This window comes from Chrysemys picta, chromosome 7 (genome assembly GCF_011386835.1).
Source record: "Chrysemys picta bellii isolate R12L10 chromosome 7, ASM1138683v2, whole genome shotgun sequence".
Classification (NCBI taxonomy): domain Eukaryota; kingdom Metazoa; phylum Chordata; order Testudines; family Emydidae; genus Chrysemys; species Chrysemys picta.
Window position 1 is genome coordinate 58243961 of NC_088797.1, and position 110997 is coordinate 58354957.

Genomic DNA, 110997 nt, shown 5'->3' on the forward strand with positions numbered 1-110997 from the left:
TGGGGGTATGGCTCCCTGACCTAGGGTTAGGGTTCCTATGGATAGGCCACTTGGAGTTTGGGTTAGGGTTCCTATGGATATGGCTTCCCACACTAGGATTAGGGTTCCTGTGAGTAGGGGTCCCCACTATAGTGTTAGGGTTCCTCCGGTTTGGGCTCTCCAGGCTAGGGTTAGGGTTTCTTTGGCTAGGGCTCCCCTCCCTAGTGTTAGGGTTCTTGTGTTTCGGACTCTCTGACCTAGGGTTAGGGTTCCCATGACTAGGGCTCCCTGCCCTAGTTTTAGTATTCCTATGGGTATGGCTCCCTGACCTAGCATTAGGGTTCCTGTAAGTAGGCCAGTTAGAGTTATGATTAGGGTTGCTAAGGGTAAGGCACCCCACCCTGTTATGCTTATAAGAAGCACACGGGATCTGTTTCAGGGGGAAAGGCAATACACCGCATTTATTAAAGTTACAACAATTAGCATATGTATTTATTCACCAGACACACACACACACACACATATGCATCCCCCCCCGCCAGGTGATGTTATAGTTACCAGTCCAGAGTCTGGATCAATCTAGTGGCCAGCTAGGTTGGTCACGGGTAGGTAGGAGCCAGGTTCTGATGGTCACGACATGATGCCCCAGGGAAGTCTTGGCAGCACAAACCCAAAGTTTCATGGCAAGACACCCTGTTTATACAGTGATTTTCCTTCATTGGGACCAATGAGTTTTGCACCGTCATGCTGTAATCCAGGGGTCTCAAACACCCCCTGCCCTAAGCCCCCTGCTGCACCCTGCACCCTGACCCCCTGCTGAACTAAAGATGGCAAACCCAATTGCCTGGGCATTGAAACCTAGCAACAAATGACCCAGAGGGAGCTGCTGTCCTGGAGTCATTCAGCCCGGGACAGGGACTTGAACTCTGCATTTCGGGACTGTCCCGCCCAATTTGGGACAGGTCGTCACCCTGGTTAATTAGTCAATGCTCTGAATGTCACTGCAAATGCTTGGTGAGGTGCCTTAATCCCTGAAGTGTACACAAGTCTCCATCAGGAGTCTATCTCAGCTGGATTCGCTGAACACTGCTCCTGGTGTGAAGCAGGAGTGCTGAAGGCCCAGAGGTCCAGTCACAGGAGGCAGTGAAGCCGTGTGTCTTACCCTGCAGGAAGAGTGAGACCTCTAGGGGGTCTGGCACATCAAAGGGCTTCCTGAGAGACTGTTCCAAAGCCAGAGTGTAGCACCAATCGTATAGATCCATGGCAGTAGGTGAGGTGACATCAGGGCAGATCTGTGCAGTGACCCCTGCTTGCTGCAACAGGAGGCGAGCTGAGGGGTCCGTTCATGTATTCCCAGCCCTGGGCTCTCTGCCGACCCCTTTGGCTCCTCTTCCTCCCAAGGAACCACCTTGGGATGGGTTTCTGCCATTGCCCCTCCCCCCCCCCCATTGCATCCCTCCATCCTGGTACCAGGATCTCAGTTGGGATTCTCCATTCCCTCATCCCCTCCCTGAATTTCCATCATGGAGCTGGATGTCTGGGCTTGGTCTGGGTCTGTCTTCTCCGTGGTGTGCTGCTTTGGGAAGACTGGTTGCTCTAGAGTTTTGGTGCCCGACCTCAACCTCATGCACAGGGCTGCCCTACTCTAGCCTGGCTATTTTGTTGCCACAAAGCTAGAAAAAAAAATGCATGTTGGACTCCCTGGCTTTGCAGGCTGAACCCTTTTTGTGCCTGTTCCCCCTGAGGCAGAAAAAAAAAGAAAAGAAACTTCCCTGGCTTTGCAGGCTGCCAAAAGAAAAAAATGTGTCCTTTTAAAATCCTGAGGTCTGTGCTTCTGGTTCAAAATGATCCCACCGCTCTGCCACCATGTCATGGCTGATTCCCTACTCTGGCACTTCAAGTGCAGAAGGTGGGGGCCCGCAAGGATTCTAAAAATTAATACTGGCCACTCCAGGCTTGTATTAAACTCCCAAGGTTACAGCTTCTCTCTGAACTTGGATAGGTAGATGCTGCCACCACCCAAATGCAAAAAAAAAAACTCCTTCTGAGAGCTCAGAAAGGCACATTTGGGAATTCCTTCCTGTGGGGTACCCTCAGGCCCTTTCACCCGCCCTCCCCAGGGAAGAGCTGAGGAAAAAAAAACAAAGGAAATCAGCTGTTGCCACCAGCTAATTAAACAACATACGCACAAACCTCTTAGGGACACAAACATCCAATCCTGGTCTTAAAAAAAGGTAAATTTTATTAAAAACAAAAAGAAAGAAAAATACGTCTGGAACTTACGCTTTTTGCTAGGTTTTAAATAAACAATTACAAGGATTAAGCATCAAGATAGCTTCTTGAGGTCCAGCTTAAGGGTTACAAGCAAAACAAAAGCACCTGGGGTTAGCACAGAGGAGTCACAAGCCATAAAGAAACAAAAGAGATAAACCTAATAGCGTCTTCCTAGACATTTCCTGATCTACTTATATATCTGGGGTTTCAAAAGAGTAGTTTCTAGGTATGATCTGATGATTTTCATACCTGGCACAAGCTTTTACAGCATAGATCCAGCCCTGTCCCTGCTTTCCGGGAGAACAAACACAGACAGACAAAGGGAAAGTTTTTTCCCAATTTTAAAAAGTTCTAGCCTTCCCATGGGCTCTTTTGGTCAGGTGCTCACTCTCTTCTTTTAACCTAGGAACTTTTTAACCCTTTACAGATAAAGCAAGTAGAGAACAGCTACAAACAGGGATTTTATAGCTAAGTGGCTGGCTGGGTGTCCATAAAAGGGAGATACCCCCGCCTTCATTTATCACACGTGCCTAGGGGGCAATGCAGTCGTAAATACTGATACGTTCACTTGAAAAGCAGACCTGGCCGTTCTGAAGTTGGGAGACCTTCCTCAGCCACCAGCCTCTGCCCTTCCCTGAATATGACCGTGAACATGACACTCTTCAACTGAAGGTTTACAATAAAATTGTATGTAAAGCACGGAGGGAAATGTCTCTCCAGATACTCTGGATTAGATAAAACATTAAAAGAAGGCAATAAATCAAAGCTCCAAAACAGCCCCGCTAGCCGCCCAGGAACAACCCTCAACCCTCCCCTGTAACTCTATCAAATAAAGAAGAACCTGTTTGGCTCTGGTGAAGGGGCTGGTCCCCTCTCTTGTACCGGGGAACCAGTCAGGGCCTTTCTGATTAGAAGCCAGGGCAGAGCGCTCTGGAGGACGGCGGATATTGGTTGGGTTAGAGCACATGCAGTGGGAGTATGCCAGCTGCTGCACCACTTCATAGGGCTGCCTGCCCTGCAGGGGCAGCTCCAGGCACCAGCGCAGCAAGTGCAGGCAGTCTTCAGTGGCAATTCAGCAGCAGGTACGTCGAAGGCACGGGACCGTCAGATCGCCCGCAGAAACGCCGCCGAATCCACGTGACCAGGTCTGAGTGGGGTATAATGAGTTCTATACATGTACTGGAAATTCGCCCCCTGAAATATGTTGAGGGGTCAGACTTGATAAACCAGTTTGGCTTAGAGATAGAGAAGAAGTTCCTGTTTGTTTCATGTTCATAGAGCCATAGCCTAATAGCCAAGGCAGGAGGGGAGAAGAAAGTGTACCAGGGCAAGTGCAGGGGTAGGATCTGGTCAGGTGCCCAGCTCTCTCCCAGGTTTGTGGGTGAGAGCTAGGACAGGTCTCTGTTGGATAAAGGACAACGCCCTGCTCCTTACAATCCTCTGTGTCCATGGGAGAGAAGGGATGAATCCCTCCTTGAGAATCTCAGCAGCTTCCTAGGGAGGAGCCAGTGCTCTTCTCAGAGGGCCTTCTCCTGGACCTCACAGGGGTCCCTGTTTACAAGGTAAGAGCCTCCGAGAGGTTTGGAACCTGTTCAGTCTGATCCATCTGGTGCCAGCCGAATTCTAGGCATGGAAAGCACTAGTTTAAGGTGGCAGAATTTTATTCCCCACCTGGGATTTTGTCCCATACAATCACTGGGGACATTAGGGTTTGTCTTTTCCGTTTTACCTTTTCCTCCATCCCTCCTTCCTTTCTCTTCATCTCTTCCTTCTTTTGTCCTTTCTCCTGCTTCCCTCCCATCACCAGGAGGGGTGAGGCAGGCTGGCTCCAACTGGCTGTAGGATCTGCTGCTGCGGGGGCTGTGGGTTAGGAGTGTTCTTCTTGGGGAGGCAGAGGCAGAGCAGAGAATGAGCTTGGCTGGAGTCAAGTTCTTCTTGTCCTGGTTAAGTGGTGACTGGGCTTTTAAGGGGACCATGCTCCAGGTTCATGCCTTCCTGTCATCCTGGAGTAGGGTGACCAGATGTCCTGATTTTATAGGGACAGTCCCGATTTTTGGGTCTTTTTCTTACACAGGCTCCTATTACCCCCCACCCCCGTCCCGATTTTTCACACTTGCCATCTGGTCACCCTATCCTGGAGCAGCTGGGGAAGCAAGTCCTCATGGAGGGCCCTGCCCATATCCCTGTTCTCCAGGCTCCCTTGGGGACAGAGGAAATTAAGGGTCTAGCTCTAGCTTCTATCCTCTAGCATCTCCTGCAGAGGCGCTGAGGGGAAAAAGAGAGTCCTGGCCCACGGGGCACTGGGAGCTGGCAGGAAAATGCTGATGGAGTCCCCTCTCCCTCTCCCTTCCATTAGAACTGAGCAGAATTCCCCAGGATGGGTCACCACGTGGCACTGCTGGCTCTGTTGATCAGTGACCCAGGCAAGGACATCAGCCGGCAGGCCAGGGAGGGGGTTTACCGGCTCTACCAGCTGCTGCTGCACCAGAGGGAACCCAGCTGGGAAATGGCACCCGATAGAAGAGTGAGACTGGGACCCCAGCCAATTTCTCTCAGACTGACCCTGGCTGGGGGATGAGTCTCTGTCTGTCTCTTTCTCTGTTCTACACCCCTCCCCTGCAATTCTGTTGGGCCAGGCACGCAGCAAGGACTCTGCCTACTGTGCAGCCACCAATGGGATTGGAAGGACACAAGCACTGCAGCCAGAATGACAAATGTGTGTGTGTGTCTCTCTTTCCCAGGGCTGAGCATCCATGAGGCCGAAGACCTGTGGTGCTGGGACTGGCACCAGGACAGCAGGCTCCTGGGCTACAGGGTGCGGGAGGTAAGGACACTCTGCCAGGGCATGAGACAGCTCAGGGAGTGGGGCTGGCTGGGTCCCCTGCAGTGGCTGCCTCCAGGGGCCACTAGATGGAGATGCCTTTCTAGCCCCAGGTTTTGGAGCCTGGCTCTGGGCAATCTGCTAATGCCTCACATGCTGTTGGTTTTAGGTCTTCAGAAAGTTCTTCTCGGAAGGGCAGAGAAGACTCTTCCTCCGGACGGCAGTGCTGGCCATCCACAACCCCCTGCTGAGTGTCCAGGGGCGGCTCTAGGCACCAGCAAAGGAAGCACGTGCTTGGGGCAGCCCATTTGCAGGGGCGGCAGGGATCCAGCATGGCAGCTGAGAACCAACAGGGGCCCCTGGGAGCTGTACTTCGTTGGTTAGCTCCATGCCTATAGAGCCAGCCTTGGAGCAGGGAAAGAACTACATTTCCCAGCATTCCCTTGGCCACTAGCGACAGGAAAGAGGGGGAGGGAGGGAGTAAGCTGAGACCTCATGCTGTAGCCTGCTGTGAATGGAGAGCTGCGCTGTGAGTAGGGATTCCATATTTTAACATTCAAAAAATAGGACACTCCACGGGCAGGGAGGGTAGCCCCACCCTGCCCCCATCCACTCCCTCCGACTGCCCCCTACAGAAACCCCAACCCATCCAACCTCCCTGCTCCCTGTCCCCTGATCACCCCCTCCCGGGACCACTGCCCCAACTGCCTTGCAGGACCCCACCCCCTATCTAAGCCCCACTTGTCCTTGTACCCAACTTCCCCCTTCCTGAGACCCCCCACAACTTCCCCTCTAGGACCCCACCCCCTACCTGTCCCCTGACAACCCCCTGGGACTCCCATGACTATTCAACTGCTGCCTGTCCCCTAACTGCCCCCCCAAACCCGACCCATCTAACCCCCCCTTCTCCCTGCCCCTGACTGCCCCCGCCAACCTCCACCCCATCCAACCCCCTCCTGCTCCCTGTCCCTTTACTACCCCCCCCCGAACCCCCTACCCCTTCTCCAACCCCCCAACCCCCTTACCGTGCCACTCCGACCAGCGTGTCTGGCTTCGTGCAGCGGCAGACACGCTGCTGCATACATGCTGCCGTGCTCCCCTGCGGAGCCACAGGCTCCCCCTCCCGCCCAGCACCTGCCTTTCAGATTTGAACACCTCAAAATTCAGGAGTGCTCAAGCTCAGTTTGGGCAGCTGTTACTTCATTTCTGCCAAATCAAATATATTGATCCACTGTAACTTGCTGTAGAAAAAGTAGGATAAAATTGAGCAAGAAATGCTTCCCAGTGGTTATTAGGACTGGAATTGCTATTTTCAACAGCCATTGCCTTTTGTTTGTTTGTTTGTTTAAAAGGAAGACAGTGATATTGCACTGGGAAATTCCCCATAGAAAGAAAGAGTGGAACAAAAGAATAATAAAGGCACCTCAACTTTTCCTCATTTATGTAGGACAGTCTTATAATATGCATCCAGATATCCTCCAATCACACAAGCTGAAAATTGATCCACTTTTCTGCAGTTCGGTAACCATGTGGGAACCAATCCTGTCTGTGTTCTGTGCACATCTAAAATTCCTGCTGAATGACCTGCCGTGGGAACGAGTTACTAGTGACCCAGGTCTGCGGCGGAAGGAGGGTTCAGGTGGAGTGGATGATCCCAGGGCTGGGGCAGCAGGAGGTGTGTGTGTGTGTGGGTGGGGCAATGGTCGGGGGGTAGTGCGGAACCCAGAGCTGGGGCTGCAGGGTGTTTGTGTGGGAGAGCCAAGGGCTGGGGCAGCAAGGGGGTGCGGGTGAGGGAGGTGAGAACCCAGGGTTGGGGCGGCAGGGGTTGTGGGTCAGGAGGGTGAGAGCCCAGGGCTGGGGAGGCAGGGGGGTGCGGGTGGTGGGGGAGAGCCCAGGGCTGGTGTGGGAGGGGGGTGCGGCGAGGAGCCCAGGACTGGGACGGGGGGCAGCCAAAATTTTTTTTGCTTGGGGCGGCAAAAAACCTAGAGCCGGCCCTGGGAGTTTGTGGCGGGGGAGGGCGGTTAGAGATAGACTGCAGCGGGGCTCTGTACTCCTGCCTCCGGTCCTGCAGAACATCCACAAGGCGCCGGAGCGTGTCTGTTTGCTCCCTCATTAGTCCAATCAGCGTTTGAGTCGCCTGCTGGTCTTCCCGCCGCGACCTCTCCTCCCGTTCGCTGTGTGCTCGCTGGTATTGCGACATGTTCTCCCTCCACTGGGTCTGCTGGGCCGCATCGGCTCGGGAGCAGCCCGTAAGTTCTGAGAACATGTCGTCCCGTGTCCTTTTCTTTCTCCGCCTAATCTGCGCCAGCCTCTGCGAGGGGGATGCCAGGGTAGGTCGGGAGACATTCGCAGCTGTGGGATGGGAAAAAGGGAGTGAATTCCTCACAAAGATAATTTTGTGAACAATGAACATAGTCTTTCTCTGTGAACAAGACCATGCACAGCACCTATCACATGCGCACTCAGGACAAGGTCGAATTTTCGGCCTTCGCATTCAGTGCCTGGGGTCTTGCAGTGGAGATCAGACAAGCGGGGCAGGACAGCGGAATTCGGGTAGCAGGCTGACATGGTAAGCCGTAGACTTTTGGCTGCTTAAAACTTAAATTAGAGCAGTACCCTCCTTTCACGTTCAAAGCAATGCTCCTATCGTTGGCCAGTTCCTGCTGCCGGCAATCCGGCAAGCATGAACTCTGCCCCTGTCCCACCCCCTTGCGGCTGTCCCCGGGAAAGATCCCTGTATGCTGCCCCTCTCCCGCCTCCACCGCGTGGCGGTAAAACGCTGGTGACAGTTCTGTAAAGGAACAGGCAAGCAGTCCCAATAGTAACATTCCCCTAATTCTAAGCAGGTCACCATGAGCGACATCACTCTGCTGAGAATTTCTGAGACCGAGAAAGAACGCATGCTGCATGAAAGCCAGCAAAAACCAGGGGCCGTAAGCCGCCATGCTCTGCAAGGCAATGATCCCAGAGTACTTGATGATAGCCTGGCGAGGAAAAGTTTCCTACCACGGAGGACACAATAAGGCTGCTCACCCCAGGAACCTCATGCAAAGGCTTTCCAATTACCTCCAGGAGAGCTTCGTGGAGATGTCCCATGAGGATTTCAGCTCTATCCCCGGACATATAGACCTTCTTTTCCAGTAGCTGAACTGGCAAGGACTAAAAATTAGAGCGCCTAGGGCAAACTAATCATGATAAACCGGACATTGTTAGATTCTTTTGCAGTAGTTGCACTGCCAAGGACTAAAACGTTAAGCGCCTAGGGCAAACAAATCATGAAAAACCCATTGTTAGTATTCCTGTTCTGTTCAAAATAAATGTTTACATGTTTAAAACACTTACCAACTGATCCTTCCCCTGATTCAGGGCCTGGGTTAACGCCTGGGGACGGTTGGTAGGGGATCTCTGTGAGGGTGATGAAGAGATCCTGGCTGTCTGGGAAATCGGCGTTGTAAGCGCTGTCTACTGCCTCCTCCTCCTCCGCACCTTCCTCATCTTCCCCGTCCGCTAGCATCTCCGAGGAAGCGGCCGTCGACAATATCCCATCCTCAGAGTCCACGGTCAGTGGTGGGGTAGTGGTGGCGGCCGCACCTAGAATGGAATGCAGTGCCTCGTAGAAACGGCATGTCTGGGGCTGGGATCCGGAGCGTCCGTTTGACTCTTTGGTCTTCTGGTACGCTTGTCTCAGCTCCTTGATTTTCACGTGGCGCTGTGTTGCATGCCGGCTGTATCCTCTCTCTGTCATGGTTTTTGAGATCTTCTCGTAGATCTTTGCATTCCGTCTTTTCGATCGCAGCTCCGAAAGCACGGACTCATCGTCCCACACAGCGATCAGATCCAAGACTTCCCGATCAGTCCATGCTGGGGCCCTCTTTCTATTCTGAGATTGCATGGTCACTTCTGCTGGAGAACTCTGCATTGTTGCCAGTGCTGCTGAGTTCGCCACGATGTCCAAACAGGAAATGAGATTCAAACTACCCAGACAGGAAAAGGAATTCAAATTTTCCCGGGGCTTTTCCTGTGTGGCTGGTCAGAGCATCCGAGCTCGGACTGCTGTCCAGAGCGTCAACAGAGTGGTGCACTGTGGGATAGCTCCCGGAGCTATTAGCGTTGATTTCCATCCACACCTACCCTAATTCGACATGGCCATGTCGAATTTAGCGCTCCTCCCCTCGTTGGGGCGGAGTACAGAAATCGAATTTAAGAGACCTCTGTGTCGAACTAAATAGCTTCGTTGTGTGGACGGGTGCAGGGTTAATTCGATTTAACGCTGCTAAATTCGACATAACCTCCTAGTGTAGACCAGGGCTATGTTAACACCCCTGCTGTGAGCCTTAAGCCGTTAATTAACTCTGTGCGCTTCATGCAGTTTATTCTGTAATTGATACAATGTAAACAAACGCTATAAGCCGTTAAGTGACTTTCACTTCATTGTAACAGCAACCGCTCCTAGGAACAGACCCCCACCCTCTGTGATTAAAGGGCCGGGAGTCTCAAATGAATTAGCACACACCCCGAAAGTGGTGGAGACAGTAAATTAAAATATGGTTAAGATATGGAATGTATGTTGATGAATGCTTGATGTACATGAACTGTTAGGGAGGTGCCAGCCTAGAAAGAGAGTATCCATCGGCCGAAGAATGTGTCAAATGGACCACCAGACAACCCTCGGAGGGTAAACTGGGATCCACCTCATCACCTGGAAGGATGAGAAACACAAATTTTGGACAGTGTGGAGCCACCAGGAATGTGCCATCTGCTGATTGAGTCAGCAACAGCAGGATGAAACAGCTCCCATAGACTAACATAGGAATTAATTCCTATAAGAATGGACTCTAAAGACTGAGGACTTTGAGTCTCTGGTTCTGCTGCCAACCTCCAGGAGCATCAGGTGCACCTGACACGGACTCAGCTCCATCCTCATGACCAAGATACCTGGCCAGTAACTTGGCATGAGCAACTTCTAGGCTGGTAACTATAACACCTATACAGAAGTTGAATGAATGATTGTGTGAATGAATATATATGTGTGTGTGTGTGTGTGTGTGTGTGTGTGTATAAGGAATAAGTAGTGATAGGAATAAGTAGTCAAACAACGTTGTTTACTTTTATCTTTTGCTTTATCATTATATTTACAATAAATGTGGCATCTTTGCCTTATCCCTCTTAATAAGATCCTGCTGGTTTTTATTCTATTGGTATAACAAGTTTCCCCATCTATACAAGGGGAATAATGATGTTTCCCTCCTTTGCACTATGTAGGAGGTAGATATTATTGTCATAACCAGTTCACAGCAATGTCTGAACTGAACATTTACATGATAACCGCAACTGCCTAAATCCTTGGTGCTCACCCTTATTACACAGGAGGGCCACATGAACCTAAGCACAACCTAGTGTAGGCCAAACAGACCCTACATATTTTAATAAGATTTAAAGTCACCTGTATTGATTTATATTTTAAGTTCAGCTTGTTTCGTATCTATTTAGATATGTTGTTTCTAGGGCTGTCAAGCAATTAAAAAAATTAATCATGATTAATCGTGCAATTAAAAAAATTAATCACAATTAATCATGCTGTTAATAATAGAATACTATTTATATGAATATTTTGGATGTTTTCTACATTTTCAAATATAATGATTTCAGTTACAACAAGGCTCTAAAGTTTTACATTGTTTTGTTTTTGAGTGCAGTTATATAATAAAAAAAATCTACATTTGTAAGTTGCACTTTCACGATAAAGAGATTGCACTACGGTACTTGTATGAGGTGAATAGAAAAATACTATTTCTTTTGTTTATCATTTTTACAGTGCAAATATTTGTAATAAAAATAATATAAAGTGAGTACTGTACACTTTTGTATTCTGTGTTGTAATTGAAATCAATATATTTGAAAATGTAGAAAAACATCCAAAATATTTAATAAATTTCTATTGGTATTCTATTGTTTAACAATAGAATTTAATAGCAATTAAAACGGCGATTAATTTTTTTGAGTTAATCGCATGAGTTAACTGCGATTAATCGACAACCTTAGTTGTTTCTATGTACGGTAATGTCTATATACACACTTGTGTAAACTAAAATGATGTAAACATGTCAACAAAGCGCTAGTGAATCGGCCGTTAATATATAGTGTTGAAGCAGGCCGTGGGCCTTATGAAATGTGTGGGCTGTGTGCGGCTGATGGCCATAGACTCGGCACCCCTGGCCTAAATGATCGCGAACTCCTACCAGCGACATTTCTCAAAGCCTATCATTAACCCAGAGTTAGCTTGTGCCCCTCCAGAACGTCGAGTTCAGCAATACTTGAACTTGTGAAAACCAAGAAAAACAAAGTTAAGGCAAATGCCCACACAACCTTAACTCTCCTCTTTGTGAGCGATGCTCCAACTCATACGCTCACTCGCTTTGCCTTGTATAGAGATGGACCTACCTACCCCTACCCTGCACTCATACACTTAGCCTACACCACAGAAAGGCCACCACATCAGTTATATGTTATGGCTCCTTCACCTCCATTGGCAACCCTGACGCATTCACGCACATGATGCCACCTAACGCTACACTTTCACTTACCTTTCATTTAACTCATCTCTCAGCTCACTGCTGACAATCCCCATGGCAAGAAGACCCCTGTGCCCTGCTCGTGACACAACCTACACAATGCAGCCATGAAATGAGGCATACTGGATCTCCCAGGATACACATACTCCTCTTTTCTTTGATCACACTCATGAGGGCAGAGAGAGGGGTTTATACCTTGCCTAGAGGGCCAGAAATCCCCAGATTACCACTTCTCGCAATCACAGCTCTTCCAAACTGCTTCAGTTTATTTCTCCACCATTCAGTACAGCTACACGTAACACAATGAATACAGCTCAAGGTTCTGGAAGGGCACAAGGTAGCACCTGGAAACCTTAACTCTGCACTGATGACATTTTTTGCCATTTAATTTAACTGAATAACAAACATCCAGGTGTGCAGGAGGAGGCGGGGGGCTCACACAGACTAAACTGATATTAAGGGGGAGGTGGAGCACAGCTCTGACCCATAATACTCTGGATTCTGGTGGGAGGATTTAACACTGCACCCATGTGTGGGTTCTTGGTGGTGTGGATCAAACTTAGTGCCACAAGATCTTAAGGCATAAACCCAGCACTGCCAATTTCAAGAACTCAGAAGTCATGAGTCAGACCTCCCCACCAATCATGAGATTTGCCCCTCAAATCATTCATTCTTTTAAAGAAAGATCCTCTTCTGTTCTTAGCCTGTCTCCTGATTGTTGAACTCCCCCTGCCTGACCCCAGCACGGCTGCCGCAATCAGTGTTGCCGTCCACACAGGCGCTGACTTTTATTTTCCCCTGGGGATGCTCCACCCCTGCTCTGCCCCGAGGCCCTGCCCCCACTCAGTCCCTTTCCCTGGCACCCCGCCCTTGAGCCACCTCTTCCCTTGTCTCCTCCCCTGAGGCCACTACCTCACTCTGCCTCTTCCCACCCCCACTCCGCCCCCTCCCCAAGGCTCCCACCTGCCTGCTGCTTGCTGCTGTCCCTCAAGCCCCTCCCCCAATGCCAAACAGCTGAACAGCGGGGCCCCACCAAAGAGCTGTGGCTGGTGGGTTCTGAGCACCCACTACTTTTTTCCATGGTGGTTCTGGCCCCTGCTGCTTGAGCTGTCCTGGTGTCTCGTGTCCTTCCAGAACCTTGAGTTCGGCAAAACTCCAACTTACAAGAACCAGGCAATTCAGAGTTAAGGTGCTGCCCACAACCCTTAATTCTGCTCCCCTCCTGAAGTGGCAGTAACCACTGTGAATTATCTTCTGCCCTCCTCTGCCTGTCCCCTACCCAGAAATTAATTCTGCCCCCCCCCCACTCCAAATCAGTCCAGTCCTCCCAGTTCCCACACCCATTCTGCCCATGCATTGGCCTGTCACATCCATTCTGTTTGTCCCCCAGTCCCCTCAGCAGTTCTGCACCCATACCAGTGCTGCACCCAGCTGCTACATCTGTCCAGGCCCCCTCCAGCCCCACATCTGCCACAGCCCCACATCCAGGGGCGGCTCTAGGCACCAGCAAAGGAAGCACGTGCTTGGGGCAGCCCATTTGCAGGGGCGGCAGGGATCCAGCATGGCAGCTGAGAACCAACAGGGGCCCCTGGGAGCTGTACTTCGTTGGTTAGCTCCCTGCCTATAGAGCCAGCCCTGGAGCAGGGAAAGAACTACATTTCCCAGTATTCCCTTGGCCACTAGCGACAGGAAAAAGGGGGAGGGAGTGAGTAAGCTGAGACCTCATGCTGTAGCCTGCTGTGAATGGAGAGCTGCGCTGTGAGTAGGGATTCCATATTTTAACATTCAAAAAATAGGACACTCCACGGGGAGGGAGGGTAGCCCCACCCTGTCCCCATCCACTCCCTCCGATTGCCCCCTACAGAAACCCCAACCCATCCAACCCCCCTGCTCCCTGTCCCCTGATCACCCCCTCCCGGGACCACTGCCCCAACTGCCCCGCAGGACCCCACCCCCTATCTAAGCCCCACTGGTCCTTGTACCCAACTTCCCCCTTCCTGAGACCCCCCCCAACTTCCCCTCTAGGACCCCACCCCCTACCTGTCCCCTGACGACCCCCTGGGACACCCATGACTATTCAATTGCTGCCTGTCCCCTAACTGCCCCCCCAAACCCCTGACCCATCTAACCCCCCCTTCTCCCTGCCCCTGACTGCCCCCTCCAACCTCCGCCCCATCCAACCCCCCCTGCTCCCTGTCCCTTTACTGCCCCCCCAGAACCCTCTACCCCTTCTCCAACCCCCCAACCCCATTACCGTGCCACTCCGACCAGCGTGTCTGGCTTCGTGCAGCGGCAGACACGCTGCTGCATACATGCTGCCGTGCTCCCCTGCGGAGCCACAGGCTCCTCCTCCCACCCAGCACCTGCCTTTCAGATTTGAACACCTCAAAATTCAGGAGTGCTCAAGCTCAGTTTGGGCAGCTGTTACTTCATTTCTGCCAAATCAAATATACTGATCCACTGTAACTTGCTGTAGAAAAAGTAGGATAAAATTGAGCAAGAAATGCTTCCCAGTGGTTATTAGGACTGGAATTGCTATTTTCAACAGCCATTGCCTTTTGTTTGTTTGTTTGTTTAAAAGGAAGACAGTGATATTGCACTGGGAAATTCCCCATAGAAACAAAGAATGGAACAAAAGAATAATAAAGGCACCTCAACTTTTCCTCATTTATGTAGGACAGTCTTATAATATGCATCCAGATATCCTCCAATCACACAAGCTGAAAATTGATCCACTTTTCTGCAGTTCGGTAACCATGTGGGAACCAATCCTGTCTGTGTTCTGTGCACATCTAAAATTCCTGCTGAATGACCTGCCGTGGGAATGAGTTACGAGTGACCCAGGTCTGCGGCGGAAGGAGGGTTCAGGTGGAGTGGGTGATCCCAGGGCTGGGGCAGCAGGAGGTGTGTGTGTGGATGGGTGGGGCAATGGTGGGGGGGGGGTAGTGGGGAACCCAGAGCTGGGGCAGCAGGGTGTGTGTGTGGGAGAGCCGAGGGCTGGGGCAGCAAGGGGGTGCGGGTGAGGGAGGTGAGAACCCAGGGTTGGGGCGGCAGGGGTTGTGGGTCAGGGGGGTGAGAGCCCAGGGCTGGGGAGGCAGGGGGGTGTGGGTGGTGGGGGAGAGCCCAGGGCTGGGGTGGGAGGGGGGTGCGGCGAGGAGCCCAGGGCTGGGACGGGGGGGGGCAGCCAAAATTTTTTTTGCTTGGGGCGGCAAAAAACCTAGAGCCGGCCCTGCCCACATCTTCCCAGCTCCCAGCCCCGTTCAGTTCTGTTTCTGCCCCTCCCCCCCATACTCACCTTTGCTCCTCATCTAGCTCCTGCAGTTCTTTACAGGGCTGCAGCAGGGCCCCCTTTCCAAGCTAGGTGTTGCAATGAGGGGAGAAGCAGAGATGCCGTCCCATTGATCTGGGGGTGAAGGGAGGGAGCTGCCCTGAGCTGCTGGGCAGTTTAGCTCTCTCCTGTGAGGATGGGAAGCAGAGGAGAGAGACTCTGCCTGCTTCTTGCAGGGATGAATTTTGCAAATAGGCTGGAGCTTCTCGAGTCATGGTGAGATGAGCTCCAGGCCTAGCCCTATCCCCTTCCCCTCACTTGTGAAACAAATCCCAAGAACTGGCAACACCACAGCCAGAGCTAAAAAGACCCAGCTGTCAGCCAAGGCAGTAGCAGAGCCACCAACCTCTGTAGCCGAGCCACTGCTGGCTGGGATGGAGCACTGTGCTGAGTCAGCGTTATGTGCTGGCAAAGTGGGTCTCTAAAACTCTGCTGAGCTGGTAACCTCCTTGAGAAGGTGACATTTCACCCCCTCTTATGAAGGGGAGAACTGAGTCAGAGAGGTCAAGGCCAAGATTTTCAGCAGTGACACCAGATTATGGGTACCCGACTTGACACTTCAAAGAGGCCTGGTCTTCAGGAAGTGCTGGGTGACTGCTCCCTGAAGCAGCCCCACCAAAGGAGGCCGGTTGGGCACCCCAAGTTGATAGACACTCTGGAAAATGTTAATGAGGCTGGGCTGTGCTATTGGGGCTTGTAAGGGCTCAAGTCTGGACCTTCTGATTTCTCTCTACTTGTGAAATTTTGCCCTTTGCCAAAATGGCTGCCACTCCCATTAACATCAGTGGGGGTGAAGCCACAGGCTGGCCTCAGCAAGATGGCTACTGCTTTCACAGGAGTGAGTGAGCCCTGTAGAGCAAAGACCCCCAACCAGAACTGCGAGGAGGAGAAGGATAAACCCCCGGGCCCAGCCACGGGAGAGGCCACTGCACTGATGAATGGTTCCTGTCCTCTCAACTGTCCAAACTTGGGCTGCCTATAGCACTTGCCTCTGAGTTCAGCTCAGATCATGCTGTGGTTGTTTCATCTCAAAGGCCATGGAGGGGAGATGCCTTGCTGCTGATCTGTACTTCCCCTTAAAAGTAGCTTCTCAGCAATGACCAACTGTGAATGAAGTGCCAGGAGTATGTGATGCACACAACACTCACAGTGCAACCGTCTCTAGTCACTGCCCTTCTATCATGCTTTTTCCCTGGCTTAGTAAGTGTTTCCTTCTCTCGTGTGTCATTAGTTCTGCTCTATTTGTAGCCTCTACCCAACTTTGCTTCTTTCTCAGGTGTTGTCAGCCAGCAGAGGGAGTGCCAGACCATCAAAGCCAGTGCCACTTCTATATCGCGCCAGTACTGCTCCCAACACTGCAATGGAAGACACAGATCTCTAAAACAAGAAAAAAATATGGGACATTTTATGCTAGTCCTCTGAACTTCTCCCATTGCCCTAGTGTCCTTTCTTCTCAGTCTCTCTTCTCTTCCCTTCTCTGGACTGGAGCGTGCTTGTCCCCTGCTAAAGTTACTGTGAGAAGGAACCCCTGGTTCCACCCACCTTGCTGCTGGGAGGTACTGGGGATTTCTTTCTTTTCTCTTGTCTCCATGAGATGGGGAAGAGAAGAATCAAACATCCCCATTCCCTAGCTGGGCAGGCTGAGGGGCAGAGGAAGATGGTGTAGCTGCTCTAATGCCCACTGCATCCCCACGCTGGCAACATGGCACAATGCTCTGAGTCAGCAATGCCAGCGAGGAATGATCCAGAGAAGTCCAAACCATGCTGCAGCAACTTTTGTGTCAGCAGCCCAGTTGTGGTTTGGGTCAGTTCTGAAAATTGGGGGCAGGGGCAAAATCCACTTTCTCTTGTCTTAAAACTAGCCAGGCTGAGCAGGGGCTGGAAAAAACTCATGGCTGTATGAGGACTAAGGGGTGAAATTTGTAAGTTTCTTAGGGGTTATTTCCTAGTCCCAGATCAGAATTAAAAACCCGTATGTTTCACCCTTCAGACCTCCCATGGCAGCTGCTTGATAAAAGCTCCAGGTTGCTCTACTGAGGTGGGGTAAGTCATGCTCTGATGTATAACAAATGTACTTGTTAAAATCGGGGCTCAGATTGGGCCTGTATGCAGCAGAATGGAGTTTTGCCACTTCTTTCATCAGGCTGTTCTGTTGGCCAGTATCTAAGTGTTCATTGAAAGTCTCTGCTTGTCATGGTTGTGAGATCCCAGCTCATGCTCTAGAGCAGTGTTTCCCAAACTTACAACAGTTGCGTACCCCTTTTGAGACATTTGTCTTACCAGCGTACCCCTTCTCCAGTGAAGATAATTTGGGGTGAGGGTAGTAGCCACATTTTTATAACACACTCCTAATTCGTTTCATTAGAAATAAATACAAAATTATATTACATACAGTTGAAACAAAACTTTTAATAGAAATAATAGTTACATATAGAAATAGTACTAGAAATAATTAAAATAATAGAAGTGAATCAACAGTCTGGCAGAATAGCATATATATATATATATATATGGTGAATTCGTATAATTCTGAAATTAAAATATGCTGGTTTGGTTAGGTTAGTGAAGAAAGCAGTAGTTTTAATACTTACTATTTCGGTATTGAAAAATTTTCAGTACAAACCAAACTATTCAGTGTGAGGGATGGAACTGCTTTTGACCAGACACTATTGTGGGGATATCTGGCTTGATGTTTGTGATCTTAAGACGAAGATGGGACTCCGCGTCAATAAGACAATTTCATTTTTTTGTTTTGATACCAACCAGCGCAGAGAATCCAATCTTGCACAAATACGAGGTGGGAAAAGGCAGAAGATACTTGACAGCTTTGTCCGATAGAGCTGGATATTCAGAGCTAACCCCCAACCAAAATGACGTCAGTGTATTTTGCTCAAATATTGTTTTCAGGAAGCTATCTGAAGCCAGTTCCAAGAGCTGTTTTTCTTCTAAAGCTGAGAGGTTATTTGGCAATGTCTGAACACTGATGATAAAAGAGTTCCTTATCCATTCAAAGGTGCCGTTCGGTTCAGGGAAATACTTACGAAGATCTTTCTGCAAGCTTTCCAAATGCTGTTTCATGGTTTGCAACACATCACTATCAAGTTCGTTAGGCAAGTTTATTACTAAGTCATGAAGAGATGGAAAGGAATCCAGTTCACGACAACTAAGACATTTATGCCACAGTTTCAATTTTGCAACCAGGGCGCTCACTTTGTCTTCAACATGGAATATGGATATGAGTTTCCCTTGCAAGAATAGATTGAGGTTGTTTAAATGAGCAAAGATATCTGCGATATATGCTAGTTTGCATAGCCATTTCCAGTTGTGTATATGGTCTCGCAGGTTAAAGGTTTCATCTAAAAAACTTGCAGTTCTTCTCGCAGCTCAAAAAGGCGATTCAGAACTTTTCCATGCGAAAGCCAACGCACTTCAGTGTGAAATAGGACTTGTGTATAATCACTGCCCATCTCATCACAAAGCTGAGAAAACAGCCGGGCATTCAGAGGGCGGCCTTTCACAAAATTGATTATTTTCACAGCTTCATCCAGTACTTGCTTTAGATCTGCCTGCATGTTCTGAGTGGCGAGTGCTTCCCTGTGAATGCACCAATGAGTCGATTTTGCTTCTGGCGCAACAGCTTGAATACATGTAACAACTCCTTTCTTTGAACCAATCATGGTTCTGGCGCCATCCGTGCTTATTCCAACACAACGACTTCAATCCAAGTCATTGTTTTTGATAAAGTCATCAATAACTTTAAAAATAGCTTCTCCAGTTGTATGTGTTGGCATAGGTTGGCAGAACAAAACATCATTGTGGACTTCATTATTCAGTTCATATCTGACAAACAACAAAAGATTAGCTAAATTCACAATATCAGTGGATTCATCCGCTTGCAGTGCATAGTAGTGACTCTTTTTTGTACTCTTGACAATAATTGCTGCTTTACGTTTTCGGCCATATCTGTGATTCTATGATGAACAGTGTTATTTGAGAGGGGGACACAATCTATAGCTTTGGTAGCCTTGTCTCCAATCATCACTTGCACCATTACTTTAGCTGCAGGTTTTATTAATGTCTTGCCAATCACTTCAGCAGCTCTGAACTTTGCAATTAAGTACACCACACTATATGAAGCTTCCAAAGCTTTCATATTTTCACCTCCTGTCACATTGCAAATTGTTTTCTGGGACTTTTGGAGATCTTTGCACCTATTTTCGAAGAATTCTTCAGGTTTTCCCTTGTATTCTGTATGTTTGCTATTGAAATGGCGTTTTAGGTTGGATGGTTTCATATTTTCATTTGTGAGAGTCTCGTAACAAATCACACATAGTGGAACAAGCTCCACCTCATCGCCAGTCCACAAAAATCCCAGTTTAAGATATTCCTCAACATATTTGCGGGCTTTTTTCGTTTTCTTTGCAGCTGATACATTCAATAAACTGCAGCTGATACGTTCAATAAACTTACAGATGGTTCACATGGTTCACAAATTTTGTCATCACAATTGTCTGATGTAGCCATATCACTGCATTTTTCGGCATAATTATCACTAACATTCGTCTTTCCTTCATAATTTTCTTTTGTACGTTTCAAACTTCCCATTTTTCGCCAGCGATCCATTGTAAATGGGTTTAACAAAAACAAAAAGAGAGAAATTTTGTATATTAATACACCCCAAGTATGTACTTGCTACGATCTTTAGATTACTACGAGTAGTTATTCACTTTTATCTTTTATCCATCAGTATGACTTCTGCGCATGCAGGGCCGGCTCCAAGTTTTCTGCCGCTCCAAGCGGTGAAAACAAACAAACAAAAAAAAACCAATGGCAGCACTTTGGCAGCAGCTCAATCGCGCCGCTCCATTCTTTGGCGGCAGTTCGGCGGTGGGTCCTTCACTCCCTCTCTTCCTCTTCAGCGGAACTTTGGTGGCAGCTCAAAGAGGAAGAGAGGGACTGAGGGACCCGCTGCCGAATTCCTGCTGAAGACCTGGACAGGCCGCCCCAATAGCGGACGGAGTGCCGCCCCTTAGTATTGGCTGCCCCAAGCACCTGCTTCTCTAGCTGGTGTCTGGAGCCGGCCCTGTGCGCATGCCACAAAGGCAAGTGTATTGCCCAAGCCACGGTAATGCGCACGCGTGGTTTGCATTGGCTCTGCAATGCTATTAGATGTTACTGAACGCATTATCATATTAGTTACAATGTAAATCTGTGTGTATTTCTACTGTACAAGTGTACACCATTCTTGTATATTACATTTTAGTGAATTGTTTTCTGCTGCTAAAAAGAAAACTATGATAAAGTATAATAAAAAATTCTGCCGTGTACCCATTGAAACCCTTTCACGTACCACCAGGGGTACGTGTACCACACTTTGGGAAACACTGCTCTAGAGGCTAATGATTGCAGTGACATCGGCCTAAGTTTGCAGAACTTGACATAATGGCTCTGAAAGTGCAGCTGCCCCATTGATTCCAATGGGGGCATCATGGTTACAGGGGAAACTGCGACCTAGACCCCTTTTAGTCCCTCTCAAGTGCACCCCTCAGGTGCCAGGCCTGGTTTCCTGCCCCTCGCTCTGGGTGGAACAACACAGTCCAACCACTCTGGGACTGGATCTCTGGGCTGCAGCCCCCTGGTTTCCAACCATGTTAACCCAACAGGCCCAACTGTGTTTGGTGTTTGTGAGCCCATGGCATGCCAGGGATCTGTGAACAGCGGCTGACTACAGCGACTCAAAAATGGTGGCAGCAGAACAAAGCATTTTGTATTTGTTTCCCCAAAGATACAAAGTGCATACAGCAAAGCCTTAGACACATGGGTCTCCCACATTAATCATTGCTTGTCAGCTTTTGCAAGCTCCCCCTCAGCCCAAGTAAGTCCCATCTCTGGCTGAGAGCAGCAGACTGTCCTGCTCGCCGTGCACTCCCTGGCCAGCATGACAGCTCTCAGTGATGCTTCCTAACCCTAACCCTAACCCTCACCCTAATCCCAACCCCCACCCTCTTCCAGGCCCTTGGGGGCTTGTGTGTCACGAACCAGACCAGCTAGGACCAGCTGCTGGCCTACTCTTTGTCTAACTCCATTGTTAGGCAACCAACAAGCCCCTGTGCACTGCCTTGGAACTGACAGAGTGGTCACAGCCCCTGATTGCCGGCTGGTTTAGCAGCCCTGCTTATAAGCCTGGCCCCCACAGCAGATCAGTGGCTGCTCAACAATGTGCACCTGTGCTTTCCCTTGTTCCAGTCCCTGCTCCTGTTCTGCTCCCCACCACCTTCAGACTTCTGGTTTCGCTTCCTGGCTCTGCCTCTGGCTTACGACTCCGCTTCACCCCTCAGCTCTGCATTTGGCTTTTGTCCCTCTGGAGCTGACTTTCAGCTCGTTTCCTGGACACTGCCCACCTTGTGCCCATCTCTAACCAGTAGGCTGAACCCTTGCTTCTACCATCAGGCCTGACTGCCCTCGGCCAGAATGGCTACAGTGTAATAGCTCAGTCAGTGTTCCCTCTGATTTCTCTTCTCAGTCTGGGCAAAAAAGGCTCTGTCCCCAGAGTTGGTGCTGAGTTCTCACCAGGCTATAAATGTGGCTATTGTGTTTGTCGGAATGCTCCATCTCTAAGCTGTTGTTTTAGCTTCCTTGCTTGATTCCTTTAACAACCCCATTGGATCTAACTCACCAGCAAGTAACTCATCATCAAACAAACACAGAGGCATGCACCATATTCATAAAAAATACAGAGATTTCCTGGTTCATTGTAGAGGGTGACTCAGAGGCCCAAGGCTAATATTTTAAATGTCAGCACTGTTACGTGTCACTGCCTCTCACAGTGCATAAGAAACGAGAGGGAGGATCATGAAGACGTGCACAATCAATTGTGAGCAGTGTCCGTGTGGGTGGAGCTTGAAAGAGCACTACCCCCAGAGCCGTCCCTTGGGTAGGGCAAATCGGGGCAACTGCTCCGGGCCCCGTGCTTTGGGGGGCCCCGTGGCCTGGTGCGATTGGCTGGGACGGTCGGTCCTGGAAGAGATGAATCCGTCACTTCCGCCCCAGACCTCGCACCCTGCAGTGATGGTCCTGACCATGCCGCTCCCAGTTTGGCCCCTGGTGAAAGCTGAATAACCATGGAGGGGCACCATAAAAAAGGATGTAATGAGGCTGTGGCCTCTAGTTTGTGAAGTCCTTTGGGGTTTTCCTGGGTTAGAGCAAGTCATTATTTTGGGGGTGAAACTGTGGGTTTGGATACTCAGCTGAGACACATAAAGGGCATGCATTCTGTAGACAGCAGCTCCTTCCACGCTGGAGCAGTTTGTAACTAATCCCAAAGAGTTAACGGTTCATGTTGTAGCGTACCTTTAAAAGATCTCAGAGCACTTGACAAAATTAATCAAATTTCACAACACACATGAGAGGGAGGGAAACCTACTTCCCAGCGTGACACTAGCACATAGTCCTGATATGCCAGCACTGCCTAGAGACAGTCATTGGCAGAGCTCAGAACAGAGCCCAGGTGTCCTGAGTCCCTGTATCCTGCTCTAGTCAGCAGGCAAATCTGCCTCCAAAAGCCGAAAGTGCAATTATGAGCAACCAAACACCTCACTCAAGCTGCTCTCGGATCTGATCCTATAAAGCGTGGCTTTCACTAGGCAGCTTTCCGATGTTTAAATTCTGGCATGTTGATTGAAAGTTACATTTGGGTTGGGAGAGCCTATTCGTCCATCACAAAACTGATCTGTGCAAATAGAGATGGGCCTAAACTGACATCCTAGATCTGACCTTAACTCTAGTCTGGTCCAAACCAAAAACCTCATGGATTGGGAGGAGGGCATTTGAATTCAAGATCTAACCCTTGGCTTTCCCACAGTTTGGGACCAGCTTGTTAGAGATTTGAGCTGTGAACCAAAGTATAAGAATCCAGACCCGTGGTTTTGGTTAAGGCCCAAATCTAGATGTCAGTTTCTTATTTTAAGAGTGTTGTGGGATTGACTGGGAATTGGTACAAAGTGCTGCCCAGAAGGAAGTGCATTTACAGGTGACATGCCAATACCTTGATCCATAACTAACATGAATTGTTCCCTCTCTGGTAGATCAGAAGCTTATTCTTCGTGACGTCATACTAGTGCCTTGGCAGTTTCCCCTTATGAAAGGAATGCTGTTGGGTATGGGTATGAAGGCTCTGATTGGCTGACTAGCCAGGCACACCACACTCAAAACAAGGTTACCCTGATGATCTGCAAAGAAAATATCTGCCTGGGGTAGGGAGATTGGGGCAGTTACTGTGCTTGCCTGGGACTGAGGGTGAAGGGGAATGCTCAGTGCTTGACTCAGGACCTAGGACAGAGCCAAAGTCTGACTCCAGATCTCGTCCATTTCCATAAAACCAAAAATCTAAACATCCCTTTGTGGAGAGGCTCCTCTCTGAACAAACCTGCAGATGGAGCCTGACTAATCTAGCTACACTGATGGAAGCAGGAATGTGTCAGACCAGACATGTGTCTCTGTGCCAAATGTAGATTAAGAGTCACTCCCACAATGGAAATGCAGCCATAGACAAGACAGAAGTCAAGGAAGTGGAGGCGAAGGGAGTGCTAAACCCTTAAAGGAAACTGCAGATTAATACCAAAATCTTGAATTGCTGCATTGTATTACTGACTCTCCATTGTGGTAGAGGAGCAATGATGCTACGCAGTGGCACCAGAGACATCTTGCTCATGGAGGGGAGACCAGGAACATTTGGTGTAAGGTGCCTTCAATTCTTCCCTCTGAAAGCAGTGTGCACCCCAACCTCTGCCAGAGTAGCAGGTCCCATTGCTGCCCCAGCTGTAAGGGTAGCTGGTCTTCTCCCCAACCCAATGCAACCACATTGAGAGCAGGGCTCTTGCCCTTCTGCATGAGAGGCAGGGTGATGGTGGTGGTGGTGGGAAATGTCATAAAGGTCTTCTACAATCTACTGATGCAGCAGAGGGTAGGATATAAAGTTTTTAAATGGTTTTATATATCACTAACACTGAATCCAATAGAAGTTGCCATCGGCACAGTGTGCAGGAGGACACTGGTGGTGCAGGGAATCTGAGAGATGCTGTAGGAGATGATCCAGTGCTTCAACAGTAAAAAAAGTAAGTTTTTGTCCTCCCCACCACTGCACAAACACCGGATTAAAGTAACTTGGAAAGTCCCTCAGATTTCCTTGGCTTCAGCATTTCCTGGCTTTTAATGTAAATCGTCTAATTTGGCTTCCAGTGTAGGGGTGGAATAGGAGCAGAAGTTAAATTCCCTGGCAGGGTCACTAAGAATATGTCTACACTGCAGTTAGACACCCATGACAAGGTGACTCAGGCTCATGGGGCTCGGGCTAAGGGGCTGTTAATTGCAGGGTAGACATTCAGGCTCATCTTGCAGGGTCCTACAGCCCAGGCTCCAGCCCAAGCCCGAATGTCTACACCACAATTAAACAGCCCTTTAGCCCAAACCCCATGAGCCCGAGTCAGCTGCCATGGGCCAACCGCGAGTTTTTAATTGCAGTGTAGACATACCCTATGGCTTTGTCTACAGAGACAAACTTGACCCATTTGAGTTAAGACCCTGTGTGGACACTTACTTTGGTTTAGCTTGAAATGATTCAGAGCAGGTTTAAGCTAAACCACAACAGGTGTAGTCCAGTCCATGTAGCCTTTTGCACCAACTAAACCACATCTGTTTTAAAATAACACCTGAAGTTAAACTGGTGCAACTCTGCATATAGACAAGTCCCAGCTGTTCTCATTGAACAAGAGGTTGACTTGAGCTCAGCCTCCCACCTTCCCTTGCACAAGTGCTCAGGAAAGAGGCTGTTAGAGTAGTCACTTGGGAGCTGGAGGAGAGAATGTCTTTGGGAAGGCTGGGCCCAACACTTGGCATCACAGGATTGGGTTTAACAGAGCTCTGGTTCCTTTTATGCTTATTTTCTTTCTTCTATACTGTTATAGTAGGCATTGTCAGGTAATGGTGTTCTCCCGAGTCCTTTCTTAGTGTGAAAGCAAATGGTCAGTCTTGGGAAGACATGCTGTGTGGTATGGTTTTTGGCTCTGCAAATTCCTGGGCAGAGCAGCAGGAGAGTTTCCTCTCTGCCTGTGGCACAGTTATTCCTTGGAAACCAGGCACTAGTGTTGGGCTAGGATTTCTGGGTGAGGACTTTGCCTGCATGCTGTTTGACAACCTCTGTTCTAGGACAAGTGTATGTGAAAATAAACAAATTACATGTAGAATATACTCATACTCCACATCAATAACTTCTCCTTCGCTAGAAAGCTGACCTGCAAGGCCCTGGACATCTATTCCTGTTCTGCAGAAAGGCAACAAAGAAAGAACCTTGATGATGTTCAGCAAAGAAACTCTTCTGAATGCAACCGTAATGCAGTCCTGTCTCCTGAGTCTGTAGAAGGACAGTCCGAAATAACGGCTGAGGTGTAAACTGCTACATTGGTCTTAATAGTAAGTTAACTCTGAATCCTAGCTTCTAAATGTCAACCCAAAGTACTTCACTGCTGCTCATTCATCTTGGACTATCCTGTATGCAAGGTCATTGTGGAAGCTTGTGACTCAAAGTAAAGATTTAATCTATCCCACATGGGAAAATGTTAGATGCTTACCAATTTCAAGTCATTGAATTCTTTATCGGACACTACTTGCTCTGTTTCCAGAGCAAAACTACTTGCCACTAGGAGTTAATCTTCCACATTAAAGTTAAATATGTTGCTGGAGAGTGGGGTGGTAAATTTACCTTTCATTAGAACCTTAGTTGCAACCTTAACTCTGCTTAGATATTACTGGTGTGTCCATATTACACAGCACATGTGCAAGTCCTCTTTTTTTCTAGTACCAGTTTCTTGGCCATTGGGGGAACCTGTAACTAGAGTTGGTAGGAAAAGAGAATTTCTGTTCCATAAAAGATTCCAACATTTTTTATTTTTTGTTCCAAATTGAAACGAAAAGCTGAAATATCCCAGGGAACAAATTCCAAAAAAAAAATTCAGTTTAGGACTATCAGATGGTTTGATAGGGTAAAAATGCTTTGTTTCAGTAATGCCAATGCATAATATAAAATGTTAAATATAATATCCAATATTTTAATACAACAAAGATGACTTGTTGCTATTTTCCAGTCAACTCTTGTCAACTGACTCATTCCCTTGAAATATTTCAGTTTAGACAAAACTGCATTTTCCAACAGGATTATTCCATTGGAAACTTTGACCAACTCTACTCATATCCCTTCTACCCATGAGGTTAACATCAGTGTTAGTAAATGGTACTGATTGACTCTGTGGAGCCTTTAACATCTCTGAAGTGAGAGAGTCAATGGCTTTCAATGAGACTTTATTTTAGTATCTCAGGCCAAACTATTGCTCAGTGTCATTGATGGAGTTCAAGAAAGACCCAAAGAAAAGGAGGCATAGGCAAGGGAGAAGGAATGACTCCTTCTCAGACTGGAAAAGAGCTGTTGATCAAAATGCAGATACCAGGAGAGACCTTTCTTAGCAGCAGCAGGATTATGAGAAGGGAGAGAGGTCAGTGTGAGATGAGTGGAAGGAATAGAACTTCTGAGGCTGGCTTGCAACAAATCTGAGCATTTTTAAAAAAGGAGGAGGGAATCTTGACTCAGGATCCTGGAATACTGAAATTTGAGTGTCATGGGATCACCTCTCTTTATATGCAATAAGGTGGCTGGCAGGATTCTACATACTAGGGATTGGAGAGCTGGGCTATAGAGAAAGCAGTGGCGAAAGGCAAGAGGGAACTGACAGAGTGCTGACACTAATGACAGAAAGCAGTCTTGCAGAGGTGGGAGGAAGAGAGATCGTAATCCAGCATTATGGTTAGCACCAGCTTAGAGTACTGAGTTAAGGCAGTATGGAGATGGAGGCAATAACTGTGATGCACTTCCCCAGAATGAGAGGGGAATACCAGCTTACTAAACACCATCAGCTGGTGAGTAGGATTCAATGGACCTTCTTTAATTCCACTTTCATGGCCTTTAGCTCACTTGGATTCCACACATGCCCAGGTCACATTCCTTTCCTTTCCGATTGGCTTTTGGTTGCAATGCATGCAAATCACAGAGGAGGAAAGGCCTCCCCTTCTTAAAAGGGGAAGATCAGGAGTGGCCAGAGTTAGTCAAGACTGAGCAACATTAAAGCAGTTGTGTTTCCAAGGGGTCTTCTAGCGTGGGACTGGCTGATTCTTCATGGAGACAAGTGAGTAAGGAGGCAGATTTGGGTCAAGTAATTTATAAGTGAGGAAATGGTGGAACTGAGGCAGATGTACTTTATGCAAAGGGTAATAACCGACAGTTAATGGGAGCATGGTGGCAATAGGAATGCAGGAGTCCAAGAATTCCTTCTGGAGCAGGTGACTAAGATCTTGGGATGGGTCCTCTTTAACTCTCTAGTTGTGGGGCAAAGTTTGCTTTCCCTGCTTGCTGAACTTCTTCTCCTAGAGCCAAACATCTCCTGGGCAAGCAGACACATAGGAATTGCTAATTCCATGCACTTCCTGATTCCCCTGATTGCCCATGAAGAACAGGGTTAGATGTTTAGTGTCCAGAAAAGAAAGGTGAGGAGAGTGATGTTTGGTGGCTTAAATGAGCGGCCAGTTCTGTTAATGAACTACCACCTGTCAACACACGAGGGAGCTCTCACCGCTAGAAAGGAAAATGGTGCACTGCACGGGACTGAAGGGCATAGAGGTCTGTGGTTCCCATGCAGAATATGAGGTGAGCAAATGCGTACTCAAGAATTTAGCTGTGAATTGTGCGAGAGTAGGGGAGTGAATGTCGTAGTGTTCATGTACAAACTGCTCACTATTTGCTCTTCCTTGAGCCAGGATTATTCATTTGGAACAAAAACATATAACATTGGGCACCTAATTAATTGCTAGCATAATCCCTCCCTAGTAGAGTTCCACCCTGGAGGGCTAGGTGTCTTTCATCCTAAGGGGCTTTACAAACTGGAAGTGACTTCTGTCAGCTTCTAAATCTGCTTCTGAAACGCAGCCACTGTGGAGCTGAAATGGGACAGATGGTGCAGTACTGCACAAGAGTTTAGGACTGGAAGGGAAGGAGAGTCTTGTGTCTGTTTAAAAGACATGGGGCCATTTAGGCAGATACTAAGTCAAATTCAGGCCTAGTGTGAATGAGTGTGTGCAGTGGCTTTGAGCTGTTTACTGTTAATCACGGGTCTGATGTGGCTGTTCTGTTCTTTCCGGCCTTGTCTTGGGGTCACTGCTCTTCGTAAACTTCTGCTGGCTGAAATGATGACATTGGTAGACAGGCCAAGTGCACCGGCATCTGAAGGACAAATTCCCCTCTATCCCCACAAGCAGGCCTGCTGCTTGCTGACTTCTTACCCTTACTTTCCTCATACAGCCATAGTGAGCCTGAATATTCAAGGCATTCATCCTCTCCTGAGGCAAACCTGTAGGCCGGTGAGCGAGAACTCTCCTTATTTGCAGAGAAACGTGCGCCCTATTTATATTCCCACCTTCCTTTCAGCTGCCAAAACCTTCCCATCCAAACCTGTGACCCTATCCCTCCTTATCCTCATGACAGAGGTCACTCTGATACAGGGCGCTGGAACAATTTGTATAGTGGGGGTGCTGAGAACCATTAAAGCAAACTGTAAACCTTGGATATAATGGAAACCATTTCAAGCCAGGGGGTGCAGCACCCTCTGCACCACTAGTTCCAGCACCTATGCTCTGAGAATCTGGTCAGATGGGGGAATCAGTGTTTCCATTGGAAATAAAATCCAAAGCAAAACTTTCTGTACACACGCAATGCCACTGCTACTCTTCCAGGCACAGCATCACAATGAAAGGGATGAGTACTGGGGTTTGTCTACCTAAAACTTACTAGTTAAAAATAAAGGGGTGATTTAAACCAGCTTAGTTAAACCAGTGCAGACCGCTGTACGAACCCTCTTATTTTGGGCGAAGAGTGGCTTATATTGGTTTTGTTTGAACGGACCCCTCATTGACTTAAATTAAGGCCCTATCTACACTTAAAACTTGTTGGTCAGAGGGTTGAAAAAAATCAAACCCAAATCCACTCCCCTCTGTGACCTAGCTGACAAAACCCCCAGTGTAATGCAGCTAGGCTGGCATAAGAGGGTTCTGCTGGTTGCCATAGCTCACACTGTTCTGGGAGGTGGTGTTCCTAGACCCACTGGATTCCCTCTTCTGTTGGTGTATGTGTGCCTACATGGTAGGGCTATGCTCGCAGAGATGTATGGTAGATATAGCCTATAGGTCAAAGTGAAATAGAGATTAATTCAAACAAAAGCAGAATAAGCCACTCTTAACCCAGAACAAGAGGATCTGAACAGGGGCATGTGCTGGTTTAACTAAACTGGCTTAAAGTGCCACCTTGAATTAAATGGATGCATTAGGCTGTTTCGTTTCAAGTATGCGTGGGCACCCGTTTTCGGAAGAGGGCCCCCTGTGTGAAATAAGTGCCCACACAGATGAGAACTGCACCACCTAGGGTGGGAATTTAAACCAGCTGTGTCCCCTTGGTTCCCCTCACTGTACAGACAAGGTCTCAGGAACATCGCTGATGGCAAAGGCTGGGATCTGCCCACTTTGGGGAAGTGAGGAAGGGAGCCCTGGGGGCCCAGCCCGGCTGCGATACCAGGGTAGTGTCAGGCCCGGCTCTGTTGGTTCGCCAGGGGCAGTTTGAGGCTCCGTGCTGCGGAAGGAGGCAGGGAGGAGCGGCGGCCCTGCCTGCAGGGAGTGCGCAGGGGGCCGGACGGGGCTGGGAGCGGGGCACTGAGGCAGCGAGTGGAGCGTGGCTGGCTGGGGGTGGGAGCGTTAGGGGGCTGGCGGGGTGGGCCGGCAAAGGAGCCGGTAGTGGCGCTCTCCAGTGTAGGCGCAGAGCTCAGCGGCCGCGCTCGCAGGGAAGGAGCCGGCGCCCAGGCGGTTCTGCCCCGGAGGGGACCGCGGCTGCAGCCGGCCTCGGGCAAGGCGGGGCGGGCGCAGCGAGGGGAGGGCGGCAGCCCCCGGCGCTGCCTCGCGGCGGAAGTGGCCAGAGGAGGAAATTCCCACTCGGCTGCCGGCTACAGCCAGTATCCCGCGGCGGCAGCTCTCCAGCGCCCGGGCCAGGAGCCGCTGCCGGGGATGTGAAGGCGCCCAACCCCCGGATCATGGCCAGCCCAGGTAGGTTCCCCGCACGGCCACCCCTGCGGCTCGGATCCCAGGAGAGCCCCACCGGGCGCTGCGCCCCCAGCCCGGACCATGCCGGGGTCCCTCCCCGGGCGCGCTCGCCTCTCGCCCCCCCGCGTCCGCGGCCTCCCCTGCCCCCCGCTCGGGGGCGCTCGCTGCGCAGAGGGAGCCACCTGTCACTGCCCGGGCTTTCTAAGACCGCCGCCCCCCACGTGCCCGCTAGCGGGAAAGCGGGGGGCGATGGCTGTGTAGGTTCCCCGCGATGAGACCCTTGTGTGAGCGCTGGACATCCCAGTCTCGAGAGAATAGCTGGCTGCGCCCGGACTGGCCGCTGCACCTGCTGCCTTCCGGCCAGCCTCTGTGCCCCAGGGAACTGCTGCTTGCAAGCCAGTGCCAGTGGCTGCTTCATCCCATGGCTCTTCCCCGCTTGGCCACCAGTGCTCTTCAAAGTGGGCCCCCTGGCCACAGGACCCAGCTGGCAATGCTGTTGGAGTCCGAGGCCATGGGTTAGGTCATGCAGGGTGAGTGAACGCCATCTCTGCACCCAAAGGTCCACTGGCTAGCACTCAGCCCTTGCCTGTTGTCTAGTTGCCCCCTGACCGCTGTGGATTGACCGTGGGACTCGCCACCTGGGATGCTGTGAAGGCCAAAACTATAACTGGGTTCAAGAAAGAATGAGATAAGTTCACGGAGGATGGGTCCATCAGTGGCTGTTAGCCAACACGGTCAGGGATGCAACCCCATGCTCTGGGTGCCCCTAATACTCTGACTGCCAGAAGCTGGGACTGGGTGACAGGGGAAGGATTGAAATTGCCTTGTTCTGTTCATGCTCTCGGAAGCATCTGGCATGTGCCACGAGGCTGGATAGACCATTGGTCTTACCCAGTATAGCCATGCTTATGTTAAGCAGTCTCATTGCATGCCACAGTTAATGCTATCCAAAGGGAAGGAATGGAAGGTGCAATTCATGTGGGGCACCGCTGGGAACAGCACCTATTGGATATTGCCTTGGGGAAGAAACCTAACTGTAACTCTTTCTCAGGCTACGTCTTCACTTCCAAAAAGTTTGCACAGCAAGATAAGTGCAGGTTATTAGCTAGGTCACTGTAATCCTGCCTCCTTTTCCCCAGCCTTTTCGAGCATGTCTACACTGCACACTAAGCCCAGACTCTTACTCAGGTTTGAGCCCAAGCTCCCTTTTCATCCACATACAAATCAGTCTGACTCGGGTCGGCTGGCACTCAGGACCCGGGTCCAAGGACCCTGCTAGGGGGTGGGTCAGAGCCTGAGTCCTGCTCAGACGCATGTCCAAATCCTGTTATTTTGTAGTGTGGATGCAGCTCAAGCCACAGCCCTGAAACATCCATGCAGTGCAGCATGGATGTGTTAGCATGGCTGTGAGGCTCAAGCCCGGCAATTGTAAGCCCAGGTTTACATTCAGTGTGAAACATCAAGTCCACAAGCCTGGGTCTGTGGTTACAATTGAGTGTAGAGAACCTGCAGTGAAGACCTACCCTTAGGCTATAACTATGCTGAAGTTACAGGTTGCAGTGCAGGTAGGCAGACCTGTACTAGCTTTAATCTTGCTAGCACTGCTAAAAATTGCATGCAGACATGGCAGTATGGACCCCAGCAGGGGCTAGCAATGTGAGTACTTACCCAGGGTTCCAGGCAAGCTTCTACAGGTTGCTCTGAAGCCTGTTCTGCCAGACCTGCTATTTTAGCTGTGCTACCTAGATTAAAGCTAGTGCTGTGTGAGCATGCCTATCCTGCCTCTGACTGCAGTGTAGACATACCCTAGGGCCTACGCGGGGTTCATGTGTATCACCCAGAATGAGTTAATTCATATTGATATGGGTAAGATGGAATGGTACCTGTGGTGCAGTGTTTGTTTCCTCCACAGCATTACATGGGGGAGTGCAGTGTGTTGGGGGCACACCCCGTTCTTCCCTGTGGAATTGGGCAGGAGGGTTCCACCCCATAACCCATGGGGGGGTCCTCAGGATCTATCTTGCAACACTCATAGATGGCCCAGGCCTTCACAAAGCTCCCTGGGCTCCTCCATGGCAGCCTGCTTCCCTCAGGCTGATGTCTTGGGGCTATGCAATTTTTGCTAGCAGAAGCAATATTCACCCTGCTACATCCCACTCTGAATATGGCCGGTGGGGAGAGGAGAGGTGCATAGTGCTGACTCAACGCTCCTAACGTCTGGGCATACTTCAAAGTGGAAAATCACCCAGGCAACACATCCATCCCCTTGCTTTGTCTCCCACAGTGCCCAGCCACATGGCAGGGTCTTCCATGGTTTCTTGATAAGCTTTCAGTACCCATTATATGCCACTCTACTCCCATCCACGTGGCTGCCTTGTCTGTCATGATCCTCTGCACCAAACAGCTCAAGGTAGCCTATAACCTATCATAGGCTTTGGTAGAAGAAAACTGATCTCTCTCTCGATAAGAAGTCCATGGCTAAAATTTAATGTCATTGGCGTAGGGCCTTTGACTCCAATGGGAACAGGATCTGGTCTTTGTTGTGTAAGCCTTCATTGCTGGCACTGAATGTGCAAGTTCCCCTTATTGCATTTACAGGGGAAATTACGTGTTTGCGCTTTTTCTCTTTCTCTAAAAGGGGAAAAAACGTGCCATCTCAATGGTGTGAAGCAACTTTAGCGTTTCACTGATGCATGTCTCCTTGTGATGTAAAAATAATTCAGACTGAAGTCTCAAGGGACAGGCAGGCAGATACCAAAAATTACTTTCTCTTCATTAAACAAAATCTTGTTCGAAGTGGCAAGCAGAACTGCATTAGGGTCACACACTATCTAATGCAAATCTTGTGTTCTTATCACTGAGAGATGATCTTGCTCACAAGGTTTTTATCTGGTTATTTTTTCAGCTATTTCCCCTTATTTTGCTTGTGACACTTTAAATAAAGTGCTGGTTTCCGGGTGCAGTAAACCTGAGAGCCTTTGATAACATGTTAGTTAATAATTATTGAGGCGATTAGGTTGTTGCTTTGTTACACAGTTCAGCTAGAGAATGCATGCTTAGGATTCCTGTATAACTTGCATGCATGAAGGATTCCTGTATAACTTAAACCCAATAGGCCTGGGAGGTGCTGAGCACCTTAATTCCCATTGACTCACTGGGAGATGAGGGTAGTCAGCATCTCTTGGAAATGCTCTTACTCTGAAGGATTCGGACCTATTCATATGAATGTAGTCTTTATATAATATATGCTGTGACTTCCCTTGAAGTTACTGGCTATTCTCTTCAACAGGAGGAAAATTGGATCCTCTATCAAATACCAATATTTGATTCCCTGGAAAATATAATGGTTTTATTTATGCTTTCCATCCAGACAGATCCCAGAGCACGTCATCGACTGATAGTACATATGATGGGCCCAATGCAGCCATTGCTCTAGCTCCACTGAAATTAGTCAACTTATAGCATGGGTGAATTTGAGGAGTACCCTCTCCTAGCCTTTGTTTAGACTGAGCTCCTTGAGGCAGTGACTCTATGTCTACACTCCAAACGAAGGTGTGATTGGAGCAGGGGTCGGCATACCCATGCCAGCTTTGATCTAGCCAGCACGGGTAACAATAGCAATTAAGATGCGGCAGCACAGACCCTGGTGCGGACACTGTATACGTACCTAGAGTCCCCGGTCGGCTTGAAAAGAGGCAGTTCGCCCGTGCTGCCACGTCCTCACTACCACTCTTATCCATGCCAGCTAGATTAAAGCTAGTGGGGGTTTGCGTATGCACGTTTCAATCACACCTTCATTTGCAGTGTAGACATATTCTGCCTCTGAACAGTGCCTAATACAATGGGTCTCCAATCTCAGTAGGAGCTTTCAGGCTAATTTATAATCTTATCATGCAAAATGGAATGATGTTGCAATGCAGCTTGTTTTACAGGGTAGACATTAAAGGGGGTAACTTCAGTTCAAATTTGGTGCAAAGCAACCTTTGACACGTGGACATCTTTCCATGAAATGACAATAATCTTAGAAAACTAATATGCTCCTGCAGTGATTGCAATGCTGCTGAACATGGGTTGGAGCCATCAGAGTGTCTTGTTATAAAGTAGAAGAAAACAGCCTTTCATTCTCTAAGTTGAGCAATGCAGAAATTAAACAGTACCAGAAGCATAAACAAGACTTCAAAGTTCTTTAATTTTATCATAATCTAAGGTAAGGAAATGAGTTTGTGCAAAATGAGAATTAAAAATATTTACTGTCTACTCTCTTTTTACATCATGCAAACTAACCTGTGGAACTCACTGCCAACACATATAACTGAGGATAGGAACTTACTAGGAGAAAAGAGGTAGATCTGTAACTGTGGATTTCCTTATTCAGGCACAGCTGATAATTGTTGCCGTGTGCCTGGAAGTATGAGGGTTTATATTCCTTGAGCGTTTACTTTAACAGACGTTGGGCGTGTTAGGGAGACACTCACCTTATGATCAGGTTATGCCATAACTTCCCATTCCTTGCACTTTTCTCTGGCACTGGCTGGTGCTTTTCAATGGCTATTAGCTAGGATGGGCAGGGATGGTGTCCCTAACCTCTGTTTGCCAGAAGCTGGGAATGAGCGACAAGGAATGGATCACTTGATGATTACCTGTTCTGTTCATTCCCTCTGGGGCACTGTCATAAGACAGGATACTGGGCTAGATGGACCTTTGGTCTGCCCCAGTGTGGCTGTTCTTATGTTCTTATGTGCTTGATGCTTCAGAATCAGGTACTGGGCCAAACCGACACAGGTCGGATCCAGTGTAGTAAGTTCTGTGTTCTCCCACTGGCAAGAAGGGGAAGTGAGTAAAGAGTAGGCGTGGTTGCTGCTGACGTCTTAACTGACTATTTCTAGACTTATGCTTGAGGTTTAGTTTTCTTTAAAATAGTCAAAACTCCTGACTCTCAGGCTTAAGAATATCTGTATAAACAGAGTGCTAAAGCATTTGATTATAACAAGGGGATTTCCTTGGTTCTGTTTCTCTGTGGACCAACACTCACATGTTCAACACTCCATCCCACTGACTCTAAACAAGCTAACGTTTTGCAGCCTTGGTTCAGAGGTGGAGCGCTTGTGGAATCCATACATTCGTTACCCTAGCACAGGTCTGTTAGGGGGAAAGAGAGGCTGAGTAGGAGAATTATGGCTGTGGAGGGCACAGTTGACATGTACTCACCAACAGGTGTCATGTGCCTCCCTGCATAGCTGCTCACCACAGTGCAGTGGTCACAGGGCTCTGGCTATGCCCCCCCTGTAGAGGTAAATGGTACTAATAGAGCTAGTAGCCTGGATGTACTGGCTATCAAATTATGGCTGCATCTTGTGCACAAAGTGCTAGAGGAAGGAGGCTCCCTGTTCCCTTGTGTCCTTGCACTGATGCGGCCTCAAAATGCTCACACAACTTAAAATTCACAGGAAGGTTTTCCAGTGTTTCCTAAAGACAGTCAGATTCCGGTTTTGCTCATCTGGGAGTTTGTTCCAAAGTTAGATCCTATCAACTAAGAATGTCCCCAGCTCTCATATGCTTTGGGCTGGGCTTTGGGATTTGCATCTTCCCAGAGAAATACAGCTGTCCTAGTAGTTCATTTATAACTCTGGCTTCATTGTAGCTGGGGCATGATCCATTAATTGTTGGAGTCTAATAGCTGCTGCTTTGGCCACTGCTAGAGCCTTGTCTGCAGACTAAGGAAACCATCACTGCATTGGTTACACTTGGGTCACACTGTCACGCCTCATTTCTCAGCCATAAGGGTTAGAATCAACTTCAATTTAGAAGAAAAATAATGGTTTGTCTGTCATTGCATGACTGGGACCCACAGACCCAGGCACTTGTCTGCCTTAATTCAGCCCTCTGCACAAGCCACGATGAAGGCCCTGGATACTTTGGCTAGCTGAACCTAATTTCTCTTGCAAGGCTCCTGGGTTCAGCAGTGCAATGGAATCTTTTGAGGCTGCTTAATTTTGATTTGATATTAATGAATTAAATATGGACATTTAACTTGTGCAGTCACCTGTCTTGATAAATCCACACTTACGCTCAGGGCCGGCTCTGGCTTTTTTGCCTCTCCAGGCAAAAAAGCCTCCTGCCGCCCCCCTGCCATTCGCCCCCCGGTGGGGAGCGCAGCAGGGGAGGGTGCCGAGCCCAGCCGCGGCCCCGCTCTCCCCGACCGGCCAGAGCGCTGGGGGGAGGGCGGAGAGCCTGGCTGGGGCCCCGCTCTCCCCAACCGGCCGGAGCGCCAGGAGGAGGGTGGAGAGCCCAGCTGCGGCCCCGCTCTCCCTGACCAGCCAGAGTGCCGGGGGGAGGGCAGAGTGCCCGGCCGGGGCCCCGCTCTCCCCGGCCGGCCGGAGCACTGCGGGAGGGCGGCCCCGCTCTCCCCCGCCGGCCGGAGCACCGTGGGGAGGGTGGCGAGCCCGGCCACGGCCCTGCTCTCCCCAGGTGAGCGCCACCCCCCTCCAGGTGCCACTCCAAGCACATGCTTGGAGGGCTGGTGCCTGGAGCCGGCCCTGCTTACGCTGTCCCCAGATTACCAGAAGTTTTGCTATACTAAACCAGAGATTGACACCTATTTCTCTTATAAAAGCTTTTTTATTTTTTTCTGATGGGGTTGGGTGCACTGGGGGTTTGGACACATTGAAAGGCAGGTTGGGAGCAAAGGAAAGGCAGATTAGGAGAAACATCCAGCTAAAATGAACAGCACTGAAATTAACAATGAAAACTGAACTGTAATCTTCAGGTTTTAGAGTCAATGCCCCATTTTGGTGAATGGGGAAGTTCATACTTTAAGGATCTCTTTAGACGTGGGGATATAACACTGCATCAGTTCACTTTGGCTCACCCTTCAAGGCTTTCCTCACAGCCAGAAGTGCTTATATTCTAGAGCATGAGTATGAAACAAATAGTGGAGAGGCATGGGCTCTCCTGGAATAGGAGGCTCTGGCTGTAATACTGACAGATGCTTTGGTGCTGCCAGAAGGCTGAGTGTTTGCTATGTTGATTCCTTCTCTCCAAGCACAATCTACTAAACTTCAGGCAAAAAGCTTCCTTCGTGGAAGTTAAAGGAGAGGAGGTCAAAACTGGGCTTGCAGAGGAGAGGATCTGAAGCTTGAACTATGGGGTTGCTGTTGTGGCTCCATACTGTAGGCTCTGGGGGACTGAGCTGACTCATTTCAGCTACACACACGCACATGCCGCCCAGGCAGTTTGCATGGCGCTAAGAAGCGAACAAACGCCTGACCCCCATGAAGACCATGGTAGCTTCCCGTAAGTCTTGAGGCACCTTGTCTAAATAAAGATGTTTCTTTTTCTAGGTGCGCTATATTTAGCGCCGACTCCTTCTCCTGAGCATTTAACTTATAGGACACACTTACAAATCTGCAAAGTCCCTGTCATCAATTTGAATTCAGTTTTCACCTTAGGGGGACTTTTTTTTCCCATTAGACTCTTTAACTCCCCCCTCCTTTCTTCCCTCCCACCCCCACACAATCTGAAAATTTCCACCTGTGACTTGTCTCACTCAAAACAGGGCCGGAAATCCCCCTCTCCCCTGCAAGGGTGGCTCGAGAGAATGGAAGAGCTACTACTCGGATTTTAGAACAGGAAATGCAAGTACAAGTTTAGCTATCCTTACAGCTGTTCTGTGAATGCAAATGCCACTTGTTCATTCTCTCTGCATCTGCTCTCCTAATGTCCCATCAGGTTCTGCTTGTTTCACAAATTAGAAGACACGAGAATTTGCTTCTCTGCTCCAAAACTGAGGTAAGATTCTGGCTGCAGAGCTTAATACTTCTCTCTGCTTTCACCTTGCATCTGCACAGGAGCCCCTGGGGGATGCGACGTGCTGATTGTGTATGCCAGGGATGCCAGTGAATGGTGTCAGTACCTTCAGAACCTCTTCTTCTCGTGCCGGCAAGTCCGAAAGCAGCGGGTTCTGAGCTACGAAGTGGAGTACGGGGCTGCCATTCCCTGGGAGGAGTTTGACCGATTCAGCAGCAGCCGATGCATCATTGTGTTGCTGTCTGCCGAGCTGGTGCAGAACTTTTACCTCTCTGATGTCCTTGGGAGCCTGCAGGAAGCTTTGAGGCCCCCGCACAAAGTGGTCAAGCTGTTCTGCGGAGTGGAGGATTGTGATGACTATTTAGGGTTTTTCAAGGACTGGGCCCAGTGGAAAGAGCTCACCTATGATGATGAGCCAGATGCCTACATTGCAACAGTCAAGAAGGCTATTTCAGAAGGTAAGGTGGCAGGCTGGGATTCATGGCTCTTTGGTCAGGGGAAGCTCTTTGGAGCTGTTCACATATTCTTCTGAAATATAAAAATAAAGCCTGGCCTATAATCCTCTGTAAATTCGGGAGCTCTCCAGACCCATTTTCCTCCACCCCACCCACCAGCTCCATGTCCACAAGCTGCAAAGCATTTGGGAATTTGGATGGCTTGTTAGCGGTTAATATTTGAGGGTTGCCTGTGTAATGGGATGTGCTGTCGAATGTTTGGGAAGCTAGCGTGTCTTCAGAGCTCTGTCCATTCTTCACTGCTGTGATACTGACCTAGGCTCATAAAAAATAGGAGGCTGTTCTGCTAGGTTAGCTTGTCCCCACTACAGGAGCCAATGTGTGATTGTCCTCTACAGCAGTGGTGCCCAACCTTATTACATAGGAGGGCCACATAAACCTAAGTACGATCTTGTGTGGGCCAAACAGATTCTATATATTTTAATAAGATGTAAAGTCACCTGTATTGATTTATATTTTAAGTTCAGCTTTTTTTGTATGTATTTAGATAGGTTGTTTCTGTGTACAGTGTTGTCTGTTTACACACTTATGTAAACTAAAATGATGTAATCGTGCCAACAAAAAGTTAATGAATCGGCCGTTAGTATATTGTGTTGAAGCAGGCCAGGGGCCTTATGAGATGGCCCGTGGGCTGTAGGTTGGGCACCCCTGCTCTACAGTATATTGTCCAGTACTGTCCTTTAAATCATAGGTGCAACAGCATTGGAAAATCTGGACAATAGAGAAGACACCAGCACTTGCTACAAATCCACTGCAGGTGTATTTAGCATAGTCATAGCAGTTCAAAATAGCAACCTTGATGCCTCTGGCACTATGTTGAGCCAAGCAGTCTGAAATGACCAACCCCCCTTTCAGTTCACAAGAGCTAGAGATTCTTTAAGTGCAGAATTGGTAATGGACTCTAAACTAGAGAGGCCTGAGCCACAAAGTTCTGACTAGGTCTAAACTTCCCCAAACTCTGGGGATCTTGATAGGAGAGAGCCCTGAACAAGTTTTTATGGACCCAAATCATAGAAACTGTTGTGGGCTTTTGTGGTCAGACTACGCCCTAAAGTCAAGGACAGTGCCACATGGTGGCCAACTCAGGCCCAGTATTACAAGGTGCGAAACACCCTTCTCTCCCAGTAATCTCCATGGCTATTGAGCGTCATTGGCACATCATAGGATCGTAGGGCTTATCTACACTAAAAAGTTCTGTCTCTTTGATTATAGTGGTTAAAGTTATAATTGAAGCAGTACAACCTCCTAGTGTAGACAGTGATACTAGTGTACAGGTATCTTACACTGGTATAACTGTTCCCATACAGCAAGGAGAGTGACTATACCAGTAAGTCATCTTTACACAGGTATAACCATAGCTAAAGCCATAGTCATAGACTGCGTTCCTCAGACCACTGCTCAGGCCACAGTGGAGTGCTCACACAAGCCCAGTTTTGAACCCTCTGTTGAAATCCACAGAAATCACTTTGGATTCAAAATTGATAGACTAGATATGGGGCCAAGGTAGAAGTTGTTCTTCTAAACTTGATGTGAATGGGGTCAAAGGCAGCTAAATTATTGCACCCTGAAATTAGAGACGTTACCAATTGTTTTGCCATTCTGCATCAAGAAAAAGCAGGAGACAGAATTTAGTGTAGCGCTTTCCCCTGGCTGAGTGCAGCACCAATATTTAGCTGATGAAATTGATTTCCAAAGTCACTATCTCTGTGGGTTTTGGACTGTAGGTACAGATTATTAGCTCCAGCAATCTTACATTAGCATGTCAGAGCTGGAGAACAATGACCTCTGAATGGGGGCAGGCAGGAGCCTCTAGATTCTGTTACGCAGAGATTGATCTCAAGGTGCAACCTGACTGATGAGGCGGATTGTTTATGGGGGGTGAAGGGGACAATATTAATTACAAGGCCCGTACGGGGACCAATAGCTCTCCAAAGACTTGCTGGGGTTTCTCCTGTCCTGCAAATGTACAGAAGCAAACAGGAAGGGGAAGGAGCTACTCTTACTTATCTCTTCTTCCTTCCAAGTGCCCAGTTCTCCTCATTCTTCCCCCAGACCCTTTGGCCCAGCATTTTGAGGGAGTGGAAAGGTGACGGGGGAAGAGGTGGCTTCTGTAGCAGACAAACCTGTGATTCTTAGCAGTGGGACTCCCTCTTGTCAAATCATAGAAGATTAGGGTTGGAAGAGACCTCAGAAGATCATCAAAGCAGGACCATGCAAGCGCTCTTTTTTAATCCCCTTGGACATACAGCATATAGATGGAGACACCCAAAGGGAGAACAGGAGGCCAACATCCTCATCTGAGGCATCTGCCTTCTCCTCCTCACACCCTGGAGTTGTCTCACTTTGGACAGTAGCCAGGCATTAAGTCTTCGGAGTGGGGCATAAGGACCCTAGGCTTGGGGCGAGGGTGCTAAGGGGAAGTGCGGGCTGTGGGTGCAAAGAGGGATGTGGGGATGGGGAGAAGCAGATGTGCTGAGTGGGTTGGGGCGGATCCGCTCACCCCGGTGGAGCCCTACTCCCATGTGCCTCCCAAGGTCATTGGGAGACAGGCTCCTATCACCAGGAGCATAGGAAGTGTGCTGTAGTGAGGCTGCCCTCCTGCAGCCCTGAGGAAGAGGGAAGCCCACAGCCTCTTCCGCACTCCTTGGTCTCATATTATAGCAGCTATAAAAACCCCAGGGAATGCTCACTAGCAATCAAGGTGGAATTAAGGTTAAAGATGCTTGAATCAATCAAGTGCAAACTACAGATTTTAACCTTGTGGAGAAGGTTTTAAATACCCCTGTTTGCTGGAAACCATTCAGGTTATGGTTCTCCAAATAAGGGACTCACCCACTGGAACTGTGTCCCAGAGACACCAACCTCAGTGCATGCAGAGTATTGAAAGTGTGTGCCAACGGCCTTGTCTCATACAACGCGGGAGTCTCACTACCCTAACTCTCGTTCTCCATGCAAGCACTCTAGTGTAATCATCTGGGCACATATAGGACACATGTGGAGACATGCTAGCTCTATCTAATTAGTTGGATACCTGGCTGGCACAGGGAATCGGGGATGATCTTGCAAGGTACCGAGAACCTGCTGGAAAATGCCAAATGCCCTTGACACCTTTCAGGACTAGCCTCTATGATGAAGTAAAGGATTCCTTTCTGTATTCTGCACTATCTAATGGGAAACTTGTACAACTCTTTGTGGGGGCGTATAACCGTAAAGTAGCAACTGCTGTACAAGTACATTTCTTGTTGGTAAAATACTAGGAGTCTGACTTTTTCAAGTTCAACCTTAATTCTTGCTCCATAGATTACCTTTCAATCTGACAGGCAAACGTACTGAAATCACTGATACTTGCCTGCAGCCTTTAGTACAATTTAATGATGATTTTTAAGGCAGATCATGTTTTAACTGACTTTTTTGCATAATCAAAATGGTCCATACTTTTTTATTTGCCTTACTTGAACTCAAATGCATATACCACCACTTGGCTTTATTCTACCTATGCTAAATATTTTGTCAGAAGAAAAGATAGTTAAAACTATCGAGTATTTTATTTATACAGCTCTCCTCAGGGAGTCTCTCCTAGTTTTCTCAAAGCAGTATAGTATCTGCTACGCTGGCTTTACTGGGTTCATTTTAACATTAGAGTTACAGAAACCCTACTCCACTGAGTTCTAACTCGCGGGATGGAGTTTGGGGCTGTTGGGGGTGCATGGTGGGAAACAGTTCTAAAGGACTCAAGACAGGGTTCCTGTCAGCCTGATAGTACGAATTGTAAATCTGTCCAAGGTGTGCTTGTTTCAGGGCAAGAAATGTTTATCTCATGTAAAGTCTGTGAATTACCAGGAGTCCAGCTGCTCTAATGTTTATTTCAAAAGGGAAGAGATCCCCAGGTGTACAATAGTACATAGTTCCTCTTTGGGTGGAATGGTGAAGAACTGCCTTTCAATTGATTCTACAGTGTCACAATAGAATCCGCCATGAGGTTTAGGTGAAGTCAATTCTTAGGTAATTGAGTTAAAGTGCATTTTGAGAACTGACATCTTCCCAAGCGAAATATGGGGTAGAAACATAGTCCATGCCTCCTAGTGCTAGATGCCACACTACCTAGCAGAAAGGGTGGCCTTGTGGTTAAGACATTGGCTGGGCCTTAGAAGAGCTGGGTTTGACTCCAGTCTCTGCAACATGCTTCCTGTATGATCCTGAGTAGGTTACTTAACCATTCCGTGCCATGGCCTACAATTTTTTACTGCTGTTCTGTCTCTTTCCCTACCCTGTCTTCTATTCAAATTGAAAGCTTTTCAGGGCAGGGACTCACGGTTTGCCCTAGAAGAATGGCCTCTGATGTTGGTTGAGGCCTGTAGGTGCTATTGCTATAGTTATGGGTGCACTAGAAATGTACCCATGTTTCTGACACACCTGCACATGCTCACAGCACTGCAATGGCAGCATCAGCATAAAATGAAAAACTAAAACCATGGCAGAGTAATTAGGGAAAGCTTGAACTGTCTGTTAACTGAGAATTCATGAGGGATTGATTGGCACATATAATAATGAGCCTCACAATGACAAGTAACTGGCAGCAAACTATCTGTCGGCTCTAGGGCAGTTTTTCTCTACCTTTTTGATACCAGGGACTGGCTTGCTGCCTTCCTAACCTGTGTCCGGGAGATTTCAGGGACCGGCGCTGGTCCATGGACCGGTTGTTGAGAAACATTGTGCTAGGGTAAGAAGGGCTGTCAGCATGTTCATGTTGTGTTTTGGGCATTGCAGTATTGCTTCAAGTGCAGCTGTCAGAATGTGATTCCGTTTGGACAGTGCTGCAGACTACCACCTGTATCATCATAGGCCGTGAGCTACTTTAACTGCTCTGCTAGTTCTGTAAAAAGTCAGAAAAGGAGAAACTCTTGTTTTGCCTTACTGATGGTAAACTGTGCACTGCTCATATTGAAGAGAGAGAAGCTTTTGAGCTTACACAGAGCTCTTCTTCTGGTCTGTGTAAACTCAGAAGCTTGTCTCTCTCTCCAACAGCAATTGGTCCAATAAAAATATTACCTCACCTACCTTGTCTGTCTAATATCCTGGGACTAACATGGCTACAACAACGCTGCCTGTGGCTAATGACGCATGCTTGCAGAGGCTGGTGGGAGCAAGGTGATGTGTGTAGTTAGAATGGTATGGCTCCTAAGTACTGACAAAACATTAACTAAAGGAGATATGGAGTGTTCCAGTTACTTTCAAAGCTCTGATCCCCACAACACCTACTGATTAGCTCATTTCACAAAACTTTCAGTGAGCCAAGTGAAAGCTCAGAGGTCAAAACCTGGGAAAGTCAACTGCAGCCAGGGGTTTAGTGGCTTCTTGCTTGGAATAGGGACTCTTCCCAAAGTTGCTTAAAAATGAATTAAAGTTCTCCATCAATACACTTCAGGCGTGGAGGAGGAGTGGAACTGAGATGTAGTGCAGGTATCTGGGGAGATCTGTGCTGAGACACCACACAAAGTACTCTTCCAAGAGAATGTAGGTTAGGGTGGCTGCTGGGTGTTTCCAAGGAAATCTTGCACGGACAAAAGGAGTGTGGGAGAAATACAACAAGGAGGCTAGGAGGAAGGCTGGAGAGGAGTTGGTGAGCAGGAGGAAATGAGCAGAGATGCAGATTGGGCAGGAGTTCTGCAGAAACTTGAAGGCGAAGAACTTGAACCATGGTTCAGAAAGCTAGTGAATTAACTGAAAGTTAAACTGTACCAAGGTCTGGGACGTGCTGTGTTTAGTCGTGGACCACAGCAAGAATCACTGATCATTTAAGGGACTAGTGAAAGCCTTTAAGGAATCACATATTGGACTACCAGGGCCAGAAATGAATTTGTGCCATTTGAAAGCTGTGGGAAAACGGGCTATGAAACTTTTAATCCTAGCAGGCTATGAAATAGCACTGACAATCTGTCTTACTCAGTACTGGGTTCGCTTACCTTCTTATGATCACAGACCCGGAGAGTAAACTAGTTTACAAGCTTCCCATGAGCTAAAGGCCTCATCAGACTTAAATTACAGGAAACAGGCTGATGTGCTATAAATGGCTCAATTTAGTTGTGGGTGGGAAATAAAGTAGCAGAAACCACATAAACCATGTCATGTGCAGGAAGGATAGTGAGGAAGTGCATGGTCTTCCTGGTTCTTTTTTGCTGGGTGGGTGAAACTATGAATGAAACTTCAGAGCAACTGGTCTTGCTTATCCAAATGGATTGGTTTCTACTCAGCACATTGCCAAAGTTTCAAAGTGCTTATATTTTTACTAGGGCTGTCAATTAATCACAGTTAACTCACGCGATTAACTAAAAAAAAATTAATCGCGATTAATCGCACTGTTAAGCAATAGAATACTGATTGAAATTTATTCAATATTTTTGGATGTTTTTCTATATTTTCAAATATATTGATTTCTATTACAACACAGAATACAAAGTGGGCAGTGCTCACTTTATATTATTATTTTTGATTACAATATTTGCAAATGTAGAATTATGTACAAAAAAACCCTGCATTCAAAAATAAAACAATGTAAAACTTTAGAACCTACAAGTCCACTCAGTCCTACTTCTTGTTCAGCCAATCACCAAGACAAACAAGTTTGTTTACATTTATGGGGGATAATGCTGCCTGCTTCTTACTTATAATGTCACCTGAAAGTGAGAACAGGTGTTCGCATGGCACTTCTGTAGCTGGCGTTGCAAGGTATTACATGCCAGATATGCTAAACATTCGTATGTCCTTTCATGCTTTGGCCACCATTCCAGAGGAATGCATCCATGCTGATGATGCTCATTAAAAAAATATGTGTTAATTAAATTTGTGACTGAACAACTTGGGGGAGAATTGTATGTCTCCTGTTCTGTTTTACCCACATTCTGCCATATATTTCATGTTATAGCAGTCTCAGATGATGACCCAGCACATGTTCTTTTTAAGAACACTTTCACAGCAGATTTGACAAAACGCAAAGAAAGGATCTAGTCCAGGTTTTATTCATAAACATTTGTTATAGTGAAGCTCTCAACCCTTAGACTTCAGTGCTTCAACTGACCACCAGCTGGCAGCGGCAGTTCCTGCTCTTTCATTGGCACTGGTCACCACTTGCAATCATGCAGAGGCCGGTAATGGCCAAACTTGAGTTTCACACTTCACTCCACTTCCTGGTAGAAAGTCCACCCCAGCCCACCCACCATTGGTACCTAACTGGCACGCTGTTAGCAGGCTTAGTTCAGAAGGCTGAGGAACGAATGGGTCGTAGAGGCTATCCCTTTCTCTACACCCGGTGGATATTTGGGTCAAGGCAAAGGAGTACAGCAGCAATGTAAGGGACTTATGTTCTCTCTATTCTGTAGAAAATGGAGCCCTTCAGTTGGAGTGCTCTTAACCGGCTTTAATTAGGATGTCTATCTAGGACTATCCAAAATCAACTTTTTAAACCTGAGACTAATGGAGCAGCTAATCAGTAACTCTACTTACTCTTTGCCACTGGGAGGAGAGTTACAGAAAACAGTTTGATGCACATCCACAGTGCTGGATTATCTCCTACCCTCCCTGTTTCAAGTGAGCGATCCCTTCTAACACCCCGGGGCAGATGGGCCTAGCAGTGTTAATATGTGTGACGAACAAACCCCTTGCTAATTGCCATAAACATTGCAACCAGAAAACTCAAACAGATGCATTGATCGGTGTGTGCTCAGCTGCCGCCATGAGTGACAAATGGGGTCAGAGTGACTGAGCACATTGTGTCCATGACTCCTTCAAAATCATCCAATGGCTAGCGCACAAGCCCGTTATGCAGCTGCTGCTCCCAGGAAGATTCTATGTTGCACTGACCCTCCTGCCAGAGAAGCTGTTGGACGTTGCTCTCCAGCAACGACCATTCACTAGCTGGAGGTTGCTAGAGGGCAATGCACAGTGCTGTTGGCCCGCTCCTTACAGTAGGGAGAGATGGTTCTTCGTCCTCTCCTGTGGCTGTGTCTCGAGGTCCTACTGGCCTGAGAATGGCAAGCCAAGCAAGCTGCCTGAGCCTGCCTCCCCAAGGGTGCCTGACATTTAGAGCACTGGGTGACCCTGCAAATAGGAAAGATGCTCCTTGAGTGAGAAATGGAGCTGTAACCCTTGAAGAAAATCCATGGAGACCGTAGTATCTAGCCCAGGGGTTCTCACAATAAATTTTTTGGTGGCTGGTGGCCGCTATGACAATTTTTTTTAAAATATTTAATTAACTTTAGGAAAAACAAATAAATATGCATATATCCACGTCCAAATCATTATAATTTATTTATGTAGGGTTTTTTTGAAGACTCAATAATAAAAATAATGTACAGTTCTCTATTCTTTACTGGACCTAAACAGAATAGAAACACAAATAAGATGCTTTGCACATTCTTGTCTTTTGTTGTTGTTTCTTTTGTATTTGATTGCATTTTTTTAAAGACCTGCTAGTTAGTAAGTCTGCTGCTGCGAAAGGTAATATTTGTTAATATAACTTTTCATAGCAGACTTACTAGCTAGCTGGGAGGCTGTGAAAAGTGATATTAACAACTGTACAAATATCAGTTTTCACAGCAGACTTCACTTACTCAGCCCTGCCAAGCCAGGGGACAAATTAAGTCCTGGATGGAGAGATGAGTAGGGACATAGGAGCGATGGGGGGGAAGGATAGGGGGCTGGGGAAGGAGTGGGGGCCAGGGGCAATGCGGGTGCAGTGAGTCCAGGGTCCAAGGCCAGAGCCTGAAGACCTGTGGCTGGGGGACGGACTCTGGAACCTGGGGCTGGAGGAGGCTGCGGGGGCCAGGGACAATGGGGTGTATGTGAGCCCAGAGCTGGTACCCACTGCCACGAGGCTGGGATCCAGGGCAAGATCCCAAAGTCCCACGACCGGAGCCTGCCACCCAGAGCCTGCCACCCCCCGCCCTTCTAGTGGCCTTGGGGGAGAGGCACTGCTTTGCACGCCCCCCTCCAGTCACTGCCCAGGAGGCTGTGGCCTCAAGAAAAGCCCCTGGTGGCCACATTTGAGAAACACTGATAGCCTGTCCCTAGGGCTGGGGGTCATGCGTGAGCTCCAAGCATTCTCCTGATTTCTGCAGCCCACAACCCACTCCTCTTATGGTCACTTGTCAGTCTGGTGCTTGTTGTTGTATTGTACCACATCGCTCTCCAGTGTAGGGATGGTTCTGTCATAGAATCATAGAAGTTTAGGGTTGGAAGTGACCTCAGGAGGTCATCTAGTCTAACTCCCTGCTCAAAGCAGGACCAATCCCAACTAAATCATCCCAGCCAGGACTTTGTCAAGTGGGGTCTTAAAAACCATTAAGGATGGAGATTCCACCATCTCCCTAGGTAACCCATTCCAGCTGATTCTACTTCTTCCCCCCAGCTTAGTGTCATCCCCAAAATTGCTGAGAGTACAATCCATCCCATCATCCAGATCATTAATGAAGATGTTGAACAAAGCCAGCCCCAGGATCAATCCCTGGAGCACTCTGCTTGATACCGGCTGCCAAATAGACATCAAGCCATTGATCACTACCTGTTGAGCCTGATGATCTAGTCAGCTTTCTATCCACCTTAGTCCATTCATCCAATTAATACTTTCTTAACTTCTAGTGAGAAATATGTGGGAGACTGTATCAAAAGCTTTGCTAAACTCAAGATATATCACATCCATCACTTTCCCCATATCCACAGAGCCAGTTATCTCATCATAGAAGGCAATCAGGTTGGTCAGGCATGACTTGCTCTTGGTGAATCCATGCTGATTGTTCCTGATCACCTTCTCCTCCAAGTGCTTCAAAATGGATTCTTTGAGGACCTGGTCCATGATTTTTCCAGGGACTGAGGTGAGGCTGACCAGTCTGTAGTTCCCCGGATTCTCCTTCCCTTTTTTAAAGATGGGCACCATATTTGCCCTTCTCCATCATCTGGGACCTCCCCTGATCACCATGAGTTTTCAAAGATAATGGCCAATGGCTCTGAAATCTCATCAGCCAACTCCCTCAGCACTCTCGAATGCATTAGATCCAGACCCGTGGACTTGTGCATGTCCAGCTTTTCTAAATAGTCCTTAACCTGTTCTTTCACCACTGAGGGCTGCTCACCTCCTCCCCATACTGTGCTGCCCAGTGTAACAGTCTGGGAGCTGACCTTGTCTGTGAAGATTGAGGCAAAAAAAAGCATTGAGTACTTTTTCCACATCATCTGTCACTAGGTTGCCTCCCCCATTCAGTACGGGTCCCACACTTTCCTTGACCACCACCTTGTTGCTAACATACCTGTAGAAATCCTTCTTGTTACCATTCTCATCCCTTGCTAGTTGCAACTCCAATTCTGCTTTGGCTTCCTGATTACACCCCTGCATTCTTAAGCAATATTTTTATACTCCTCCCTAGTCATCTGTCCAAGTTTTCACTTCTTGTAAGCTTCATTTTTGTGTTTAAGCTCACCAAAGATTTCTCTGTTAAGCCAAGCTGGTTGCCTGCCATATTTGCTATTCTTTCTGCACGTTGGGATGGTTTGTCCTGCACCCTCAATAAGGTTTCTTTAAAGGCTTCTTCTGTCCCTCCTGTTTGTGCCACCATCCATGTGTGCCCATCTGAGTGGGATTTAGGAGGAACTCCACTCCCACTTTTCTACTGGTCAGTTAAACCAAAAGTACCATGCAGATCTAAGTGACTTTACTGAAACAGTCCATTAGATGAGCTGCCATCTCACCCAGCGCTAACTGGCCCTGCGTTGGCCCGACTGAAAGTTCAGTTTCCATAGTCCAGCTGTCTGGCCTGGATGGGTGCCGTGAAAGGAAGCTTGCCCTGCTGCTGCCCATGCCATGTTTGGTCTGGATGGAGGAACCCTACAAGCCACTGGAGGAGTGGAACGGTCAGAGCAGTGAAGGAAAGACTGCCATTTTGTACAGTGGGACTTTGAGATGGCCTGCAAGGGGGAACCACCTAGCGACCTGGCTGGAGGGCCGAGTCACGAAGAGGAGGCTGCGGTTCCTTGACTGAGAGGGGTCCGCAGGATGAGAGGATGATGGGAGAGACATCACCACAGCTAATCTCCAGAGTGACCAGGAGGAGGCGCCATCTACAGAGAGTGGATTCCGTGACAATGGGTCAGAAACCTGGCAAACTTGGAGCGGCTAAAGGCATTCCATAGGTGCTGTCAGCACCAAATCCTGAGCATAAAGCGGTTTGACTTTATGCAAAATGTCGCAGAGGTGTGGACTTCAATCAATTGCTCATCATATTCAAAAGCAGCATTGCATGCTCTTCAGCCAACTCCCCAGGATGGACCAAAATACCCCAGCATGCCATGCTCTCAAACTCTGCATTGACGCATGAAGTGGTGCACATCTGGATTCTACCTGGCAGAGCCTGTGGGGCCACCCCAGAGATTTGTGGATTTGCAGGATTGAGCCAGATCTGGGAACTTCACTACACAATGCCACTAAAAGATATTACCCACCTATCTTGTCTCTCTACCATCAACCATGGTCACTCTGCTGGTGCAATGCTCCTCAATAGACTATGTATATTTGATGAGGATGGTGGTGTTGGTGCACCACAGAAAGTCAGTGGGACTTAAGGTTCTATGTTACTTTTGAAAATTTTACCCAGAAAAACTCTACAGGAATGTAGATATGAAATAGTCATTAGAAACCTAGGAACTTAGGAAATCCTGTTATTTGAAAGTGGAGATGCACAGTCAATGTTTCTCAAACAACCTTAGTGCTGCCCCTGTTGTGATGCCAGCTGCAATCTTCCCTTCATATCTACTTTGTAAAGCATGCTAATTTTGGAATAAACTTTTTTTCCTAAGAGATTCCAGAAATCCACTGCCAGTGGCTAGCCTACATTTGGAAAAAGCCACTGTACTGGTGCAGTGACTGTCACTGGCCAGTTTGCTTAGTCTTTTTACATAAGAATCTGCAGTTTATGGCTGTGCACAGCCTAAATTTAAAGACACCAGTCTGTGGACTATCGAGAATAGTTTTCTGCAGTGCACACTTCTTGTCAGGGATAAGGATGAAGCCAATTATAGGTTTACGCTTTCTCACCACACTAGCCTTTTCCCTTTTCAAATATGTGCTATAATTTCATTATCTGAGTTCAAAAAGTTTGTACAAGGAGACACTAACACTGTCTGACACTCATATAGCTGTTGGCACGCTGAATCAGTGAGAAGTGGTCAAGGATTGCTTTTAGTTTGTGTAAGTCAGGAATCTATGAAGTGCCTCTGTGGACTGTGTATGTCTAAGAGGAGATCTTAGTTTGTGGTCATGGGTGGAAGAAACCCATTTGTAACAGATGGATAAGGTGTTAGTCTGTTTCTCTGGATGCCTCTGTGGGGTATAATTAATGTTCTTTGTGTGCATTAACGGTACATTTTACCTTTATATAACCCCCATCACTTACAATACAGAACTCTGAAGTTCCTGGGTTTCTAATATCTGTTATTTATAACCACACTGCTTGTAAAGAATGCTTATCCTTCTCTTTCTAATATGTTCACCCAATCACAACTCCTGCTTAATGACGCTGTGTAGGAGTTTCAGGGTTTTACCTACTTGCAAGCTTTGGGAGCATGCTACCCCGCACAGCTCCTACCCCATGGAGCAAATTCCCATAGGACCCCAAAATTGCCTCAGATATCACCACTTTCTGTTCCCAGGGCCAGGGCAAAGAAGTGTATCTTGCAGGTCAACACAACGCAGCAAAGAAAATTAACATGAGAACTCACAGTTTTCCCCTTGGACAGAAAAAGGGAATCCCATGACAAATGCTGTTCATGTCGCTTCATGCACTTTTGAAGCCACTCTGATACCAAGGCCAGTTTAAGAACCCAGACAGTGTATTTCCATACAACAATGGAACTATGCAAGACAGGTTGCTCCACAGGGCAGTGAGAGCCAGAAAATGGCAAGGAGCAGACACTACATGGTCTCTAGGAACTCCTTAGGGTTCCTGGCTCACCAGCCAGCTTAAGTTCCCATGTTCCTTTGCTCCTGTTAGCTCAATACTTTGATTTCTGCCCCTTCCTGTCCCTGATTTGCCTACTTTCATGCCTCCCTGAAGTCCAAACAACCTGCTGCAGAGCTTAGCAAGAATCATAGGCTTAGTGCAGAAGTCAACATCTGGCCCCCAGTTTCTGGGGCTCTCCTAAGAGCCACAGTAGCTCTTGAAGATTTTAAGTATAAGAATGTCTATTTGGAGTGAAATCCCCACTGGGAACATGTAGGAATTAGGGGAAGCCAGTGTATGAAGACCCCAGGAAGGGAGCAAGGGTGATGCTAAGACCCAGCAGGGCAAGGGGAACTTTGCAACTTCCATAGGGCTGGAGGGGTCTCTGGGGCCATGTTAAATTAGAGATGCTTGTGTTGGGCTCTGGTGAGGCACTGCTGCTGGTGGCTGCCCCCTTCCAAATATTCACTCTATAGTAGCATTTCAGGCAATTTCTTGCTTTATGGCTCCACGATTCTTCATCCTTCTCCTTGAGCAAAGGATGTCATGCCAGAACACATCATGGATCTGTCATTTCTGACGTTCCATCTCCAGCCATGGCCAGTGCTTGGGCTGTCAGAGGCTGGCACAATCCAGCCATAACACTGGATGTAGTAAGAGTCCTTCCCGCATGACAGACACAAAGCAGCTACTGCTGCAAAGAGACACGCTACCAAATTCACTGTCCGGTGGAGAGCTCAACACCAAATATGGTGAAGCACACCTGTAAAAAATGTTGCAGCAGGCAATAAGATCTACACTGTACATCTGTGGCTCTGTTACAATGTTGTGGCTGCTGTGGTTCGCAGCCGTAAAGATTTGCATTTTAAAATATTTAATTTGGGTCAACTATTGCTTTTTTTAAATCTCATCCACAAAAGCCACAGTCCAGTCATCGAGGCTATCTTGGACTCTGCTTCTCTTTTTTAGGACAATTAGAAATATATCTGAACCCAAAAGAGAGTGCTTTATATAACTTTAGCTCTTCTGAGAGCTTCTCATTAAGATGTTGCAAGGTAAGGCTGGTGATCTTGAGTTAGTTAAAGTGCAATGTGCAGAGTCAGCCTGAAGGAATGATCAGAAGAGTAAATACCGACAGTGTTTCAGAAGGCGTCCATTAGCCAACAGGAGATTTCAGAGAAACACTGAATCCGCAGAGTGCCCTGCAACTAAAGATCTCAATGCTGACATCCTCACAAGACAGACTATTCTTAGCTTCGTTTGGAGTACAGGAAATGAACAGAGCCGTTCATGCTATACTTGATGCCTAATATGTGCCAGGCTTTAGGTACCCAAGTTTGAGAAGTTTGAGCTACATGATTTGCCGAAGCTCATGGTCACTGGCAGAGGCAGGAATAGAACTCTGGGACTTGACCGATCACTTGGAGATCTCTTCTATACCTACTGGATTATCAAAACCCCCAAATGCAGTAAGCTGACTGTGTAGGAAGTGGGGATTCTCCCTCCTGATCAGCCCCCTCATGGTAAGTTTATACTTAAAGCATGAAACTGGTACCTATGCTGCAGCTTATGTAGAAATAAACAGCAATTATTGTGGTGTTACATAACTTGGAAGAGTCCTGCCACACTGTGCATCTCAGGCCTCTTGCAACAATGACACGCAACTATATACTGAGTTTGTGCCATTAGTGCTTATTGCTAATCTCCCAAGGCATTTGCTACAATAGTTTGTTTCATGGGTCGCAAGTAACCCACCTTATGGATCAGACTCACCCCACCTTCAAAGGCTGTTAGGAAGTCAGAATTTGACTATGATTTTTCATGATGTTGATGACCCCGGGCCTTCATGTCAACAATCAGGCAAACTTGAGGGCCCTCCAGAAGGGAATTCCAAGGCAGACAAAGGGAGAACGAGACTAAGGAGCAGCATTACCCCAACCCTCAATATTTAAATTTATTACTGGCAAGAAGTGCTGGATTGACAGCCCTGGAAACCCAGGCCCGCCATCTACTCCTGGTTCCAGCACAGGGGCCCTCTAATCAGCAGCCAAGATCTGCACTCCTTCCTTGTTGCTTTTCCCCTGAGCCTTCTCCTACCTTCCTGGCTTCCCCCCTCTCTGGGTTTGTCAGCCTCTCAATTCCTTCCTCCCATGGTGTAACTGTGGACTACCTTCTGTGGTCCCAACACACCTCCCTTCTCCCAGGGAGTGACTGCAGACTACCACCCTGCAGCCTCCTTCTGTTTCCAGCTATCTGGCTTTATACGCCCCCTCCTGTTGAGCCAGCTGAGCCTCATGCCTGATTAATCAGTCCCTGCTCCCTAGCTCCTCCTTCAGGTGTTGCTTACAGGTTAATTGGGCCTAATTTACCCTCTCAGGACCAGTGTGGGGAATACACCCCATCACACCCATATAGCAGGACAGGTAGTACAGGGGTTGGATAGATCCTGAACTCTAACTCAGCGCAAAGATGCAGGAGGTGGTGAGACCTATTTGTCGAAGAAAGTCCATTTTGCTGCAACCATTTGAACTCTGCTTGCAGCCTCCTGGGGTCTTGGCACCCAAACCACTTAGTGACAAGATTTTCAAAAGCATCTGATAAATACTTTCACCCACAACTCCAGGTTAATGGAGATTTTGGAGGGGTCTGGAAACTCTTCTGTAGTGCTAACATTATAACAAATAAGATGACAGCCCTTGCTTCAAAGAGCTTACATCTTAAACAGATGGGAAAGAACTAATCTATGCATTGAATGTTCCTTTATTGTACATAGTTACTCAACAGGAAGCCCTGAATCAGTGATGGTTATAACTTGATTTTTGGCACTGGGAAAAATCCCCAGGCAGGCATGTGCTTTTTGATGTGTCGCCTGCTCTTGGTTAAGTGAGGCAGACAGAGTGAACCATCTGTCACGCACTCTTGACGTTTGGGGCACACTGTTCATAATAAGATTTTGATATAAACAAATAGACAAAGCCAACTGCAGACTACAACCCAGCCCTATTACAGCTGCGTCCTCCCTGGAAGGACTTATTCAGGGAGCTGTTCTTCTGCCCCAGCTTTCCTTCGAGGGCCTTACTGCTTCTTCAGCTCTCACAGGTGTACACACTGGAGCGAACTCCCTGTCTGCTGGTGTTCAGATGTGACTACTGCACCCTGTCCCAGATCGGCACACTAGGCCTCTGCCCAAAAGGAGCAATAAGGATAACTGACAGGCAAAGCAGGATTCTGTCTGGACAAATAATGGATGAATAGGGATAGCCCTATCTGGACTCTACATGTGTTTACCTGGCGGCAGGAGAGGATAGCTCTCCAGCATTACGAAGGGAAGTGTATGGCTAGGTTTGTAAAGAACAGTATTTAATAAATGATCTTGGAGTCATGTCTGGAAGAGGAGGCCCCCTTGCTTGTGCACCTTGGTTGGGTTTGGAGGGAAGCCCCCGCTGGATTCAGGTAGGCTGTTGCACTGCTGGTGTCTTCGAAATGATGCTAGTGGCCCTACTCCGAGAGCAGGACTAAGAACATGAGAATGACCATAATGGGTCAGACCAACTGTCTGTCTATCCTGGTATCCTGTCTTCTGACAGTGACCAGGGCCAGATACTTCAGAGGGGATGAACAGAACAGCAATTATCGAGTGATCCATTCCCTGTCAACCAGTCCCAGTTTCTAGCAGTCAGAGGTTTAGGGATACCCAGAGCATGGGGTTGCATCCCTGACCATCTTGGCTAATAACCATTGATGGACCTATCTTCCATGAACTTACTTAGTTATACTTTGGCCTTCACAACATCCCCTGGCAACAAATTCCACAGGTTGACTGTGCATTATGTGAAGAAATACTTCCATTTGTTTATTTTAAACCTGCTGCCTATTAATTTCATTGGGTGACCCCTGGTGCTTGCGTTATGAGACGGAGTAAATAACAATTCCTTATTTACTTTCTCCACACCAGTCATGATTTTATAGACCTCTATCAGCCATCGCTTTTCTAAGCTGAACACCCCAGTCTTTTTAATCTCTTCTTGTATGGAAGCTGTTCCATCCCTCTAATCATTTTTGTTGCCCTTCTCTGTACTTTTTCCAATTCTAATGTATCTTTTTTTGAGATGGGGCGACCAGAACTGCACATGTGGTATTCAAGGTGTGGGCATACCATGGATTTATATAGTGGCCTTACGATATTTTCTGTCTTATTATCTATCCCTTTCCTAATGGTTCCTAACATTCTACTAGCTTTTTTGACTGCCACTGCACATTGAGCTGATGTTTTTAGAGAACTGTCCACAATGACTCCAAGATCTTTTCTTGAGTGGTAACAGCTAATTTAGATCCGATCGTTTTATATGTAGAGTTGGGATTATGTTTTCCAATGTGCATTATTTTGCACTTATCAGTATTGAATTTCATCAGCCATTTTGTTGCCCAGTCACCCAGTTTTATGAGATCTCTTTGTAGATCTCAGTCAGCTTTGGACTTAACTATCTTGAATAATTTTGTATCCTCTGCAACCTTTGCCACCTCACTATTTACCCCCTTTTCCAGATCATTTATGAATATGTTGAACAGCACTGGTCTCAGTACAGACCCCTGGGGACACCACTATTTATACCACTATTTACCTCTCTCCATTCTGAAATCTGACCATTTATTCCTATCCTTTGCTTCCTATTTTTTAACCAGTTACTGGTCCACAAGAGGATCTTCCCTGTTATCCCATGATTCCTTACTTAAGAACATTTGGTGTGGGACTTTGCCAAAGGCTTCCTGAAAGTCCAGGTACACTATAGCCACTGAATCACCTTTGTCCACATGCTTGTGGACACACTGAAAGAATTCTAATAGATTGGTGAGGCTTGATTTCCCTTTACAAAAGCTGTATTGACTCTTCCCCAACATACTGTGTTCATCTACAGGTCTGATAATTCTGTTCTTCACTATAGTTTCTACCAATTTGCTTGGTAGTGACATTAGGCTTACCATCCTGTTGTTGCCAGGATCACCTCTAGACCCTTGTTAAAAAATTGGCATCACATTAGATATCCTCCAGTCAGCTGGCACAGAGGCTGATTTAAATGATAGGTTACATACCACTTGTAGTACTTCTGATATTTGAGTTCCTTCAGAACTCTTGGGTAAATACCATCTGGTCCTGGTGACTTATTACTGTTTAATTTGTCAATTTGTTCCAAAACTGCTAATTTACCAGTGAGAACTGCAACTTCATAAGGATTTTGGAAAATAACAATGTTCTTAATTTCCTTTTCATTCAGTATCCTTTTCCATAGGAGGGGGGCTGCCAATATTCCTGTGCTTTGTTAGGAAAGCTGCTGAACTTCTTTGGCTATATCTGCACTTAGGGTGGTGCATAGAGTACAGACACTGCATGCCCAACTAGCATGGGTATAAATAGCAGTGCAGACAGTGAGGCATGGCATAGGTGGGTAGAGTACAGACATGCCAGAACCATAGAGTATATACCCTATATGGCTCTCTACACTCCGAAGCCATGCCTCCCCATCTACACTGCTGTTTTTAGCAGTGTAGTGCCCTGCTGCTTCCTTGTTGCCAGAGCCTTTCCCCACTGCAGTGAAAGACTCTGGCAGCAGGGAAAGGCTCTGCCGAGGTCTGTGAGTAGAATTTAGTCACTGGCTTAATCCAGCTCCCCCACATTGGTTCACTGTTTGTGCAGAGAGGACTCTCTCCTCTGGTACTGCCATCCCTACCAAGCCGCCTGTGCAGATACAGGCTTGGTGTGTGGGCTGTGACAGGTCTACAAATTCCTCGGGCGCCACTGTGGGTGTGCTGCCAACAACTACTCGATAAGCAGTGAAACAATCCTGATGAGGTTAACTTGTCCTCTCAATTCCCCTTTATTTGGTTTATAAGCAGAGACTGGTGCATGTTTAGACGAGAAGGTGTGGGAGAGGCCTGTATTTTTGGGCAAATGCATGACTTGGTTTACGCACTCACTTTGTGTGCTGACCTACCATAAGTACTGACTTTTATTTTTCCCCGGGGTGCTCCACCCCACCCCGTTCCCGCTCCAACCCCTCCCCCAAGGCCCTTGCGTGCTCGCCACTGACTGCTCTCCGCCCACCCGCAAGTGCCTCTCCCAGCTTCCAAACAGCTGATCGGCGGCCCAGCCAAACAGCTGTGGCTGCTGGGCACTGAGCTGGTGGGAGTCTGGGAGCACCCATGGAGGCAGTGCCTATGTGATCTACTAGGTCTGAAGACGTTAATTCCTCCTCTCGGGTAAGGTGAGTAAGGGATGGGTAAGGCTCTTTGTTTTGTTTTTGTTTTTTTAAATTTCCCAGGAATTTATTGGGTTTTATTAAAAAATTTAAAAATGGGAGAAAATTGGGAAAAAGAGTGGGTGATAGGGGAAGGGTGCCTGGTACTTATGGGGGAGGGGGATGGGTGATACTCCCCACATAGCAGTTGAGGAAGCATTCTACTCCCTGCAGCAGCAGTCAGGGGATCTTGGCAGCTGGGACCAGGCCCCCTGCCCATTTTGCTCCCCCTCTTCGTGGAGGTAGTGGAGAGGGCCACGCTGAAGGGTTGGGCTCAGGAGTGGAGTGGAAGGCTGCGACCCTTGAACAACAGCTCCCTCCTGCCCCCAGCCTTTCACCGAGGCCCATCTGCTTCCCCTGTGAAAAATTCCCGGGTCCAAAAAAAGCCAAAATTAGGGCGGAAATTGGTAAAACCAAGATTTTTTTGGGTGGAAACTTGGAAAATACCCGGCTGCTTCCCCTTCCACTTGTGGCTGCTCATTTTACCACTGTGTCTTCTGCTTCCCTTCATTCCAGTCCATGTTTTCCTCCTCACTTTCTCTTCTCCAGTCCCTACACCTCCTGGCTTTTCTGGCTGGCTTTTTGTTGATCTCACTGGTCTGGGAAATGCATGCTGCATTTCTGGTCTTCAAACTCCCACCCTCTTCCTATCTCTGCTAACCAGTATTATGAAAGTAACATGGAACTCCTTGTCAGTACAGTGCAAACAGCCTCTCTTGTTCAGTGACCAAGCTCTGTCCCTCTGCTTTTTTGTTCAGCGATAAAACTAAAAAGTAACTTGGAAGCAGAGTCTGGGGAATGTCCACTCCTGGAAGAGTGAATTGGGTAGGTTATTCACTTGGGTTAATTTTTAACGGACTGCAGAAGGTCATGAAAATCTCTTGCAGTCTGCTGAGAAGACCCTCCTTTCCTTTCAGTGATATTTCCATAGGGCCAAAAATATAACAAAGGAAAGGCTCTCCTTATTTTGGGATCAGAAGTGCTCCATATATAAACTGCAATACAGTGTATGTAGATTTCTAGAGCACCTACTGCCTGAGTAACGAGGTGCTTATTTACAAAGTTAAACACAGTTCAGCTTTAACTACTCACAAAGAAGAATTGAGAAGACGTTGGTTCTGTCAACAGACCTGTTAGCAACCCGGTGGCCATCTCAGTCCAAAAGGAAACACAAGTTCTATGAGACACGAAATGAAAGCAAAACCAAAGAAAAGCTAAACTTAATAGACCCATCTTGCTGGCCTGAAAGGGAGGGTGTCCTAGCCTGTTATAAACCATTCAAAGTCATCTTTATAGAACAAATAGGAGGTGGTCACACTGCCCGGAAGAGCTGAGGGGCTCGTTGTGGGCAGGACACACATGAATGTAACAAATGAGTTGCTGGGGGAAGTGAGGGCAAGGCTGGTTGAAGCTGAGAAGTGGCGGGGGCTGATCAGAGTGGCTGTTCTACGGCCACTGACACAATCATCAGGGGTGATATTAGGATTGTTCCCCGACATGGAACAAACGCAGGCTTGTCTTGTTCCTTTACATGTAAAGTGAAGTTGGGGCTGGTCAAAGGTGCTGACCCTGAAGACGGAATTCTGCAGCACAAAGCAGTTGTCTCCACCACAGACGCTTCGTCTTTGCTTCCCTTGCACTGCTTGAGCTTGGTCAAGTGACTCAGAACACAGGTCAACGGGAGCTCAGCACCATGAGGCTTTAGTTTAACAAGGGTACAGAACCCCTGTAGGAGACGGTTCATCCTCACACAAAGGCATTCGGGGGTAGGGGGGGGAACTATGGTGGGACTGAGGGCAGGGGCACCAGAGCGGGGGGGTCAGGGGCCATTGCCTCATCACTTTTAAAAGTGGACAGGCTATGCCCTCCAAGTTTTATAGGCCGTAAGGGTGAGTGACGAGGAAGAGGGGGCGAAGAGGAGTGAGCAGGGGGGCAGGGTCTTGGGTGGAAGAGGCAGCACAGGAGCAGGGCCCTGGGGGAATGGGTGGTGTGGGAGGTCGGGGGGAAAGGAGGTGATGCGGGGGAAGAGCTTCGGGGGGAAGGGCCATGGTGCGGACCCCAGTGGCCCCCCCCACTTTTAGAGAGCTTCTGATTGAGGGGAGTTGTAGTTCAGGAACCATGCTAAAGCATGCTGGGAAGGAATGCCAAAGAACATAAGGAACAGACTTCCCTCAGAAATGGAAGAGACTGGGATGAGGCAGGACCTGGTGTGGGCTCTCCTTGGCTGGGAAACCATCCAAGAGGGCCTTGGATGAGGCCTGGCGAGAGGCAGGGTATAGTAGGTGATTGTGGGCACAGGGCGCACAGGGGCTGGGGAAGGGAATGCAGATGGAGCACTAGCTTCTGTCTCGAGGCCTGTAGCTGGAGCTTCTGGGGGAGGAAGCCAGCCCCCTTCCTCCCTTGTATCAATGGTGGGGAAGATCGGGACAGGTTGCGGGAGAAATGGCTATTGAACTAGCCTCAGGAGGGAAAACTGGTGCCAGCCCTGCATCGACAGGGGTGAAGACAGTGGTCTGAGGGCCCAGGACGTGTTCTGAGTTTGAACTCCTGTTTGCCCTGAATAGGGGGACTTGTGGCTTGCCTGGAGGGCTGAACCACATCAAAGGGCCTAGCTACAGAAGCACAAGGGAGCTAAGGTATCCCATAGCTGCCAAGTAAGAACCTCTTACATTGAGGTATTGAGGCTTTGAAATTCTGTCTCTAGCGGTGTCTACACTAGAGACTTTCTTAAAAATATCTCGCTGTAGCAACCGCTCTGGGAGTATGAGCATAGAGCATGCCAGTGGTGTGTTTACTTGTTATACTCGTACCCTGTGTGACAGAAGCTAAAGTGCCAATGGCATGGCCTATGCTAGAGCTCCTACCATAGCCACAAGCTGTGGCGTTTCAGTGGTGAGAGCAGCGATAGGAAATTTAAGGAAAGTCTATTGGAGATACTGCCTCTGTGCCTGTGAAATGCTACCTCACAGGGATCAATGAAATGTTTGCAGAGGGCTTTGCACTTGGTCAGCATGTTTAAGCTGAGACTCTCAAAGTATTTATTAACCAGCTGTGGGTAACCACCTATCTCACCTATAAGATAAAAATTATCTTCTCCCAGTCCAGATGTACATTTTTGTGTGTGTATGTGTGTGGAGTTAACGAACTCCTCCATGACCTCACCATTATGCTGTGCTTTTCTGCTAACTAGTCTGCCCTGCGTTACTGTTCTTCTCTCTTCATCCTGGAGCCGAGTACAACGGAGGACAGGGCCTCACTTTTCCAGCTGTAATTCTGCCAAAGTTCCTTGTCACTTCTATCAGAGGGGTAGCCGTGTTAGTCTGAATCTGTAAAAAGCAGCAGAGGGAAGAAGTGAGGTTCTGACCCACGAAAGCTTATGCTCCCAGTACTTCTGTTAGTCTCAAAGGTGCCACAGGACCCTCTGTTGCTTGTCACTTCTAGGATTTTACCAAGTTTTCTGGCAAATACAGCTGAGTTTGCCCAGTTAGATCTGAACTCAGTGTCCAAGTGGAGGTGCTGGTCCACATGTAGGCTTTCACACTCATCCTTGGTGTATTGACACTACATTTGGCTGTTCTTTAATCATGCTACCTCAGCTGGGAAAGAAGCAGTGTATGGAGAAAAATGTGTCCAAAGATCACCCATAAGGGCGCAAGCATAGCGAATTAATTACTCAGCCTGTCGGGCTGGTTAATGCTACGTCCTGTGAATTGTATTAATATCCAGAGGCTGAAGTACTCTGGACAAGTTGCAGACTCTTTCAGTCAGCTCACATGCCTAAATTCTAAGTAAGAAACCACAGCTGTCAGCTCCATGCAGATAAAATCAGTGAAGACAGGAGGAAATGGATGACAGACCGGATGTATGTTCTGTGCGTAACAATATTCAGTTTATTAAAATAACTCAATGCTTCCCATTGGCTTATATTTCTAGTAAACAGTTAGCATAGCAGGTGGCCAGACCAAGTTTTTCTCGGGTTTTTGACTGGGGGCTACAGATGCACACTGAAATCACACAGCCCAGCTGGCTGTGAAACTGAGGGGGAGGGCTTGGCTGGGATGGGAGAGACACTGCATGGAGTTGCTGTCTGAGACATTCAGCTACTAGCACTGCCTGGATGTCCATTCTTCAAAAGGAAATGCAGTGGGGTTTGTAGGACCATAGTTCCTTGCCTGACTGCTGTTCTCGTGGGTACTTCAGAAGTAGTCAGGCCTGGTTTTGGGGTAGTTTATTTGAAGGGGAGCAGAAAGGGTCCTTCCCTACCAAGTCAGAGATTAGTGTTTTACCTGTGAGTTGTTGAATACAATAATTACTGACAGTGGAAGCTCAAGTCAGGTATTACCTTACTGATCAAGGGATCAGACCCTCCAAGTTGTGGTCTCTCTTATCTGGATGTTTTCACTTATAATTATACCCATTTTGCAAATATAGATGGTGGCATAGAGAGGGTTGGGTCACTCTTCAGGTGCCTAGATGGTGTAATGAGGCCAACTCTGCCTGTCCCTTTGGGTCTTTGTACTGCCAGGAATAGTAAAGTGGACTGTGCTCTGGTGCATGCATGTTCAGGTATCAGTGAAGGGGGAACTCAGTCTCTCAATATAGCCCCCTCAGTGTTGCTCAATTGCTTGTAGGGGAAGTTAGTAAGGCAAGGGTCAGAGTTTTCTGAATGAAAGAGCAGTTGAATAATTCATATCCAAAGTTCCCCCAGCTGGCTGCTCCATCAGCAGTTAATCGAGTAACTGATTAACATAGCTCGCTCTGTTTTCACTCTACCTAATAGCTCTGTTTCCATAGCCTCCAGTCAGGCGACAGGACTAGGACTATGAGGAAATGCCCTACAAGATCAAACCATTCAGAAGCTTTAACAAATCCAAATATATTGTTAGATGGCTCTCCTTGACCACTGTTTTCATAGAATCATAGGGCTGGAAGAGACCTCACGAGGTCATCTAGGCCAGTCCCCTGCACTCATGGCAGGATTAAGTATTAGCTAGACCATTCCTGACAGGTGTTTGTCTAACCTGCTCTTAAAAATCCCCAATGATGGAGCTTCCACAACCTCCCTTGGCAATTTATATCAGCACTTAACCACCCAGACAGGAAGTTTTTCCTAATGTCCAGTCTAAACCTCCCTTCCTGCAATTTAAGCCCATTGTTTCTTGTCCTATCTGTAGAGGTTAAGGAGAACAATTTTTCTCCCTCTTCCTTGTAACAACCTTTTATGTACTTGAAAACTGTTATCCGCCTCCCCCCTCCCACCCCCGCCACAGTCTTCACTTTTCCAGACTAAACAAACCAATTTTTTTTCAATCTTCCCTAATAGTTCATGTTTTCTAGACCAGGGGTTCTCAACCTTTTTCTTTCTGAGGCCTCCCCACAACATGCTATAAAAACTCCACGGCCCACTTGTGCCATAACAACTGTTTTTCTGCATATAAAAGCCAGGACCAGTGTTAAGGGGTAACAAGCAGGACAACTGTCTGGGGCCCCATGCCACAGGAGGCCCCATGAAGCTAAGTCAGTTTCAGCCTGGGGTGGCAGGGCTCGGGGCCCCAGGCTTAACCCCATGAGGTGGGGCTTCGGCTTTCTGCCCTGGGCCCCAGCAAATCTAATGCCAGCCGTGCTTGCTGGACCCCCTGAATCCTCCTTGTGGCCCCCCAGGGGGCCCCGGATCCTGAGAACCACTGTTCTAGACCTTTTGTCATTTTTGTTGCACTTCTCTGGATTTCTTCAGTTTGTCCACATCTTTCCTGAATGTGGCGCCCAAAACTGGACACAATACTCCAGATTGAGGCCTAATTAGCGCACAGTAGAGAGGAAGAATTACTTCTTGTGTCTTGCTTACAACACTCCTGCTAATACATCCCAGAGTGATGTTTACTTTTTTTCCCAACATTGTTACACTGTTGACTCATATTTAGCTTGTGATCTACTATGACCCCCAGATCCCTTTCTGCAGTACTCCTTCCTAGGCAGTCATTTCCCATTTTGCATTTATGCAACTGATTGTCCTTTCTAAGTTGAGTACTTTGCATTTCTCCTTATTGAATTTCATCCTATTTACTTGAGACCATTTCTCCAGTTTATCTTGATCATTTTGAATTTTAATTCTATCCTCCAAAGCACTTGTAGCCCCTCCCAGCTTTGTAGCTGTGATCATACAATTCTAATAAACTAGAGAGGCCTGAATTGTTGTTTCTTTTATGGACGATGTGCTGATTGTCCACATTTTATTGTGCTCATCTAGGTCTTTGAAATCCTGTCTAATCTCATCTCATCCAATCTTCCTGGTGCTGAGGCAATCTGTGACAGCTTGTGGTTCTTGGAGATTGCCCTTAGTACCTTCAAGACAGGTGCAGCACCCTCCAGTTCTCACAGCTGCTAACAAAAACATGCAGAGTTCCTTCAGCTCTGCCCGAACCTCCGCAACTACAAAGGTAGTTTTATTCCTGTTTTTGTAACTGTGAAGCTGAGTCCAGAGGGGAGTCCTCTGTGTTTTAAATATTTTTATTACCCTGTAAAGTTACCTTCCATCCTGATTTTGCAGGTGTGATTCTTTTACTTTTTTCTTTATAATAAAGTTCTTCTTTTAAGAACCGGATTGATTTTAGTGTTGTAAAGATAAAGAGTCTGGTCTGTACTCACATTGCTAAGGCAATTAGTTGGTATATTATTCTCAAGCCTCCCCAGGAGAGGTGGTGAAGGAGCTTGGGGGGATATTTTGGGGGGATAGGGATTCCAAGTGACCATCCCCTGAATTTTTGTGTAAATCACTTGTTGGTGTCAGCAATACCGTCCAAGAACAAGGAAAGGAATTTGTGCCTTGGGGAAGTTTTTAACCTAAGCTGGTAGAATATAAGTTTAGGGGTCTCCATGTGGGTCCCCACATCTGTACCCCAGAGTTCAGAGTGGGGGGGGGAACCCTGACAGAGACTGATTGGGTTGGAGTAGAAAGGGTGGATCCAATAGTCTGATATAACTCTGTGGTGAGCAATACAAGTAGGCCCTCAAAAGCAGGCTCATCATTGGCACTAAGGGGGATCAATTATCCTTTAATTGCTTTGGGAGAGGAGTGTACACTGTTAGAATCAGCCCAGCTGATGACCAAATTCCTGTAACTGTCTCATTTTCATAGAATGGGGCTGTTGAATAAGCATATTCAGTGCCACTACAGCAGTTCTGTGGAGCTGTATGTCGCTGTGACCAAATGCAAACCACCCCAGATGTCCCGTTACAGGAATAAATGAGGAAACTTGGTTGATTCCCCTTTCTTCAACTAGATCTCCTTTCCTGAGTTCTTGTTTAAGAATTTCAGCAGGTTCTCTTTTAGAATACTTTGTGTTTGTGTGTTTCTCCATGCATCCATGTATTTTTGGTGCATGAGAATGACCTAACGGGATTCTGTCTGCTTTGTTTAGACTCTGGCTGCGATTCTGTGACTGATACAGAGGCAGAAGACGAGAGAAACCCAGTTTACTCCAGGAAACTTGCGATGAGTCAGCAGCACGGGACATCCAAGAGCACCCTGGGAGACCTGGTGGTGCAGCCTGACCGCATACGCTGTGGGGTACAGTATGTCCATTTCCTCTAGAGTTCTCAACATGGGATTGTACTGTGCACTAGTGGCTAGTGCTCTGCATTGCCATGCTGGAGACCCAAGCTCAGTTCTTTCCCTTCAGCCCCACCCTCAGTGTCTCCATCTCCTGAGATTCCTTCCCGCAGCCCAGGAGCAATACTGTGACACTCAGTGTCCTACGGTTGTCCTGGCTGCACTGTAATGCCTCTGATGAAGACTTAAACAGGGTAGCCACCCAACCTGAAGGTTGTGGAAGAGGCTCAAGCTTTTATGGGCTTATTCAGGTTGGTGGGATGTAATTAGTCGTGGTGGACTGTATTCAGGTTCTGGGGTTAACGCACCAATTTGTAAGGGTCCCAAGGCACTTCCTGCAAATTATCTGGATCAGTTTCCTGTCTCTTCTGAAAGACAGCATCTCTGTCAGCACAGCTCATCTCCCCGGCCTCTCTCCCCAAATGAAGAGTACTGTACATATGCCCCAGCAAACTCTGACACAAGAGCACCACCTAATGGAGCACCAACTTCACTTCCCTCCGTATCTGGGGATATATGTTCTGGTCTGACCCAGCCTGATACTGCTCAGTTTGAGATCTGATGTCCATACAACTTGAAGTACTGACTGTTACAGGAGACTTGAAAAACCCAACAGCTAAGCAGCACTGCTGTGTTGCAATGTGACCACCAGTTTACATTATTTCCTTTTCATGCATTGTGGAAAAAGCACCAGCTTAGCCTTTTAGTGCAATGAAACAAGGGCAGCAACTCGATATGTTTCCATACTTGTCACGGTGTGACCAAATCCCAGACTTGTATAGTTTCTCCATATTTGGAGTCTGTTTTAAAGCCCCAGCTCCTGGAGTCATGTGACCATGGGACACTCAGCTTTTATTTAGAGTTTCTAGGCTTCATGGTTGCAGAGAAACTTGAAAACATGAGCCATAAAAGCGCAGATTAGTAGGCAACTGAGAATCCAAAATCTGTTTAACAAGAATTTTTAAGCTATTCACGATATTTTTGCACCTGACTCTTGATTTTTGGATGCTAGGGGTTGGCAGTATTGTTGTCACCTCATCTAAAATGGCTTTACCATACTGGGCATTTCTGGCTCAGATGCACAGTAGCAAAATATGCTCCCATGTTCAGGGAGGGGTGGAGAGGATGGTGGGTCTGAAACTTGCTCTTAGGCCTTTGTTTCCAGATCTGCGGGTGCTGAGAGTGACAGAGGTGAAACTCGCAACTCCAGTGGCTGGGACAAGGGTTTGTTTAACTGCAGCAGCCATGACCCCTACCGGTAACTATGTGTAACTGAATTTGAGCTTCTAATGGAGTTCTAAGCTTTACCTACCTGTAGCACAAGGCTGTGTGTGGTGGCATCTGAACACGCTGGCTGGAACATAGGAGAACAAATGCTGCTGTTGAACTGGAGTGGTGCCTGTGTGGCAGAAGCATTATTTAGTGGGATGGAACGGGGGTGGGAATAAATTCAAAGGAAATAGCTGATTGTGTTTTGTGAAACATCCTCGCCTGTGACTGAGTCCTAAGATCTTTGTGTGCTCTCCTCGGTATGACTGACGTGGAGACAACCTCACCACACAGAGCAAAGTTAACTGTGAAGCTGGCTGAGCTCTGGGCAGCCTCAAGATCTTGTGGGGCTGAGCAACTTGAAAAAAGAAACCTGGGGTATGTTTGGAACTTCCTGGACAGCTGTAAGTGCCACGTCCAGGGGAACGATGCTGCTACCATCCCTGTGCATTTACTGGGCAATCCATCATCTCAGGGCATTTCCAGGTTACATCATAGCCTCATGTGTTACCAGCACTATACATGCTATAAAGCTTTATCCATTTCTAGTGCCTTCCACATGGTGATAACAGGCCTTCATGAATTAAGCCTCGCAACAACATGTGCTGTAGGTAACTCACCTCTGCCTTTGTTTCCTCGTGTTTAAAATGAGGATAAGTGCGTTGTCCGAGGTGTCACCGGCAATGGCTAGGAATCTTGAACTCATGGCATGATACAATCATAGATGATCTAAGACTGAGGGGGAAATCAGAAGCTGAGGTAGGCTTTCTCTGTCATCTTTGGTACCTAGAAATGGCTGAATCCTCTGCTTTTAATAGGCTCTATCCCACTGGCATGGTTGAGAGCTCCTGGTGTACTGCATAAGAGACTGTGAGCATGAAAAGACCTACAGAATACTGGTAGATTACAATCACTGTAGTAGATGACCTGTTAGTGTAACAAAACACTTAAGTGATTACATTTAAGGCACTGGTGATCTTTAAAGTCTTGGCTATGTGAGAAAAGAGTAACACTATATTTACTTTATAGCATATAAGATGTTAGATGCCCATGCCCTGTGTTGGCAGACTAAGATTGGCTGGGAGTTTTATTAGACAATAGGATACTATTCTCCAGGGCTGGCAGTAAGATCCCTCACCTGAGAGTCTGGGCCAGGAATTCACTCCCCTTCACAGTTCAGCAGAGACGAAGCTGAGTGAGAGTTACAGCATGATGTAAGAGAGATTGATTTTTGGTTTAACTTCCCCTCTCAGAGTTCATAGTTCTGTGGCACTGAAATACTTTGGATTACAAATAGAGCTTTCGCTGGACAGGTGCTGTACAAATAGATACAAGAAGTAACCAAAAATCGGAGGAAGTCATAATACGCCTCTTTGGTCTGAAAAGTAAATGTATATTTGTTCCAATTTGCTTTCTTTGATCCTCTCCTGAGCATGAGCAATAACATCACGATGGTTGTGCTGTTTGGAGTAATAGCGGGGAAAAACTCACTTTCAGGGTAAGAAGCTATGAAGCTGAAACTGCACAAGCAGGTAGCAGAGATCCCAGCTCTGTCCACAAACTCCATCTGCAAAACTCCTCTGTTTGCGCTGGTGTATGTTCGTAACAAGAGATCTTGCTGGTTAAACCCGGAGCGGAGGATGCTGTTGACAGGGTTATAATCTGTGCAAGGCTATGATGGAATTGAGAAGCATCACATTCATGAACAGCAAAACTGGGCATTCTGGGTACTGCCTCATCTGTGCAACACAAAGGAATTACGTATAACTTAGATTGCAGAAGCAGCTGGGATTGGGTCCCTGTTGTGCCAGGTGCTTCTTCAACACGCAAAATATAGCCCCTTCCCCTGAGAGTTAACCAGTTTCTGATGTCTACACTACAGACCTTACCTTACAGCTGTGCTGCTGCTGTAAGGTCGTCCGTGCAGCCACTCTGTGCCGGCGGGAGAGAGCTCTCCTGCCAGCATAATTAAACCACCCCCAACGAGCGGTGGCGGTGGCTATGTCAGCAGGAGAGCGTCTCCTGCTGACATAGCACTGTCCTCACCCATGCTTTTGTCGATGAAACTTTTGTCAGTCAGGGGTGTGTGGTTTTTCACACCTCTGACCAACAGAAGTTTTACTGACTAAAGTGATAGTGTAGACAAAGCCTTAGAAGTTGTGGATTATAGATCAAGATGTAGACAGGCTCCAATATTTGTTTTAGGGCTTGTCCTTCACATGCTCTTGAGCCTAAGGGAGCCATTTATGATACTAATGAAACCGATCTAGTGTGCTCATGATATTTCATATCCTGGCTAGTGGGTGCCACAAGCACCGATTTCATATTTTCACCATATAATTTCGCCCCAAGGCATTAAAACCTGTCACCTAAACACAGATGCAAGCACCAGGACTTCTAGCAGTTTTACAGCCTGCCCCAGTCCACTGTCTTCAGCTTTATTCAGCCACCCACAGAACCTAGATACAGAGCCCTGTGTGTGATGCTGAAATCTGACATGGAAGAAGTTTCTAAGCAATCACTTGTAGTGGATTAGTTTTTCCAAGTGGAGTTTAGAAGCCCTGAAAAGGTGTCCCCACTGCTCTGAGCTGAATTCAGCAGGGGGGAGAGCAGCGCGGGGGTTGTAATGAAGAACGGCTCCAGGATATTGTGAACCTACATGTTGTGATGCCTTTACTCCTAGGTGCAGACAACACTTTATATTATCATGAAATGTAAACTGGATTGTCAAGTGAAAACAGAAGCTGAATTCTTTCCAGAGAATGCCCAATCTGTGCGTGTGCCAGCCAAGATGGAAAATGAATACACTGTCTCTGTACAGGCTCCTGGTAGGTAGAACTTCTCCCGCTGGGAATTAAACTGTTGCAGATGGGAACAATCTAGAGGTTGGAACACAAAAAGCTAGAGGCAGGGAAATCACAAACTTCTACTTCCTCCCAGCTCTGTGTCTTAGTGTGGGATTGGTAGAGTCCCTTGTCCCCTGTGCGTTTGTGTCCCCAATCAGTAAGGTCAGGATTGTAACGCTTTCCCTCCTCATTGGGAGTTTTGAAGAACAGTTATCGCTTGTAAAGCACATGGAAGCTGAATGAACCTATAGAAGTGCAAAATATTATCACCGCCACCAGGGCATCAGAAAAAGATTGATGCCAGAAATGGCATTCTTTGTACGGAATGGCTTCAAAGGACACCGCTGGATAGTATAGGCACAAAATATAACTACTAGGAAAGTTTGACATTTAAGCAGTTTTTGTTAGCACTCTTTATGTTGGGAATTTAAATATCCCTCAAAAGGGTAAAAAACACAAATGCAACAGTGCTTGCCAAACCCATGGGACACTGGATATCGAAAGTGAAACTTGCTGGATGAAAAATGAGATCCACTTTAATTTAGGCTTAAACAGTTTATTTTAGCCTTGATTATGTACGTTTTAAGACAATGCTATTGTCACCTAAGAATTACATATACACACAAAAACAGATAAGGCAAGAAAATAAATGATCATGTTACCTTCCTTGGGGCCAGAGTGATTTTTAAAATCTCTGGTCTCTGCTATGTTCAACTCTTCTTCCTCTGTGTCTTCTCCACTTTTTTATGGTTAGTCTCTATCTTTTATTCCCTGTTCCTTAACTTTGTGCAGACTCAGTTTACCAAGTTACCTAATCTGTGTCCTTATCTAGTCTAAACCACTAATTTTTCATATGTAAATCACAATAACTAACTTCAAATAATACATTTGTGCTTATCCTGCTAAAACTTACTTTTCTCTGTCTGGTTTCCAACACATCTATTCTCTGCTTTCAACCCCACTGACTCCATCCAGTTGTTCTTGTCTTACAGTAGTTGTTTATTCTTCTTACTGGTATGATTTTGTGGTTTTGGGTTTTTACACATTAGCTTGTCTTGCTGGGAGAGAGAGGGTGTGCACCGGATTTACTCCAAAGCTACCAGCTCCCTCCTCTTCACCTTGCTGTCTGCATAGGCCAATAATTTTACTGATAAGATACGCAAACCACTTTTCTTATCAGCACAATCTGAACTGCTGCATCCCCCGAAACACATACAAAAAGCAAACAGATCTTTCTATTGCCTACCAGTAATATATATAATCATTATGTAATATATATTTGTGGTACATACACCTCTACCTCGATATAACGCTACCCGATACAACACGAATTCGGATATAATGCGGTAAAGCAGTGCTCCGGGAGGGGAGGGGGTCAGGGCTGCGCATTCCGGTAGATCAAAGCAAGTTCAATATAACGCGGTTTCACCTATAATGCGGTAAGATTTTTTGGCTCCCGAGGACAGCGTTATATCGAGGTAGAGGTGTAATTCGTTACACAAGTCTCTAACAAACTGATTAGTGTAGCTTGCTCTTTAATTCATGCAAACCCGTTTATTCGTTCTGGGTTTGTAAAACAACCAAACTGAAAATTACAAACCTAAACTTAGATTTTTGGCCCAAAGTTTAGCAGTGGGGTTTCCGAGGCATCTTATAAATTTGTGGTAGCTTCCATATAGTGTTAGTTAATCCACATTCATTTTGATTTCTTGAATCAAGTGGCTCTATTGCTTCATTTGAGAAAAGGTCATAATTAGAATTGGGCAAAATTTTTCATCTGAAAGTTTTTTCACCACAAAATGCAAATTCATGTTGACCAAAACATTTTGTGAATTCATGTCAAAGTCATGAATGGTTTTGGTTGAAAAATAAAAATCTTAATTCCCCCCCCCAAAAAAAAGTCAGGGGGGAGGGATAGTTTAGTGGTTTGAGCATTGGCCTGCTAAAGCCAGGGTTGTAAGTTCAATCCTTGAGGGGGGCCACTTAGGGATCTGGGGCAAAATCAGTACTTGGTCCTGCTAGTGAAGGCAGGGGGCTGGACTCAATGACCTTTCAGGGTCCCTTCCAGCTCCATGAGGTAGATAGGAATTAAAGATGAATCTTTAATTAAAGATTATGTCACGTGATGAAATCTCCAGGAATACATCCAACCAAAATTGGCAACCCTACTGACACATGCCAGATTCACCCACAAATTGAAAAGCTTATGCTGATGGAGTGGAGTGAAACCCCTCCTAATGTCAGTGCTTCTTTTGGGTGCTCACGCTCATTGCCTGTTCTTACTGAGGATTGTTTTCCTTTCCTTTGAAAGACTTAACATCTGGAGCAGCATCTCTGCGGCTATATTCAGGTGACTTGATGGTGGGGGAAGCGAACATCAGCTATTACACTGACATGGAAGAGATCGGCAACTTGTTGGCCAATGCAGCTAATCCAGTGGAGTTCATGTGCCAGGTAATGACAATGGAAAAAAAGGCAACTTTTGAAATCAGCCCTTTCTGGGGCAGGAGGTGAGCAAAAAAGATTTCCAAAGCGCTCAGAAGGAAAGAGCTTGCTGGAAGGATAGAAATGTAATCTAATTGTCTTATCGCAGTCAATATTAATTAGGCCTAATGTTTCCCATCTGCAGAAATCAGAGTGTGCTCTCTCCTTTTTGAGGAGCTATGGTAACTCCTAGATCTATTGGCAGCCCAAGGAAAATGCAGTAATTTAACCCCCCAGTTTAGAGTTTGTTAACTTGAGAAACTGGGTTTTACAGAAACTGGAATAAGTCTTCAGGAAATAACAAATCATTTGGAAAACTAAACATAAACGCCTTGTGCAACATGCGAAACTGACCAGGCTAGTTGAGCGTATCGCAAAAAGTGAAGTAACTCCTTCATTTTTCGCTCCTGTTTCAAGAAACGACTTACAGTAATCTTTGCATTCCAGGCTCACTCACTGTGCTTTAGAACCTGCATACTCAGTCACTGAGAATAGTAGCAACTGATCATGTAGCTAAATACAGTATCATGAATATGCATCAGGAAGCAGTTAAAATTGCACGTACGACCTTAACTTCGGCCCTTCTGGTCTTTGAGTGTTTAGCATTCTCTTCTCTTGACTTAGTTTTTTGTTTTTAACCTACTTTATACATCCAAACTGAATTGAATGTCTGGCCTGAAAATGCCCACAAGATTAAATTACCTTTCACTTGTGTTCAGGCCTTTAAAATAGTACCATATAACATAGAAGCTCTGGACAAACTGTTGACTGAGTCATTGAAGAACAACATTCCTGCAAGTGGCTTGCACCTGTTTGGAATCAACCAGCTGGAGGAAGAAGATATGACAACAAGTAAGTGTTTAAAAAACGTCCTTGTTACAACTCTCTGCCTGTAATCAATGGCTGTAAAATGAGTCGCCTGCAGCACCATGTAAAATGGAACTACAGGGTTTTAACACATAAAGAATGGAGGAAAGAACCATTACCTTGGCAGGCCTGGGGCAGTATGGACAATAATCTATGGCCAAGATTTTCAAAAGTGCCTAGTGATGTTGGGCACCCAACATGAGCCATCTTTAAAAGAAAATTGAGCCCCTGCTCTCTGAAAATGAGCTCCCTTTCAAGGTGCTAAACTGGGTGCTGTTGTATTAATTTAGATGGAATAAAGGGGCCCAAAGAGACAAAGGCATTAACATAACCCAGTCACTGTCCAACATTAAACAAGGTTTGGGGTTTGGTATCTAGAGACCTCAGCAATGCAAAAAACCAACAACCCCGCATTAAACTCTTTATTGAAAGATACAGAAAAGAATGAAAAACAGTTAATAGTATTTGAAACGTAGGGTATTAGACACGGCTTTCATTTTAACAACATCCCTTGTTCCCTTTCCTTTTAGCTGGAGAGAGTTTTTAGAAGGACACCCCTTTCCCCCCCTTCCCCCCCGCAGTCTTTTAGTTGGTATTTGGTAATAACTGTTCTTTTGGGGGTGAAAGAAAAGAAATGAGTTAAGCTGGACTGGAGCTGTCATTGTTACTGGGCTTGTTAAAGTCTGATCCCATTTCTTAGAAGACAAGTCGAGATAAACACAGACACCAGGGGAGAGGAAAGAGCAGCAAAGAGAGCAAATGCAGCTTCTCTCTGATGTTGACTCTCACTTGCAGCCCCGCTCTTGGAAAAACACAAGCAAAGCACACGGTCTGATCAGCCACAGCGAGACTGGCAAACTTGTTCCAGCACTGGGCTGTCTAGGGCGTAGCCTTTAGCTGCCTTTCTGGTGACAGGCTTACAGCAGTGTTGGAAAATATACAGTCTTGGCTGACTAAGCTGGACTGTTCTTAGACAAAAGGAAAAAGGAGATGGGAAAGAGAAGAGGTAAGGCAAGGAAGGAAAAGACCACACCAGTGGGGTGGGGGGCGAGAGACAGTCTTGCATCCCTGGTGGGTGGTTGGCATTCAGATGGAGCTGGTAGGGGGTGATGGCATCTGGATCCCTCTCTCTGGCCCAGTCTGGTCATGCATCCCTCAAGCTTAGGACAAAACAGATCCCAGTATGTTGGAGGTGGCAGCCATGATGGTGAAACTTGCTCCAGTAGCCAATTTTTCTCCCCAAAGTCTCTTAATGACCCCAAAAGGGAGTGTCGGGTGCAATAGCCCATCCCCTCATTATTTTCTCCCTCAGTTAGGCCTAATATCCAACATACCCATTTTGGTTTATTCATTTTTGGTCCTCATTCCCTCTTGTTTACCAGGCATGTTCTTAACACAGTCCTTGAATTGTATCAAGAGGCCTTTATGTTTGGACTAATTCATTCTTCTGTCTCCTTTTTGTACCTTTTCCCATCAACATTGGTTATTCTAGGTGATTGTGACAGCTTATGCACTTTCACTTCCTTGTTCCCCTTGAGCTCACAATTAGAGTAAATTGGGAGGCCCAGGGCCCGAAATCACTTGTCACTCCTGAAAGTCTTGGCCAACGGTTTTTGTAAAAGTAATGAGTGCAGTGAAGACCACCTTGACCATGTGCCTTAGGACCTGCCTGGGCAGCGCTTACAGCCTCAGCAATGAGACACAGCAATGTCTCTGAAAACAGGCCCAGTTTGATAGTGGGTGATTTGATTGTAAATGCCTGAGTCAGAGCAGCCTTTCCAGGTATGGTACCTTGTTGTTGTGGTCAGAGTGCTGCCGAATTCCCCAGGATTAGCACATGGCTTTTGGGGATCTTGGCCAGTACCCCAGGACCCCTTTTTTGGCAGTATTTTCCCCTATCCTCTTCTGTATTGCCTGCCTTTGTGTTTACTCTCCTGATCCTCACTTTGCTGACACACAGCCGGGGTTGGCTGAACAATGCTGCTCCTTGAATATTCAGAAAGAGCCCCTGTAAACCAGGCAGCTCCCTTTTCCCCCATGCCAGATCAGATGGAGCCTTCCTCAGCCTCTGTCCTGGGCAGTGCCTGACATGGGCTGTGCACATCTGCTTCACCAGTATTCATGAGCAAAGCATGCTCCTTGGCATGGAACCAGCAAATGCACGGGCACTCTGGGAGGCGCGTTTACAAACTTTGCTCAGGTTGAAATTAGCCACGTGCTTCTTCACCATGATGTCATGTGTCTGCCACTGTTTAGTGAGAATGTGCCTTGTTCGTTGCTAACTCTGCCATCTAGTTTCTTGAGGGTTCACTACCCCGCCCCCAACACCTGATGTGCTCCCCTACCTCATGTTGCTGATGCATTCACCAGAGAACAGCTTTTCCCATTTTCACTCTCTTCTCCCTGCCCTTCCAGCTGATCTAGAGATGGGGCCAAATGCAGTGCCAGCGGTGCCCCAGTGTGCCAGGCAGGTGTGCCCTCCTGCAGCATTTTTCATGAGAAGATCTAAGTGTCTTTGAAGCTGAGGTTTTCATGGCTAAGTTGCAGCTTTGAAATGCCTTAAGGGATTTGGATGCTAAACTCCCAGGAAAACCAATGGGAACTGGGCATCCAAATGTCCTAGATAGCTCTGGCTGGCTCAGCCCTACAAGCCGAGCTCCGCTCCATTCTGACATGGTGGAGCTCTTCCAGGGCTATTTAATGTGCTGCTTTTGTGTGCCTCCCCCTTTACCAGCCGCTGCATTCATCACCCACTGGGTGTGTTGATGCCAGAGAGGAGCTTGATTTCTAAAAGCCTTTGTTCTCTCAGATCAGAGGGACGAAGAGCTGCCGACGCTACTTCACTTTGCTGCAAAATATGGTCTGAAGAACCTCACAGCCCTGCTGCTTACTTGCCCAGGAGCCCTGCAAGCCTACAGCGTAGCCAACAAGTATGGGTACTACCCAAACAACATTGCCGAAAACCATGGCTTTAAGGACCTGCGGCAGTTCATTGATGAATACGTGGTAAGAGGGAGCAAGGTGCTGCCAGAGGGGGCTGTAGGGCTTGCACTTTGCACAGTGAAAGCTGCCCCAGATTGCTCTCCATCAGGCTGGTAACCTGTCACTGAGGACGGTGCTGCGCACTGGGATGGCAAGCAGTGGAGGAGGGTGGAGAGGAAATTGGCATACCATGACTCCTCTTGCTGTAAGGTGGGGCTGGCACCTGGGTGCGGCATGGGAGACTGGGGAAGATGGGTAGAGGGCTCTCAGAGAGGAGCAGAAGAGATAGAAACAGAGTATGCACTTCTGGTCCCCTTCACTCACCACCCTCGGGACCAGCATGCTGCTACGGATGCGTCCATGGCATCCGACCCTTGGTGTAAAGCCCCTGAGATAAACCCTAATGCTGCCAAAGCTGCAGCCCTTCCATCCTTTTCTGTCCAGCGAAGTGCCGCGGCACCGACTCAGAGTGTGCTGGGATGCTGGGGCCCCAGAACTCTCTCTGATTGCCTACACTTCAAAGTCTTTGCACATTGTCACTTCAAAGCAGCAGGAAAAGAAGCTGAGGGGAAGTGCTCTGAAAGTGACAAGCACTTTGCAAGCACAAGGGTGACGCCTTGGGTTTAGATCTCTGTGCAGAAGGCCTTGCACTTGTTAGCTTGGGGGTTACATGTTCAAAAGTGGAGAGACTTAATGAGACAATGGAGGGGGATGTTCGCCCTGCCCGGTAGGGGGGAAGCCCTGTTTTGAAGATTTGGGTGCTACTTAGGTCTTGTGATGGTTTTCTGTGCAAAGGCAAGTGACAGACTAAAATGGACTGTGCAGGCTCCTGATGGGAAGCTACTAGCCAGGTTGTGTGGCCTTGCCCCAAAGTCAGTGGGGTTACAAGGCTGTGAATCTCCTCTCTTTCATTAAAACCTGTGTACTTCCGGAAGAAGTGCAGGAGGCTGAGAAAATCCAGCTGCCTCCAGCCCTATTCTTTGGTCAATACACCATGAGCGTCACAGGCCTGGCCTGGCCTATGCTAGCTGTTTCTCCCACGCCTGTTGTGGTGAGAGAGCTAGTCAGGCTTGAAATAGCAGCCCCAATGCGCTATCCGCCATGTCGCGTTTACTGTAAGCACAAGTCAGTGGTCTGCGTTAGTGCAGCCACTGGTGGGGGCGAGAGCCGGAGATGCTAACAACTAAAAAGGCACTGTAGCAATAGCTAGAGGAGACGAGGTGAGAAGGCTCCTTCCAGCTGTATGGCAGAGAGCTAGTGGCTGGGCCTGGAGCATAGTCGGTGCTGGGTTTGCGGGAGAGCAGCTGGGGAAGCGTTCTGCCTCACCAGCACAGGCCTTGTAAAGTTAGTGCTGCTCTCTAGTGCAGCAGCTGCACAAAGAATTCCATTGCCCTGAGAAACGAAAGTTGCTGGTATTACACGAGCGATGATCAGCTGTGAGGTTTCCTGTTGGTCTCTCGGAGGAGGCGGGCTGTGCACTCCCAGAACACGTTGCTTCATGTTCTAGTACAGCTGTCAAAAAAAGAGGAAACTAAATCCAGAGTGAAGCAGGGGCTGGCCCTTTCTTGCAATGCTTGGGGTGTGAGGAACTGTTTCTTCCACCCACATCTCCAGCTAAAGGCTCCAACGGCAGCTTCTGTTGAGCCATCTCCACCTTAGAATGAGTTTGGCATGTGTCCTGGCACTTCCAAGTGTGTGAGGCATGAGGCGGAGTTAGCAGAGGAGCAGCAACTGTTTAAAAGTTGTACTCGCTGGCCAGGGGTGTTCTCCTGTACCTGGAATAGCTGGCAAAGGCAAACACAGCATCTCCCCATATTACTAATACATTGCAGGGCTAGGCAGGGGAATCTGCAATCTCCATTCCATACAGTAGTGGCGGCAGCTGCTGGTTTTGGGGTCAAGCCAGGTCTCCTACTTTCCCATGTTGCCTCCTGTCTCAATGGCTGTTCTGCATCTGGGGGGATTGGGTTCTCTCTCCTGTCCCCCTCCTTATGCTGGATTTCTGCACCTGAACTTGCTCCTCCACTGAGCTACCCTCTTCAGCTCCACACAGGAGCCAGCTCAACAGCAGGTGGCCAGGGAGGACCTCATGTTGGTGCTAGTGTAACACCGACAGACCCCGGTCGTCAGCAGGCGGGATCGAACCTGGGACCTATGGAGCCTAGTGCATGAGCCTCTACCGCATGAGCTAAAAGCCAACTGCCTGTTAGCTAAGACTGTCGAGCAGACTCATTTAACTCTCTCTCTTTAAGTGGTCTCGGTGCCACTAGGTGGGACAGAAGACCCCCCCCCGGAGGTGTGTGGGTTACACTAGTGCTGCTAGAGACAGCTTGGGTGGCCTCTCAGAGACCTGGCTATCCATTGTAGCATAGACCCTGGATCTGTGCAGCTATAATGGGGACTAAGGTACATTCAGCCTTCGATGGGTTTACACTGGAAGGCTCTTTCCATAACAAGTGGGTGGCAGACTTATCCTGATATTGGCACTGATTTCCCAGAAGGGGAGACCTGCAGATGCAGTTGTGGGCTCAGAGGATGGATGTGTTGGTGAAATATACCAGATGGATGTCCCTGGAGACTTAAGTCCTCTGCTTGCTTATAGCATGGGCAGCAATTAAATCTGCTGACTCTGGACCCTGGATGGATGCAACTTTTAAAAACATTTTTCACATGCACTCAGTAAATCTGAACATGCTAATGCACTCCACTTCACACAGCAAGAGCAGCTTTATTTCCCAGATTCTCTCTTTACTGAGTCTTTTGCTTACACTCCTTCCTCCAGGAAACTGCTGATATGCTGAAGAGTCACATTAAGGAGGAGCTGATGCAGGGCGAGGAAGATGACTCTGTTTATGAGTCCATGGCTCACCTCTCCACCGACCTGCTGATGAAATGCTCCCTGAATCCTGGCTGTGATGATGAGCTCTATGAATCCATGGCCAACTTTGCCCCTGATGCCACAGACGATCTGTGTATGTATAGACTTTAAGTTGTGTGGAGTGTTGCAGGCCTTGTCAAACTAAATCTCTTATTATGTTAAGCCAAGTGTTTACACATAGCAGTTCCCTGACTGCATTTATAATGTGTTTTGATTGTAACATTTCATCTCTGTCTTTAGCAACACTAAAAGATGGTTGGGCTACTGTCAGCTTTGAGATAACAGGCATAAAAAGAAGTAACGCTTTCATCATTAGACTGCAGATCTTGCTCTGCATGAAAGGAGTATGTTAAAAAAGGCACCTCCTTTTTTAGTAGGAGTAGGACTGATCTCTAAAAGGAAGGACAAGGAACTTCAATCTGATGTAGAAGCTGAGAAGCCAATGTAGTGACTTGAGAGGAGGCGGGACAAGTTAAAAAGTGTGGGTTGCTACTGTTTAACTGCTTGTGAGAAAATCAGCTGTCAGGGGAGGGGAGGGTATTGGCACTTAAAAAATTCACTGCTTCAGGGAAAACGTCTCCTACTGAAACACTTCTGCGTATAGACAATATATCTTGGATTGCTCTCTCCTCCCCATATGAATATGAAGGACACTATAAAACAAGATCTGTGTTGCTTAGGGGTTCATTTGCCACTGCTGTTTATCCTTCACCTGAATTCATAATCCCGTCTTTGTGACGTCTCATTTGGTTGCTGTGGAGATGGTTATGTTGCTACAAAACCAGGTTGTTAGGATTTCAGGTGAAGAATAAGCAGCAGGAGCAATTGAATGCCTCAGCCACAAAGATCCTATTGTCCCTAGTACTTGCGTGAGGGCTGGGGAGCTGTGGCTAATGTGTGCTGTTTCAGAAGTAGTCTGTGTAGAATTGGTTTCTAGATGTTGGTTTGGATAGTTCTATGGAGAGTGGGTAGATCTCTGTTTAAGGTAAAGTGGTCAGGCCAAAAAAATTGGAGGAAAAACTAGTTGAGTTTAGTGGGTTGAAATGCCGAGACTCTCCAGAAACGCAGTAGGACTTACTCATTCTTTTGATGTAGGGTTTCCTATAACTTACTCTCTGAGACTTTTGAATTGGAATGTAGAATGCAGCTATGCTCCCAAAATGGCCTCATGAGATTCCATACTGTGTTCTCCGACTTCAGATCAAATGTGCTCAGCTGATGAGTAAAAGTGGGCTGATTGCCAGTCCTGCAAACTTGGGGTCTGAGTCAGGCTGCACTTCCTGAACCTTACCAGTAGCAAAGATTCTGTAGGCCCCAATGTGCTCTCGCGACATGTGCACAAGGCCAGTGACTTTGGTGGCTTTGCAGAGGTCTAAAAGACTAGAACGAAGTGATTCTCTTGGTGCACAAAAAGGAACTGAATCCAGTTTATGCTGCTGTATTGGCTCTGCAGGGTTGGCGGAAGTAAAGAACAAAAAGTTCTGTCACAAATGGGCATCTTGGCTCTGAATACACACAAGGAGCAGATCTGAACAAGAGGGTGACATCTTAAAAACTCTGCAGAACAGAGCTGTTCTTTAAATCTGAGGTTTGGTCTGTCTGCATGGACAAAGAGCCTCTAGCTCTTTCTGTAACAGTGTGTTTGCTCTTGTGTCCAGGGCTGTGCTGTGTTTTCTGTACTCCGCATGGCTATCGCTTTCTACCCCAGGGGCTGGTGGTGGTATAAAGAATAAATCTTTGAAGGCCTTACGGAGTCTTTACCTGGGAAAATTCTTAGGCCTAGATAGTTTTTGCCCCTATGTAACTGTATTGGTGTAGAGACGGATATAGCTCAACTGGTGGTGTAACTTAGTGTTGATGCAGTTATTTTAGCATACAGGTGTTTGACTGGTGTCTGAAATAAGCTATACTGATATCAAGACAAGCCCTTACTGAAAGTGGTGGGAGTATTGCCTGAGTTAGGACTGACTTAATGATTATAGACTTCAAGATTTGGCACCTAGTTAAAGCTCTGTGGAAATGAAAAACTACATAGAAAAGTGAAACATGATGTTTGTTGACACATTTCCTCCAGGTTGGAACTGATTTCTAGTATTTCCAATGGCTTCTCTGAACAAGGAACATACTAAGCCACAACCATATCAGTAACATGCCCACCTGGCAGGATTGGACCACAGTTCTTGCCACACACTTCGAGAACTGACCCGAGAAAGCCTGAAAGCACCAAGTGGTTACCTGGGTTAATGAGAAGCTATTTGAAATGTAATCAGTTTCAAAGCGTTAAAAATAGCTTCAGGTTTACACACTGGTACTGAGTCCCCCAGCCAGTCTCTAGTCTTGATCCCCTTAGTCTTTTCAATGCTTTTTTCTCTCTCTGTTGGCCTAGGGAAATGGATTCTGTGCAAGGAACACAGAGAATTTTTACTTTGTGGGTCTGACAATTTCTCTAACCATTCAGTTCCAGAAAGAGGTGTTACTTGTGCTAGGATTAGGACAGATTCAGACACTAGTGTGATGTCTAAGCTGATAGTGTCCCATGAAATTCAGTTTTAAGATGGGCCACACAACCATAGAGCTGGGAAAGAACTGTTCCTATACAGAACTCTGTGTCCCTGGCCCTGTCCAGTGCAGGGTTATTCCCTACAGCCACTTCCCCAGTGTTGTTCTAAATGCTCATAACCTACTTCCCTTCACAAACTAGCACACAGCCAAATAGCTCTTGCTGTTAAGAATATTTTTGATATTGAGCCTAAATTGTCCTTTGGTTAATTTCATCCCATTAATTGTAGGAATTCCCCCTTCAGTACAATTGTCCCTCTGATTAAACCTTACATTTGACCTTACAAGTATTTTAAACTTTCAAATATAAGGAAATTGCAGCAGGTTTGTTGGGTTGCAGGTAGATGCAGCCAAGAGGTATGAAGGGGGAGTTATCCTTTTCACCTCACTTCTGCATTGTGAACAAAGGGACCATTTTGTCTTAATCACTGTGAACTCTTTTCCTCCACCAACCTCTCCTGCTCAGTTCCAAACCCTGGATCTAGGAAATGTGGCCTTTTGAATGAGTCTGTGTGCCAGAGCTGTTCTCCCGACTTCCACCTCCTAACTCTTGGGGGTTGACTAATCTTTAACCAGTGGGTTCTTTTTGATCTAAGTACAGGGCAAACTTCGTGCCTGGAATCGAAGGTGCTTTTCCTAAGAAGATGCCAGAGGGTAGGGTCTGATGCACCTGATTAGCGAGTGCGTGTAGTGAAGCCTGCTGGAGGGAACAATGGAACAGTTTCCTTAAAGCGTGGAGCAGAACACATCCTATCATGCAGAAGTACCAGACAATGTCAAGGAACTGGCCAAAGTCCCCATGTCTGTAGTTTACCACTGTTCGGGTCTGTTTCTTACACTGCAGAAGGCTCCATGTATTAAGGCCTTAGCACATGCAGCTCAGTGACGACCGACTGGAGCGTGAAGGTGGAGATTTGATACGTTTTATTCCAGTCTCTGAACCAATAAGGAGAGCAATGATATACTTGTAGGAGGAAGCTATGGGGAACTTCTGCCCTCCTCCAAGGCTATGTGTTTCTTGAGTCTGTTCACTCTGTTCCCAGCCAGGGGAAGGCATTTACTTCCTCGGCTAGATAGTTCTGTGACCCACATTTTGACTTGCTAATTATGACACTTATTTTTGTTTGCAGCCAAGGGTGCTGGAACTAGGAGTGCTGGGGGTGTGGGAGCACCTCCTGGCTTGACGTGGTTTCCATCATAAACAGAGTTAACGGTTTGGTTCAATGGTTTTCAGCACCCCCACTGTACAAATTGTTTTAACGCTACTGTCTGCAGCCCTAAAGCCCCCTTTTCCCCCTCTAGCAATTACTCAAATAACACTCTGCCCCTCTCTAGGGCCTGGCATCCACTGACTTCAGTGCATTTAACAAACTGCAATCTTCCGGCCAGGAGCAGCCAAAGCACCCTGAAAGTGGGGGGACCACAGGCGCCCGAACTGTGGCCCCACCTCCATGTCACCCATCCCTCCTGAGATCCCACCCCTGCCCCTCCCCTTCCCCCAAGAACCTGCCCCTGCACCGCCTCTTCCCCCGAGGCTCCACCCACCACTCACTCCTTCCCGCACCATCCTCCTGTGGCTTGCCCTTACGTCCAGTAAAAAGTGGAGGGACCATGGCCCCCTGGTCCTTCTTGTTCTGGCACCCCTGCTTCCAGCCACCTGAGGAGCATTAACTCCATTTTAGATGGGTAAATAACCATGTCACTTTCCCTCTGTTGCTGTGTGCATGTGACCTTGGACAAAGGTCTGGGGCACCAGATTGTCTGCCTGATTCCCAGCCCTGTTACCTTAACCATAGAGCATCCAGGTGCAGGAACTAATGCAGCCAGAGCTTCATGCTTTAGAAAGTTAAATAGTTAATCTTGCAAGCCCCCTCTGGAAGGGACACTGCTGGAACAGCAGCTTTTAAATGATTGTGCCATGAAGTGCAGAATGAGGTTTCAGAACCCCTGAATCCTTTTTAAGAGTGGATTTTGTTAGCTGCTCACATTGTCTTTTCCCGTCATAGTGAGCTGTGTTATTTCCATCCCCCTCCCCCCCCCGCATAGACAAGGTTTTTCTAACCTGTGTCTACGGATTGTAGGTAGTGCACAGAACTGCAGCCTTCTTGTCTTCCTCAGGTGAACAAAGGGAATTTTTTTTTCTTAGGGTTGTAAGGGACCTCAGGAGGTCACCTAGTCCCTAAATGGCACCCTCAAGGATTGAACTCACAACCCTGGGTTTAGCAGGCCAATGCTCAAACCACTGAGCTATCCCTCCTCCAAAATGTACAAAATGCACAAATAGTAATTGCTTTAAAATTCTGGGGTGGGATTATGGCAAAACACTGAAGTCTTTGTGTTAAGTAACAGAGAGCTGACCTCTGAACACAGCTGGCTTTGTGTGTGCTCGGTAATAGCTGACCACAAGTGTGTCTGAAGACCTAATGGAGAAGGGAGCAGGGGTTTCTTTACGTGCTAACATAAAAGGCAGGTGCAGCCATGCACTGAGGCAGCCCATGTGTATAGTTGGTGTCTCTAAGACCAAGGGGCAGTGACTGAACGTCCAGAAGGTCCAAGGCTCTACTGGCTGAGTGAGAAGCTGTTAACCCACATGAAATCTCCAGTCGCTGCACAGAATGGGAAGGGAAATCGGAAGGCTGTCTTTTATCTTAAATCCTACGTAGCATGACACCTCAGATTCCAGCATGGCTTCTCCTCTCCCTGCTGGCTTCACACCACAAGATCCTTCACCCTAGGTCCCCTGATTAGCTCAAGCAAACCTGGGGGCACTTGCAAACTATTGCTGGGCACCTGGCTGTGAGGCCCAGACTTTGTGGGTGACTCTTCTCCCCCTAATCCCTGCCCCAGAGTCTCATTTCTGATGAGGTAAGGGGAATAGATAATCCATCTGGAGGATGTCCAAGGCTTCAGCTCGATCTGGTGACATGGATAGGACATTATTAGGTGTCATCTGTATACAAGGCAGATCTGTGTGCCAGGAGACAATGATGTGGTAATTGCCTGTCAGGCAAGCCCAAGAGCCTGCCTACATCCGGGAAGCTAATCTCTCTTCCCCCAGTCAGTGTCTGCAATTCCCTGTGATGTGCCACTAATCCCTTCGTCTACTTCACTGAGTAATGTCACATACTTGATATTTTATTTATACTTGTAGCTCATCCTCCTACAGAGTCAGGTATATGGGACAATGCATGAGGATAACCTACCTCTGGTGTTTCAGCCTCTTATTTTTGTCCATTTGGAGTCTGCAGTACAGCAGTGTCTAATATATAAGCTGCTGTATTTCATACCACTTGGGTATTGTCCTTTGACTCCTGGCAAGTTTCCAGCGTGGCTCTCAGCTGGGCAAAGTTTGGGATCCCTGTTATAGTTTTCACTCATCCTTGGCAAAATCAGCTTGGCCTTCTACTGGGAAAGGAAAAAAAGAACAGCCCATAAACGGAACACATACCCTACAGGCAGTTGGTGGGATTAGTGAGTTGTTAACTAATTCTGGCTAATGCCCCATAAAGAAGATCTGGTTTCTACCATGGGTCACTCACTAACCAAGTGTAACAGTGATCCCTTGGTATAAGATTTTCTCTGTCTGAAATAGATTGACAACTTATTGGCTAGATAGATCGATTTTACCCAGAAAAGCAGTAGCCTTCTTATGCAGTAGTTATCTCCGGTAGTTGACGCATGGTGAAAAGATTTGGCTACGCAATAGAAAACTCCCCAACTTCCTGTTACTGTGCTGGTCTAATAATTCTGCAGAGCATTGAAAAAAAAGGGGAACAGGAGACTGTCTCTTTGTTTTCTATGCAGAGAAGGAAAGGAATTTTGCATTCCCAATGCTGTCTACTCCACTCCGAAATCCATACATCAATGGCTTGGTTCATGCCTGATTGTATAAGTTGTAAATACCAGTCTGTTAAAATTATTGATTACTTGGATAAAAATGACAAGTTTCTGTACAAAGACATGCGCTCTAATGCTGAAATATTGGACATGTATAGCCAACTCCAGCTGAGCAGCCCAAAGTGTCTTCCAAACAGTAGCTAATCCTCAACGCCCTGTTAGCACCTTCACTGAACTCTCCACCACTCAATCTGTTGTTCACCTCTGTCTGTACAGCAATGGCCTTCCTTAGCTGCACACTTGAGGAACTTGGCAGAAACCCTGTGCAAAACGTACTGAGCAAGAGCGACTTTCAGTGGCTTATAACTTGGCCACAGTAAAACCAACCTTGACCAAAACATGCATTTCCACAGATGGGGCCTGTAATAGTTAAAGCACTTGCTTAACATTCTTAAAGTTCATCCCTGATCAGCAAAGCCCGGAAGAATGTGCTCACATGCTTCCCTAAATAGGAGTCTGTGGCAAGGTGCTCCACTCCCTGCTAGGATGGCGCCTCCTCCTGGTCACTCAGGGATATAGCATGCAAGGTCAACACCCTTCCCATGGTTGCACACCATTTCTCCACCTCTCTCTCTCTGGGTCAGAAGCCCCACTCTTGCTCCATGAGCTGCTGCTGCTGCATCTTTGTGACTTGGCTCTCCAGCCAGGTCACTCTACATGTTTTCCCCTTCCTTCAGCAATCCTGGGCAGTCTTCCCATTCACTGCCGCAGAGTGCCACTTCCTCAGTGGCTGGCAGGAGAACCTGGATCCACCCTTTACTCCAGGTTCCGGCTCAGGGACCCTCTAGTCAGCAGTCAAGGTCTGTTCCCTTTTAGACCTTACTGGCTTTTCCTGAGGCCTTTCCTTACCCCCTGGCACTGCCCCCATCCCCTGCAGGTTTGCTAGCAGCTAGAGGCTCCAACCACATTGGGGGTCCATTGTACTAACTGCTGTAAAGATTTGTAGTAAAGACAGTCTCTATCTATCCTAAACAGCTTATAGTCTTAATTTCCTCTCCAGCCATTTCAGCTGCAGAACATCACACAAAACTTGTTTGGTGGGAATAGCATATCTGCCTTCATGTTAAACAGCTGAACCTTTCTATACATTAGTCTCCTCCAGGCAGGAACAACACCTGGAAATTTCAGTCTGAAAGGTGAAAGTGTTGGGAAGTTATGGGCAAATAAAGACAGGGTTAGAATTTAGACGTAATTGTAGTGTCTCTACTGTTCCAGTGCTGGGTATTAGGCTGCATCCGTACTTAAAATGGAGGTTGTCATAGCTACGGTGCTTAGAGGTGTGAAAAATCCACACCCCGGAGTGCCATAGCTACGCCGACCTAACTTCCGTTGTGCTAGCTACTGTCGCTCGGGGAGGTGGTGTTCCTATAGTGATGGAAAAACCCCTTTCATTGCCACAGTCTGCATCTACACAATGTAGCTATGGTGCTAGAGTCCCCGTAGTGTAGACATGGTTTTAGACTGGATACAATGCAGTACATTCTCCTTTCAGACTAGGCATGGAACTCCACTAGTCTTACTGGGACTTAGCCCCACAATCATCTCTTGAGGCAAATACTTGTGCTTGGAATTGTCCAAATTGTCCATCCTAAAGTTGAGTGACTGGTCAGTGGGCCTGGGTGTTTCAGAAATCGCAGGTCCGCTAATCATATTGGGTTTGTGAACAGCTAATGGAAAACACGGTGTGGTTGAAGACATAGTTAACGGATTACTCTTCCCAATTGTTCTTCCAGATGTAGAGATGCTTCAGTCAAAACCCGAAGCCACAGTCGCTAAAGACCAGCTTTCTCTGAATATAAAAGACTCTATGATCCGCAAATTTTTAGAAGGTGAGAGCTGGGGGACGGGGATGGAGAGTGGAAGTGGTGGGGGGAGAAGGGGTTAGGGTTAATTAAAATAAATTCTGTTTGAGATTTTGTCCTGCTCTGTAAGGATAGAAGCAAATCTCCAGTGCTCAAGGTGAATGGCTCTGCCGCACTGGGTATTTTCCCCATCTGCTGAAAAGTGTTCAGTACAGCAGGGAAGGTGGTTTGCATATCTGCAGGGTCACAGCGGGGAGGGATAGCTCAGTGGTTTGAGCATTGGCCTGCTAAACCCAGGGTTGTGAGTTCAATCCTTGACAGAGCCATTTAGTGATTTTGGGGGAACCTGTCAGGGACAGTACTTGGTCCTGCTAGTGAAGGCAGGGGACTGGACTCAATGACCTTCAAGGTCCCTTCTAGTTCTATGAGATAGGTATCTCTCTCTCTCTATATATATATATATAACCAACTTGATTTGTGTTTTAACTCAGAGTAAGATCCAGTTCTGGTTCTATCCCCTCCCCCGTTATTAAGTGACATGAATATTCAGACAGGGAGGTTCTCCTGTATACACTCGCCTTTCTGTGGCCTTCTGCTCTCCATGTTAAGAGGACATCAGCCCCCCTAAAGGTGCCCGAGTGCAGATCTGCCTGGGAGAGGAGTTTAAGTTCTGACTAAGAGGTGGCTAGTTATTATCCTCAACTACCTGGTTGTGTAGATAGGGATGTGGCCTCTGCATTGACTTCAGTGGGAAAGGGTGGTGTCCAGAACCTCTCAGACCAGACCTCTGCTAGGTGCTTAATTGAGGTACCTGTCTTGAAAGCTTTTGGCCCATATGGTTTCTGCACGTACGATGCTCCAGAAGGGGTTCTACTCTGTGGAAATGGCATAATGGGGCTCCAGGTTTCATATCAAACATCCTCAGGTTTTCCTAACTAGCATCCCTGCGAACTCTGCCTGGGCCCTGAGAGCCAGTCTGGATTATATCCCTCTCTCACATCACCAGCAACTAAGGGTTTGTCTACGCTGACACTTAGTTTGTGGCAAGCAGGAGTGTGAATGCAGGGCTGGCTCCAGGCACCAGCCGAGCAAGCTGGTGCTTGGGGCGGCAGCTTGTAGGAGGCGGCATTCTGTCCAATCCTAGGGCTGCACGGCTGCTTTTTTGTTGTTGTTGTTGTTCCGCTCCGGCCGCCCTGTAGGGGCAGCGGTGTGGAGGACGGAGCGCCCTGCAGCAAGCCCGGCAGGGCAGCCCGTGTCCTTCCCTCCCCGCCAACCGGAGCGGTGCGGAGCCCTCCCAGCTGAAGCCCTGGCCGCCTCCCTTTTCTCTCTCCCCCCGCTCCCTCTCCCTCCCCACGCTAGCCGGGGCACATCTGCAGGGCAGGGAGTCCCCCTGCACCCTGGCTCTGGCCGCGCCGCAGGTTTTTTTTGCTTTGCTGTTCTGGCCACTGTGTTGTTTTTTTTTTTTTTGCTTGGGGCAGCCAGAAAGCCAGAGCCGGCCCTGTGTTAATGTACTCTGCACTAGCCTGCCACAGACCAGCTGTCCACATGGACACATTAACAAACTGTTAATGCACTTTTAATCTAGTCCCGTTTCAAAAAAGCCCAAGTTTCTGCAAGTCAAACTAGGCCTTTAGTGATGCTGTGCAAGCGCACTGTCTGTAGGTGCAATTCATAGAATTTAGTGAACAATCCTGTGGCTGCACAAGAAGGAATCTAATTCAGCTCCCTCTGCTAGGTGTGTTTCTGTTGGGTTAAGAGGTAACAGTCAAACATTTTCTTGTCACTGAAGTCAGCAGATTTGACTATACACACCTCCTGGGCCAGACAACCTAATGACAAAGTTGGCATTCGTAGACTAAGTTTCTTTGGGGAGAGGAGGAGGCAAATATTAACTTTCAGAACTGAGAACAGTCCTTCTCTTGAACCCCATTGTCTCCAGTGTGGGCAGCTGTATGTGTTCAAAGATCATGAGACTGAGAGATTTTTCTTTGCTTTCTGCTTTGTGGGCCTTTACTGTACGCTCAGGTCAGGTTTTCACGCTTTTCTCCAGAAATATGAGGGCTAGCAGCTGGCTTTTTATTTAAATGAAAGCAGAGGTTCTTGATTTCCCAACACCACATGCTGTGTCACTCATGCTAAAACCATGTTTTGGCAACACTGCTTCTAAAATGGCTTATCCTGCTTGTACCAAATGCTGAACATCCAAGATCTGCCCTTGGGTAAAACATTTCACATAATTTCGGGTGGATCGCTTGATGAAGTTAGTAAGGTGTTTGTTCAAATTCTGGCCTGTACAGGGAGGCTATCTTAAACCTTAATTATGGAAAGCTGGGGCATTTCTCCATACCACAGGAAGCTGGGGATGTGTAGGCAAAAAGACCTCTGTGGAAAATAGCGGCCTAGAAAGGAGAAATAAAACTGTGTGAGGTTGGATTCCTCTTACTCTTTGCTTGTGCAGGCCAGATAATTAACAGCCATGCAGCTATGAAGCCCTCTTTGAATTCCAGCCACTAAGTATCTTAATCACTCTTTGTTGCTAGTCTCCGGTTGATGGCAAGGGATCATTTTCATGAGACTGTGCTGCTGATCAGCTAGGAAGTATCAGGGGAGTTGCTTGGGTGAACCGGGTGCTGTTGCTTTCTGGAGAGCAACAGGTGTCTGAGGCCAGGGCTTATACCGGCATTTTTGCTGGTAGAATTTATACTTGTTTGGCAAGCGAAACAAGGTGTGCTAAGCTATACTGGCAAACGCTACTTTTTGCTGGTATAAGCTGGGTCTGCACTAGGTGGGTTTTGTCAGGAGAGCTATACCGGAAAACCTTATAAGCATAGAGTAGGCCTGAGTGTTGCTTTGGGAAAGCCTGCCGCAGACTGGTACCTGCCTGTGCTGCTCTGAGCCTTCGGGAGGGCACGTGGGCCTAGCGGAGGAACTGGCCATTAGGTCAAGTCAGGAGGATTAAATGAACGTGGCTTGGCCAGACCACAGTGGGCCCGTGGATTTCATGCCAGTGTGGAAGTGTGATTCTTACTGTATGGCTGCAGGGAAGAAAATCCAACTGGTAAACCTGATTTGCTGCCCTCGTGGATGCCCTGGCTAAATGCAAATGTCCCTCTGCTGCTGCCTGCCTGATTTCCGGCTCTGATCCCTGCCCCTCTGCATTCTCCGACTCAAGTCAGCCCTCAGCTCTGTGCCGCCACCCTCCCCGACATGCTCTGAGTCCCCAGCCCTTGCTGCCTCTGACTCTTCAGATTCCTGGTGGCTCCTCTTCTGCTTCCCCACATCACCAGCTCAGAAGCAGAACAAGACTGAACTGCCCCTGGTAACACTAATCCCCCAGCTGCTCTGCACATACCCCTGCCCTTGCCAGCCATGCAGAGTCAGCCCTGGGTCACCTGCCTCACTGAAGGGGGAGGGGTGACCCAGTGACTAGGGCCTGGGCCTGGGCCTCAGGAAACCCAGGTTCAGTTACATGCTGTGACCTTGTGTGAGTCATTTAAACCTCTCTGAGCCTCAGTTCCCCCTGGGGACAATGGCACTCCCCTACCTCACTGGGGTGCTGAGGATAAATAGGTTAAAGATAGTGAGGCGCTCAGGGTGGGCCACATGTGAGTACCAGAGTGGGTTTCTTCCACTGAGAGGATCCAAATGGTTTGGTGCAGCTCCCACGCCAAGACGTCAGCATTCCAGTTAGTGAATACGCAGACAGGAACACAGGAATTACTTCCTATCAGAAGAGACTCATAGTCCTCTTGGCCAGTATTCGGCCTGGCAGCGGCCAGTGGCTGCAGCAGAGAAAGGAATAATGCTCCTCAGATAACACAACTTTTGGTCAGTTTCAGCAGCTGGTAAATATACTAACCCCGCTAAGATGCTGGCCTTTGAAACCCAGTGCTGTGATAGTTTCACTAGCACCTGGGATCCAGTAGATGGCAGATGACTAATGTAAGCAACAAACACTGTTAACATCCCAAATTTATTACAGCCCTACAGCTTTTCACCACAGTCCTTCATGGTCCAGGAAGGACAGGCACTGTTGAAAATACCCACACCAAACAAGGTGGTATCTACTTCAGGCACTTAACCCACTACCAGACATTGGTGACCAGATAAAGAACTGTTCTAGGCACTTAAAAACCACTGAAAAAATTAGTGTGTCTATTTCCATTCAATTATGGCCAATGTCATCAGGCACAGTGTGCTGTGTGATTGATGAGAGCTACAGTGCAGATGTCAGCACAGCTTTGGGTGGCTTGGTGTCTCACTGACTTTAGTTGCTTTCTAGGCAGTAGCAAAGATGTGCCAGATTCAGAGGATGATCCCTACCAGCAGTGCGGTGAGGATGAACTTTACTACACTGTGGAGCAGGATGACTTCCCTCAGGAAATGGTCAACAGACCTCCAGTTCCTGTTCCGAGGCCTGACTCCAGCTCCCTTCATCAAGAGAAGGAGCTGTACATTTCCAAAGGTGAGTCCTGTACCAGAACCATCTGTGTTTCTGTGCCCAGCAGTACAGAGCAGAGCAGATACTGCATGGAGTACCTGTTGTAGAAGTGGGACAGCGATGGGCCCACCTCCCAGACCTTGATCAGAATCCTCGTCTGGCTTCCAAAATCCCCAGAGTTTAGATTATTCACCTCTAGGTTCTTGGTTCATTCTATAAGAGAGAGGCCTCCTATTGGGATCCAGATCTGGATTTCACCCTTCTTCCCTCTCCCAAAACACTGTGGTGTTTGCATCCTGAGGTCTTGGCTTGAGTGTAAGCAGTCGGACTGCAGGCTTCCAAAGCCAGGATCAGCTATGGTCTGCTCTGGACAGACCCAGTTTTGTTGGGAAGTGCCTAAAGTTACAAGGTAGACAACGGCATGGCTGTTGTGCTGATAGGCAAATTCAGGCACAGAGACTATGTAAAGGTGTCACTGAATCCGTAGAGCTGGAAATAGAGCCTGGGAGTCCTGACTCCAGTCCCTTTCTCTAACTACTAGATAACACTCCCTACCATGAAGATAATTTTATTTCATTTCCTCTGAAAAGGTAAGACGAAATGTAAATGGCTTTGTCTACATAAGAACCATTGGTCTGACCCAGTACGGCCATACTTATGTAGACAAAACCATCCATTATGGCTGAAATTTTCAAAGCTACCTAGGGGGCTTAGATGCACAATCTCCACTGAAATTAAAGTGAGTTGTGCAATTATCTTCTAGGCAGCTTTGGAACTCTCCATCATAATGTTTTGTATGAATACACACATTGTGATTCTTTAAAAAAAAATTATAACCAAATTCTGGAGCATCATCTAAAGGGGCATCCAGCAGCAGGCCTGACACTAAAACATCTCTGGAAAAGTGCATTCAGTCCTGTGTTAGGAATGGATTGCATGGTTGAATTCTGTCCACGGGAAGGGTGTTTCTACCATGCTGTCCCTTGTCTTATTTTCTCCCTTGACTTCAGTGGGTTTGCTCGATTTCCTGTGTGTAACCTTACCATTTCTGTCCTGTCTGTGATGTGGTGAGGTGTCTAAGGAATACCTGTTTTATAGTATTTGCAGGGAAAGCTCACGAAAGACCTGGGAATCTGTATGTCTCTGCAGGGAAGATTAAGAAAGGTAAGTCAGGTGTCTGTTTCAGAGAACTTTCCTATAATGCAAGAGGAAAACTGGCAAACTAATTTAATGTGAATGAAGTGTGTGTATGTGCCAGTGAGCTGACCAGCTCCACTAGCGCTCGCATGACTCCTCACCCATCGGTCTTTTGGCTCCCTACGACAGAGTGCCAGAGAGGATCCTAGCTTTGTGACTGCAAGGCTAGCTATTAGCTTTGTTTATGGATTGTCACTGGGAGGTGGTTTATTCACCCCTCTATGCTGGTAATAGGAGTGGGGCTGTATTTGTCGCCAATGAGGCATGCCAGTACCGGTATGATTGTTTGTTGGGCCATACATCCTTAGTTCATTTTGTTGCTTTTAGACTAACGTGCTCTAAGACATTCAGGGGAGTGCCTTAAGACAGGGTGTGGTTTCCCGGTAGTTAACAACCAGCTTTATCAGTTGCCACTCACTAGCTGACAGGAAGTGTCGGACTCAGGGGTCACTATCGCTGTTATAATCAGTGAAAATGAAGAAGTGTAAACAGAAAATAATCCAGCTTTTTCAGTGAAAAGTGAAGTTGGCCTGCCCAAAGTCAGGGAAGGATGCTCCATTTATAGAGCTGGTGTTTTCGTTTTCCTAGCAGCCAAACCCTGTATTCAGGGTTTGTCCCATTAGCTTTACAGTGTTCATTACATGATGCTGCTAGTGTTGTACCCAAACCTCAGGGATCTGACTCTGATAGGTACTGAGCCACCCACAATTTCCTGGATTTCAAAATCGGGGCCTTAATAGTCATACATGGCTCTGTCGTGGTGGCTTTTCATCAAGTGTTCTTTAGAATGCTTTACAAAGAAGGTCAGTATACTTATTCCCATTTTATATATGAGGAAACCGAGGCAGAGAGGAAGTATCTTGTCCAGGTCACCTTAGTAGGCCAGTGGCAGAGCTGAGACTAAAACTCAGGCCTGAGTCTCAATCCAGTGGTGGATCCAGTAAACCACAGTATTGGAGATCTTCAGGCTGGCAGTGGCAGGTCTTTGCTCTTAGTGGTTGAGAAGCGGCTTATTCTAGTTACCTAGGTCACTGGGCTGGGTGTCAGGAGATTTGACTCTGCCACTGACCTGCTGGGAGACCTTGGGCAAGTCACTGCCCTGCTTTGTGCCTCACTTTCCCCTCATATCCTGTATGCCATCTATTTAAACTCCCAGCTGCTAAGGACAAGGACAGTCTCTACTATGTGTTTGTAAACAAGGGCTCTTGATTTTGGCCAGGGCCTCTAGATTTTATGGGAATACCCACTAAATAGCTGCATGTCACAGAAAGCACCTGGGACAGGAGACCTAGGTTGTTGGAACCAGACACTGGCATGTCCTGATTTGTCTGTTAAGAATCTCTGCTCTACCCCTGCAGTAACATAATGGTGTGGGGCAGCTAATCTCTGTGTCCCTGAGTATAAAAAACAACCCCAAGCTCAGTACGTGTTTAACTTTCTCTTTTCAGAGCCTGCAGTCAGGCTTGTCAGGGACCAGTCACAATCAAGCATATACGACCCATTCGCTGGGATGAAAACGCCAGGTCAGCGGCAGTTAATTACGCTACAGGAACAAGTCAAGATGGGGATACTCAATGTTGATGAAGCCGTGCTCCATTTTAAGGAGTGGCAACTGAACCAGAAGAAGAGATCGGAATCATTCCGGTTCCAACAGGTACAGGCGTCTACCACGGTTAAAAACACCTTCTTAGCTAGTTCAGGGGTGGTGAATTCCATTCTCTGCTTACAGAATAGGTACAATGCAGCCAGCATTACTAGTGTCTCTGAAATTGCCCCACCAGCAGGTCTCACCTCTGAGCTGGATTGGCTGTCCCTGTGGGGGTCCCCAGTCCTGCTCAGTCACTGGCCTCCCTTCTGAATTGGCCTAACGAGGGACCAGTGACTGTGGGGGTGACTTTTGTAATGTGGATCCCTGCTTACCAGGAATTGGACTGAGCCCCACCCAACTAAGATCAGGCCACCCCACACCCATCAGAAAGTTATGACTTTGTGCCTAATCCCTGGGGGGAGAGGGGGTAAGGGCTGAACCTCCCCTGGCTCTTTGCAAGCCAGAATAAGAGAAGGCTTCCCCCACCTACGGTCTCCAGAGACTTCCTACTGATGACTCTCAGGGTGTTCAGGAGAACCTGCTTTTGGAAAAAGCACCTAACTTGTGACTAGTCCATGAGAGATTCATAGGGTTACTGTCACTCAGCAGTTTGTAGTGGGGGTCTGGAAATGAGCATCCAAGTCTTAATTTTTCATATTCCAGCCATAGCGGCATTCCCACCTTAAATGTGACGCCAGCTCCTAGCATAGCCTCTCGTTCGCACTGCAACAGAGCCAGCCTTGGCGTCTGCGAGAGTGCTGTGGGGGGGGCTGATGGAAATTGAGACTCCTGTAGGTGCTGGCAGGACAAAAGCAAGCCACTTCCTCCACCTCATTCTCGCCCAGAGGTGGTCTTCTTTATCCAGAGGGCCTCATGAGAACCCCTCACTTCTCCCTAGATTAAAGGCCTGCTGGGGGCAGGTTCTGTGCCTGCAGCCATCGTTCCAGCAGATGTTTGCTGGGATGTTCTTTGGAGACAAGAACAGCTCTTAAGAGTCAAGTCTGCCTCCTTCCACCCTGTTATCCTCTCTCCCCGGGGTGGAGCACAGTTGCTGCTCTGGTTTTAAACTCGACTCAGTTGCCTAGTGGGTGCAACTGCTGTGTCTCCACTTGTATAGGGTTGCCTCCTTTTTAAGGCTGTGTCATCTGAAACTGTCCTCTCTCCACACTGCAACACTCGCATCCCCATAAGACAGCATCGTCACCAGGCACTGTCATGCTGTGGGGATGTCTCCTTAGCCCCACCTGTATTTCTGGACTGCAGTTCCCCCCTTGTTTCAGCAGGGAGGTTTTGAATTCCACCAGGACCGAGCCTCAGAAATTGGGATATGTGGCAGCCCGCTCCCCTCCTGCACTCACCATCTCCTGCTTGCCCCATGGAAATGGCTGGTGGTGACGTCAGGTGGGCAGTGAGCAGCAGCACAAATCCTCTTTCTGTGCTAGTGTCCATAAAAGGGGGAATAGAAACACAGGAAACCGGGGTATATAAGATCAGCAGAATCCTCTCCAGACAGAATGTTCTCTAGATCTTTTCCATAAGATACTGGTGGATCTCTGAGCCTGATTCGGAACATATGCCACGAGCAGCTTCAAATCGCTTGGTTCCTGAAAAGCCATGCGCACACTATGTGGACTTCTCCCGGGAATAGATTAAAACCCAGTCGCACAGATTGAACTCCAGACAGATTTTGTTGCCAGTGATGCAGCTTGGAGACAGATTTAGCCTAAGTACATTCTTGATGCCATCATAAAACTGCATGTGTTCATTTATCCCAAGCACTGAAAAGAATGTATTGTGACGTTCTAGGAAAATCTGAAACGGCTACGAGACAGCATCACCCGGAGGCAAATTGAGAAGCAAAAAACGGGAAAACGTTCAGGTAACAAACTTACTCAAACTCTCTCTCCAGTAACGAAGCTACTAATGGGGTCACTTGCAGAGTGTCTGCCAATCCCGCACTCATCTGCGTGGGCTTTGTATGCTGGAACTTGTCTGCATGTATTTTATTAACTCTGTGTAATATATTAATATACTCATCTGTGTGTAATATATACACATAAAATACACATCTGTATGATATATCAGCAGTTAAAACGTGGGCAAACTACTTAACTGCCTGTGCCTCAGTTTCCCTGTCTGTAAATGAGGATGCTACCCATCTCCAGGGATGAGTCTTAAGCCATGAATGGAAGCCCCTGGAGATCCTGTACTGGATCAAAGGCTGTACTGAAGGGCCAAGCACCTGGTCCTGTAACTGTTTCCTGATACAAGAGATCTTGGGGGCAGGAGAGATCATACTATGCACTGGTGGAACTAGCTGCGCTGGAAGCTACAAGCCTTCTAAAGATTGAGCGTTCAGAGCCCATTCCTTCCCCTTCATGTAGGCCCCTTACTCCTGTGGATGAGGAGCTCTGTGCTGGTCTGCCCAAGGTTCTGGACAGTTAGGCTGGTGTGGAAGGATCTGCAGGGTCCCTGAAAGAGCTCTGCCTGGCTGCTGACACTGCCTGCCCCCATAGACCTTCTGGAGAAATGCTGCCCCTACAAGAGGCTGCTACAGTCACATGCCTGGAGCTGCCAGGGGAGTGTGGGGAAGAGTGGGGATGGGGCAGCAAAGTGCCCCTGGGCTGAAGACTCTGTTCCAGAGCTGGTAGCCCTCTGTTGCCCCTTCCAAGATGTCTGCAGCTGACTCGGATGGCTGCAGAGACCCGCCCCAGCTCAGTGGGGCTGGGGAAGGCTTTGCGCTCTTGGGGCCTTGCTCATGTCTTACTAAGAAGTGGGACTGCTGCTGGTGAGGTGTAAGAGGGGGATCTCTTCTCCCACAGCTTCAGTTAGGTGGTGCCTAAACCCCCTAGCCTCCAGGCTAGTGCAGTACATTGACCACCTCCTCCTTAGACTCAGGCTGTCCTAGTGCTCAGCAACCTCCCACCCTGCAGGCTTCCTCATTCTGAGGTTGGGCCACACAGCTCCTTGGCAGCATGGTTCCCCCTTGGCTTGAGTGAGGGAAAGGTTTGGGTCAGCGCCTGGGCTGCCCTGTGTGATCTTACTGGATCTGGACTCTTGGATCTTCTGTCTGTTCCATTTTGGAGACCAGGAAGGCCAACTATGGTAAAAAGTTGATTCTGACAGGTTGTCTGACAGGCAGGAGTGGAGCTGAAGTAGTAGACGCATGTACACGGCCCATAGCCTCTAGCCTCCCCACCCCTTACCGTTCCTGTTGTGCTTCTCGTGGGCTAAGAGCTTTACAAGTGCTGACTCCTTCATCTCCTCAGCTCTTCCTGTCTGCAGCAACGACATCACGTCCCTGAGCAGAGCGATTTACTGACTCGCCCAGGGGCACCCAGCAAGTTAGTGGCAGTCGGGAATAGGGCATGAGAACCTTAACATCAACCCTTCGGCTGCTCTACCTACTGCCACAGCTGGGCAAGAGAACTGGAGGAGCCAAGTGTTAACTGAGTCATTCCAATGGGTGCATTTCTTTTGTTCATAGAGAATAGTAACGCTAAATGTTGCTCCAGCCCAGAGGTGGTTGTGTCTGCTAATCATCAATGGGGATGCTCCTGTGGATAAGTGTCCTCTGTTTGCACTAAACCAGATTAATATGACTCAGTCCTGTGACCTTCCCTTTGCAAGCAGTAACAGTGTGGTCGATCCGCCCAGTCCATCTGAATGTTGATGGAAATTGAGCAATGGAAGCAAAGCCCCTGTGGGAATCAGTGCTTGAGTAATTCATGTTTAATCCTCTGTTTCACGTATAAGTAGCCTGTAGTACCTGAGATAGGCTGCCACTGACTTGTTCATGGCTATTTTCCTTTCTAGACTTGGAAATCACGGTGCCTATACGACCGTCTCACAATGCTCCCGGGAAACTGGAGTGTGGCATTTATGAATTTGGCCCCAGGAAAACTGTTTTCCCACCAAGAAAGGAGATAAAGCGAGGAGAGTGGAAAACAGAAAGCACCTCTAGCACTGCAAGTAAGCAAGCCATGCATCTCAGGCATCCCATACAGGAAAGCTGGCCTGAAATCATCTCCTCTGCCTGCCTTTGGAATCAGCAGGAGCAAAGTTAGCCCTCAGAACTCTCAAAGGCAAACACTGCAGCATTAGCCCCGGAATGCGTCAGTCTGATCCTACTCCCATTGAAGTCAAAAACACACCTCCCAGTGACTTCAGTAGCAGCTGCTTTAAATAGGAAGGAAATTGGCCCCTGGCTACAATTCCCAATTTCTCAGCATGCAGTGCACCAACTTGATTTGCAGAGCCTAGGAACACTGCATGCAGGGAACTGAACACCCAGGAGTCTCTATGGGCGATTCCCTTTGCTATTATAGATAAGGGTTCACGCTTTCAGAAGTGATAGCCAATGGAACTTGGGCTCCTCAGTGACTCAGACATGCTTGAATATATTATTGAAGTTTGCTTGTAATCTGCTCCATTTCATGCAAATGATGCATGTAGCTCCTGATTTTCACTGCAGGCTGAGTAACTCTGATAGAAATCAGCAGGGGTTATTCGCTGCCTGGGAAGGCAGAATTGGGCCCCAGCAGGTTGCCACTGTCGCCTTGGCTGGGTATGTTTGGCACATCTCTGGGGTAGAGGCCAACTGTGGTGGACTGGCCAATGACTCGTGTATAGATCATTATACGAGATGGGAGTTAGGCAGGGTACCAATTTTATAGGGGTTCCTCCAACCTAGCTACCACCTACCCCAGCACAATCTGGCTGTGGTCCTGGTTCCTCGAAGAGTGGGCTGGCTCTCCCAGAACTGTGTTGGGAGGGAGGGTGGGGATCTCTGAAGGTGCCATCCATTCATACCAGCTGGGCCTGGGCAGCTCTCCAAAAGCTGGAAGTTCCTCCTGTGGCAAATGGACTAGCCCTGGCTCCAGTGCCATTATGTTTAAATGTGGGGGCTCTGGGGACCTCTAAACACCCCATTTGGTTTAAAGAAGATTCTTGAGCTTTCTAATCTTGTAGCGTATTATGCCAATACTGCATAGACATCTAGATACTGCTACGTCAGTGTAACTAATGGAACTGCCATGGGAGTGTCAATTTAAATACGCATGAAAATAAGGTGTGTATCCAATGTGAAAATAAGCCAGTGTCAGAGTCACAAACTTTCAATGAAATATGGTGTTGAAAACCCCAGTGCAGGGCTTTGCGTGAGAAACTTGCTAAGAACAAAGTGAGGTAAATGAGCCCGATTTTGCTGCCCAAGCTGAGTGAAATGCAAATGATTGCGAGTGGAGGGCTGAAGGAAGCATTAAAATGTAAGTGAGTTTATTAAAATGAGTGTTAAGTAATAGGCATTAAGAGGTAAATAGGAGCTCAGAATGACTTCTGTGTTGCTAATATCTCTAGAAATTGACAAGATTTAATGACGCACTTGTCTCTTGTCTTCTAACTAGGTAGTGCCAGTAACCGATCGAGTACTCGAAGTACATTGAGTGTCAGTAGTGGGATGGAAGGTGACAACGAGGTAAGCCTTCATCTTTATCCTATGCTGTCTGTTTGCTTCATGACAAACCTGGGTCTGGTTTTTGCATTAGTTTTTAAATGGCTTCTTAAATATTTCCCTTGAAAATGCATGAATGGCAAAAAAGCCAAATGCTTTAAATCAAACAAAACCCACTTCTGCTGTGAAATATACGAGAAACAAATGACTTTAAAATGTGGTTGCTAAAGATCCTCCTCACAACTCTATGTATGTAACCCTGTAGCCCAATTCTTCCCCTTCTGTCTTGCCCTCATGTCTATAGTCTATTTGCAATCTCTCTGAGGCAGGAGCCTTTCCTAATGATCCACAAGGCCCCTAGCACACCTCCTGGGCAGGATATTATTCATAGTTCATCTAACTGTATTCTTGGTCATATTGTAAGTGGATCTTCATACACTGACTTATCCAGCCAAGAGGTTATGCTCCCATAATGACACTGAAGGAAATATGCTTATTTGAGGGAGAGCCTTTCGAGGATCTGAGATACTAGTGTATTATGGATGTTTTGGCAAAACTTCACTCCCCCTTCTGTCTTTCCTTTTTGTAGGATAATGAAATCCTGGAAGCTACCAGAAGCCGCAGCCCAATACCCCAGCAAGTGGAGAGGTTTCCCCTCACGCTACCTGAAAGGCCTCCGAGAATACCTCCCCGAGGTGCAAGCAGGTAAAGCATGTAATTTGAGCTTGAACACAAGTGTCTGAGGGGTTGGTGTTTGTAGCACAATGCAAACAGCTAGAAGGCTGCAGATGTAATGCATCCCTTTCACCAGAATGACAAGGCTGTTAACAAAATAAACAAATCTTGTGTAAATTCTGGAATCCATTTTACATTCACATAGTACTTAGTGGAATTAATTTTCCTGGTTAGTAATCTGACTGGCAATCCTATTAGTACGGTTTACATGCTAAAAGGTACTGTGTTACTGGAACATGGTGTTTGCCATGCTGAATTAGATTGATCCATCTAATTCAGTATCATGCCTTTGGCAGAGGTTCAATACATGATCCTTTGGAGAAGAACCCCTCACAATACACCCACAGGCAATGCTGTATATGGGGGGAACTCCCTCCCACTGGGCAATCTGTTTTTACACTCGGAAGTAGATTTGTTTACCTTTAGGACTTTTCTCAGCCCCAAAGCTGCACTAGCTTAACTAAAGGTGTGTTTTAACATTGCTGCAAACTCAGTTAAAACAAAATCCCTTTAATTAAACCAGTGCCACACTGTGTAATCCAGGCTTTAGAATCCTAGCTTGTATAACTACAGAGGTTAATAAACTTCTCCAGCTGTTACAATAAGTCCAGATACAGTTGTCAGCCATGTCCAGAAGTAGTGAATTCCATGTTTCCTTGGCTCTTGCAACTGTATAACTAAACCCCCTAAAGCAGGTGTGAATCAGCTTTTGAAGCTTGCAGCTACCGGCCATATCCCTCCCCTTTCTCTCATTCTCAGAGCCTCAGAAGAAAGATTCTGCAAGTTCAGAGTGTTAGTATAACACAGAATTCTACAAACATTAAATCTTCCAACAGCCCTATGAGGCAGGCAGCTACTATACTGTTGTAGCCATTTATAGATGAAAGAACCAAGACAGAGAGGTTAAAGTGATTTGTCCAGCATTACACAGGACTCTTGGGTTCTATTCCCATCTCCGTTGATGAAATACTGATTGCCAGTTCCTGCTCACCTTCTTATGTAAACTTAAATGCATAAGACTCTGCCCTTCTTATGCAAACTTAAATATCAAGAACATTTCATTCTTACACTAAATAGAATGTTGTTACAAACCCGTTCTCTGTTTCTAATATGCTTCTGTGTCTTGTTGCAGGCCTGTAAGCAGCGAAAACTTTTTTCCTCCACCTGTGCCCCCACGAGGTCGCTGAATCCTGAGATCATTGGAATATGGGATATTCTAGTGTGTATGTGTACAGATATATATATATATATACACAGACATTTTAAAGGATCTTTTTTACTATTTATAGATGGAAGCCAGATGATTTCCCCCTCCCTGCCCCCCCAGCTCTGGTGCATTTTGTAGTAACATTTCACTGAGAAATCTCCCAGCCTTTTGTGACTTTTGTTTTCTTGGAGTGTCTTGGGACTTCTAGATTTTAAGGAAAAACTATCCAAGGTGGCAAAGAGAATTTGGATGAGTCTTCTGACTGTCTTACACCTCATATGGGGTTACGCCTCCCACCAAGAACATGCTGTCCTCATTGGAACCCTACACTCAGAGAGTTGTAAAAACAACTAAAGAGAGTCACTGGAAAATGTAAAAAATATATATATATTTTTTAAAAGCTCCTTTCAGAGTCTGTCTTCAAAGAATGCTCATCATGAGCTGCATCGGAAAAGTGGATCTCAGTAGTTTGGTGGTGTAACATTTGGACACTGGCTCGTTCCCACCAAATCTCCTGTAACGGATCTTCCTTTAATAGTTATTGGACATGATGGTTTTGCAAAAAGGGCTTTGTGAAGACTTCCATATTCAAGCAAAAGTCGTTTTTATACAGCCCTTTTCTCTGCCCACCCCATTGTCTTTGGATGGGGAAAGACACTAGCGAGGTGCTATATACACTGCATTGGATGCAAGACTCCCTAACAGCTGGTGAGGGAATTGCTCTGTCACATGAAACAGCTCTATATAGATGCTTTCTAGGGGTCTTGTTACTTTAAATCCAAATAGCTGACCTCTTGTATTAGGGGAAGAAATTTTTAGCAGTCCTTTGACCTTCCCCCTTCCCTGTACACATTTGAGTATCATATCTGTGTTAAGGCTGTTTATGCTTTGTAATAGCGTGTGTTGATAAGGTGTATGTATTTTGTGGCTCAAATATGGATTTAATTGTTGCTTACTTCACTGGGCACAGACATCCCGTTCAGTGGTTGGGTTTTGTTTGCCCTAAGCATCCTGTTTAGCAAAACTGCACCTACAGCAGCCGTGTCCAACCAAATCCACCTGAGGGCTGTGTGTTTTCAAAAAGGTCAAAGGGCTTCTTAGTTCTGCTCCCCCTTGTGCCACTCAGATGGCACAAGGAGCAAAAACCATTGCTAAGTCCTCATCACAGAGAGTTGGGGTAGCTGGCTTTCAGGCCTGGGGTGAGGAGAACATGGAGCTCCAGCAATCCCTGGCTGACATGGCTCACAGGGAACCTTTGATGGCTGGCACAAGTTAGAGGCTATTCTGCCCCTGCCCAGGGTAGAGAATTGGGTAACAATAACTTGTTGGTTCTCAGCTTCTCTTTTCCCTTCCCTCCCTGTGGTAGCTGTGTGGGAGAGAGGAGCCATCCCTTTTTAGCTGAACCCAGCCCTCTAGGCTCAGAGAGAGCTCAGGTAAGCAGGCAACAGAGCAACCAGAGTTGCAGCTCCCCATCCCTTGCAATACAGCAAGTGGCCAGTGGAGGGAGTTGCTGAAGAAGTAATCCACGGGGTGTCCCCTACTGTTGCTTTGTAGAGATGTGGGTCATTCAAACAGTTCAGGGTGGCACTTGTGAAATGCATCTTCAGTTCACAATCAAGTGCAAACTCTCTTTTCAGTGCAGCTCTATGTGGCTCAGAAGCTCGTCCCTTCCACCATCAGAAGCTGCTCCAATAAACAATATTACCTCACCCTCCTCATCTCTCTCATATCCTGCGACCCACAAGGCTACAATGACACTGCAAGCAAGCACCATGGATGCTCCTTTAAAAGTACATGAGTGTTCTCCTCCACTAACCAGGTGTTACTCAGAACACTACAGGCTCTGAATGCTGGCTTGCTGTAGCTTGCTGGTGACTCGCTTTAGTCGGGGGGAAGGGTTGAGATCCAGAGAGCAGGAGTTGGGTTTGTGTCCCTTTCCCTAGCGGGCGCAGTCCCCAGCACTTTTCCATTGAACTGAAAAAAGTTTCTTCACCTAATCGAGGAGAAAATGAAACTGCAAATGAAAGGAATGAGTTAAAGGAAATAAAACTGAAGAGGAGAGTTAATTCAGGGGCCAAATCCTGTTCAGTGCTCACTTCTGTTTTACTTTGCACTCATCTTGGTGGGTTCTGCCCTTCGGTTTAGCCCTGTGCAACCAGCAGCTCATGGGCCCCTTTGCCTCTGTAGCTCTCTCGTGCTCTGCCCCTAAGGTCAGTTCTGTGCTGCAGCATTGCAGGAATTAACTGCTTTCCTATCTCCCAGGGTATAAGAACTGAGGAATGTGGGTATCTGGGGCAGAAGGAAAAGAGCAAAGCATGAAGATGCCCCTCTCCCAATTTCAGAACATTTCCTTTCCAGATAAACCCGTAGCCAGTGTATGTTAAACTTGCAGTGGTTCTCAAAATGTGGGTCGGAACCCCAAAATGGGTTGCAACCCCCTTTTAATGGAGTCGCCAGAGTTGGCTTAGACTTGCTGGGGTCTGGGGCTGAAGCCCTAGACCCGCCACCTGGGCCCGAAGCCCGAGGGCTTCAGCCCTGGGTGGTGGGGCTCAGGTTACAGGCCCCCTGCCTGCTCCTGAAGCCCTTGGGTGGCTTGGGTAGGGTCAGGCTTCAGTCCCCCTGTCCGCCGGGGTCATGTAGTAATTTTTGTTGTCAGAAGGGGGTCGGGGTGCAATGAAGTTTGAGAACCCCTGTGTTAAAGCAGGCATGCAGGCGGGGGGCAAGGGGGAGTGACTGCCTGCACTCTGTCCATTCAACCCTGGGTAACTCTGACTCTGCACCACTAGAGGAGACTGTCACACATAGGGTGACCAGATGTCCCGATTTTATAGGGACAGTCCCGATTTTGGAGTCTTTTTCTTATATAAGCTCCTATTACCCCCCCAAACCCGTCCCGATTTTTCACACTTGCTGTCTGGTCACCCTAGTCACACAGGTTTCCTCTAATGTGAGTTTGGTCAGAGGGACATGTTCTGGTGGCATATCTGTGGTGGAATTTCACTGGATTGATTAAGACTTTATGGTTGGGCTCAGCAGTGAGCTGCGCCTCCCTTGTTTCAGCTGCTTAACTGGCATCTAAAAACAACCATCACATCTCTGCCCAGCCAGCCTCCCTCTTTTGCTGCTCAGAACTTCCCTCATGCCAAACTGTCCATTTAAACAAGTGTCCGTTGCGTTCTTCTGTACTTTCCAAAGCCTATTGTGCACTATGCTGCTTTGAGAGAGACCACAGCTGGGAAGTGGCATCAAGGTTCATTACAAACATGGTCTGTTCAGGCCCCACTTACACTCTGAGGAAACACATGTCACCCTACAGTCTAGTGCAGGTGTGCCGCTATGTCGCTAGAGCCAAATGCAGCCCCTGGTGATATTCTCTCTGTAACTCTGCCCTTGGGAGGACAAAGCAGATCAGCTGCAGGTCTGTATGCCTGGCAGTCTAGAACAAGGAACTGTTTTTAGTATATCAAGAAAAGCAGAGCAGAAGGTATCATGGCTTCGTATGCTTGATTCATGTCAACAGGGGAATTGGGCATGGCTTTCAAACCCCGGGCAAGCTGGGGTGTCTTAAAACCTGAGCACACCTTATTGGATGCAAGATTTGGCCCTCAGTTCGCCCTGACTAGTTTGCAGCTGGTCATTAAAAACTATTTAGGGCTCAGTGCTTTAACAGTCTTCTTTCATCTTTAGGCTCTTGTGTTGGATGAACGTATAATGCATATTGTCTCTGCCTAAGCAACAAAGTGTGCTGAAATAGTAGGAAAAGAGAAAAGAGAGGAAGAAGAAACGCTTTGTAATTAAGTTTGTAATTGAAGCATTAAAAAAAAGTTCCTGTTTTAAGATGAAAACCCAGGGAGACCACTGGTAATGGTCTTTCACCTCCAAAACACTGATTCAAGTGAGGCTGGGTCAGCAGTGACCATGTGATGGCTGGTCAGTGAAATGTGTTTGCTCTCAGTCCAGTGTGCATACAAAACCCACCAGAGCAGATGAGACTACCTTGCCCTGTTATTCAGTTCTAAGTCTGTCTGCCAACAAACTGTGGAGACTGAACTCTCCGCTCGTTCTCAAGAGGCAGGCAGTCCAAATCTGGACTGGGATGCACTGACTGAGTGATGTGGGGGATCTTGAGTTTCTTCAGCCCAAACTGTATCTTTCTCCAACACCCTGTTTTGAAAAAGTAAACATAAAGCTGTTTGGACAGAAATGTTTGTCAAAAACCGCTCAACGGGCCCAATCCTGATTCTACTGATGTCAGTGGAAGATTTAGCCAGGGACTTCAGTGGATGCAGGCTCATCCCCCATGAGCTCTGCCCATCTTATGAAAGTTTGAAGCAAAACATAGTTTGCTACAATTCTGAAGAGAACATAAAATCAATGCCTAAGGCTGCAATGAGAAAAGATCAGACTGTGGCTTTTGCCAGTCGCACAAAAATGGGGGAAGTAACTGTAATCAGCCCTAATCAATCCATATAACATAAAGTATGAAGGACCTTTCATGTTCAGTTGACTTTTTCTAAGATCTGAATGTGTGTATTTATTTATTTTTTGGCATTGTGCAATATTTGGTGACAAGTGGATGATCTATGCTGTTTGCCTTTTGGGAAAGGTATGTTATCGCTAGCTTATGAAAATTGCTTTTATATGCCTTCTGTTTATTATTTGATCAACTGATGCTTAATGCTGTGTTTTTTACTTCTAACTGTAACTTGTTTGGGATATTTTTAAAAATATGTCTAAATTTTGCAGAATAAACTTCCAATTACTGACAATATAAACTTACCAGTCTCTTCAGTTTGAGTACAACCTTAACTCAGTCTTCATAACTGCATGCATACCACACAGGCATAATTTTGGCACTCAAATTGTGCACGTACACCAGGATGTTTGCATACTTCACATGTAGATTGGGATGTTTGTGCACCTACTACATGTTTGCACAACATACTCTTGATGATTCGGTCAAAATTTTTTACATTCTTCTGCAGCAGAAAATTAGCTCAATGGCAAATTTTACTCAAATAATTTAAATGTACAAAAATCATTTTACTGATTAAAATTGAGGTTATTTTTTTATAAATGTGCTTCAGTCAAGTCACATTTTACTGCCATATTTTATGTGCAACGAACATACTTTTTCTGGATTTCCATTATCTTGGAATGTAATTTTGCTGAGTCAGGCTCACCTCCTGATTCTCTCATACTTAATCGGGCACTACTGTTCAGATTTCCAATACTGTAGAAACATGTGAAGTGATACTGCAACTTTTTCCATGGTATTTTTCAATGGCAAGAAAACATTGGCTTGTCGTTAGGTTTTCTAAAATGCTCCCAGAAATATTGGGTGTAGAATATCTGTCAGTATCTGTAAAGGCTGATGTGACTTTTAGTGCTTATGAAAGTGTGTAGTAGCAGGAGGGACACATGCATGTTTCTTCCAAAGCATATGAACCCTGCATTCCCCCTGTTCAAGTCCTGGCTTCCAGATAGCTTTTCTAATGTGCACCTCAATCTCAACCTCCATTCATGACACCCTTCTATTTCAGTGCTGGGCCCTCACAGTCATACTCTGGAGCACTCTCCACTGTTTCAGAACTCTGCCAAATTACTTAGCACCTCAAATGTACACAATGGCTTTAACTCAGATTGCCTTGAACAGCTTGAACTGGTGTTGCTAATGCAGCCCAGGGTCAAACCCTTCCCTCAGGGGGATGCCCCTATTTTGGCTGCGGAATTTGCCTCAGAATCCATCCCTTGTTGCAAAATTGAAGCTTAGATTCTGGAGCACTTGTTAATGAGCTATCAGGGCTCTCACTACTCCACCCCAGCCCTGAAGAGCCAGACCAAAGCATTTGGGCCACGTACAGAAGGTTTTTATCACCTGCATCTGAGTTTCAGTGATAATTTGGAAGAGAGAGCTACATTATAGTTTGTGTGCTGGCTCTTACTGTTTGGCGAGTATTGGATGGAAAAGGTGAAACAAAGATCAACCTGTGTTCTCCCACCACCAATTGAGGAGGCGGAGTTGTGGGCAAAATACTTTAACTGGGTCTCAATGTGATTAGGTTAAAGTGCTGTTTGCACATTGCATCGGAAGGAGCACATGGTGCACAGACAGGATGGAGTCATAGTTACGCTTGCACCAGATTTCTGCATCTTGCATACCTGGCTTTGTCATTCTTTGGAACCCCACTGTTCCCTAGCTCTTGAGCTGCACTGAGTCTGTGATGGTAGCAGGTAATCCCTGGAAATTAAGGTTTTGCTTCTTGAAAGAGAAAATGTTCATGTTTAGTTCCCAGTGCTTATGGCCACCACTTTGCAGCACTTTAAGTGGTAATTTTTAACTACTAGATTTTCATTTTTATGTGCCAGCAAAACAAAATTGCTTTGCCGTCACAATACTACTTTGGAATAGTCTATCGGCCACTTAACAGTACATGTACTGTTAAGTGGCCGATAGACTATTCCAAATGGAGGTGCTGGAAGAACGCCCCCACAAGTCTCCATTTTCCCTCCCCAAAGTGAATGTTATGCTTAAAAGGCTTTAATGGGTCTCTGTAGGTTATTATGGGGAGAGGATTGGGTCTTGCCATATCCCACCCTCAGCAACACACAGTGTGAGCAGGGCTTTGTACTCATGATTAGGACAAGCAGTAGGAGCAGGACACTTCCTTTAACAGCTGTGTGTGTTAACTTTTCACACACATGTTTGTGTAAACATACCTGCCTTGTTTGACAAAGTGATTTCCTGGGCATCTTATGTCTCCAAGCACCAGTGCTTTGGAGAGTGCCAACTCTGTCCTATATTTGCTTTTGTGTTTAGCTTTGAAATTAATATTGTCCTCTCCTTGTGCCATGGTCCTAAACTACTTCAAAATAAATTTTCCACTGAGAGTGGTTTGGATGTGAACAAGGACATGCCTGGTTAGCAGCTTGAAAGTACTCCTAGCAACCCCAACTGGGGTTTTCTTTCAGCTAGTGCAGAATTAAACACTCCACAATGGATTCCAATCTCCAAGCTGAACTGAATTGGCAGTGGAAAGGATCTTCAGTCACTAATAGGTGCAGAGAATGCCGATCCAGTAACTGCAGCACAAGAATTGGGAGTAATGAGCTGGCTTCTCTATAGCCTTTGGGTGTTTTTTTATTTTATTTCTTTACTCTGTGCTGCACAGAAACCTAACAGAAGGACCTTGACTAAGAAATGGAATATTTATAATCTGATTGCTTACTGTCCTGTTGTGACCTTCCCCTGGTGTTATCTGGACAGGTGATCTGTTAGGTTACTCAAATCCTTGACTCTGGGAGCCAGCCTTACCCTGCTCTGCTGTGAGAACCCCCACTCCTGGGCTGTTCATGCACAGCCTCTGGCATGTAAGCTGCTCCCAGCTACGTGAGTGAGCACTTTTGGCCAGCTGCTGCTTGGCTTGTGCGACCGAATGACACTAGCCAATATCTTCGGTCCCAGACACAACCCTAGGAACCTCCATCCATGTGTTCAGTTATGCCCACTGGATGCTGCAAGCTTATATGAGTTCGTTAATTTAACAAAGAAATTGATATGTACCAGGCTTGTTATCCCAAGAGGAGTCTCTGACACACTTCAAACCAATCGCATTGCTTCAGGTAGAATAAACAAACAAATTTAAAAGATAGATTTTACATGATTATAAGTCAAAGCACAAGAAGTTAGATTTGGTCAAATGAAATAAAAACAAAACACATTCTAAGCTGATCTTAACACTTTCAGTGCCCTTACAAACTTATATGCTTCTGACCACAGGCTGGCTGGTTACCCTTCAACCAGGCTCTCCCCTTTGATCAGTGCTTTAGTCGTTTGGAGGTGGTGTCTATAGATGGAGGTGGACGTGAGAGAGCATGGCAAACATGTCTCCCTTTTTATCATGTTCTTTCTTCCCTCTTGGCTTTGGCCCCACCCTTCAGAGTCAGGTGAGCATTACCTCATCATAGTTCCAAACTGACCAAGGAAACTGGGGTGACTCACTCGAGAGTCCAACAGATCCTGTGTTGCTGCCTAGGCCAGTGTCCTTTGTTCCTGTCAGGCTGGGCTGGGTTTGTCCCATACATGTCCTGATGAGGTGTGAACTGCCTCTCTGCTCCTGGAGAGTTTTGCCTGGGCTTGTTTTAAGCCATGAGGACACATTTTCAGCCTCATAATTATATATATGAAATTACAACCTATAACATTACTATAACAACAATGCTCAGTGCATCATGAGCCTTCAGAAGACACCCGATATGACAAACTTTGCATTGGATACCACACAATCATATGATAAGGATGAACACGGGGGTGCAGGGTGTTCCCCTGAGGTACAGAGTGTCACACCTGTCCACATTTAGATTTGCCTTAGGACTTGGCTTAGATATAGATTTGCAGGAAATGAACAGTTGACGTAATGTTTTGGGGTTTATCAAAGTGTAGAATTATGTTTATAAAGTGCACTTTGTTTAGCTGTTTCTTTTTAGTTTCTTTTTGCGGATACAGACTAACACGGCTGCTACTCTGAAACCTTTGTTTAGCTGGACTGTCTTAGCCCACACACTTTCTACCTTAATTCCCGCTAGCCACTAAAGTTCTTTGTGACTTTTCCCATCGTTTTTAATAAGCTCCAAGAGCTTATAAAAAACCAAATTTCTGGTAGGAAAGCCCACAGAAGACTGAAGAATTTCAGAGGGACTTAACCAACCTATATGCATCGGCAACATGGTAGCTGATGAAATTCAGAATCAATAAATGCAAAGTTATGCATAATAGAGGGGAAAATAGTTTACGCATATCTGATCACATGAAGTGATTGTGTTGTCATTATTGACAGCTCAACAAAGATTTTGGCTTAGTGTGCAGCTGCAGTCAAAAAAAAAAATCACAGCAGATGTTAAGATTCAACAGGAATGAGATAGCAAATATTATGGAAAAGGTCATAATATAATGCAATAGTATACCTTCAACTCTATGTGTGCAGTCCTGGTCACCCCAGCTCATAAATGATCATGTAGAATTTGAGAGGGTGCAGAGAAAGGTAATGGGAATAACTAGGGGCATGGAAAACACTCACGAGGGGAGACTGAAGAGATTGACTGATTACCTTAGAAAGGAGGTGAATAAGAGGGGACCTGATAAAAGTATAAACAATGGTGTTCTTCCTTTCTCTCAACACAAGAATAAGGGACATTTGATGAAATTGCCAGCTGTGACCCAATGCACAGGAAGTAATTTTGGGGGGGGGGAATCTGGGGCTCGGAGTGTATTGGGGTCACCCTGCAGTAGTAACCAAGGCTAGTGAGAGCCAGAGTGTGGCTGGCAGGCTTACCCATCCCCAAGGAACTGCTCAGGCTGGGAGTGGGGATGGACACTACTCCAAGGACCCCACTTCCATAACTGTGGGGCCACCATGGCTGACCGGCCTGC

The 110997-nt window shown here is 47.1% G+C and overlaps 1 protein-coding gene and 1 pseudogene across 7 annotated transcripts; one reads left to right on the plus strand and one right to left on the minus strand.

Annotated features, from left to right (window-relative positions):
- Positions 1-18330: 18330 nt before the first annotated feature.
- On the minus strand, positions 18331-19107 carry LOC135972932 (zinc finger BED domain-containing protein 5-like; annotated as a pseudogene).
- Positions 19108-27104: 7997 nt separating this feature from the next.
- Positions 27105-106342, plus strand: PIK3AP1 (phosphoinositide-3-kinase adaptor protein 1). Of its 7 annotated transcripts, XM_065551581.1 has the most exons (18): positions 29819-30160; positions 34204-34364; positions 38005-38421; positions 65173-65321; positions 69316-69460; positions 71790-71932; positions 72682-72814; positions 75639-75835; positions 78594-78783; positions 86879-86974; positions 91230-91412; positions 92487-92552; positions 94034-94239; positions 95980-96052; positions 97990-98145; positions 99579-99649; positions 100215-100330; positions 101493-106342. In XM_065551581.1, exons 4-18 carry the CDS (start codon positions 65247-65249, stop codon positions 101545-101547), a joined length of 1905 nt encoding a protein of 634 aa, XP_065407653.1. In that variant the 5' UTR covers positions 29819-30160; positions 34204-34364; positions 38005-38421; positions 65173-65246; the 3' UTR covers positions 101548-106342. The 7 variants fall into 7 exon arrangements, with proteins under 7 accessions (XP_023968331.1, XP_042706130.1, XP_005312132.1 ...); XM_024112563.3 differs by lacking the exons at positions 29819-30160; positions 34204-34364 and adding an exon at positions 27105-27204; XM_005312075.4 differs by lacking the exon at positions 34204-34364 and having other exon boundaries at positions 29818-30160.
- The last annotated feature ends 4655 nt before the right edge of the window (positions 106343-110997 follow it).

What these genes read in the sequence shown, in the direction of transcription:
- PIK3AP1 (XM_005312075.4), top strand. An exon ending in GATCCGCAAATTTTTAGAAG is followed by an intron (nt 86,975 to 91,229) that starts GTGAGAGCTGGG and finishes GTTGCTTTCTAG; the next exon opens with GCAGTAGCAAAGATGTGCCA. An exon ending in GGATGGAAGGTGACAACGAG is followed by an intron (nt 99,650 to 100,214) that starts GTAAGCCTTCAT and finishes TCCTTTTTGTAG; the next exon opens with GATAATGAAATCCTGGAAGC.